At 51.8% G+C, this 116,629-nt stretch overlaps 3 protein-coding genes and 1 long non-coding RNA gene across 5 annotated transcripts; 3 read left to right on the top strand and 1 right to left on the bottom strand.

The window, feature by feature from the left end:
• Window positions 1–9,100: 9,100 nt before the first annotated feature.
• SRRM3 (serine/arginine repetitive matrix 3) lies at window positions 9,101–42,129 on the top strand (the record flags this gene model as incomplete). Its single annotated transcript, XM_082645852.1, has 14 exons — window positions 9,101–9,333; window positions 16,671–16,772; window positions 24,657–24,785; window positions 24,888–24,968; window positions 25,458–25,487; window positions 25,946–26,008; window positions 26,138–26,173; window positions 28,047–28,097; window positions 28,693–28,797; window positions 29,138–29,315; window positions 38,867–39,237; window positions 39,762–39,986; window positions 40,067–40,204; window positions 41,812–42,129. The coding sequence occupies 14 exons, from the start codon at window positions 9,101–9,103 to the stop codon at window positions 42,023–42,025; spliced, it is 1,956 nt and encodes a 651-aa protein (XP_082501978.1). The 3' UTR covers window positions 42,026–42,129.
• Window positions 42,130–51,813: 9,684 nt separating this feature from the next.
• Window positions 51,814–53,479, top strand: HSPB1 (heat shock protein family B (small) member 1). The gene is made up of 3 exons (XM_082644935.1): window positions 51,814–52,333; window positions 53,013–53,076; window positions 53,167–53,479. Exons 1-3 carry the CDS (start codon window positions 51,982–51,984, stop codon window positions 53,354–53,356), a joined length of 606 nt encoding a protein of 201 aa, XP_082501061.1. The 5' UTR covers window positions 51,814–51,981; the 3' UTR covers window positions 53,357–53,479.
• An 11,650-nt stretch (window positions 53,480–65,129) lies between these two features.
• On the top strand, window positions 65,130–67,273 carry LOC309791546. The gene is made up of 2 exons (XR_014291522.1): window positions 65,130–65,557; window positions 65,775–67,273. It is a non-coding gene; the product is annotated as an uncharacterized lncRNA (long non-coding RNA).
• Window positions 67,274–70,134: 2,861 nt separating this feature from the next.
• Window positions 70,135–95,981, bottom strand: YWHAG (tyrosine 3-monooxygenase/tryptophan 5-monooxygenase activation protein gamma). 2 transcript variants are annotated; one of them, XM_082600379.1, is made up of 3 exons: window positions 95,532–95,981; window positions 88,533–88,631; window positions 70,135–72,178 (listed from the first exon to the last, which is right to left on the bottom strand). In XM_082600379.1, the coding sequence occupies exons 1-3, from the start codon at window positions 95,616–95,618 to the stop codon at window positions 71,522–71,524; spliced, it is 843 nt and encodes a 280-aa protein (XP_082456505.1). In that variant the 5' UTR covers window positions 95,619–95,981; the 3' UTR covers window positions 70,135–71,521. The 2 variants fall into 2 exon arrangements, with proteins under 2 accessions (XP_082456505.1, XP_082456504.1); XM_082600378.1 differs by lacking the exon at window positions 88,533–88,631 and having other exon boundaries at window positions 95,532–95,825.
• Window positions 95,982–116,629: the final 20,648 nt, after the last annotated feature.

Genomic DNA, 116,629 nt, shown 5'->3' with positions numbered 1-116,629 from the left:
ATTAACACATACACAGAACTTACTACATTCCTGGGTACTGCTGCACTGTACATATGTTAATTCCTTCACCCCTAATGGTGGGGGTGCTTATATTAACCCCATTTTACAAATGAGGAAACTGAGCACAGAGGTCAAGTCACTTTAGGGCACATAGTAATTGATTTGAACCCAGCCTGGCTCTTCTGTCACTTGCTGATCCATACAGATCTGTCTTGGTTAATGTGGACCAGGCTGTCCCTGAGAGGCAGACCTTTCTCCAGGGCAGAGGCCACCAAAATCGAGGGCACCAGGCAGCAAGAGAGATCTTTTTGAAATGCAAAGCTGACTGTGACCTCCCCAGCTCAGCAGCCTTCACTGGTTCCCGATTGCCTGCAGGGTGTGGGCCTAGCTCCTCCAGCCCCTCCTGGCCCACTGTGCCTACCTGTGCATGAGACCATGCTCTTCCTTTTTTCCTCTCCAAGCCTTCTTCCCACATGCCCCACACTCTGTGCAAGACATCCTTCCTCCCCTTCTACATTCACCAGCTCCTACTTATGCTTCAAGAGTCCTCCTCCAGGAAGACCTCCCAGCTTTGATCCTCCCCAAACACATTCCAGCTCAGTTGATGTCTCTGCTGCACGTCTCCCATCCCAGCACTTATCTTGCTACCTCACAGTGCTTCTCCCTCTGCATCTCCTCTGGTGATCCTCAGACCGGCCACTCACCGAATAGCTGTGACATGAATGAGTGACCCGCCCCTAGAGCTGAGGAGCCATCTCCCAGTCCTGTGGCCCTTACTCCCCAGCCGCACCCCCTTGGGCAGGGAGCACAGGGAGGGCTTCTAGTTTGCTCCAGCCATGACCTGATTACCTTTGCCACCTCCCCACACTTGTGTTCACAGGCTGGAGGTCTGGGGAAGGGTCCCCCCAGGAAAGGGAGGGGTTGACAGGAGAGTCCCCTCCCCAGGGTGCTCTGGGGACACATCCTCTGTTGTCAGGAGTACAACCTGGCTTCAGGGCAGGGACTGGGGTGGGGAAGGGGCACACCCAGATTCCTTGGACACAGTGGAGATGGGTTTTCTTTGCCAGCTTCATAAAATATCTTGACAAAACCATTGTTGTTACACACTTATTTTTACAAAGACCCAGACTTAGTTTCACAAGCTAAGTGCCTGGTTTCATGTGTGTTTGTCAGTTCCATCACGTTTCTGACAGTTACAAAGAACTCTTTCCTCCAGGCAACTCCGGAGGCACGTCCCTCCCCACCCCCTCTCCCCACACTGAGCTTTTTCTCTGGGTGGGCTCACCCTGTGTTAGTAGTCCCCACCTTCACGGGAAGGCTGCTCCCCATCATGCATCCCACTCCACCCTGACCCTCTTAATCCCAGGTCCCTGGACCTCGCCGTACCCTTGCCTTCAGCCCCTGCCGTCCCCTGCTTGGACTCCCCGTTCCTTAGACTCATCCTTCAAAGGACCAGTGTAAACACCCTTGCCTTTGTGAAGCCTTCCCTGACCATCACAGGCAAAGGTAGACCCCCCATGGTCTCGTTTTTGCTCCTGTAGCATTGGGGGGTGGGGGGTGAGGGGTAATCAGGATCTGTCTTCATAAGAAGCTTGTCACTGAAAGAATGAACAATCCCACCACCTTATGAGCTAGGGAGTATTGTCTCCATTTTACAGATGAGAAAACTCAGGCTCGGGGAGGTTTGGTGACATTCCCTGATCACCCAGGGAGAACTGGTATTACCAGAATTCAAGTTCAAATCTTCTGATTCCAAACCTAGTGCTCCTTGTTCCTGAGCCAGCGGGAGCAGCAGAAGGACCTTAGTGGCAAGAAGGTGGTTAAATTGTGTATGACTACAGGTCAAGAGTTTACTTGAAGTTGTAGGAACCTGTACCTTTGAGGGTGCAGAGGCCCCGAGTCCTGACGTCATCACCGGGTAGGTGGGTCTCTGGCAGGCAGGGGTGGGGAAAGGGGCCCCCAGGGGAGTGAGTGCTGCCCCTGGGGGGAGAGAGGCTCCTGAGCCCCAGGAGCAAAGGGGGCCCCTGGTTTGGTGCCATGGGGGCTGGAGGCTGAGACACTGAAAGTGAGTTGGGAGGGGTTTGCTGAGGCCAGTGGGGATGGGGGAAGGTGGCCCAGGTCATCCTTACCCTGGGCTCCGGCCTCCGCCCTCTCCTCCCTCCACAATCAACGACCTTGCTTACCCTTGGATCTCAGTCCCCAGCTATGTGATGACATCCCCCAATCAGACCCAGAGCTCAGCCTCTGGACATCTTCACGTGGATGTCCAAGGACTCCTCACCCCCACCATGTCCAAAAGAGGACAGTCACCACTGACAAATAATCATCACCATTTATGGGACATTCATTGTGTGCCAGGCACTGTACTAGCATTTCACATGCATTAGTCCTTTACCACGACCCTAAGAGGAGGGTGCTATTATTAGTTCCAATTCACAGGCAAGGAAACTGAGGCACATAGTTTAAGCCACACGATCAAGGTCGCTCAGCTCATGAGTTCCCAAAGAGCACGGCCCTGTCTCCCCGCCTCAAACCATGTTCCCCGCGGCATGACCCAGTCTCCTTCTCAGACACATATGTGGTCCACTGTTCCCTCTCCCCAGACCTGGTCCAGTCACTACCACCCTTAGCATCCTACCCCTCTGAGCCCCGAGGTGAGTGACGATCTCATTAGCTGAGAGGCCTCTGTGCCTGTCAGCAGGCTGGACCCTGCAGTACAGATGGGCTATTTCCCCTTCAATTAATCTCTACCAGCAGGACTGGACTTGCAGGTACCGGCAGCCAGACTGTGTTCCATCCTGTCCTCAGCCAGGCCTGCTCGGGGGACCCAGGCTTGGGACTGAGGGAAGGAGGCAAGCCCAGGGACTCAGGAGTGAGGTTTGGAAGTCAGGGCTATGGTCCTTTAACTACTTCCTGGCTGTCAGAAGGTGAGATGCACCCCCGCCGCGCCCCTCCCAGTCAGACAGCATTAAAATCATGACTTAATCTGCGTATGGGTTTGACTGGCCCAGCATCTGGACCTGCCCTTGGGACCTGACCCAGTGCTGGGGACAGCCTCAGGCTGAGCTCCGGGGGGAACCGGTGTGGCCCTGGCCACTGGCTACAGCAGCAGGAAGGAGGTGGGCTGAAGGCTTGGCGGTATACATACATAGTATTACCTAGATTTCCAGAACAGAAGACCTGTGGGGTCTTTGAGTCCAGTCCCTCATTGTCCAGCGGGGAAACCAGGGTCCAGAGACGGGAAGAGACTCGCTCAGGGTCTCACAGCCAATCAGGGGTCAAGAAGAGACTTCCCATGTGCCACCCTGCCTCCAAAGAGACACAGCATCAATGTCCCCAAGGACCTTAACAAGTCAGGGTCAGGGTCAGTGTTATGTCTCTAGACCTCATAGCTGTCTGCTTGACCCCCAGAAGCCCCTCACCCTTAACACAGCCCAGTTTGCCCTCCATATTCCCCATCACAGTAAATGTCTGCACCATCCCCCTGGCTACCCAAGCCAGAGACCCAGTGTTATCCAAGGCGCCTCCCTCCACCCCACACCCAGTCCGCCAACAGTCCTGCCCAGTCTGTCCATACATTTCTTGAATCCTGACCAGGGTCCAGCTGCTCTGGTGTCCCTGTCTCCAGCCCCTCTCACCCCTTCTGGGAAGCCTGCCCTGACCAACCAGGCGGAGATGCAGACACTCCTCAAATTCTCTTTTATCACACTACACCGATAACTACTGGTTTCCCAAACCAGCCTGTGAGCTGCCACAGGGTCAGGATGGGGTCTTGCTTGTCTCCAAATCTCCAGCATTTGTTGCTGGGGGAGGGGGTGAGTAGATGCTGGGCAAGTGTTTGTTGTGCTTGTTGAGTGAATATAATAGTTTATCTCTTATTTGAGTAGTTCCTGTAATGGGGAACTCACTCATCCTGGGATGAACTGCTTAGTTTTTTTAAAGTTTTGATTGTTAGGGAAAAAAATCCTACCTTGGACTTAGCTGAAGTCCACTCAAGATGACTTCTCCGGGCTTCCCTGGTGGCGCAGTGGTTGGGAGTCCGCTTGCCGATGCAGGGGACGCGGGTTTGTGCCCCAGTCCGGGAGGATCCCACATGCCGCGGAGCGGCTGGGCCCGTGAGCCATGGCTGCTGAGCCTGCGAGTCCGGAGCCTGTGCTCTGTAACGGGAGAGGCCACGGCAGTGAGAGGCCCGTGTACCGCAAAAAAAAAAAAAAAAAAAAAAAAGATGACTCCTCCGCAGGAGTGTTGGCTTTGTCTTCTGGAACCACCCAGATTGGCTAGGGTTTGCTCCCTTCAGTGTGGTTCAAGGTCCAGCACAGGTGAAACTTGTTAGAAATGCAAATTCTCATGGTTAGAAATGCAAATTCTCAGAGCCCACCCCAGATCTACCGAATCAGAGATTGCAGGGGTAGACCATAGCCATCTATGGTTTAACAAGCCCTCCAGGTGACTCTGCTGCCTAATAAGATTTGAGAACTGCTGCTGTAGAACCGGCTCCCAATTGCTGGTCCACAGATGGTCTATATCAGAATCACCTCGGGAACACTGACAATTTCACCCCCAGAGATTTTGATTCAGTAGGTCTAGGTAGGAATCACATATAAAATACAAGACACCCAGTTTAATTTGAATTTCAGATAAACAATGAATATTTTTCTTTTAGTATAAAGATGTCCCACATATGAAATTCATGAAACTCAAATTAATTTAACTGTGCATCCTGTATTTTTATTTGCCAAATCTGGCGACCCAACCTACTTCTCTTTTTTTTAATAAATTTATTTATTTATTTATTTTTGGCTGCTTTGGGTCTTTGTTGCTGTGCGAGGGGCTTTCTCTAGTTGCGGCGAGTGGGGGCTACTCTCGTTGTGGTGTGCAGGCTTCTCATTGTGGTGGCTTCTCATTGCGGAGCACGGGCTGTAGGCATGCAGGCTTCAGTAGTTGTGGCACACGGGCTCAGTAGTTGTGGCTCACGGGATTAGTTGCTCTGCGGCATGTGGGATCTTCCCAGACCAGGGCTTGAACCTGTGTCCCCTAGCATTGGCAGGCAGATTCTTAACCACTGCACCACCAGGGAAGCCCAAACCAACCTACTTCTAACAAGCTTCCCAACAGATTCAGCCAGGTTTGGCCTAAATCCTCTACAATCCTTCAAGTATCTGAAGATTGGGATTCTGACCACTTGTATATTCTTATCATCACCTCCCCATTCTAGACATATTTTTGTTGATGTAGCCTAAGATGGCATGTACTTTTGGCAGCCACATCATGATACTGACTCAAATTGAGCCTGTGACCACTGAAAACCCCTAAATCCTTCCTAAATATGCTGCTTCTAAAGTATGTCTACCTCATTCCAATTTTAGAAAGTTAATTTGGGACCCAGCTTCAGGATGTGGCATTTCTCACTATCCTGTTTCACCTTCTTAGACTCCTTCCATCTTGTCAGTCTGTTGAGTCCTTTCAGATTCTGACTCTGAATTTATGAGCCTTCTCAATTGGTGTCCTCGGTGAATCTGATCATCAGGTTATCAGAGTTCCATCCAGTCAGTGGTGAACATATGGGATCAGATGTGGGTGAGGACAGAGCCCTGTGGTCTTCCACTAGACACCCCCATCTAATGTGACATTGACCCATTAATCGGCTCCCTTTGAGCACAGGTTAATCTATCCACCAAATAAAACAGTACAGAATGTTAGTTGCCACCAGCACAATGTCTCTTTCTTCTTAAGAAATCTCACAAGGATTCCGTAATAGATAATATCAGATACCCCACAGAGAGACTCGGCTGCCTGCAGTAACTAACTCCCTGGTCTGCTGGTCCAGCAACCCTGACTTGGAAAGAAGTGGGCTCAGTGTGCAATGACTTGTTCTTAGGGTCCTGGGCTCTCCTCTAGGGGTTCAGGGGTCATTCTTTCAATAATGTGCCTCTGATTCCTGCCTGGCACCCTCCATCACCAGGTGAAATTGCTAGAATCCACCGTCTGTCCTAGTGAAAATCCAGACAGCATCTGCCCTCTGTCTTCACATTCCTCTCCTTTCCTTCACTCACTCCTGAAAGATTGCCTTCAGCAGCCTAGCCATCTTACCCAGGCATTCTCCCAGTGCCAGGGATAGGATTTCTCAGGGTCTGGAGATCTGAGTGCATTCAGAACTGCTCCCACCAGCTTCCCCTCCCCTGCCCTCAAGGAGCTCAGGCCAAGTTCTAGGCTGGGGAGCCTCTCCCACGTCAGAGGGAAAGCATGCAGAGCAGCATTACTCAGAACCTGGCTCCACGGGCTCTCGCTGGGACCCAAGCACTTTGTCCCCACACCCTCAGTGCATCTCCTGAGTTGCCAGGTGCTGGGTAGGCTCTGGGAGCCAGAATGAAGGGATGGTCCCCTTCACTCAAAGGGCTAGAACAGTGGTCAGATGCAAACAATAAATTGAGGCTCAGTATCTAAAGAGGTGAGGACAAAAGCTGTGGGGGCACAAGGAGGGAATGACTCATTCTTCCTCAAAAGCAGGGAAGGCTTCCCAGAGGAGGTGACATTTGGGCTGGGCCCAGAAGCCTGTGCCAGAGTTCCCCAGGTGGAGAGAAGAGGAAATGGAATTCCAGCACAGGGGAACCGCATGGGCAAAGGCACAAAGGAGTGAGAGCACATGTCTGGGGACAGATGACCCAGGCTGAGGGGCTGGATGTTGGCTACAGGATGAGGTGTGGCACGGGATGAAGTTGCAAGATAGTGTAAGGCAAAATGCAAAGGGGTCTTGCAGGCTGTATCAAGGACTGCCCAGCCTTCCTCTGTCCCACCTCCCTTTTTGCCTCCTCCTTGTTTTACCCCGGGGCGCTGGGCTCCACATGTTTCAGGCACTGTGCTGGCCCTAGGAGTTGAGGCTAAACTGCCCTCAGCCCTCAGGGGGAGCCAGACCTGTGTGCCCACAGTGAGTGGCTAGAGCTCCAGGAGGGTCGCACCAGCCAGAGTGGGGAGGGGGGGCTTCCAGAAAGTGGGGAGGCCTGTGAGCAGTGATTTTGAGGTCATGCAGGAGTCGGGTGCAGAGCATCCCAGGGAAAGGGAGCAGCAGGGGGAAAGGCCTGGATGCAAGAGGGTTGGAGAATCTGTGTAGGAGCAGCAGGGGGACGGCTAGTCCAGGAGACAGGCCATGTCACAACTTGAAGCCAGAGTGACAGGAAGCCACTAGAGGCTGTTAATCAGGGCATGATTTGCTGATTTGCTCCTGGACCAATCTCCCAGGTTGCTGATGGAAGATGAACAGAAAGAGGTCGGGGAGTGGGGGACAGACAGGATGCTGAGGCCAGAGTGGACCAGAGGGAGAGACTTGAACGGAGGCAGTAATGAGAGAGGAGGAGGTGGATAAATGTGAGCAATGTTGAGCAGAGGGAATGAGGGACCAAACTTGATGCTGGTGAGCTGTGGTGGGCCAGGACAGTGGGGTTCTCCAAGCTCCGTGCGTGTCCCTGGCTGGAGGCCGTAAGCTATGCACTGGAGCCAAGGCAGGTAGCAAGCAGGGATCCAAGAGCTTTGTGTGGGGCTTGGTGAGTGGGTGATGCCTGTGGGGTACCCTAGGAGAAGGCCTGGTGGAGCTGGGGTGCAGGGCTGGGCTAGGGACAGACGGGAAGCAGGGTTAGAAGAACAGCTTTGTTCCGTAAATCCCCAAGAGCCCTCCTCTTCTGAAGAATCTGGATGATGCTCCCAGGCACAGGTTGGGAACAAAGGCTCAGAGAGGAGCAGTGACATCGTCAGGGTCACAAAACAAGGAGTAGAGGAGCCTGACCTAGAACTCAGACGTGGGGGGGGATGGACATATGAAAGGAGCTTGTGTTCTCATTACCACTGTCACCTCCCGTCACTGTCCCCTTCAGAGCCTTTTTCCTCTCACAGTCCCCCTCTCTTCTCTGCCTTTCAGACTCCATGGCTCTGACACCCCTCACCCCCCAGCACTTTGAGGCCAGTGAGGGGAGTATGTGTTTGGGTGGGGGGGGTTGTACCGAAGGAGGGCCCCATCTGGGATGTCCAGACATGCCCAGTTCCTTCTCTTCTCACCCCCCTCCACCCCTTCCCTCCCTCCCATCCCACTCCCTGGGAAGGAGGCCTCCCTGTTGCTTAGCAACTAGCAGAGCCTTGGAGAAAGGAAATGGAAATAGCTCAGGAGGTGCCTCCCCTCTGCTAAGAGAAGTCCTTGGTGTGTGTGTGTGTGTGTGTGTGTGCGCGCGCGCGCGCGCGCGCGCGCATACATGCACAGGGTGCATGCAGGCACATCCTCTACTTTGGGTCTAGCATGAAGCCACAGCTTCTCACCTCACCTGCTGACTCCTACCCCATCCCAAGCCGGCAGGAGGATTTGGCTGCCTGGAGAGTTAATGTCAGTGTCACTTTTGGTCACATTCTCAGAAGCAGTGTTCCCAGAACAAAGGAGGGGACAGTCCTGTGGGCTTCAATCAGGCCCCTACCCGGAATGGACTTTGGAAAAGTTATCCAAATCCAAGTGGGAACTGAAAACTGCATCTGAGGTGGGAATGGAGTTGAGCCTGGAGAAGGTTCCATCTTCCCATCTCGGCAGGGCTGTCCCAGAGGAGCCTGGGAGGGGGGAGCACATGTGGTCTGCGACTCCAGGGGCCAGAGCCAGGAGAATGGGCACTAGGGAGTGAGCCTGAAGGAAAAACAAGAATAAAACCAACACATTTTCCCAGAGACCGACTTGGTTGCCCGGGGAGCTGCCAGCAGGCGTGCAGGCAGGGGCCAGGCCTTGGTACAAGGCAGAGGGGGTTGTCCTGAGTGGTACTAGGTCCCTGGAGATGAGAAGGTTCCTTAGAGGCCATCTAGTCCGGCCTGAATCCACGCACCTTACAGATGGGGAAAGCCCAGTGTCCGTCCGATTCCCCCTCATGCCCTGGGGTGTGACCCAAAGGTGCAAACCTGCCACCAGCCCGGCTCTGCAGCATGAGGGGAAGCGGATTAGAGCCGTGAGTGGTCCTTTAAATCTCCAGGATTAACCCGCGCCGAGAGGAGCTTAGCAGGTGGCCGAGAAGTGACCATCCCGCCGGGTGTCTGTGTCTACCCTGCAGGGCCGAGGCCAGCAGCTCCGGGAGCAGCCACCATGTCCTCCACAGTGAACAACGGGGCGGCCAGCATGCCGTCCCCGCCCGACGCAGCGAACGGCTTTCCGCAGCCGGGCGCTTCGTCGGGGGCCTGGCCGCGGGCGGAGGAGGAGCTGCGGGCCGCGGAGCCCGGCCTAGTGAAGCGCGCGCACCGCGAGATCCTGGACCACGAGCGCAAGCGGCGCGTGGAGCTCAAGTGCATGGAGCTGCAGGAGATGATGGAGGAGCAGGGGTGAGTCGGAAGGGGGCGGAGTCGGAAGGGGGCGGAGCCGGGGCGGGGCACTGGGGGCGTGGAGGGAACCAAGGGCGGTGCCGGGGCGGAGCCAGCGTTGGGACCCGGGAGCCTGTAAGGTCAGAATCTGAACCATTGCAAGCCCAGCCGAACTTTCATTCATTTATTAGTTTAGTCTACCAATAAGCCATCTTGAACTGCTCTATGTCAAGCTCTTACCTGGGCTCAGATTCGCAGAAGCCAAGGAGACACAGTCCATGCCTTCCAGAAATATCCAGCCCAGTGCAGGAGAGAAGCCTGTAAACATCAATGATAAATCAAGGCCTCAGTTTCCCCTTCTATAAAATGGGTGGATCGAGCTGCCTGGTCTCTGCAGATGCTGCAGCCAGGCAAGAAAGCACAGTGGGCCCCTACTATGTGTGAGGGCTGCCTGTGGTTTCAGCAAAGAAATCCCACCCAACAGCCACACCCAGAAGCTTAGGTTTCACCCTATCTAGTTCCGAACCAGTCACAGGGGCACACAGGTGTGCCAGGCACTGTGCTGGGCAACGCTGGACCCCAGAGCCGAATCGGAGTCACTTCCTCAAAGACCATCCTTCCAACCCCTATTCCTTCCCCATCTCAGAAGGGAAACAAACATGTTAACAACCAACTCCACCATAAGACAGATTAGAATCATGGTTATAGGACAGGACAGGAGAGGGTCAAGTGCTTCAGGAGCTCAGAGGGGAGATTATGAGAGAAGACATTTGAATGGGCCTTGAAGGACGTGTAGGAGTTCGTCAGGCTGAGAAGGAGGGGTTGTGCATTAATCAGTAAGGATTTAGGGACCTCCCCCTGAAAATCCAGTGGAGACAGGACAGACCTCACACGTGGAGCTGGAGGCAAAGAAACAGAGAACAAAGCCATTCCCATCTGTGCAGCTCCAAGGAAAGCTGGTATTCCCAAGCCTCCCTTTTGCATCTGCCCTGAGTACTTTGAAACTACTGGGCCGGCTGTTGAGGGAGTCAAAGTGGGGAGCAGGGCCTGCCCATCAGGCTTGCACTGTCAGTGAGCTGAGAAATCAGAAATGCCCAGTGCACTAGGGCCTGGAGCCACATGGGGACAGACAGCCTGTGTCCAGCAGTCCTTCCAAACCACGTCTTTGTCTGTTCATCCAGGCCTCCTGGGCTCCCTAAGAGGCAGCCAAGACAAGGCTCACTGTCCCTTTGGAGCCCAGAAGACACTAAGGCTCAGACAGAGATGGTCACCACCACCCAAGGCCCTCAGGAAGGCAGGGCCAAGGCTGCCAGGCAGGGCCGCTTGTAGGAAAAGAAAGGGGCACGGGGACTTGGTGTTCACCTCCAGGTGGGGACCAGGTCGGGGTGGGGAGGGTCCCTGCAGAGAGGGATGGATGGGTGGAAGGCTGCTGAAGACAAACAGAAAGGAGGCTTCTAGCTGGCAATGAAAACAGGTTTGATGAGCTGCGGATGTGGCCAAGGAAATGAGATCCCCAGGGGCAGGGTGGAGTAGCGGGTGGGGAATGGAGTATCCTCCTGCAGAGAAAGTCCCAGACCTTAATTAAACCTGCAAATCCTGCTGAATTGGGAGACTCGAGAAGTGGAGGGAGTGTGGGCGTGGCTGGGAAACAGGATTACTGGGACAGTAGAGAACCAGCCTTTTGTGCTTCATTCTAGGAAAACACCCCTTTCCCCTCCCAGAGCCCCGCCCCTTCCCCGTCACAGGGCCCCGCCCCCTCCCTCTCACAAAGCCCCGCCCCCTTCCTAAGTCCCTTCCTCTTCACTGAACCTTCCCCTTCGGAAAGGCCTCCCCCTCACAGAGCCCCAACCTTTCAGGGGCCTTCCCTCCCCAATGGCCCCACTCCGCCGGTTGAATCTCCCCCTGCACTGGGAGGCTTATTATCCGACGAGGGCAGCCTCAGGTGGAGGGGGACGGCATTTGGCCGTGTCCTTAGTGTCCGTCCCCTGGCATCAAGGACTTACGCCTCTCTAGGAAGCCTCTCTAGGAAGCACCCATCAGACCTCCAGCTGTTCTGTCAGGGGCCCTTCCCCCACCCAAGCTTTCACTCCAAGTGGTCCTTAGACTGGAGTCTCCCACAAAGCTAGCTCTCAAGTTACCATCCACCTCTCCCCCCCATCTCTTAGCGGCTGCGCGGTCGGTAGAGGGCACAGCCACTCTGGAGCCCAGCAATCCGGGCTTCCAGCCCTGGCCTGTGACCTTGGGCAAGTCACAGCTAGTGGCCTGTTAAATAAGGAGTTGTTCTGGGAATTCCTTGGCCGTCCAATGGTTAGGACTCCACGCTTTCACTGCTGAGGGCCCAGGTTTCCATCCCTGTTTGGGGAACTAAGATCTCGCAAGCCAGGGCGGGGGTGGGGTGGGGGTGGTGGTGGGGATAAATAAATAAATAAAAATAAGAATAAAAAGTTAAAAAAAAATTTTTAAAGGATGGGGGGAGTTGTTCCAAGTGTCCTGTGGACTAAGGGACATGCAGGGCTCCCGCACGTGGAGCCAATCCCCAGAAAGTGCTCCACAAACACTAGAGAACTTTGCTCTGTTATAAAATCCAGCCATTAATATCCATTCCTAGAAACGCTGGGTCATTCGCATTTATTTACCAGCTTCTCAGGCATTTGACAAATATTCCCACTAGTCACAGGAACACACACTCTTTGGCCCTGTTAAAAAGAAATTCCTTCCTTAATATTGATGGATGGCGGCTAATTCACTGGTGATTGACGCTGCCTTCAGAGTCATCTTCCTGGGCAGCCTCCACGTGCAGCCGGCAACCACCTTGGGGGTGGGGACAGCGCCCCCAGCCTTTGTGACGTGATGCTCCAGCTCCGGCCCCAGACATCCCCCCACATCCTACCCATGCCCCTTCCCATGAGGATGCTCGAGGTGGACAGAGCACGGCTCTGCCCCTAGATGGGTTTGGAGCTTTGAATCCTCCTTTCTCCCTGTTCTGTTTCCTCATCTGTAAAATGGGAATAGTAAGGCCACCCACCCGCCTCAAAACTGTGGTGAAGATCAAATTAATGACTGAGGAAGTAATTACCTAGGAAATGCCAGATCTGGGCAAAGACAGGCAGAATGAAACATTTTCAACGCTGGGACCCTCTTTTAAAATGCATTGTCGGGACTTCCCTGGTGGCGTAGTGGTTAAGCGTCCACCTGCCAATGCAGGGGACATGGGTTCGAGCCCTGGGCCAGGAAGATCCCACATTGCCACGGAGCAACTAAGCCTGTGCGCCACAACTACTGAGCCTGCTCTCTACAGCCCATGAGCCACAACTACTGAGCCCACGCGCCACAACTACTGAAGCCCACGCACCTAGAGCCCGTGCTCTGCAACAAAAGAAGCCACGGCAATGAGAAGCCCGTGCACTGCAACTTAGAGTAGCTCCAGCTCGCCGCAACTGTAGAAAGCCCGTGTGCAGCAGTGAAGACCCGACGCAGCCAAATTAAAAAAAAAAAAGAAATGCATTGTCCCCTCCCCCCACCCCAGCCCCAGAGGGCAACCCAGGAAGTCCCCAAGCAAAAATGAATTTGGCACATCCTTCCCGAAGAGTGAAGTGGCAATGAGGGAGCCAGATCGGCTGGGGAAGCAGCGGAGCCAGTAGGCTGCGGCGCTGAGACAGGCAGCCTTGCCCTGCCTACCCGCTTCCCCTGTCCAAGCCCTTGACTTTTAGCCAGCCAGGCCTCCTGTGTAGCCTTAAGTTGGCAGGTGCTGCCACATCTGCAGGGAGTGGATGATTTGGATACCAGCCTCCCTCTCCTCAGCCTTTGCCTCCTGGGAGAGCAGAGGGGAGAGGTCCAGGTGATTCCTGACCCGGAACCACGCTGACCTGGGAGGGGTCTAGGGTAGAAAAAAGCAGGGAGCCTGGGACGACTAGACCCTTTGTCCCCACAGCTCTGGGACAAATAATCCTCAATCAACTCCATTTATGGAGCACCTACTACGTGCAAGGCACTGCGCAAAGTGCTCTATATGCATCCTCTCCCTTAATCCTGTGATGACCTTGAAAGGCAGTTTACTATCCCGTTTCACAGATGTAGATCAGGCTAAGAGAAGTATGCGGACTTGTCCAAGGTCACAGAGCTAGAAAGTGGGGGCGCTGGGATTCGAAAACAGGACGGCCTGGCTCTTCTGCCTCTCCTCGTAACGCCTGTGGCCTCAGCTGAGAGGTGTGAGGGGAGAGGAGACTCCAGGTGGTGGTCACACTTGAGACCACTTCGCCCAATAGCCAGATGTCCTCCCTGGGTCCCAGCAAGAAACCCCGGCACATAGAGGGGTCCTCCTGAGTCAGTTCAGTCCAGCAACAGCGGCCCCCCAACAGCAGGTGCTGGCGTTAGTCACCTCGCCTTACACCGGCCGGCTCTGGGATGAGCCCTAAGTCCCTGCACACGTCCTGCTCCAGGTCTTCATGAAATCCTGGGTTTCGCTCCCACCTCCCAGCCTTCACATGCTCTGTAGATCCCCAGGCATGCGGCTTGGACCCTGGCCTGAAGCCCCTCCCATACAGCTGGGGGTCTGGCCCAGCCTCACTCTTGGTCCACCTCCTTCCCGACCCTGCCAGGTCCCAGGGCCCCTATCGATGGCCCAGCCAGCTGGTGTCTCCCTCCCAGGGGTCTCTGAGTTGGGGGCTCGGCAGTGCTGAAGGGCCAGTACTGTTTTTCTCTGTGCTGGTGACAATGACAAGCTGGTCTCCTGAGGAGAAGGTGAGATGGAAGCAGGTCCTCTGAGCCTCCACTGCTCAGAAAAGGACCAAGGATGTGACTCAGGTGATGTTTACAGCAGGAGGGGTTCCCTCCTTCAGAGCCTGGTGACCGAGGGCTCTGTCCTGCCCAGCAAGCAAGGCCTAGGGACCTCCGGCTGAATGCTAAACAGGGACCAAGGTGGACACTTACAAACCAAGGCCCAGGGCTGGTGAAGCTGGGTCAGTGGTGTCAGCACAGCAGGACCTGAGACACACACACTCCTGCGGAAACGGTGGGGGGTTGGAAGAGACGGGCTCTTCCCCCTGCCAGGCTGGACTCCATCCTCCCTATGGGGAGGGATAAATTAGGAGATTGGGATTAACATATACACACTACTATATATAAAATAGATAACCAAGAAGGACCTGCTGTACAGCACAGGGAACTCTACTCAATATTTTGTAATAACAAAATAAGGGAAAAGAAGCTGAAAAAAGAATATATATATGTGTATATATAACTGAATCACTTTGCTGTACACCTGAAACTAACACAACGTTGTAAATCAACAATACATCAATTAAAAAAAAGAAAAAAAAAAAAGGTTAAAATGGTGAAAAAAAATCCTCCCTAGCTCGGTGCTTTGTGACCGCCTGGAGGGGTGGGATAGGGAGGGTGGGAGGGAGACGCAAAAGGGAGGGGATATGGGAACATATGTATATGTATAACTGATTAAATTTTTTATAAAGCAAAAAATAAAAAAAAATAAAAATAAAAATAAAAAATAAAAAAGAACAACAACAACAACAAAAAATCCTCCCTATAGTGGGCCGCAGAGGTGCCCAAACCTATAGAGGGTGACACCCCAGCTGGGGTTCAGGGGACACATGGTTAAGAAGTAGGTAGTGCTCCCCTCCTAACCCCCCCGCCGACATATTCAACCGGTTCCGAGTCCCAGCCATTCTCCCTACCAGTTGGTATTTCGTCCACTTCTCCCCCTCCATCCTCACGCCCACTCTCTAGCGCTGACCTCAGCACCTCCCCCCTGAACCCCTGCCGTAGCCCAGGGTCGGCCTCCCTCTCCTCCAGCCACATGGCCACCAGAGCCATCTTTCCAAAATGAAAATTCCACCTTCGACCTCTTCAATCCTCTCCATCACCATCTACTCATTTATCAAACATTTTTGGATGCCACGTGTGGCAGGCAAGGTGCCAGGTGCTGGGGACACAACTGCAATTCAGACAGACAAGGTCCCTGCCCTCAGGGAACTCCCAGGCCAGTGCAGGCTGCAGAGGAGCCAACGGATGATGACTAGCACACGAACAACCTGCCAGGAACCAGGAAGCTCAGTTTGCTATGGAAACACAAACGTTGACACGTAACCTGGTGGGGGGGTGGGAATCCATCCTGCTGTAAACATGCCATGAGTCACATCTTTGTGCTTAGCCACGGTTACTTCCCAGAGCAAACCTGGAAGTTAATTTATGAGTCAAAAGCTGTTATTCATTTTTCTTTAAGCCTTTTAAAAAGAATGCCAAATTGCTCTCCAAAAAGGCGGGGTCAATCCCAAATGCTTGCTGAAGGAGAGGAAAGAAGGAGAAAAGAGATGGGGTCCCTGAGAGGGAACAACGTACCATTTTCATGGACAGGCTGAGTGGGCCGGGCTGGGCCTGCTGTGTGCACAGAGGGTGGATGGTCAGATGACAAAGAAGATGGGACCCCGGTTCCTATTTGGTCACCATATTTTCTGTCCAGAACAATGACCTGCAGCCCAGGAAGGGGAGAGGGTGGGAGCCTGGGACCCCAAGACTCAATCAGCAGCCTCCACTGGACAGCTGCATGTGCTGGGCACAGGGCTGGGGGCTGGGTGGGCACAGAACGCCCCCACCCCGGGAGCAGCATGGACATCTGTCACAGTGGTGGTGTGAGAGAGGTTACAACCAAGCCCAGGGTGTGGGAACAAGGATGAGGGGTAGATAATTCTGGGCTTTGGTCCCTAGCCTCAGGGAGGGAGGGAGAGCGGAGTAGGGAAGTCGGGAGCTTCCATCCAAGGCCCAGACTTCATCCACCCCCCATCCCAAGCTGGGAAGCAATGGATCTACCCCTGGGATCCTGGGCCAGCCACCTGGCAGCCTAGACCTTGCAGAGGCGGGGATGCGCTGAGGATCTCCCCAGGCTATTGTGAGGATCAGAGGTCCTTGAGGCCAGGAAAGCAGAAAAGGCCATGTATGTGTCAAGGCCACGGGTCTCACTTGTCCCCTAAAATGTCTCCAGAGAGTGACTGCAGCCTGGACGTGGGAGGGAGGCCTGCCCTGGGGTAGGGGAGGGCCAGGAGGAAGGGCCCCGTCTCCCCTGGTGGGTCTCCCCACTTCTGGGAGCAACACTTCCTTTAGCTTATGTGTTTGTTTGGCTGGTAGTTTGTTTGTTTAGTTGATTGGTTGGCTGAGTTGGTGCAAAACGGGTAGGCCTTGAGCTTCCCCAGCACTGAGAATCTTGGTGGTGGTGTGACCTTGGACAGGTCGTTGCAAGCTGGAAAGTGCCCACATGACTGAGGGCTGGGGGGATGGGCTGGGGGGCGGGCAGGTGGTGAGGAAACCAAAGCCAAGACAGCAGTTCTCATCTTCCCTGTGCCCCACAGGTACTCAGAAGAGGAGACCCGGCAGAAGGTCAGGACTTTCCGGCAGATGCTAATGGAGAAGGAGGGAATGCTCACCAGGGAGGACCGGCCTGGGGGCCACGTGTGAGTGCTGCCTGGGTGGGGCAGGGCACAGGGAGGGTGCAGGCTCAGGCAGCAGCTGGGGGCCAGAGGGGCCTTTCCCAGGGATCCCTAAGTTGGTCGGGGCTGGAGTGGGGAGAAAGAGGAGGAGGAGGACAGGGTATGGGTCTTGCCCACTGGAAGCTCTGGCCTGGCCCGGGGCACGAGCGGGAGCCGCTGAGCACCTGGGCATCTCCAAGGCCCTCTCCCTGGGCCCTGGGTTCTATCTATCGCCCAGCGGTAGGAGAGGAACCCAGATCTTAGCTCAGGGAATCCTGGGCTGCGAATCAGGAACTTGAGAAATGTTCTCACCCTAGTGTTGTCAGTGGCGGACAGGCTAGTCCCTCTGCCCCAACTACTACCACCTATGAAGTGACCTCCAGAGCAAGCACAGACTCTGGAAAATAAGAACTAACGCACCAAATGCCATTGCTGGCTTAGCCAAAGGCTTAGCGGGTACAGAGAGCATGGGCTCTGCAGCAGTCACATCTCTGCAGCCGTCACAGGACAGGAGGAGCACTGGGGTGCCGTGGCCCCCGGGTGGGCTTTGGATCAAACAGGGAAGTTACAGGGAGGCAGACGTTGTCTCAGATTACAGGAGAACTGTCAGCCACTCAAAACCATATGAAATGGAGCAGCTGCTCTAGGAGGGCGGGGACTGCAAGTGTCCAGGCATGGCTGGATGATGGCATCTTGCTGGGTCCCTAAGTCCCTGTGCACCTTTACTGGCACAAAAATAAAACGACAGCAGCACCTTCTGAGCGATTTTCCTGTTGCCGTTGTCTTGAGGGCAAACAGCGTGGCAGGAGTAGATGGACCTCGATGGGCAGCGGGGAAGCCCTTTCTGCAGAAATTCTAGATTGCTGGGGGATCCTGGGGTGGGGGGTTCCCCTCCTAACCCCACTCAACCTCACCTCTCTGGCTTGAGTAGGAGCAGAAGCAGAGTCAGGGGGACTTCCCTGGTGGTCCAGTGGTTAGGACTCCATGCTTCCACTGCAGGGGGCATGGGTTTGATCCCTGGTCAGGGAACTAAGATCCCACGTCTCACAGCGCGGCCAAAAAGAACAAAGAAAAAAAGGAGCATAGTCACGGCAGCCTCGGGCTTGTGGGGGGCTCATGGGTGATCTGGGGGAGCCTGGCTCAGTGGGCCTGCTCTCTCCTCCCCAGAGGTGGGAAGAAGTCATACCACCACCACCTCCTTCTCTCCAGCTTCCCAGAACCCACAGCACCCCTCAGCAACTGCTGTGCCCACCTCACTGATGCCCGAAGGTCCCCACCACCACCAAGCAGGGCGAGCCCCTCCCTCCCTTCCCTTCTCAAACTTCCCGACAACCAGATTCTCCCGCCGCTGCCCGCACCACCTCCAAAGCCACCAGGTCCTGCCTTTCTGACCTGTGTTCCCCCAAATCCCCCCAGGGCTCCTCTGGAAAATCAGCCACCCTTTCCTCTTCCATCCAGTGTGAGGGCGGGAGGCCTCGTCCGGAATCTACCTCTGCCACCTTCTCTGGGCCCTTCCAGCGATACCCACCCCTCCAGCCCAAACCTGCCATCCTGCCTGCCCTCTCCAGGGTTCCTTCTTAATCTACTCCCTGTGTTTCCTCAATTCTGCTGTCTCCTCCAGCTTCCAGCCCACATGTTTCTCTCCTTTTTCCACCAAATTTCTGCAGAGCATGTGGTACACGTTGTCTCCACTTCCTTAAGCCATGGAGGTCTGGCTTCTTGCCCCCATGACTCCGGTGACCTGCTTGGGCTGTGGCTGCCTGAGCCCTACTTAGCATGGCCTGGGCTCCTCTGCAGGCCTGGCCTCTCTCTGGCACATGCCACCACTGTACTTCCCCAGTGGAAACCTGCTTCCCCGCCGTGGCTTCCAAGATTCCGTTCTTTGTGAGTTTCCGCCTACCCCTCTGATGGCTTCTGCTCCTCTCTCACTCCTGCCCACTTCTCAGATGTTGGCTCCCCCCGGGGATCTGTCATGTCCTCAGGTCTCTCCCCAAAGTCTTCCTTCCCTCTTCTTCCTGGGGAATCTCATCCATTCCCCAGCTGGAACGCTCCCCTGTTAGTGGATGATTCCCAAACCTTTTCCAGAAGTCCTGATCTTCTCTTTCCTGGAATGAATGAATGAATGATGCATTTAAGAACTGGGACACATTGGGAAGGATGTCATGGAGAGGTCACAGTGTCCATCATCAGAAGGAAAGTCCTTGAGGGTCTGTGCCGTATGCTGAACCCTGCGCCAGTGCTATGAGGGGGGCGGGGTGGGGGGAGGGAAAGACTGCCCCTGCTCCCTGGGTGGAAACACAAACCTCCAACCTGAAACCAGGAATTACTGGCAGCCATGGACAAGAAGAAACAATGTGGCCACTTGAACAACTTAGTCTCAAGCTCTGTGCGTGTTTGGTGGGGGAAGAGAGACAGGCTAGGGTGGTCGGTCAGGAAGGGTTCCTCAGAAGAGGCAGTGTCAGGAAGACTTGACAGTCAAGGAGGACTCCTGCTCTGGAAGCAGAGAGGAATATAGATGTGGCAGGGTCCTGGAATCCTACTAGAATATTAGAAGATATTAAGGACAAGTTCGTTACCAGTTTTGTTTATTGCTGTATCCCTGGTGCCTAAAACAGTGCGGTTTGCCCAATCCCCCCAAAGCCTCAGTTTCCTCCTTTACACAGGGAAGGGTTGAGACCAGAAGCCTTCTTCTAGCTCACGCAGCCAAAATGGTGTGAAAATAGCGTTGCAAACAGTGATGGCGGCCTGGATTACTCCCGGGCTGGGAAGAGTTGTTTGTGGTGCTGAAACCAAGGCCAGAGGCAGAGAGGTGACAGAGGGCTAGCAGCAGACTGGTCATATGCCTTCCTGTGGACCTGGCATCCGACCAGGTCTTCGGTTCTTAGTTCAGAGTACAGGCTAGTGGAGGGGGAGTGTGTGCTCTGGCATCAGACACCCCACCTGTCTTAACCTCTAAGTTCAATATTAACCCCCTGAGCTCTGTATCCCAGCTCCACCACACCCCAGCTGTGTGACTTGGGTAGGTCCTTGATTTCTGTGGGCCTTCAGTTCTTTATTTATCAAATGCAGATATTAGTACCATCCTCAAAGGATTGTAGAGGAAATTAATTGAAACAGTGACTGTAAGTGTGAGGATTAGTGGCTGGCCCACAGAAGACGCACATCACCACTGGATGAGCAGCACCTCGGGCTGCTGTAACACAGTACCGTGAACTGGGTGCCTTGATCTACAACAGAACCTTATTTTTCACTGTTCTGGAGGCTGGAAGTCTGAGATCACGGAGTAGTCCCCTCCAGTCTCCTCTCCACACTGGACCCCAGAACATCATACTGCGGTGTTCTGGGTGTGATCCCATAGATGGTAGGAGCCAGTGGAAGGCTTTAGAGAGGTGTGATGTGGTCAGACAGGTGTTTAGGGGCTTTCTCCTTTGGCAGATGGATCAGATGGGTAAAACTACAAGAACAGTGGGGCAGCTGGCACTCTAATCTGGCAGAGAAGTGATGGAGAGTGTGGTCCCAGAGACACTGAGAGAGGACATGCTTTTGTCTGGAAACTGATTCATGTGGGGAGTCCTATTTTGCCCCAGAAAACTTCTGTGGTTCCCCACCCTCCAGGCAATCAAATTTGGATTCCCTGGCCTGGCACTCAAGGCTCTCCACACTCTAGACCCAGCCTGGCTTCCCACTCCCGGTATCACTCGGTAGCCAGCCCGACCTGCTGGCAGCTCGCAGCCACATCCTGCACGTTCTCACTTCCACGCCTCTGCTCATCCTAGGCCCTCAGCCGGAAACACCCTTGTGCACGGGTTCGAATATATCCCATCATTCAAGGCTGCCTCTAAAAACCACTTTATTCCTGGGATAAAAGTAAAATCTTCTCCTCTTTGGGATATATACAATGTTTTCTTTACTTCTATGTCTGTTATCAGTTCTTTGTTCTTTTTTTCACTTTAATAGACAACCTTTAAGAATAGTTTTCATCACTATTAATGCACATCTCATATATGGACATAAGATTATATTGCATCTTGGTTTGTAAGAGCACAGAACCATTAAAGTTTACTCCGGATACTTTTAAAAAAAAGAATAATTGTTTTCATAGTTATGTAATATAACAAAATGTTCGGGAGAGAGGGTTTCTGGAAAACAATATTCATATGCTACTTCCTAAAACAATGAGCAAATGCCAGTGTTTTTTTTTTTTCCATGTGTCTAATTTTATACATAGTGTGACCTCTCCATGGCTCATATTTTTGCTATGAGGATATCAATGATGATACCCACATCAGAGGCTTGTTGAGTATTAAATGACTGAATGAGATAAATATATGTAAAGTGTTCAGAACAGCATGGCGGCACCTGCCTTAGATTAGTATCATATGCACCTGTCATATTTTTGCCCTGTGCTATGAGGAGCTACAGGAGAGGCCCTTGTTCCTGCCACCCCTGCCCCCTCCCCCCGGCCCCAAGCAGGCCTGGCACACAGGCTGAGTGAGTGAACCGAGAGGGCAGCCCCTTTGCCTGGAATCCTCCTCCTCTTCTGTCTGGATTCATTCATCTGTCAATTGGCCATTAGGCTCCTGGCAAATGGGAAACAGGACCAGTTAATTAGCGAAACTGCTGTCAGGGGGAAGAGCGTGTGACTGGCAGTCTCTTCCCGGGTCGGAGCCCTTCCTGGGAAGCCTGTCCAACAGGTGTTCCCTGCGGTGCTGGGTTCAACCTCGATTTGCCCTTGGTCCCTCTGCAGTGGACTCCAGCTGGGCTTACTTTGGTCAGCTCTGTGGGGTTCAGTTCGTTCGGTCACAGGGGAAGAACACCTCCCCTGCCTATTCCACCGTCGTGGTGAGGAGTAAACTAACTAACAAATGTGAACTTAAGAGCAGGAAACGCTAAACAAATCTAGAATTCAGTGCGCACACCCACAACTGTGTCTACAGAGCAGGGAGGGGACGGCTGAGCTAACATCCACAGCAGGGAAGCCCAGCCAGCAGAGTCGAGGGCCGTCCTGTTTGCACCTGAATTCTCAAAGCCAATTGCATAGGTGAACTTACGTTCTTAATCAAAGGTCCCCCAAAACAGGACATGTTCCTTTCCCTCTCTGGGCCTCAGTTTTCTCATCTATGAAGTGGGGGTGTGCAAATTTCTCTAAATCAGGAATTGGTTCTGAGTGGGATTTGAACTGTGGAGAGCCATCTAAACATTAGAGAACATTCTTATTAGTGATATTATCAGCCAGGAAGGTCAGGACAGGAGAACCCAGTGTTCTAGCCCTGGGAGAGCCTGCAAAGTGGACATAATGGTACCAGCTGCATAAAACTAGCAAGAGAGGCCTCAGAATAGGCCCATTTATACCCCTGGAACTGCCAGGAAAAGTCTTACCAGAAGGTTCTGAAACTTTGTGCATCTCCCTGAGCCTGGGTCTCCCCACGCCTGTCTTCCAGTGCTCCCAGCAGACAAGATCGACCTCCCAGAAAGGACTGGAAAGTGAGAGAGGCCAAATGATAAGGTCCCAGGGAGGGAGGATGGGGCAGAGGGGAGGGAGCTCTGTCCCTGGGACAGAGGTAGAAAGGAAAGATGCTCTAGGGGTGCAGCCAGCAGAATGAGGAGGGCCCAGCGAGGGCCTGTATTCAGTGGCTAGCCCGCCTCGGATATTAGGAGGCAAGGAAGGATTCCTGCAGAAGGCAGGGCCCAAACTGAGCTGTTTTAGTTTGTAAATAACCTTCATCATTTTTGTGTTAGGATAAACGGAAGCTCCCTCCTCCCACTGGCTCACCCACACGATGTTTGTGGTGCCCTTCAGCTTTGCTAAAGACTGCGTTTTATGTGTCAGGCGTTTGTATGGCTGAGGGCTGTGTGGGGGCAATGGGACCTGGGACAGGCCCAGGAGTTGGAGATTTCAGGGACAGGAAGTAGGAGGCCACTGGCTTCAGGAAGAGGAGCACCGGGAAGAGCAGAGAGGTTTGAATGAAGGGCTGTGCGGGTGTTTGGTTCTGCAGGGTCAGGGGAATGACATGAGCCTCCATCACCCCAGAAACATCTCCCATCACACCTGTGTGAGTTCTAGGCTGCCAGGGCCAGGATAGTGTTTGGGGTCCAAATGACATTCTTGACACGAGCCTCAAGGCTAGCTAACCCTGTCAGATATGGGTTACATTCTTTTTTTTTCAAATACAAAACTCAGTCTTCAAAGGGCTTCTTAGTGGGTGCTCTGCTGGAGATTTGTTCCTGAAGATTCTTTCACCTTGTAGCTGTGATCTACCTTCCTTGCTCTGTTTCTCTTTCATGTGTCAAAACCGCTTTTCTCCCTGGAAGAGGAGACGTTGGTGTGTGAGTGTCTGACAGAGGTCCCTCCACCTAGCAATGGTGACCGTGTGTGCAGGACAACAGTCGCGGGCCAGGCCTCATGTCAGGAGCTTCATAGAATCTTACTTAATCCTCTCCTCAAAGCTGGGATATTCTTTCCCTCGTTGTATAGATAAGGAGCTGCAGGCTCAGTGAGCGTGGTCATGCCTGAATTCAGACCTGTCTGTGTGAATCCAAAGCTTATGTCACGTCTTTAATGCTCTGCCATCCAAGCCCTGGCCTCCCTCCCTCAGGGCAGGAAAAAGATGAGCCTGGTGAAACCAGGGCTGAGCCTCCATCTGGGAGGGGCACTGTCTAAGCCAGCACGGAATGAAAAATGGAAGATGGGGGGGGCATCACCCTGGAGCTGGGCCTTTGGAGGGTTATTTCCCGGCGTGTTCAATAAAAAACAAAGTTACACAGCATCTGGGACCTCAGTGAACTGTCCCAACAGCGCTGTAACGTAATTAGCGTTCTCATCTTGGAGAAGAGGCTCAGAGAGGGAGCATGACCGGCACTGGGTCACACAGTGACTCAGGGACAGCACATAATGAGGGCACATCTGCAGCTTCAAAGTTCCTGCTCTTGCCTTAAGCCCAGAGGCCTTTAGGAAAAATCTCCACTCTTCCAAGTGCCCGCAGGGAGCAAACATCTGTGGCAGAAGATGGCTGGGGGCTCCTAAGCCGGTAGTAGGGACAAGATGACGCGGTCCCTGCTGAGTGAAGCGGAGAGCTCGGCAAGATGGATGGGGAGCATCGGGGGCGGGCAGAGTGCAGAGGCCTGTGCCGACTGCCACTGGGCAGTGATTGATGACAGCCTGGCAGCGGGAGAATTGCCGCCAGACCTCCGGAGGCTGCAGAGAGGAGGGCGAGGAGAGGCTATGAATATTTCAGAGATGCAGCAGGGGCTGGAAGGAGGCACTCCGGCAGGGGAGGGGGCTCAGGGACCGCGGGATTAAGGACGGACAGATATCAGAGAGGGGGCAGCTAAGAAAGGGGCAAGGGGCTCTCTGAGAAAGCGGGGCTCAGTGAGGGAAAAGGGGAGCTGGGGAGGGGACGGGGCCTCTGGAATAGGATGCTGGGGTTAAGGCTGCAAGGATCAGTGAAAGGGGCTCAACGAGGGAAGAGGGGGCTCAGTGGGGGGGACTGGGGCGCATTGAATGGGACTGAGGGACAAAGAATCAGTGTCGGGAGGGGCCTCGGCGAGGGGAGGGGCCTCACTAAGGAGGAGGGGTCTCCCAGAGGGTGAGAACTTAGAAGGAGGAGGGCTAAGTGAGGGGGTAGGGCTCCGTACTCTTCTTTCTCTTTTGCAAAATATGGCATCGTTGAGGCTGGGGCCCTGTAAGGGAGGCTCCCGGTCGGGTTCCCCAGGTCCCCGCCTGACCCTCTAAAGGTCGAGGCCCCAGACCCGGGTGCCGGAGCATTCCGACCCTGCCGCCCGGCCAGGCCCCGGTGCGCCGCGCGGAGAAAGGGGCCGCCGGAAGGCCGGGCCCCGGTGGTGGGTGCTGAGCGTCCCTGTCGCCGGCAGCGTGGCGGAGACCCCGCGGCTGATCGAGGGCACCGAGCCGGACCTGGAGTACGCGCCCTTCGACGAGGACGACGGCCCGGTGGACTGCGACTGCCCGGCCGCCTGCTACCGAGGGCACCGGGGGTACAGGTCAGCGCCCGCCTTGGCGGGGGGTGGGGGGTGGGGGCCGATGGGGCCACCCCTCCCCCCTCACCTCTGCCCCACCCCCACCCCCCGCCCCTTCTCACCCAGGACCAAGCACTGGTCCAGCAGCTCGGCGTCGCCCCCTCCCAAGAAGAAGAAGAAAAAGAAAGGCGGCCACCGGAGAAGCCGGTAAGAGCTGCCACCGGCCAGCGGGGACGGGAGGAGAACGGTGGGGCCCCCAGGTGCCCATCCCTCGGCTGGCAAGGCGCCAACGCCTCACTGTGGGCCCCCGCCCCTCGCTGAACCCCTCTGCCCTTACTGAATCCCTCCCCCTCACTGCGCTGCCCCCCCAAGAGCCCCTCCCCTTCACCAGGCCCCTCCCCCCACTGAGTACCCACCCCCATCACTGGCACTCACCTGCCCAAGAACTGGACACACTGGCCCAGACCCCCCTGCCTCGGTCCACCTGCTCTTCATCTCCCAGCACCCTCCCCAGGGGTCCTGCCTCCACCACCAGCTTGAGTGGCCAGGGGAGGAGGGGTTTGGCTGGTGTCATCTGTGGTTCCCCATCTCTATGTGCCTTCTCCCCTGTGCTAAGTGAGACCCTGGCCAATGTCTGGGGCCCCAGCTAACCCCGCCTAATTGTCTGTCTCCCCTTCTTTCTCCCCCGGCCCTCAGCAAAAAGAGGAGACTGGACTCCGAGTGCAGGTCAGTAATGAAGGCGGGTCAGCGATGGACAGGCTGGGCCTGGAGAGGATGTCTGTGGGTGGGAGAGAGTCCAAGGCCATCCCCCAGAGGCTGGAGACCTGCCACCTCAGGGCCTGGACTCTGGACAGGGCCAACATGCCAGCTTTTCCCCACAGAGGCCAGAAATTCCATCATTGGAGCCTCTAACCTTTGGGTTTGAAACAGTCCTCCCTCACAATGCCCAGAAGGCTGGAAAGGTGACAGGGGACAATACAGGCAGCTCCATCAACTACCCTTAGGGACCTTGTGGACCCTCAGGGCCTCGGTTCATTCTGTACAATGGCAGTTGGCTTCAAGCCCTGGAATCCCCTTTCCAGCTTGGAGGCCCCAGGCGCCCGGGGTTCCCCAGCCATTTCCACCGCCCCTCATCCCAGAGCCCCAGTTCACTAGAACCCCCACCACCACCACTGTGTCCGCAGCTGTGGGAGCTCCTCACCCCTGCGCAAGAGGAAGAAGAATGTGAAGAAACACCGCCGAGACAGGTACCCTCAGCCTCCCCTGGGGCCTCCTCTCACTTCCGCCTCCCCACCCCCGCCATGACCAATGCTGTGCAGATCCCATCCTCAGGCCACCCCAGGCATGCTCAAGAGAACCCTTTTATGGCCCTACAGGTCTGATTCTGGGTCCCGGAGGAAGAGACGGCACAGGTGAGCGGCGCCCTTTGGAGGCGGGACAGGAGGATGTGGACAGAGGCCAGGGCCCCCCTGCAGGGACCGAGGAAGCCATGATGGGAGGGGTGTTGCGAGGGTCCTGTCCTGCTCCATCTTCCCACTCCAGGGACTCCTCCCCAGAGCCAGACAGGGGACTGGAGGGTGGGGGCGGAGGAGGAAGGCCAGCTGCAACCCTTGCTTGCCCCATGAGTCAGCCTTGCCTTGGGGGCCCCAAGAATTTCCAGACAACACAGTATACTGGTCCAGTGTGCAAGGGGTGCAGCCGTGGAGATGCCAGTTGGGAAGGCAGAAGCATCAGGACCCCAAGTTTGCAGGGAAAGGGCATGACAGGCAGAAGGACGTTCTTGAGCTAGGAAGGCTCAGTGGATAGGAGACGCAGTGAGCGGGCTATGCCTACAGGTGGAGTTTCTGGGGGACAGGTATCAGCCCCCAACAAGCCTGACTGCCAGACTATGAAGCCTCCACTCAGGTGGGGCTGGAAGCCAGCAGGGGGCTCTGAGCAGGACAGTGACTTGTTCAGGATGGATTGCAGAGGGGAGAGGAGGTGTAAGGCCGGAACCCAGGCAGAGGTAGGGGTGTGGAAAGTAGTAGAAAACTCGGCATGGAGGAAAGGACGATGTGGGGCAGTCACATCCCCACTGTTGGCGTTGGAGCCAGACCCCCTCCCAGCAGCCCTGGGGAGGGGCAGAGTCCCTGGTCCCATTCCCACAGTGAGAATTTGCCCACGGCCACTTGCAAGGTGGGGGAGGAGCCTAAACAAACACCTCCTCCTGTCCCTCCAATTTCCCGTCTCTCCCCCTTGTAGCCCCCTCCGGTCCTTCAGGGTCAGTGTGGGCCCCTACTGCCCTCCAGTGGTCACCAACCGCTTGCACAGATCCTCTGTCCCGCTCCCATCAGTCCTGGGAAAGACCTAGAGGTGAGCTAGGGCCAGACCAGCTCCAGAGGGGGAGACTGAGGCCCAAAGCAGGCAGCATGAGTTCTAGAACCCAAACCTCTGGACTCCTGGGCCTGCCCCCCACCCAACTCTGCTCTTGTGTGAAACACATTCTGGTGTTTCTTAGCATCACCTCATTTTTTGGTCAGAAGGAGGCATCTGTTCAGGACTAGAAGGATTGAGCAGGAATCTGGTGGCATCAGGGAGAGTGAGGCTGAGAGACCTACAGGGGTGAGACCTTATTAGAAGCCTGATCAGAAACTTCCCAGTCCATTTGTCAAAGGCAGAAGGAGCTGGGCTGTGGGGCTTGCCCCAGAGAGCTGGATGAGATGAGATGGGGTTTGAGCAACCCCAAAGCAGGAAGATCATCATGTCCAAGGGAAAGCATTTCTTTCCTAAACCCCTGGTGAAGTGGCCTAAGGCTGGGCCACAGTCTGAGGGGACAGAGAGGCAGGAGGCCTGGACCCTGCCCTAGAGAGCCCCATCTGAGGGAACCTGGGGCACAGGGGACGCAAATGAGGTGTGGAGGGGCCACCCCCACCATGGTAACTCATCAGAGGGGCCTATCCCAAGACCAATGCCAGAAGGAAAGGGCAGGTCACCCCTCCTTCTGGGGCCACAGCCACATCTCCTATGGCACTGCCAGAGGGAACAGCAGTTGGGGCCCAGGCAGGAGGTGATCCAGGCCAGGACTTAGAGGAGAAGGAGGGAATAAGGCCTGGCAGAGTAAAAGAGACAAAAGCAGTGGGGTGGGGTGGGCAAGCCCACGCCAGCCAGGGAGTCTCAGGTACAAGCGAGGAACACACCTCAGATCCACACCTGGACACAGCCAGCTCCAGAGCTCGAAGGCCCCGCCCTCCCCCAGCCAGCTCAGGGCTCAGGCTGTGCTGTCACAGTAGCCTCTGCTTTCTGTAGATCTCGAAGCCCCAAGAGCAAAAGAAAAGAAAAGAACAAAGAAAGGAAGAGGTGAGTACCCTCCACCCCTCTCCAGCCCCTCAGCCCACTCCCCTTCTCCGCCCCCCACCCCCAGAAAACCTGGCCTTCTAGAATCACAGAATCAGGCCCTTGAAGATAGCTCATGTTGTCCCCGCTGCCCAGAAGGAAAAATTCAGACCCAGAGAGGAAGCCAAGAGCCCCCATGAGTCGGTGGCAGAGCTGGAACTGGAACCCAGACCTGTGGCCTCCCAGGCCAGGGTCCTTTCAAGTTCAGTCCTTGTGACTCCCCTGCATCACCCCCCCCCCGCCACATCCCAGTCACAAGAACACCAACTGAGGGGCGAGTGAGGTCTTGGGGGGCTGGGACTGTCTACAGAAAAGGATGGCTTTTTCCTAATTCTGACAAATGACCACATGGACTAGCTCTGTGCCCAGCATGGGCAGGGTTTGTGTTATTTTTGTATGAGGCTATTTTTGTAAGAGACTATTGTGGGGGGCTAGGGGGGAGACTATGGGGTCAGCAGCGGGGGGCAGGGAGGTCAGCAGAGGCTTCCATCAGGCCTTCACAGGGATCCCCCCTGGGGAGGTAGGGCAGAACTTGAGTACAGCCTGATTTCTTTCCCAGGCCACATGCAGAGTCCCCAGGCCGGAGGTCCCATCGCCACAGCAGCGGCAGCTCCCACAGTCCCTCACTGTCCTCCCGTTACAGTGATTCCAGATCACCCAGCAGGTAGGCCCCGGGCCACTGGGAGCGCTCAGGTGTGGTTGAGCTCCCTTTCCGCTGGAGGGAGGGGACCTGCAGTTTAAACACTCCCCCATCCCCAGGGCTGGGGAGCGGGGCTGACAGACAGCAGCTCAGCAGCGGGTAGAAATTTACCAGGGCTGCCCATGCCCAATGGCGCCCCAGACCCTGAATGGAAACCGAAGCAGTGTGAGGGCTGGGGCTTTGCTCTCTCCATGCCAGGGTTCCCCGGCGCAGTGGGGGGACGGGGGTGGGGGTAGGGCTACCTTTCGAGCCTGGCACCGGCCGCTTGCACACGGGGCGTCCCAAGCCGGCTCCCCCCATGTAGGCTGAGTCCCAAGCACCGAGACGACGGGCGGAAGACGGGCAGCCAGCGGTCCAGCGGGAGCCGGTCTCCTTCCCCGTCCGGCGGCAGCGGATGGGGGTCACCCCAGCAGAACGGCGGCAGCAGGCAGCGGAGCGGAGCTCACGGGGGCCGCCCCGGCTCGGCGCACAGCTCGCTCGATGTACGTACGCTTGGCTTTGCAGAGGGTTCCCGCGCCGCGCGGGCTGCGCCGAGCTGGGTCGGGGCGGAGCTGGGTCGGGCCGGGTCGCCGCGGGGCAGGGGCCAGTGAGTGCGTCACGGGGGCGGGGCCGGCCGCTCCCCCTTCCCAGGCGCCCTCCCCGCACCCGAGCGGCCAGGAATGCTGGTGTCAGGGTGAGGGGCGCGTGCACCCTTGGCCTTGGCAAACTGAAGGCCAGAAAAGGTTGACTACAGGGGCGCTCAGCCAGTTGGGTAAAGAACTGGAAAGGAAACAAGGCCTCCTGCCTCCCTTCCCCCAGGCATATTGGGGTGGGAGGGAGCATGGACATTGGCAGGAGTCCCAATCGGGAACAGGATTCAAGGTCAGGACCTCCCTGGGGCATCACTTGGGTCCTGAGCCTCCCTCTCCCCACAAAGTCCTTTACCCCCCTGGAAAGCCCGCCCTCCCTCAAGCCCCTCATAGCCCCTCTCCCAGATCCCTCCCCCATCTCAGTCCCCTTGCTGCCACAGAGCTGCATTTCTAAAGTCCCTGCTCCAAGGAAAATCTGTCCCTTCCCGGGCACTGCCCACACTTGGACAGGTGTCTCAAACCTGTGGGCTCCACTTCCCATGGCCCATCCTTCCTAAGGCATCTCCCAGCGCACTCACTGCTCCCTCAGAGATACTGTCCCCCCGCCCCCAGGAGGCGAGTAAACTCCTGGAGACCCACAGGCAGGTGTGGTGGCCGTAGGAGCTGGCGGAGCCTTTCCCAGGTAGATGAGCTGGACCAGGGTGGGAGGCTCTCCCAGGCCCCGGAGGCGGGGGAGGCCCACATCCCCTTTTGTCAGTGTTAGAGTCCAGGGTAGAGTCCCCTCAGGGAGAGGGGACTTCAGTGCTGGCAGGGGCACTGGATGGGCACAGGGGAATGGGGGTGAGCAGGCCTGCAGGTGCCCCCCCCAGACCTCCAGTCTGCCCCAGGAGCCTCAGCAGGAAGGGGGGAGTCTGCCCCTCCCCAGACCTCAGGTCTCAGCAGCAAACATGTACGTGTTGGTCAGTTTCATTTTGATTTCTGGCTGTTTCCTTTCACTCCCTTTCTTTTCTCAAACACCCTTACTCTCAAGGCCTCAGGGAGGAAAGTCAAGGGCAGCTGACAAAAAGCTCTGAGTCTCAAGATCAATTTTTGTTTAACGACATTACCTGTCTTGAGACTGCCCCACCTGGACAGGGTGCCAGGCACCCTAGCTCCAAGGGACCTCGTTGGGCCACATGCGGAGGATCCCTCCCATATCCCTGGACCTGTCTTAGGAGTGGGAGAGGGCTCACAGAGGTAGCTGAGGGTGGCTCGGACAGGGACTGGTGCCACACGCCACAGAGATGATGCCCAATCTGAGCAAACCTAGAAGACATCGTCCCCGACCCCAACCCCATGGGCACAGAGCCGGAAGAGCACAATGCCCCAAACACCTTCTCGTGGGAACTCCACATCCTCTGAGAGGCACAGAAATGCAGGTTCTCTCGATCAGGGCCCTCCCCCCACAACCCGCCTCTGCCCTGGAGGCCTGAGCAGTACCCACCAAGGACCCAGGGCCTGCACAGACAAAATGACCTAGCGACTAAGTAAACCGCAGGAGAGAGCAGCCAGGGAAGGCGGCCTAGCTTCTGGCCTCAGGGAGGAAGCCTCAGCAGCCATCTTGTCTCCCTCCCAAAAAATGGGACCAAATTTGGCATCGCCCTGGGAGTTTTCTAGAAGACAGCACTTGGTTACTCTTCTCACAAAGCATGCTCCCCAAATCCTCTCCTTACCCTTTGGGCCCTAAGAGGTCTGGGACTTCAGAACATCCCAGGCCTCTCACCCTCACCTGATCCCCTCTTGGCCTGCAGATCCTTTCTGAGGAGCAAAATGAGACTAGTTCTCATTCCAGGGAGGTGAGATAGGGGCTGGGGTCACAGACTTGGCCATTAACCAAAAATGTCTTTGGGAAAAAGTACTGGAGGGTGGGGTGGTATTCTTGGACGCTACCATTAAAAAAAGAAAAAGAGAGAGAGAAACAAATGGGAAAAGAAAAAGCTCACCGTTTTTTAACCCCGTCTATGTTTTTGTTTGTTTTTTTTAGCCTCCCATTTGAAACGTGGTAATATTGTGATTCCATTTCTTGTTTAGCCGGAAGGGAAGAGGGTGGGGAAGTTTATGTAACTTTTCCTGTTATTTTGTTTCTGTTTGTATTTCCCTTTTTTTTTCTTTCTTTTCTTTTCTTTTTTTTCCCCTTTTGTAACGTACAGAAATGCAAAGTACCTCTGTTTTTTGTTTTTTCTATCATCTATGTTGTTCTAGAATTTTGCTTTTGTGTGTGTTACTGTGGGAACTTCTCCTCCTAATGCAGAGATGGTTTTTGAATCTCAAGTGAACATTAGTCATATACATGTCTCTCTCTATTTTTTTTCCTTTGTAATCAGAATTTAAAAGGGAAGATAACTTTAAAAACACGACTCCCACACCAATAGCTCCTGCCAAATCTTCGGCAGCAGCCAGCCCTCTCCTCAACACCGGGGCATGAGCTGGGACTGCTTCAGCTTTTAAATTAACAAAAGTGGTGCAGATGGTGCTTCTGTGTCTCAGTCTATGAGGAACCTTGGAGAGAAGCTGGGAGACCCAGGGAAGGGGAGAGACTTGTCCCAGTTCACCCAGGTTGCTTCCCAGAGCCCTGAGCTTCCTCAGTTCCATCTAGAATAAGATGGCTGCTCAGCCCCTTCCTGCCAGGTCTCAGACCCTTGGGAGGCCCCAGAGGAGGGAGCTGAAGGCACCTGATATAGTTGAACTCAGGTGAGGGCTTCAAAGCCAGATATTCCCAGGCAAGAGAAAAAGCCCATCCTGGGCTTGAGACTGAGGCCAGCGGGGTGCTATCTCCCAACACATCTCGTAGATGTCCCATCCCAGGCCAGGGCTGAGCCCCAAAGGGATTTCTGCGTTCTGCTGCTTACTGCTGTCTGTGGCTCAGAGAGGTCAAGTGACAAGCTCGAGGTCACACAGCTTTTTAGAGGTAGATCCCAAGATGTGGGAGAGTTGTCAATAGAAAACACACTCCAGGAGCCCTGAGCAAGGGGAGGAGGACGTGGGAGGTGGCTGCTGATTGTCTCAGCTCCTAGGTTCCCCCTGAGGACCCCGCCAGATGTCAAGGGCACGATCCCAACTCTCCCGATTCTACACGATTGCTGCCTCAGAGACCCAGGGAGCCCTGCGCCCTCACAGTTCACACACGTGTAGGGAAATAAATAGTGAGGCACAGAAAAGAAAGGGAGTGGCTCAAAGTCACACAACGTGGGACGGAAGAGTAAGATGACCTCACAGGACAAGTCCTTCCATCCCGTCTCACCTGCCTCCCCCGCCACCCCAAGAACACAGACTGGTGCTATCTTCGCCCTCCCAGCACGTAGGCCAGAAAGGCTGTGCAGGGTTTGCACCTGCTTGGCTGCACCTGCCCGTAGCATCTGAAGTGTTGAAGGAAGCCTCATTGTTTGGTGAGGATGGCAGAGGAGGTTCCCGAGCAAGGCCCCCCCGGGCTCTCTCTGGTGGCTGCCTTGGGCTCAAATCTCATCACTTAATGGGGAGCCTAGAATGACCCCAAGAAGAGGTGCCCGTGACTCTCCCTGACCTGCCTCATCCCAGCCTCCCCCCTCCCGACCCCCAGGAAAGAGCAGTGACCACGGCTGCGGTGGGGCAGTCAGGATAGGAAGGGACATCTTGGCATTTCTTCCAGGATGAAGCCAGAAGACAGGAGGGATAAATTTTGCTAAAATGATGCTGAAGCCAGGGGGAAAGGGGAGTTGACTTGAGGCTGAGCCAATCCTCCAAATTCAATCTGTGGTTGCCTTCCCTTTTAAATGCATGATTCCCTTTCACCCCATCTGTCCAGTCTGATAGCCCTTGTTTAAACAGCTTTTCTCTCTTCTGTCTGGGTCCACCTTCCCCTCTGTCTTCCTGCCTCTCTCTTTGTTTCCTTCTGCCTCTGTTTCTTTGTTTCTCTGTTGTCTGTCTGTCTCTCTCCCCGTGTCTCTCTGTCTCTTCCTGGCCATCTCTCTCCCCTGACTTGGGCCTCTCGCCCCCTGCTGCCAGCCCCTCCTTCACCCATGCTGTGGTTCTGTTTCCATCAGCTGCTTCCTGCATGCCCTCTGGAGGTTTTCTGTTGTTTGAAGGTTAAGGAAAGGTTGGCTCTTGGAGCCTGTGGGTTTAAAAAAAAAAAAAGAAGCAAACAGAAATGGCTGGGCAGGAGCCCCCTCCCATCCCGGGGACTAGACCGAAAGCCGCATGGCTGCCCTGTGCTGATTCAGAGGGGGAGCGCAGCTTAGAGACACTGTCTTACCCCGATTCTGCATTCCCTATGCGGAGACCTTCTTTTCTTTTTTATTATTGCATTCCCGTCCCTGACCACTGAGAAGGTAGGTATCCCGGCTCCGCTGTGCGCCGCTCCCATCTCCAGATAAGCCCCGCCACTCTGCTTGGTTTGAATGTGATTTTCTTTCTCTCTCAATCTCTCAATCTCGCTCTGGTTGGTTTTCTCCCCCTCCCTTTTTCTTTCTTTATTTTAACGACTACTCATTTGTAACTTGCATTTTCTCCAAATGAGCTACAAAGCTGTGTTTCCTGGTTTGTCGTTTAGTTTTCTTGACTTTTCCTGACAACTTTTCTGGTTCATTCTTCCCCCCTTTTCCACCTTCCCCTTCTCCTTCTTCTTCCTCTCCATCCCCGCCCCCATCCCCCAAGCCTCCCTCACGCCCTCTCTTTCTCATTTTGTTGTCCGAATGCATTTCTGTGTGGTTTAGCATTCCGAGTTTGTGTTCCCTTCCTGAGCTGTATGCTGCGGTGAAGCCAGTTTGATTTCTATTGTCTGGAGTAGCCGCTAAGCCCCTCACCCTCACGCCTGCCAGTCCCCGGGGGCCACCTTGGGCAATAAGCGATGGTGGAAGGGCCTATGCTGGGCCTCTTGGCCTCCAGATCTTGGAAGAAGTTCTGGCTGAGGTCAGGCCTGACGAAAGAGTTCTGTCCTACCTTCCAGGGCCTGCTGGGCTCCCACGGTCCTGCCCTGGTGGCAGGTGCAGCAGCTGGTACCTGCACTGAACCTCACCGCTCCATCTTTTGGGCGTAATGGTAGTTGAACTTCAGGGGTGATGTGAGCTGGCCAGGAACAGGTACCGGATGTAGATGACCTACTTAGCAAAGTCTCTGTGGGGGCAACTTGAGAGATGGAGGGGATGCTCAGCTCTCCCACCCCCCTGCCTGGACCACAACCCAACCCAGTCAGGGGCTCCCTCAGTCCCCCAGCATCCTTCCATCTTCCAAATGTGGGCTAAATGTGGTGCCTCAGTGCAGATGATCCAGAAGGGACAGTCAGTAGGGGCCAGGGTCCCTCAAGATATTGATGGAGAACCAGGCCTGGATCCTGAGACTTGTGACTCCCAGCCCAGTGCTCATGCAGCCACACTGAGGATACACATTAGGAGTAGGTCCTCAGGGGCCCCATCTCCCCGTCCTTGCCCTTTAAACTGTTCCCTGCCCCACCTGGGAGCCGCTGCAGAAGTTTGACACCCCAACCCTTGTGAGGCCTCAGTGGGCCTCCATCCTCAGCTTTGAAAAGAGAAAGCCTGGCTCTTCCTCCTCTCCTCCCCCCATGCTGGTCCCAGGGGCAGGTCCTGGGGCACTTACCCACCAGAGCATCCCTCATCCCTGGGTGGTGCTGGAGGGCAGACGAGGAAGTTGTTCAGGGAGGGAGAAAGTGCCGCTGGTCGGACGGAGGAGACTCCGTCCCAGCCTGACGCGGGAGTGGAGGCCTCGCCTTCAAGGAGTACCTGATGTGACCAGGGCCCCCAAAATAGGATTTTCAGATGCTGAGTTAGAGGGAGTGGCTGTTCCAGATGCTCACTTGTTCTTGTCCTTAAGGATACCAGGATTGGACAAGCACCCTGTCCCTTGCTTCTCTTATCTTTCCCCTCAAAAATGTCTTATGTAAGCAAAAGATGTCAGGTAGCAGGTGGTACTAAAGAGCAGAGGGGCTCCTGGGAGCAGGGCTCAGAGGCATGCGAGGTCCTTCATTCACTCACTCACTCATTCATTCATACATGCACACACTAGGCCAGCACATGCTGGCACTCCTCCATACCAGGCCCCATCTTGGTGTCCATGCCAGGGGAGAGGCAGGCAGGCCTGGGTTCACAGCCCCCGCCTGTCAGGCTGGAGGACTGATGAAGATCACTCAGAACGATGAGAGGGAAGAGCTGAACCGTGGATGGGGAGCTCCTGCTGGCCACGGTAGCCCCAGCCCTGGCACAGCCTGGCAGAGTCCATACTAAGGGAAGGAACCAGGGTCTGTGGGATCATAGAGGAGAGCACCCGACTCAGGGTGAGGATCAGGAGAGGCTTCCTGGAGGTGGTGACCTCTTGCTAGGGTAGGGGGGTGATAGGCATTAGCCAGGGGAAAGAGGCAAGAGGGACAATAGTCACAAAGAACAGGCTTCTGGGGACGTTTGGAGGTCCCTGGCCACCACAGTCCTGTCCGTCCATGAAGTTACGTGGTGTCTGGACTTGGATCTCCCTCAATTCCTGGGAAGAATGAGACCCAAGCTGGGGAAGAGCCTCACCTGCTGGCAGGATCACAGTGACTCTTTCTCCAGGGCTTCTGGAGGGATGGGTGGGTAAGGCTGAGATTGGCTCTAGAAGTCTCCCCAGGGAGGTGCTATCTGCCACCCTACCCAACCTAGCCTTCCTCCCATCCTCCTCCATCCTGGCACTTGGGAGATACCCATGGGGCCCCAGGCCTTCCTGCTCTGCTCTGACCCTATTCATCTGTAGGGGGACCATGAGTAAGAGTTGTCCTCTGAAAAGAACCTCTCAGCCCCTATACAGGCCCACCTAGCAGAGACCCAGCTATCCCCCACTTTACCAATGGGGAAACTGAGGCTCCCAGAGTTGGTCACTTCCTTAAGGTTTCACGGCAAACTCACATCAGAGCTAATCCCAGCGTGTTCCACTTTGCCAATTACTATCATCTGGGGCTCTGACAGCCATTTGGCTTGAAGGAGGTGAGAGGGAAGTGGGGAAGAGCTTGGACTTCAAGACATGCTAGGCAGGAAGCATCTGGCTCAGCACAGGGAGTCTGGCCCAGGGGCTTGGGTCTCAGTGCTTAGGATCCTGGAGACTTCTTTCTCATTTGCCTCCTCTGGAGGGAAAAGGATGCTGGATGACAGAACCTAGTTCTGGGGGCTTGGGCGCCGTGAGGCACTGGCCACCTGCTGGGGTGGAAGGGGTTATGTGTTAGGGAAGACGAGTGTCTCCTGGTCTACTGAGAATGGATTGCCATTTCAGAGGGGCCGTGGCGGAACAGCCCAGCATCCGTCTCTCCTAGCAGAGGTGAGCTGGTGATCAGGAAGGTCAGAGTGCTCAAGGGGCACCTCGGTACCCAGTGATATCCGTTCTGCCTACCTATGTCTGCCCCTGCCCTAAACAGAAGGCTCTCCCAGGTCTTCATGGCCCATTTGGCTCTGGACAGCTGCTCTCCCTGCTATGGCTGGTGTTCATTGGCTGCTGCAGCCACCAATCGTGAGCTAGCTGTGCCCTGCCCCAGAGGGAGCTGACTTCTTCATCTAGGGATTCAGGCTTAGCACAGAGAGGTCTTAACGCCGCACCCCCACCCCCTCCAGGAAGCACCCAGGGCCATGCCAAGGAAGCCACGCTCCTTCCAGTCCCTGGCAACAAGGTGCTCTGAGGCATGGCAGCTGGTTTTGCTCTCTACTCCAAAAAGGCTGCCAAAAGAGCTTGACCCCGACCCTGCCCCTTTCCTAGGACTCCCTGGTTTGGCCCTGGCCCTTGCAAGGGCATTTCTTCCTCAGCAAACCGCACTGAGGCCCTACTAGATGCCAAGTTCTGTAATAAAAACTGAGGCTACAAAGCTGAATCCAACAGCACATTGGCCCTGGAGGTGCTCAAAGTCAAGTTGGTGCTGGTGATTGGGGGGTGGGGAGGGATGGGGGACAGAGTTACAGACAGACAAGTGCAATCAACTGTTACTGGATGGAAGCCTAAGGACAGGAGGAAGGGTCAGTTCTGTGGAGGGTGGGGGATGGAGAGGGTGGTCAGGGAATCCTGGAATATTTGCTCTGGAAGGGACATCTAGAAGCAAAGCCTGACCGTCTCATTTTGTGGATGGGGAAACTAAGGCCCAGACTAGGGAAGTGACTTGGCCAGGGTCACTCAGTGAGATTGTGGCAGGCTCTCAGACCCCTGCTTCCCGGCCAGGGCCCTTTTGAAGGTACCAGGTGCCCTTTCTGGTTTTCTGTAGCCCGATGCTTGTGTCCTGACTCCACTTTTGGAAAAACATTCGACATCTCTATCCAGTGGTCACCCAAGAGGTGCCTGCTCAGGCCCGAGGAGCCAGGCACTGCTAATCCTTCCTCCAGAGGTGGCATGGCCTCCTCTTGGCCTAGAATGGGGTGGTTGCGTTTTTCTCTCTCTCTCTCTATCTCTCTTGCATTTTTGTGAATCTAATGATGAACTTACGCTACCACGCTTTTCCCTTCTCTTACACATCTTACCTACTAAAGGAGGAAGTGCCACTTTATTGGTAAGTGGACGTTAACCAAGAGGGACTTAAAAAATCAGAACTTAAAAAAAAAAAAGAAAAAGAAAGAAAAAGAAAAGAGAGAAACAGAAAGACAGTCGGGTGCTACTGACAGCTCCACAGATCTCTGCAGGGCCGGAAAACAAAGAAAGAAAAAATGTTAACAGAAAAATGTCAGTTCCCCAGGAGTTCAGACATTGTTTTTGATTTCGGTATCTAATGACATTTGTGGATTTTGTTTTTTATTTCGTTTTTCCTCCCTTTCTTCGGTTCAGTTTTGAGTTCAGTTGTCCCGCCTCGCCCCCACCCCCATCTGTGTGCCGTGTGCCCCCTCCATCCCCTCACCCACCCCCAAGCGCTGGGCGGCCTGGCCTGGTGGGCTGGCCCTGGCCCGGCCTCCCGGTGCCCGCCCTCTCTCTTCTCTCTGCCGGGATCCTCCGTCCCGTCGAGGGGGGGGGCAATGCCAGCCCCCGTGCCCGTCCTGGATTCCCCCTCCCTGACAGCCCACCCCCACCCCCCACCGCTCCGTCCCTCTTGTGTTTTGCATGCCGAGAACCTTGCATGAGCTGCACTGTTGAGGCCAGAAGGTGGACACTCAGGAGAGGCAGAGGCAGGGCAGGCGCGGGGAACCGTGTGTGCGATGTTCCGGGACTGGCAGCCCCCGGCCTGGGCCCGGTGAAAGCCCCCTCTCCTTCTCTCCCCCTACCCCGCCCGCCCGCTCTCTCCCCCTCGGCCTCTCGCTCCTTCTCTGGATCTGTCCTCTCTCTCTGTCTCCTCTCTGTCTCTCTGCTTCTCTAACCTCTCCCCGTCTCTTTCCTCTCGGCTCTGCCTCTGCCTCTCCCCCTCTGGATTCTCCATATCCTCTGTCTCTCCGTCTCTGCCCGCCTCTGTCGCCCTCTCCGTCCCCTCTCCACCCCCTACGTGCCCTCTCTGCCTCTCTCCCCGTCAGAAGCCCAGCTCGCCCTCGCCCAGGGCCCGCGACCAGGCGGAGGCCGGCGTAGCCACGCCGCCCGCGCGGGGGAAGGAGAGCCCGAGCCCGCGCTCGGTGCCGTCGTCGCAGGGCAAAGGAGGCCGCGCGGCCAGCGGGGCGGCCAGGCGGCGGCGGCGGCGGCGGCGGAGGCGGAGGCGGAGGCGGCGGCGCTCGCGGTCCTCGGCGTCCGCGCCCCGCCACAGGGGCCGCCGACGCGCCCGTCCCACGCCGCCCCGGGGCTCGTCGCGCTCGCTCAGCAGGGCCCGCTCCAGCAGCGACTCGGACGGCGGAGCCCCCGGCCCCGGGCCCGAGCCCGGCTCCGAGCGAGGTCACGGCGGGCACGGGAAACGGTGAGCGGGCTCGGCCCCTGGGACCCGCCCCGGGCTCCCCACCCCGCCCCCTCGCCCTACCGAGCCCTCTCCCCTCCCCGGTCATACCCCGTCCCGGCGCACTGAGCTCCCCACCACTGACCCCTCTCCCCGCAGCGGACCTGTCCACCCGCCCCCGCGCTAAGATCCAGATCCTCCTCCCACAACAGAGCACCCTCCTCCCGTAATCGCCCCCCACCCCCATGATCACTCTCCCTCGACAGCACGGAACAGCTTCTTCCTCACTGATTCCTCTCCCCCCACCAGAGCCCCCTTCCTTCCTCCGGGAACCTCTCCCCGACCCCCAACACAACAACCTCCTCGTCCGCACTAACCCCATAGAACCCCTTCCCCTCCTGAGTCCTTTCCCCCCCAGGGCGCCCACTCACTCTCTCCCTAAGTGAGCCACCTTCCCTGTCACCGGGCCCCCCTCCGCCCTCACCTCCCCTGCCCGGGGCCCACTGTCTCCCAGCTGAGCCCCACCTGTCGCCGTGCCCCTCCTCCAGGGCCAAGGAGCGGCCCCCGCGCGCCCGGCCCGCCAGCACCTCCCCGTCCCCGGGCGCGCACGGCAGGCACGGCGGCCCGGAGGGGAAGAGCTCGTCGCGCAGCCCGGGCCCGCGCCCCCGCTCGTGGAGCTCCAGCCGCTCGCCCTCCAAATCCCGCTCGCGCTCCACGGAGAAGAGGGCCCGCAGCCCCAGCCGCTCGCCGTCGCCCAAGAAAACCGTGGGCCGGTAAGTGCGGGCCCAGGGGTGGCGGCGGGGCCGGCCGGGGCTGCCGGGCCGCGTCGCTCATCTCGGGCCGGGCCCCGCAGGGACAAGGACGGCGAGGGCCGCGCGAGGCACGCCGAGGCCGAGGCCGCCCGCGCCCGGCGCCGCTCCCGCAGCTACTCGCCCATCCGCAAGCGGCGCCGGGACTCGCCCAGCTTCATGGAGCCGCGGCGCATCACCAGGTACGGAGGGGTCGGGGCCGGGCCGCGGGGACCTTGGGGGTCCTCGACCAACCGCACCTGGTGCGGGGAGGGGAGGGCGCCGAAGGAGAGAAGGTGAGGGTTGGGAGAGGGAAGAGGGCGCTCAGGCTAGGACTGAGGTGCTGGGGAGGGGTTGGGACCCGACAGGCAGAGGTGCAGGCTCACTGCCTGGGAGGGGAGCCTCCAGAAGGGAAGCGTCCTGAGGGCCATGGAGGGGAGGGGCCCGTTCTGGGGTCTGGGTACAGCAGCAGGCAAGGAGTTCAGCTCTGGAAGATTCCAGCCATCCCTCTTGGAGCCCCTCCCTCCTCCTTCCCTCCCCACATTCATCTCCTGGCAATGATGTGTCCTTTTCTCCTTCATCTCAAGGTCCAGCCTGCTGAGTGGCCTGTGGCCAGCCTGGGGGCCGGGTGGACCCCCTCTCCACAGGCTGCAGGGGAGATGCCCATGTGAGCTGACTGGCTCTGTTCGGCTGTCTGTCTGCCTCTCCTTTTCTCACTAAGCTCTCTGCTCACTTCCCAGTCCCCTGGGGAATTTGGAGGAGGGGGCACTGGCAGTCTGGTCTCTGGGGCAGCTGTGAGGGGAACCGGTCCCTCCCACTTTGCCCACACAGTCTGCCGGGACTGGAGGGTCTGGGCCTGGGTCTCCAGGTGAGATGATGGTCTGCATTTGTGGAAATCACCCTGCGGCCTTAGATCCCCGACATGGGGTAGAGGGCCACAGGCAAAATTCTGAGCCCAGCTCTGCCCTGGCCTTGCTGGGCAGCCATGGGAGATCAGTGTGCCTCTCCGGGCCTCAGTTCTCACATCAGAGCTAGAGGCCAAGCTGCCAGGCTTGGGACAACCCCCTCCAGATACCCCCATAAGCAGGGGGTCCTAAGACAGCCTCCACACCTTCCACCTGGCACCCCCTTCAGCCCCTCCCAGGCTGCCTCCTCCTCCCACTAACATACACCTGTTTTCTTCCTCAGAATTAACCCCACGCAATGGGGCATTGTCGCCCCCTTAACTCTGTTTTCTTTTCTCTGGGTCACAGTCTCCTGGCTTCAAACTAACTCTGGGCCAGCGGGAGGTAGCTGAGTGAGGAGTGGGGGCCGGCAGGCCTGGGCCAGGGCCTTGGGCATGGGCAGCAGTGGCCAGGGGGCTCCTTTTGTTCCCTCTGAGTGACCTGAGAACCAATATCCTCCATCCTGTGGCGAACAAAGAAGCAGGAATGGGCCATATTCACAAACCCTCCTATGCACAGAAGCCACTGCTTAGCTTGGCTGATGTGAGTTGTCTACACTTAAAAATTGCATTTATTCAACAAATTTTTATTGAGCACCTACTCCGGTCAAGCAGAGACTTGGTCCCCTTTTCCTGCAGACAAGTGAGGAAAAACAAAGTGATCAACATGAAATTGGACCACTGCATGTCCAGTCTTGCTGGAGCAGGGGTGGAGGTGGGGAGAATTCCAAGGTCAAGGCTCAGGGGAAACTGAAGCAGGGAAGCCCTGGCCACTGCTGGGGAGGGGCTCAGGGCCTGAGTGAGGGCCCAGGACTGGCACAGCTCAGGGCCTTGGCTGGCCTGTAATCAGCTCTTCCCTCCCGGCAGTGCCCGAAAGCGTCCCATCCCCTACTACCGGCCCAGCCCCTCGTCCTCCTCCAGCTGCCTGAGCAGCGACTACTCAAGCCGGAGCCCCAGCCCGGGCCACAGCCATGGAAGCTACAGCAGCCGCAGTCGGACCCGCAGCCGCACTCGCAGCCCTTCCCGGACCCCCAGTCCCAGCTACCACAGCCGAAGCAGCTCAGAGAGTGGGGGCTTCTGAGCCCAGCAGACCCAGTTTCATGCCCCCTGGCACAGGGAGAGGCGAGGGGTCAGGACCCAGGAGCCGCAGGGGCCCTGCACCCCACTGCTACAAAGAGGTCTCGGGTCCAGGGAAGACCTTGAGGGCGGGGGCCCTGAAGACAAAGAGGATCTGGATTCTGCTGCTTCTAGAGGGCCCCCGCCCTCACCTCCTGCTCGCCCACCATGGCCAGGGAACAAAGAGCCGTTTCGAACACAGGGATCACCCTGCCCCGCTTCCTGCTTGATGCCAGCTCACCAGCCTGGGGACCTCAGCTCAGTGGACCCAGGGACACCTTTGACGGTGCCAGACCTGGGAGCCTCCCCTGCCACTCCATAGGACCCTCAGCTCCTCTCTACCACTGGGCGGACACGGAGATGGGACAGCAAGCCGGAGCTAAGTTAGACAGGAGGAAGAATGGCCTAACCCTTGGTGCACCACCATCCAGGCTGAGGAACCACTTCCTTCGAGCCGGCTGCAGGAGGACCCTGGCTGAGGGCTGGAGGCTGGCCCCAAAGCCTCCCCAGACCCTTCCCCTGGCCCAGGAGTGCCCAGACTGGGTGGGCCCCTAAGCCCCAGCCTGAGGGGCCAGGGAGCTCACCCTTGGTCGCACCTCTCCAGGCCAGGCTCTCCCCTCCAGCCCTCGCCCCATGCCCTGGGCCAAGGCCACGCCAGCCAGGCCTTCTGCATGACGAGAGGTGGGATATACAGACCACAGCTGCATCTGACCCTGAGATCAAAAGGGGTTCGGGTCAGGAGGTGGAAGGGAGAAAGGGTAGACAGAGGAGGAGCCTGTGAGGGGAAGAGCAATGCAGTCGGCTGACTGAGCGGCCTCGGGGAGCCCCAGTGCGCCCAGTGGCTGGGACCTGGGCCGGATGGCAGCAGGCCTAGGGTCACGTGCCCTTTGGGGCTGCCCAGCAGACCCAGTTTCATGCCCCCTGGCACAGGGAGAGGCGAGGGGTCAGGACCCAGGAGCCGCAGGGGCCCTGCACCCCACTGCTACAAAGAGGTCTCGGGTCCAGGGAAGACCTTGAGGGCGGGGGCCCTGAAGACAAAGAGGATCTGGATTCTGCTGCAGGAGCAGGGAGCCAAAGGGAGCACTTCCTCCTCCTCTTCCAGAGAGGGGCGCTACACCCCTTCAAAGAAAGGGTACAATCTAGACTGAGGGCCTTGGCCTGGGGCATGGATGGGGAAGCAGCGGCCCCCAGCCCTCTACTGCTGCTCCCAGCCCCCTCCTCCTGGGGCCCTCAGGGATCTCACGAAGTCTTCCTTGGCCCAACAGGGCAGATGCCCTGGGCTCCGGTGGGGGGAGGGGTCTGGGGTCTGGTCCGGGTTCCCCCTCTTTGTTTCCTCCTCCTTCTCCGCGGTGCGGATAAAAATTGGACTCTAATAAACACTTGGTGCCCGGATGGCAGGTGGTGAGACCAGGCCTCTGTGGATTTGGGTACCTGGGGAGTGTGGGGAAGGCAGAGGGTCCTGGGGTCCTTGCGTCTGAGAAATGAGAGGGACTCAGACTTCTCAGGATCAGGAGAAGAGCTGGCACCAAGGGACCAGGACCCAGCACGTCCACCTCGTGTGTCCACGCGTGAGTCTGTGGAGCCTGCAGCTTGGTGGGGAGAAAAACAGGGACCCAGAAAGGCCTTCTTCCTAGCCGGGATGCCCTGTGGGCTTTGAATAACCCCATTCCGCCCAACGCCCAGACACCCGGCATTGCTTCAGCAGTGAACAGGGGATAGGACAGGCCCATGTGCAGGACCCTCCATAGCGGTGGAGTGTTCAGAACCGCTGGAACACAGCGCAGAGCAACACTGGCTGTGAATCCAGGCTCCACGCCGGGCTGTGAGGAAGCTGAAAGGGGATGTTGTCCTGAGAGTGCTCGGCACAGGGCCTGCCATAGAGCGAGTCATAAGTGGCCACTTAAAAGAAAACACCATGTGTCCAGCCCCGGATGGGTGCTAGGATGGGGATTGGAAAGGGAGAGCTTGGTGTGGGTTTTTTTTAATAGCTACTCACACTGTATTTCTTTCCTTTTTTTTTTTTTTTGCGGTACGTGGTCCCCTCACTGCTGTGGCCTCTCCCGTTGCAGAGCACAGGCTCTGGACGTGCAGGCTCAGCGGCCATGGCTCACGGGCCCAGCCGCTCCACGACACGTGGGATCTTCCCGGACCGGGGGCACGAACCCACGTCCCCTGCATCGGCAGGCGGACTCCCAACCACTGTGCCACCGGGGAAGCCCTGAATTTCTTTCTTTTATAGAGACCTAAACAAATGCATACACTCTCCTCTTCCTCCTCCTCATCTTCCTTCTCCTTTTCTTTTAGTGATAGATTTTAACCTTGCTTTGAATCAGCTGCTCTTTGGGAATCTGATGGAAGTTGGGAACCCTTTCCTCGGAAGAATGTGCACACGCCCACCATCTGCAGGCAACTTCAGACCTCACAGGCACTCTGCAATCCTTTAGGGCTCCACAGGTCAAGAACCCTGGCCCACCTCTGCTGAGAGGGCAGCAGACATGGCCACGGCTCTGGGCTGCACGTGCCATGACACAGATGTCCTTGGTCTGGTCTGGGCTGCAGAGCAGAGGTGCCATGCTCTGAAGGCTAGGGCTGTGTCAGCACATGACCCCTCTCTACTTTCTATTCCCTCAGACCGGAAGGGGCACCTGAGGAGGCCTTTGGCCGGTGGCTCTGTTTCTGATCTGAGGAAGCTGGTCAAAGAAGTGTCAGTGATCTCTTTAACGCTTTACACAGGTTCAGCAAAACTAGGCCTCAGGCTGGGAGTTCCCTGGAGGTCCAGTGGTTAAGACTTTACGCTTCCGATACAGGTGGCACTGGTTCAATCCTTGGTCGGGGAACTAAGATCCTGCATGCCATGTGGCACGGCCAAAAAAAAAAAAAAAACAGCTGGGTAGGGGTTGGGGCTATAGGGAAAGAAGACTTGGCCCTGCTCTGGAGATGCCACCTCTTGGAGGGGATGGGGGCATGAAACATACCCCAAGGTGGGCATGAAAGTTCAGCCTGTCTCACACGAGCCCAAAGCTGCCCCTTCCCCTTCCCCCCTTCCATTCCCTCACTGCCCAGCCGGACCACTTTCCTCATCTGCACCTGACAGCCAGGCTGCAACCAGGTGACCAGGCAGTGCCACTTCCTTTTCTGCCCCACCCCCACTCCTGGCCTCTAACCACGACACCTCCTAGGCCCACCTCCTCACCAGCTGGCCTGCCTGGGTCTGGCCCCCTCCAGTCCATCCCACCATATATACAATTCAAATCTGACCATTCCCTCCCTCTTTCCATACATGCTTACTCAACACCTACTATGTTCCATGCCCAGTTCCTGGCTCTGAGGACACAGTATTGAATTAAGGAAACAGAACTCCCCACCATGAGGATCCCATGACCATGTCCACCAGCTCGTAGCACTTGGAAGGCCTTCAGAATGGCGAACGGCTCCACCTGGAATTGCCATCCTCTCCTGCCGCCACCCTCCAACCTCTGCTCCCATCACTGTCCTTGACTCCAGTGGACCCTCCTCCCCGGGCCCCCCTCGGCCCCAAGGCATGCCCTCTCCATCTCCACAGGTTCCGGAGAGCTCGTGGTTCCAGGCCCAGCTCAGCTGCCTCCTACTGCTAGGAGCCTTCCCGATCCCCAGCTGCAGTGGCCACTCCCGCCTCTGGATTCCTCCAGCCCTAGGTCTGTTCCTGCCTTTAGGGTATCAAGCTCTTGATCCAGTTATTTGTTGGCGGGTCTCTCTCTCCCTAAATCTGTGAGCTTCTGGAGCCCAGGTCATGCCTTCTTATCGCTGCATTCCCCAAACAGGCACCCTTGAGATGTTTGTTGAACGAGTGAAGGAGTGAACGAGGCAACTATGGCGTGAGGGTTTCCAGCAACCGTGGGGGAGGGTGGAGACCAAAGGCATGGTGGCAGCAGGAAGACCCTAGAGGGCGACAGAGAGAGGAAAAAAAAACTGCTGGTTGGCGGCGCGCCAGAAGGGATACAAAACAGGCCTGGACAGAGAGGCGAGATCCCTGGAGGAGGATCCATGGCAGCCTGGAAGCCCGAAGCTCTTGTCCTCAGCACCTCCCTGGCTATTTGGCACCCGTTCCGCTTAGGACAGGGAGGGTACCAGGCCCCTGTCCCTCCCGCAGACGGAGGGTTCAGACTGAACTCTTCTGCTCTTACCTTGGGAAAAGGGAAAAACACTGGAAGGCAGGCAGGAAAACAGGAAATTCCAATTCTATGTCGGGTAACAAGAGGGGGAGACGGGGGCAAGGGTGGGGGAACCTTAGGAAGATGTGGCATTTGGGGTGTAGGACGTCCTCTCCTCACCTCTGTCTCTGCACTTGGGGCCTCAGGGACCCCTCCATCCTTCCCCTCCCTGCACACACAGCAGCCAGGAGGCTGGACAAGGCTTTCCCGGGTCCTGGCAAATTCGCCCTTTTTCCTTTCTTTTTTCTTTCTTTCTTTTTTTTTTTTTTTTTTGTGGTACGCGGGCCTCTCACTGCTGTGGCCTCTCCCGTTGCGGAGCACAGGCTCCGGACGCGCAGGCTCAGCGGCCATGGCTCACGGGCCCAGCCGCTCCGCGGCATGTGGGATCTTCGCGGGCCGGAGCACGTAACCCGTGTCCCCTGCATCGGCAGGCGGACTCTCAACCACTGCGCCACCAGGGAAGCCCCGCCCTTTTTTCTTAATCCGTTTGCTACAGCCCCAGACCCAGGGTAGCAAGTCACAAATGCACATGCCCAATTTGGGGGTCCCAGCTGACTACCCCCCTCCCCTGCCTCTCTGAGGTGCCCTTGGAAGCCCCCTGGCCTACTCCCCCGACCCTCCCACCCCCGCCTCTCTCAGCCGAGGGCATATTCAGCAAACGGGCCTTATCACCAGGCGCCTACCCTTCCTTTGCCAAGCCCCCCTCCACCTGAGAAAGGCTCTCAGCACACCCAGCACAGGAGGGTGCTCCAGCCACAGGGCCTCCCACCTCCATGGCCACCGCAGGGGATGCCCCATCTCCACGCCCTCCCTCATCCTCTGCGTCGACTCACCATATATACACATCCCTGGGGTGGGGTGGGGGGTCGTGGGGGATGGGGGAGAGTAGAGAGTGGAGGAGGAACTGTTGATTCACCAGCGCTGGAAGGAGCCTTCGAGAACATCCAGTCCGATGGTCTCATCGTACAGATGAAGAAAATGAGTCACGGAGGCCGGCTGTTGGCCAAGGTCACAGAGTTAGAGACATATACATCCCCAGACTTCCAAGCTAGACAGATTCTTTCTACTGGACAGCAGGGCTGGAGGGGTAGGAGGATGGATCCTCAGCCCTCCCGCCCGGCCCCTCCTTGGCACCCCTTCAGCAGTGATGGAGGCGAGGTGACCCCAAGGCCAGACAGAAGCCGAAGGCCTAGGAGATGGGTTTTGGGAAATGGACTCCTGGAGGGGCAGTGTCTAGACACTTCCAGAAAGACCCAGAGCCCCCACCCCCACCCCCATGCGCCCTAATTACGGCTGCCCACATTCTTAGTTCCCAGCAGTGCCAGGGGCTGGCGCTTCATCAGCTGTCAGGCCTCTCCCAGGAGCTCGGGCAGCTGCCTGAACACTCTCGCACTTTCTGAGGCTGGGCCAGGGAGGGAAGGGCTGTGGCAGCTGGAGTTGGCAAAAGCCTGCTAAGGGAGTGGCTAGTGTGGCCAAGTGCTCAGGCGCAGGGCCAGGCCAGGAAGCTGGGAGGCTGTTCTCGGAGCTGCGGCAGAATAACCCAGACTCCGGGGCTAGGGATAGGGGAAGGGCCCCTCTGATTAAGGAATTCCTGCAGTGTTCCCCTGCTCCCCACCCCCTTGGCTTCTGGGAAATCCCTGTGGGTGGAGTTGTCCTCTTAATCCCAGAAAAACTACCCCTGGGAGCTCAGTACCCTAGAGGAAGGGTGCTTGGTCAGGGCTGGAAGTGAACCCAGAGAGGCTGGCCCAACCCTCCCTGTCCCACAGGTAACCCTGGGCTGCACACCTCACCCTGGGCCTGCAAGCCACAGCCCACCGCCCTCCCTGGACTGCCTGGGAAGTCTCCCCCCTGCCGGATAGAGAGGCAGGAGGCCTGAGTTCCAATCCCCCCATCCTTCACCAGCTTTGTGACCTTGGGGCAGTTGTGACTCTCAGTTTTCTCATCTCCAGGATGGGACTCTGATAAGATACTTGAATGTGCTATAAAGCACATACAACCAGGTAATTCTCATTAATCTAAGTCTCAATATCCAAAATTAAAGGCCCTCTTTCCTTAATAACAATGAACACTTCTGAGCACCAGGCACTTCACGGGAGTTATCGTGTTATAGATTCACCGCAGCCCTGCAAGATGGGTGTGTTAAAAAAAAAAAAAAAAGATGGGTGTGTTATTAGCTGTCTTGCAGATGGGGACGTGCCAGCTCAGAGAGGTCACCAGGCCAGTGAACATCAGCAGGTTCAAGCCCAGCCTTGTCTGACTCCAAAACCCAGTTTCTCCTCCACCCCTACCCCCTCTTACTACCACCCAGAGCTACCCAGTTCCCCTCCCTTATGATTGGCAGCTCTGATCTGAGAGTCCCTTGAGAAGTGACCCATTGAAGATGGATGTGGGGAATTCCCTGGCAGTCCAGTGGTTAGGACTCCACACTTTTGTTGTAGCAAAAATAGAAATGAGGCTTTTCTGATAAACAGGAAAATAAGGAAACAATGAACAGGCTGGGGAAACAACATAAACAGGCCTGAAAGAGGTAAGCAATCTTGGTTGTTCTTTAGCTGTTACTACTAACAAACACTTGTAGCTAGACTTGTCCTTCACAAAGATGATTACTCTCTGACTCCATACAAATTACCCTTTGCAACTGGCATTTCTTCTCCCCCTACACTCCCCTGTAGCACTCTTCATTTCAGAAAGAAGGTCACGGGTCCATAACTTCAGGGACATCAGACCCGGTTGCTGAGCCACCTGATGCCAACTTTGGCCATGAATTTGCAGAAGAAAAGAAATGCAAGACCTCCACGACTTTTGATCCTTATCATATACCCCAGACTCCGAGCCCCACATATAAAATCTTCTCCGATTCCCCAAGGAGGAGGCACAGTTCTTGAGGCGTTAGCCTACTGTGTCTTCCCTTTGCCTGGCAAAGAAAATAAAAAGCATCTCTATTTCTAATCTTCCAATTCTCTGTCTCCATATTTTTATCCAGCATTGGTGCCCAGGGAGCCAGATTTGGCAACACTTTCACTGCAGAGGGCCCGGGGTTCAATCCCTGTTTGGGGAACTAAGATCCCTCAAGCCTCCCAGGCGTGATAAAAAAAAAAAAAAAAAAAAAGATGGATGTGAATTCTCAGTTCTGCTGCCTCCACCTCCATGGGCTGGGTGCTGGGGGTGGAGCCCTGGGTTGCACAACTTCCCCTAGCCGGGGCAATAGGGATGGATCCTCCCCACCTTGGTTTCAGGCAAAATGAAGGGAGCTCTGAATGTAGCTTCTGTCTACAAGGTGCTGGCGGCCAGGCAGGCAGCCCCCACCCAGAGCATGGCTGGGCCACACTTGAAGGCACCCATGATTATATTTGACAGCTCCCGCTAGGGTGGGGCACCTGGGCTCCAGTCTGGGCCAAGGTGGGCAGGCAGGGACGGATGAGGGCCCTCCCTGGCTCCTGACCTCACCCTGACTTTAAGAGCTGGGGATAGGTGGGGCTGGGACTGCCAGGGCGTGAAGGCCTGGGGCTTCCTGAAGCTGAGACCCTTGGGGGGCAGCGAGTGGCTCCCCATGGAGACTGGGCTCCTGATGTGATCCAGCAAGAGGGGCGGGGCAGAGGGCAGGCATCCTGTCTGCCTCCTCTCCTTGGCCCATGAGAGCTCCAGGTGCTTAGAGGCCTTTCCAGAGGTGACCTCAGATTTGTGGCCCAACCCCAGCTCTTTCCCGATGGGGAACAGGTGGATAAGAAAGAAAGACATCTAGGAGTGCTCTCTTGAAGAGGAAATTGAGGCTCAGAGAGGGCACGAGACTTGATGTTACCTCAGCTCATTTTTTTTAAAATTAATTAATTAATTAATTTTTGGCTGCGTTGGGTCTTTGTTGCTGTGCACAGGCTTTCTCTAGTTGCGGTGAGTGGAGGCTACTCTTCCTTGCGGTGCACGGGCTTCTCGCTGCGGCGGCTTCTCTTGCTGCAGATCACGGGCTCTAGGCACGCGGTCTTCAGTAGTTGCAGCACGCAGGCTCAGTAGCTGTGGCTCGCAGGCTCAGTGGTTGTGGCTTGCGGGCTTAGTTGTTCCACGGCACGTGGGATCTTCCAGGACCAGGGATCAAACCCGTGTGCCCTGCATTGGCAGGTGGATTCTTAACCACTGCGCCACCAGGGAAGCCCTACCCCAGCTCAGTGAGGTGAGTGGACTGGAGTCTGGCTTTCAGCCCCTCAGGTGTCCTGGGCGGGGCAGTGCAAGTCCTGCGTGGAATGGGCAGGAGTACAGCCTCAGCCCAGCCCCAGGAGAGGGGTGGGTCTCGGAAGCAGAGGAAGTAAGGGACTCCAAGGTGGGAGCCCCATGAGGGTAAGAGCCCTGAGCACTAGAGAGGCAAGAGCCTTACTCTGCTAGTGTCTTACAGGAGGTCGTAGGCCAGTCACCTAATCTCTCTGAACCTCAGTTTCCCCATCTAAAAAGGAGGGATAAAAAGACAGAAGTCAGGAGAAGGAAGGCTGGACTGGGCTCATGCCAATGAAGGCAGGAGAGAGAGGGAACGTTAAGATTATGGCATGACCCTAGGGGCGGCATCTTCTCCCAGAGGTGGGAGCAGGGGCGTGGATCCCATAGGTGGTCAGATAGGAGGTGGGGCAGACCTCAGGCTTCAAGCAAGTTTGAAGGAGCTGTACTACCTGGAGCCCCCTCTCCCTTTGTGCTGTGGGAATATTAAACAAAAGGGTTTTTGAGATCATAATCTGCAAAGAGGAAAAGGAGGGGCCTTGGCCCAAATCACACAAAAAATCAGTGGCAAAACCCCGATGAGATTCAAGGTTGCTGCATTTCAAGTTCCCTGTCCAGGGCTCCTCAAGAAAAATAGATATAATGGGGAGCTTTGACAGTAACCTTTCTCCTGACCCCCCCTCAGCATGGGGCCTCAGGGTTTGTGATCTGGGTCTGCCCCACTGGGAAGTCAAGGGGAAAATGGCCAAACCTACACACGTCACCGCCTCTGCAACAGGGAGACATACACGCTCTCTTTCCTCCCCCCTCTTTCAACTCCAAGGAGCTAATAATAACAATAATTCATTATCATGTACCAGGTCCTGGACTAAAATGTTTACTTGCATTAAGTGGCTGAATCCTCACACCAACCCAGTGACGGAAGCATTTTCATCATCATCATCATCATCATCCCCATTTTCCCGATGGGGAAACTGAGCACAAAGACTCTCATTTGCACAAGTTCATCCAGTGAGTGGCAGGACCTGGATGTGAACTCAGGCGGTCTGGCTCCCGAGCCCACACTCCTAACCATGCTGCTTCTTAAGACATTATTTCAGACACCCTGGGGTCCAAATCCCGGCTCTGCCGATTCCTAGCTGTGTGGCCTGGGACAAGCAGCCTGACCTCTCTCTCGGCTTTATCCTCCTGGACTGTGCACTGATCGCGGCCTAGCGCTTTAGCACCCAGGCCTGCGAGCGTCCGGCAGTGGGCACTGCACCAGCACCGGGGCTCCGGTCATTTGTTTTCCCAAGCAAGAGAAGGTTCCAGATGTGGGTAGGGCCTTCCTCGCCCCGCCCCGCGCCCCGGTATGCAGTGGGGGGAATGCAGGGGGAGGGGCTGCTCCGGCCCGTCACTGCCATTAATAGCGACCTGAAACACGCCTGCTAAAAATACCCAGCTGGAGGCCCATAAAAGCGCTGCTGGGGCGGGCGCCCGACACTTCTCGCACCACTCCGAGCCTCAGCCAGACGCGCCCAGACCAGCCAGCATGGCCGAGCGCCGAGTGCCCTTCTCGCTCCTGCGGGGCCCCAGCTGGGACCCTTTCCGCGATTGGTACCCGGCCCACAGCCGCCTCTTCGACCAGGCCTTCGGGCTGCCCCGGCTGCCCGAGGAGTGGTCGCAGTGGCTGAGTCACAGCGGATGGCCGGGCTACGTGCGCCCTCTGTCCGCCGCCGCGATCGAGGGTCCTGCCTACAGCCGCGCGCTCAGCCGGCAGCTCAGCAGCGGCTTCTCGGAGATCCAGCAGACTGCCGACCGCTGGCGCGTGTCCTTGGACGTCAACCACTTCGCCCCCGAGGAGCTGACGGTCAAGACCAAGGACGGCGTGGTGGAGATCACTGGTGAGCCCCCTCCCCCCCGGGGACTGGGGCGCCGTGCCCCGGCCTCTCGTCGGTCCTGGGGAGGAGCCCTGGTCAGGGACCTGGGTTGAAATGCGGGGCGGGGGGCGGCTGGAAAGTGAAAACTTAGCCGAGGCCCCGGGAGCAGAGCCCGGGGAGCGAGGTGGGCCTCCTTGCCCTGCCCCTGGCCTGTATCCACTTCTCTGGAGTTGGGGGGTGCTGCTAGCTCCTAATGCATCTTTTAGCCCTAAAAAGTCTACGCTAAGGGAAGAAACGCCCCCTTCCAGCGGAGACCCCGCACGGCCCCAGCCCCACCCACAAGGGACCAGGTCTCCCCGCGCCCACCCGCGCCTACCCACCCCGGCCTGCGGTTGGTATGAAGAGGGCGTCGCCGCCCGCCCCGCGCCGTCTCCGCCCCTAGCCCGTGTCCGCGGAGGGGGCGTGTGCGCGTGCCCGGCGCTGCGGTCCCCCTCACCGCTCCCAAAGCCCCTGAACCGAACTTTCCAGAAGCTTCTGAGATCCCGGGACAGCCTGGGGCACACAAATCCCTTAGTCAGTCTTGCCGGCCCCGAGTCCTGGCCGCCAGGTGGGACGCGTTTGGATGTGCGCCAGCTGGAGAGGCCGCCCCTCCCTGCCTCCTCTGACCTCCTTCCCCCCACCCCTCCACTCCCCTCTCCCTCAGGCAAGCACGAAGAGCGACAGGACGAGCACGGCTACATTTCCCGGTGCTTCACTCGAAAATACACGTGAGTCCTGGCTCCAGAGCTGGGGGGACGGGAGGAGGGCGCAGGGACACACAGGTGTGTAATGCTTCTCCTCCCTTTCTGCGTGTCCAGGCTGCCCCCCGGTGTGGACCCCACCCAGGTCTCCTCCTCCCTGTCCCCCGAGGGCACGCTCACCGTGGAGGCCCCGTTGCCCAAGCCAACCACCCAGTCGGCAGAGATCACCATCCCTGTCACCTTCGAGGCACGCGCCCAGCTTGGGGGCCCAGAAGCTGGGAAGTCTGAACAGCCTGGAAACAAGTAAAGGCCCTAGCCTAGTTGCCCACCCCACAGTAGCCATCACTGACTGTCCCCACCCACCAAACCTCTGTACTCTTTTGATATCTTTACCTTCTGTTTTTCTCAAATAAAGTTCGAAACAACTGCCTGCCACTGCCTCGGACCCTGGTGTGTTTGTGGAGACATAGGGGTTGTTGGTGGTTCACACGCTCATCACCTTTGCTGAGGGCCTGCAGTGTGCCAAGACCCACGCTGGGCCCTGTGGGTACAGTGGTGTCCATCACAGGGCACAGCCCTGCCCTCCAGTCCCTTGTTTATTAGGAGAGAAACAGTCATTGTTTACGGCAATTAAAACCCCCAGGGCTGGGCTTCCCTGGTGGCGCAGTGGTTAAGAATCCACCTGCCAATTCAGGAGACACGGGTTCGAGCTCTGGTCTGGGAAGATCCCACATGCTGCGGAGCAACTAAGCTCGTGCACCACAACTACTGAGCCTGCGCTGTAGAACCTGCTCGCCGCAACTAGAGAAAAGCCCGCACATCAAAGACCCGATGCAGCCAAAAATAAATAAATAAATAAATAAATAAATAAATACATTCATGGAAAAAAAAACAAAACCCAGGGCCAGGTGTGGGATCAGGGGAAACCAGGAGATGCACCTGGCCCAGGCTTAGGCACTCAGAAACACCTGGGCAGGGGGCAGGTGAGGGGGGACGGGGCAGGGTCTGGGGAGGGGAGCTTCCTGGGAGCTCAGAGTTCCTTCCTGCCCTCCTCATAACTTCATTAATCCTGGCGAAGGGGGGCAGGACCAGGTAGATGGGGTGTGTGTGGCCACCCCAGGTGGCATTCTGAGGGGAGATTGGCCTCGTCAAAGGACCTTTCCCGCCAGGCCAGGCCGTGAGGGTAGCAGAGGGCCTGGGCCCTCAGGCCTGAGGGTGCCCTGCAAAGAGCGAGGGCAGGTGTGGCCTAGGTTTTGGTGGAAGAGAGGCAAAGACCTGCCGGGGAAGCAGTGGCTGCAGGAGGGCCTACCTTGACTGTCGCTGGCAGGAACACCCACACCTACCTCGGCCTTTGTCCTTGTCCTCCCCCGACCCTCTCCCCTGCCCGAGGAGGGTTCGGGGCGACCTAGGAGAGGGAGAAAGTAGATGGGGGCTTTGGAGCCCAGTCTGAAAGTAGATGAGGGATTTTGAGACCCCACATTCTCTCCACCAGCAAGGTCCCAGAGCTGGGGGCTATGGTCAGACGCTTCTGTGTGCATAGCCCTACTTTGTCAGGGTCCCTGAGAGGAGCAGCACCCGCAGGGAGGGGCCTGGGGCATCCACACACCACCTCTCCCGCCGTCCAACTTCTCAGTTTCTCCTCCCTGGTGCGGGCTCCCTGTTGGGACACCACGATCTGGAGCAGGCATGAAGCCAAAAGAGGTCCTGGCCTTCGAGGGCCCCGCCAAACCTGGAAGGAGGCCAACAGGGAAGAAATCACCTGGAACAAGGACAGTGCTGGCCCAGCTGGCAGCACAGGTCCGGGCCTGTCAGCCAGGATGCCGCCCAGTCCACCCACCCTCCCACCTGGTTTCCTGAGCTCTGATCGCCTAAATCTTCCACCCTCTCCCCGAGACGCACCCCCCCACCCCGTCTCAGATGTCTCCTGGATGCCTCCACGCTCCTGTGGCCACGACCCAGAGTCAGCCTGTCCAGTTCTCACCCTCGCTCTGCTGGCCAGTGCCCTTGTGGCTGGCATCAGGATGGCCCTGATCTCCACGGGGGTGGCCGGCTGCCCCTATCTGGTCGGAGAGAGCGACTGCAAGGCTGCCGGGCTGCCAGCTCCTCCACTGGTGCCCTGGACGTGTGGGAGAGCTACTTCCAAGCCTTTGACCAGGTAATCCTCACGTTAGCCCCGAGGAGAGGTGCGGTTACTGCTGCTTGGCAACTGGGCAGTGAGCCTCAAAGAAGTGAAGAGACTTGCCCAGGTTCACCCAGCTTGTCCTGGAGGGGCCAGAGGGCCATCTGCGTCGCCCCAGACACGGGAGGTCAGATTAACTCAGACACAAGGCTGGCGGGTGGGGGGTGGGGGGGCTCCACAGCTGGAAGTGCTGTCACATCAGGCTCAGGGGCCTCAGGAGGAAGACAGGGATGCAGCTGAGCCTGGGGGCCAGGGCCACTCGAGGGGGCGAGGCTGCAAAATGGCCCGGAGAGAGCTGCCAGGTCTCGGGCCCAGAGTCCAGGGCCATGGCCTGGGGTAGGCAGGGGCAGCGCCTGGGTGCTGTCGGCGCTATAGGAATGGACCTTAGGTCCGGGGGCTCAGGCCATCACTGGGATCACAGCTGGGGCACGAGGGAGGTAGGAAGTGAAGAATTCAGTCCCTGCAAAGGAAACAGGCCGCAGTCTCCGTGGGAAACCAAAGTAGGAGGTGAGGAAGCTGAGGCAGCCCAGGCCACACAGTGCGGGGCGGGGCAGAGGCAGGAGAGGAGCCTGGGGCTGGGCTGGCCCTAGCCCAGAGCTCATCTCAGAAGACGTGGGATCTGGGTAGCACCTCTGGGCGGAGTGGTGGGTGGGGCAGGCTGGCTCAGGTCCGGGGGTCTCCACGGGGAGAGGCCAGTTCTGGGTACTGAGATGCCTGGTGAGTCCCTGCCCTACTGCTGTCCCCGGCCTCGCCAAGCCTTTCCCTGATTTTCAGTGGGTCCCTCTCTAAACGCCTCTGATGACATTCAGGTCTGCAGACTCAGACACTGGCCTTGGTTCAGTGAATGCTAGCATCTGGGTCCCTCTGCTCAGCTGAAGGGTGCCTGAGAGGCAATGTCCCCTGCTGCAGGCCAGTGACAAAGGCACCCTCAAGGACCTCAAATCCCTGTGGCAGCTGCTCACCTCTCAGCAGCTCCAACTCCCCTAGGGATCCGTGGGGTGCACAAGCCGCTCTCAGTTCCAGGCCGATCCCTGGGTCTCTCCTTCTCTCTCTCCCTCCCAGTTATGAAATCTGCCCTCCCTGTTGGCACCTTCTCTGGCCCCAGCACCCAGCCCGTAGGTCCAAGTCCTTGCTTGAGCTCAAGGGGGCAAGCGGAGGACACAGCCCAGTGACGAGCAGCATTCTACCATAAGAGAGGGCCCAGGACAGCCTGCAGAGTCTCAGTGGAGTGGGAAAGAGGGATTTCCAGAAGTGACCCTTGTGTGACGGGCAAAGGGGAGTTGCATGGGCGAGGGCTGGAAGGCTGGTGTGGTCAGGCTGGAGGAGGGGCTGCAAGCAGGCAGGGCAAGTGAAGGAGGTGCGGGGGCCCCATCTTGGAGGGCACTGAAGGCCATGCTAAGTGCAGGCTAAGCAAAGGGTTTAAGCATCCCTGCTTTAGAAACCAGGTTCCAGACCTTAGAAGAGAGTGGTTGGGAGGGGCAGCCGTGAGGCAGGGGCAGTGTGCTGCTGAGACGTAGTGGGCATGGGTCCTGCCAGGGAGAGGGGGAGAGGGGGATCGCACGCCAGATGTGGCAGCAGCAGGCTCTGCAGTGTGGGGTGACACACCGGATGTCGGGGTGCTGGGGGGTGGGGCAAGGAGGGGACTTCTAAAGTCCTGAGCTCCCTGCCTGGGGCTTGCAGACTTCAGTCTCTGTAAGGTCAAGCAGCCACCAGACCTTGGCTAAGGTCAAGCAGCCACCAGACCTTGGCTGCTGGGGGAGTGAATTGTTTCCCGCTGCCCTCATCTTCCCTGCTACTGAATCAACCTAGGGTTTGCCAGGGAGACTGCTCTGTGGAGAGGGTGGGGTGGGGAATAAAAGCCGCCCAGAGAATCGCTGCGGAGGACCCCAGCGCTGGATCCAAAGGGTACGGCCAGAGCACCTTTGTGATGGGGAAGGGGCAACCAAGCGAAGGAAGAAGAGGAGGGTAGGGTTGGAATGGAGCCCCCGCCCAGGGTTGACCAGGAGGTTGACCATTAGAGACTCCAGACCCCTGGCCGGCTGGCAGCCACACAAGCCCTACGTGCCCTGGCAGAGCCCAGGGCAGGGCAGAGATCAGCCTGGAGGGGGTTCTATCTGCTGGCCTTACCCCGGACCCCCTGCACCTCTACAGTACTCCCAATCCCCACATGCACACAGAGGGACCTGGGGGTTTGGGACAGCCCTGCATCCAGGACTCGGCACCGGGTCCAGACGTGCACAGCAGCGACTGAGCTCCAGCTCAGGACCAAAGCAGGGAAGGAGGATGCAGCATGGGTGAGGACAGCTGGGTGAGCCTGGGCTGGTCTTAGCCAGTCTGCCACTGGGCCCTGCAGCTCAGACCCTGATGAGATGGGGGCTAAGCCCTGCCCTCATGCTGTTCTCCTAGGGAAGTGGGCCCTGGGAATGTGTGCCCCCCCCAAAGTGTGTACTGTCTGTCCATCTACCATGCCCCTGTGTTCCAGCCCTGAAGAGCACAGGAGCCTGGGGGCGGGAATTACTCCATCCCTGGCAAAGATCCTCTTAGTCAAGGGCTCTGGGTCCTCCCCTCCCTCCTCCACCTGCCCAGGTGAGTTTGACTTCATCATATGCATCTAACTCTGCCTCCTAAGGATGAACCATATTCTAATGGGCCTCTTATGAGACAGCTCTGCCGACAGCTAGTTGTGCAGGGAAAGCTGGAAGCATGAAAAATACCAGGAATCCCAGGCCTGGCTAAGAAGGGACAGCTCCAGATCAATAACAAAATCTCTGGATGGTCTCGGGTAGGAGCGTGGAGGGCAGAAGAGCCTCACTGGCCAGTTGGCCACTTCCATCTCTTCTGAAGGGCAGACTGAGGGCAAGGGAAAGTCAAGTGACCAGACAGGGCTCCCAGCTTGCAGCTCAGGGGGGAAAGATAATATGCGGGGACCCTGGGGAAAACTGACCTGCCCTAGGAGAGGTCCCTGCAGTTTAATAGCCCCCTCCTACCCTTCCTTCCAGCCTTGCGTGCCTACCAGCTTGGAACACCTCCCTGCCCAGCCTAAGTGGCAATGGTTGGGTCAAGATGCAGCACTGGTGGTCCAGGGGCTGTCTCAGTGGAAGGAAGTCTACTCTCACCCCCACCTCAGGCTGAACAGGGCAGAGCCTGCCAGGAAGGTTTAAAGAATAGATAGGGGTTGGGACTTCCCGGGTGGCGCAGTGCTTAAGAATCTGCCTGTCAATGCAGGGGACATGGGTTCGAGCCCTGGTCCAGGAAGATCCCACATGCTGCGGAGCAACTAAGCCCATGAGCCACAGCTACTGAGCCCGTACTCTAGAGCCCGTGAGCTACAACTACTGAAGCCCACGTGCCTAGAGCCCGTGCTCCGCAACAAAGAGAGCCACCGTAATGAGAAGCCTGTGCACCGCGAGGAAGAGTAGCCCCCGCTCGTCACAACTAGAGAAAGCCCGCACGCAGCAATGAAGACCCAACACAGCCATAAATAAATAAATAAATAAATATATATATACAAAAAAAAAGAATAGATAGGGATGCAGGAGCAGCTCTGTGTTCAGGAAAAAGCACTGGGCTAAGGCCAGCTCTAGGTTTGTGCCAGCTCTGTCCCTTTTGGAGGCATGGCCTGGGGTCCAGCCCCGCTCTGGGCTCAGTTTCCATTCTGAGGGGTCTGGGTGGCCCCTGAGGCCCCTCCTGCCTTGATTGTCTGTCAGTGTTGTCAGCTCCATGCAGACCGGAAATCAAGGGGGAATCGCCAAGACTGGCAGCTACCCAGGGTCCCCTAAAAATAATAGGAAAGCCAAAGTCCCAGAGATGCCCAAGGGTATAAGACAATTTTCTGCAGGACCAACAAGGGCCTGGCATGAGGAAGGCCTTCAGTCTTGGCTCTGACCCCAGGGCAGGTCTGGACCACCCTTTTCTTCCCACGTCATTCCCCCCTCATCAAGATGGGTTCATGAAAGTCCTTTCGAAAGTCCCTTACCAAAAACAAAACAAAACAAACAAAGAAAAACAGCAAATTCCCCGGGGGTCTGGTGGTTAAGACTCCGCACTGCCACTGCTGGGGGCCCAGATTCGATCCCTGCTTGGGGAACTGAGATCCCACAAGTCCCAAAGTGCAGCCAAAATAAAAGTCCTTTAGGGATAGCCGTTTTCAGGCTGGGGAGACAATGGGATAGCGGCAGGACAGGAGGATTGAGAATTTAGGTGAATGGATGACCAGAGCGGTCCCTGAGCCCTCCCCTCTTCTCACCCAGCCCCTCCCCCCCAGCCCCTTCTGAGCTCCCATCCTCCTTGCTGGGTCTCCCTGTCCCTCTCTGATCTTGCATCTCCCTTACTTCGCCCCATTCCCTCACATCACTGCACCCCTCCCAACACCAAGCCCCTTCTCCCACACTGAAACCCCCTCCTTTCTGGGAGTTCTCCCATCTTCTCTGAACCCCCAAATCCATCACTGCATCTTCTCACTTCACCAAGCCCCCCTCCCTCTTGGGAGCCCCTCCCCTACCTCTCTCTGGGCCCTGGTGGCTGAGCTATCCTCGCACAATGCCCTTGGTGGCCCTGTTGATGATCCCCAAAACCCCCTTCTCCAGGCCTTACCAGCCTGAAAGCCTTGAACCCTAAGAGTGGTCCCACGGGCCAATCCCTCAGCAGGGGTCATGGAGCCCTAAGGCTCTGGGTGGGAGGAAGAATGGTTCTGGAGGAGTAACCAATCCCCACCAAGCAGGCAGCAGGCCCTGCCAGCTCAGGCCTCAGACTGTACCGACTCCAGAAAGGGAGACTTACCCCACCTGTAAGGAGGATGGAGCAGGGCCAAGGTAAGTCCCGAGGCACCCCCTGTAGGACAACCTGTTGCTGGGCCTCCCCATCCTCTCTCCTCTCCCCCAAGGCCCAGATAGGACAATAAGTGAGTGCCCCCTGGTGCTCTCCCAGAGACACCCAGATACCTGACACCACTCACCCCAGAAACTTCGGGAATCTCTGCCCAGGTTCTGGGTCCTGCCAGGCCCAGAGCAGAAATGGGGGCAGAAAATCCGAGTCTTGGAAAACACTGACGCCCCCTAGCCCTGCACCTACCATACCTTTGGTCATATTCTCTGCTCTGGGCCTCAGTCACTGAATGTCCTCAAGCCTCCTGGAAGTTCCCTCATGGAGGACCCAGCTCACTTTCTCAGTCTGCCTTTGCAGGGTCTGGGAGCCAAGGCCTGGAGCCCAGTGGGTGAGGGAGACCTGCCTCACCCTCTGCACCTTTGCTGCATAGGTGTTCTGTTACTAATCACACTGGCGTGTACTGGGCACCTGCTAGCTGCCAATCACTCCTTAGCTTATTAAATCCTCACAGCAACCTCATGCCACTGAGAGGCAGCAGAGGATTACAGTTGTGCTTGTGGCCACTGGTCAAACTGCCTGGGTTCAAATCCCCACTGGGGCATTTACTAGCTGTGGGACCATGGGCAAGTTACTAAGTCTGTTTTTTCTTCTGCAAAATGAAGCTGATCGTATGAATTAAGACATGTGAAGCCTTTATTTTTCGAGTAAGAAAGAAACACTCATGGGAATTAATTATGGGAAGATAACTTTGATCTTATTAAGATAATAATATGGAGATCACCCTTATTAGAGAGTGACCTTCCCAAAGTTGAGGGAGGAATTCCCTAGTGCTCCAGTGGGTTAGGACTGCACGCTTCCACTGTAGAGGGCAAGGGTTCCACACGCTGTGGGGCGTGGCCAAAAAAAAAGGTTGAGAGAAATATGAGGAAATGGTAACCATTCTTTCAGTTTTGTTACAAAAGGGAAGGAAATGGGACTTGAGCTTTAGAAAATAAGTGTAGAGAAGATTTCCTTTCAAGACTAAAGACACTTAATGACTTTAAATGATGTGAGGATGGATGGAGAGAAGCAATGGAGAAGTTGATAATGGAGATTTAATTTATAATCAGGAATATAAAGTTCTGAGAAAGACAGAAAAGAACAGACTGTTAGGGAATTCCCTGGCGGTCCAGTGGTTAGGACTCCGTGCTCCCACTGCAGGAGGCACAGGCTCAATCCCTAGTTGGGGAACTAAGAGCCCGAAAAAAAAAGCCAGAAAAAAAAAGACTTAAAAATTTTTTAAAAAGAAAGAAAGAAAAGAAAACGGAGTTAGAGTAGATGTGACCATTCAGTATTAACGAGAAGAAAAGGAGTGTTAAAAAACAAAATTCAGCTGAGTAAATTTGAAGCTCTAGCTGGCTTTAGTCAATTATTCATGAATTGGGCAGCCTCGCATCTAGGATAAAAAGAAGCTCCCATAAGTGAAGCCTTGGAGCAGTGTCTGGGGCACCCAGGAAGCATCCACTCAATGCTAGGCATCTTTATGAGGTAGTCTGTAATATTCTCATTTTACAGATATGCAAACTGACCTCTGAAGGACGAAGGAACTTGAGAAGTTACGCCTCACAACTAGGACAGGATGGGTTGAGAATTCGAATCCTAAACTCTTAAGCTTTATACCACTTTGAGCCCTTCATTTGGAAAATGACACACGTTGCTGAGTGACGGAAATCTCACTTTCCTAAACAGTAGCCACACTGAAGCTGGTCTTCAATTCCTAAATCCAGGTTTGACTGTGCCTTGGGCAACCCATCTCCCCTCCCGGCCTCAGATTACACAGCTCTATGTTGGGAGATGAGAAGGGCAGAGATTGGGGTGTCTTCGCTCCCTATCATTTCTGAAATCTGATTCTGGGGGAGAGCTCCGGCCGGCCACCACTCAATTCCCAGTTAGGAGCGTCTATCCGGGGAGTGTGGGGGAAAGAAGGGCGTTTAGCGGGGACGGGAGATGGGCTGACACCGGGGGCAGGCGGCAGGCGAGGCTGGAGAGGGGCTGGGGCCTGGCCGTGGAGGGCCTTGAGTGCCAAAGACGGGCAAGAGCTGGCCTCAGTGTCCCTCTGGACCTTGGGGCCCGCGTGTGAGGTGATGGAACCTGACAGAGCCCAGTGGCCATCTCCCTTTGAGCCCCTCCAACTGCTCTGTGGGCCGGGCAAGCTGTAGAGAGACCCGGCTTCCTCTGCAATGTGGGAATAACGTAGACCTCCAGGGGCTGGCTCCAGAAAAAGCGATACGTAGGGAAGAAAGCATGACGAACCTGCAGTGGACTTTATAGAGGCTGCGTCGTTGTTCAGACGGGGAATCTGAGGGGCAGGTACGCGGTCAAGGGCCCCGCAGGAGCCTGAGCTCCGCCCTCCTACACCAGCTCCTTCCACCGACCGCGGCAATGGACAAGGCCCCCAGATGTCGCTAACGCCCTATAAGGCGTTGTAACGCCCTACAGAACCCAGGCCAAGTTACTCCGGGTGACAAAGGACCACACGGAGGGCGGAGACCAAGTAGAGTGGAAGAGGGAGAATGGGGTCGGGGGCGTGGTGGGGTTATGAAAGCCCACGGTGGGAGGTGGGCTGGGGCACCGCCGGGCAGATTACGGCGCAGAGCCCTAGCAACAGGCCGGCCATTGGGGGAGCAGGGCAGGCTAGCTGTGATTGGCTCTCGCCGCTGCCCGCGATTGGAAGGCGGCCGCATCCCCGCCATGCTCACATCCGGGTGTCTGGCCTGGCCTGGAACCTTAGCGATCCCGGGTTGTCAGATTTCCTTGGCCTACGCGGCAGCGCCGAACACATGCCAGGCGGGCACGCAGAGCGGTGAGGCTCACCCACGCGGAATCGCAGGTGCGGGTACGCGCAGGCGTGCTCGCGCAGAACTGAGGTCCCGGGCACACGCAGACAGCGAAATCCTGCACCTGGGGCCCAGGTGTTTGCGGATAGGTGACCGGAGAGAAGGCCGAGGATGGAGTTCCCGTATGGGTTGGAGCTGGGCGCGGGCCGAGCTCGAGGGCCCTACTGCCGTCCCAGGGTCTGGGCCCAACCCGGGTAACGCGAAGGCTTGCAGGAAGCCGAACCCAGCCGACACCCAGGGGCCCGGGCCTGGGGCTAGCGGGCCTGCTGCAGAGCCGGGCGGCGCCCAGCGGGCGGCAGCAGAGGACGGCGCCACTGGAGCCGGCCCTTGCGGGGGGGCGGGGGGGCCGGGGCCCGGAGGGCTGCTGAATCCTCCCAATTCCGGGGCCCTACAAATCATTTGGTAATCCAAGTAAATGGGGCAGAGGCGGTCAGACCAGTCGCTGGTGCATTCTTGGGTACTGAAGCCCTGAGGAATGGACGAAGGCTGTTTTGTTATCTAGGTTCGTTTTGGCCCTGTCACCACTGGGCTAAATAAATTTTAAATCCTTAACATTTAGGATATTAGGGGAGTATTGCTCCTTTTGCTTTTGCCCAGCAGTGTAATGAAGTGTCTGTTTGATCTTGGGGATCTGGACAGCATTTAGGGAAATTACATTGAAAGGAACTCACCCAAAATGCTTGCAGTCAGCCACAAGCTGCTCCTCCTTTATACGGGTTACCCAGCCATTACTTCCCAAATCTATCGTGTATTTGAATGTAATGCCTAATTTTGGTCAAGAGAATATTTTTCACTTAGTCCATCCACTACCCTCTCCAACCTAGTACTCATCATTGAGGAACCACAACATTCCCCAAAAGGAATGTGTTTGAAAACTCAGCAGTTTCCAAACTGAGCAGGCAAAACCACTTATAAACCGTAATAATGTAACACCTCCATATTTTGGAAGGCAAGGACTTTTGGAAGGCAAAATGCTTTCATAACAAACCTAAGGGAATCCAAAATGAGCTTTCAGTCAGGCCTTCAAGAACTGACCAACCATCAAAACCCCGGCCCTAAAAATCTGGCTTCAGGAGGCAAAGAGAATGAAGAGATGGAAGGTTTGATGTCTCGTGTTGGCCCCTTATCTGAGAGCCAGTAAGTAGTAGGGTAACTTGTCCATCGTGGTGGGAATAACCAGTTAACACCAAGACTGTGTTAAAAGTCTAGATTCATTCTCCCAAGGTAGATCCAATATGAAGGCAGCCTCTCAGACGTGATTGCAGCTTCCTGAAAACTCGGAGTGGTGGGCTGCACTATTTTGCCACCTCTGCCAGGCATAGGGGCAAACAGCTGCAGACCACCAGGACTCACCAGGTCAAGTGAGCACATGTATGAGATGGCTTGCTGAGTCAAAGCACGTGCTGAGTGGGCACCTACGTAGTTCTTTTCCCATCCAAGGGAAACAGGAGAGGATTTTGAGGAGGCAAAACACCCTAACCTAAAAGACTAATCAGAAAACAAGATGGTTCCTCTGGATGACAGGCAGGCAGCTTTGTCCTCATGGGCTCAGGTCACAGGCCCTGGTGCTGACCGCTGCTTAAGGCCACCTGATTCTGGTGGAAGAGCCCTGGGCCGGCCACCACTCAATTCAAATTCGGTTCCACCTGAACCAATGAAAAGGCTGGATGGAGGGACAAAGAAAAATCTTTATGCAAGACCAAAAAAAGTGCCCCAACAGGAATAGAAACAAATCAAATGACATAGGAGGAAACAAACAGACAAAACCCAGAATGTGTTAAGACCACCAAGTAGCCTGGTCTCTGGAAAAGTCAATGTTATAAAAAAGAGGTGGAAGGAGTAGAGGCTAAAGAAAACTATTATGAAATCCAATTAATCGATTTCATTGGATCAGAGGAGAGGGGGTTAGAAAGTGCTATCAAAGGCATTCTGGGGCTTCCCTGGTGGCGCAGTGGTTAAGAATCTGCCTGCCAATGCAAGGGACACGGGTTCAAGCCCTGGTCCGGGAAGATCCCACATGCCGTGGAGCAACTAAGCCCGTGCAGCACAACTATTAAGCCTGCACTCTAGAGCCCGCAGGCCACAACTCCTGAGCCCACGTGCCCTAACTACTGAAGCTTGTGCACCTAGAGCCCGAGCCTCAAAACAGGAGAAGCCACGACAATGAGAAGCCGGTGCACCACAGTGAAGAGTAGCCCCTGCTCACTGCAGCTAGAGAAAGCCCGCGCACAGCAACAAAGATGCAACACAGCCAAAAATAAAAAATAAATAAATAAATAAATTTATTGGGGGGGGGGAAAGGCATTCTGGCTGGAGGGGTGGGATGGGGAGGGTGGGAGGGAGGGAGACGCAGGAGGGAAGGGATGTGGGAACAGATGTATATGTATGACTGATTCACTTTGTTATAAAGCAGAAACTAAAAAAAAGGCATTCTGGGTAAAATTTGGAGAGATCTGAATATGGGCTGGTATTAGAGAATTATTGTGATTTCCTTAGGTGTGATGACAGCGTGGCCTTCATAAGAGAATGTCCTTGTTTTTAGGAGAAATATCAACATAGGGAGTGCAATGTCATTACTTTCAAGGTTCCACAAGACAAATATAAAATGTCACAAAGCAATGGATATTTGGTTTATCCCTGTACCATTCTTTTTTTTTTTTTTGCTGTACGCGGGCCTCTCACTGCTGTGGCCTCTCCCGCCGCGGAGCACAGGCTCCGGACACACAGGCTCCGCGGCCATGGCTCGCGGGCCCAGCCGCTCTGCGGCATGTGGGATCCCCCGGGATCGGGGCACGAACCTGCGTCCCCTGCATCGGCAGGCGGACTCTCAACCACTGCGCCACCAGGGAAGCCCCTGTACCATTCTTTTTAACTTTTGTGTTTGAAATTTTTCAAAATATATAAAAGGTTGGGGGGGTCCAGGCCCCCGATACCACCTAGCTATCCTTTAAACAGGGTTAAATCTAAAGCAAGAGGCAATTCCTGGGACCACCGGTTTCAAATATCCACATTTAAAAACCATAAGCCAGGGAATTCAGTGGTTAAGACTCCACGCTTTCACTGCCAAAGTCCTGGGTTCAATCCTTGGTGGGGAACCAAAATCCTGCAAGCTGCGCAGTGCAGCCAAAAAAAAAAAAAAACAAAAAAAAACCCCACAAGGCAAAACCTTATATGACCCACGGGTCACTTAATGCTCAAAAGCAGCAAAAATCCTTCCATCTCAAACTGAGGCAGGTTATGAAGCACAGAGGACAGTCGCTCGTTACCTCTAGGAAGGGAAATGGGTGGCTGGGAAACAACCATGGGAGACTTACTATTACCCGATGTCACCATACTACTGTCCAGACAGTAAATATTTTAAGTTTCACGGGCAACATACTGCCTCTTTGCACTTTTTTTTTTTCCTTTACAGCCCTTTAAAAATATAAAGCCAGGTAAGGATTAAGTTATGAAGATGAAATACCAAAAATCCTATGAGCTGGTACTGAGGACTCCTGTCAGTGTGATCCAGCCACTCTAGCCCCAACTCCTCACTGACCACAGGTATCTGGTTAATCAGAGGTAGGGTCTGTGGCCACTCAGATCCAACCACATTTACCCATACCAGAACTGGAAAGTTCAAACTAGCAGGCCAATTAAATTAGTAAGCTGGTACACCACATTTTAATGTCGACTAGGCTGGAGACCACTTAATGTCAGCTCCTAGAAATAGAGAAGAGTGTTACCCGGCTTGATTCTCCAAGTTTGCTTTGGAAACTGCACGGAAGAGGTAGCTGCCATTCTCAGCCACTCAGATCAACCAGCGTGAGTCAACAGGCAGGTTCCGCTCACCAGCGCAGAGGCCAGTGCATGCGGTCGTTACATATAAATAGAGTGGAGGGAAACTGCACTCGCTTCACCAGGCAACTTATTTGCTCCACTGAAAGGTTCCCTGCCACTAAGTCCCGTTTGATATCCCCTCCACTCCACCTGCAAAGTTCTAGGAATGCAGAACCCTGCTCTGTGGATGCCCGAAGCCAAGTAGATCGTTCACTCCTTTACAATTACCCTCCTGCCCATCACCTTTATTTAATTCCTTCCCACTATCAGTTATTTTTTAAGTTCTAGAGTGCGGTGAGGAAGAGGACCTCTACCATTAGTGCCTGACCCGGGGTATCATTCAATTCCTGAATTAGGAGAGCTTTCTTAACCTCAACTCTTCAGGGCCATTCTTTTCCAACTGCTTATCACTGTTAATGCAAGCCCCCCCACACCCATACTTCACATTGGAATTATGTCACAGGAGATTGAATGCAGAAGGAGCTAGGAGAGTCCAGATGACTTCTACTAAGAGATCTGTGAAACTGTAAAATAACGCTACTCTTCTGTTTTTTGTTTTGGAGAACAATTACTTTTCATGAAATTGTTATGTATCTCAACATGTAACAGGTTTCCATTATTTTTAAACAAATGAGTATTTTCAGTTTCTAGTTTTTGATACAGTCTACATTAAGAGTTATGTAAAGGGGTCCTGAGATGAAAAAGTTTAAGAAACACTGCATCAACGAACTGTTAAAACTGGGTGGAAATGCAGCAACAGACAGCATTTTATCTCAAGAGAAGTCTGTCTGTGGAAAATCCTCTGGGCAAATTCCAGTCTTATGTCAAATTCCAGGCACTCACAAAGGGACGTTACACCAAAGAAACAAGGGTGTAACAGTAACACCTTCCAGGAGCTACCCTTCTTTCTTAAGAGCCTTGGTGAGCCTGTGCTGACCTCGCCCAGCTCTCAGCTCCCCTGGCTGGCAAGACGTGTATGACTTGCCCCTATCCAGTAACTCCCACACTGAGCTCAGTCAGCGTGCTGGGTGGTGGCTGCTGCTCAGCGTTACCTCCTAGAGGAGCAGAAGCAGCCTGGTGTCAGGAGGCAAAGCTCAGGAGGGTTGAAGATGCGGGCTCCAACACGGGTCATCAGTGAGTTGTGGGACCTCAGGCACACGGGTCACTTCTGTGTCCACCTGTGTCTCAAGGTGGTTCTGAGGGACAATGAGCCAAAATAGGTGAATTCATTAACATGGCCAAAGCCTAGTCACCCCCAGTGTTATTCCTAAAATGTGAATTAAAATTTCTCAAAAAATTGAAAAGCCGTCCTCTTCCTGTGCATGAACCAGTGCAGCCCCTCCCTGCCTTGCTGGAGCACACCCAAGCCGGTGGAGGAGGAATGCCTTTGCCCTGGTGTTCCTTCCTGTAGACAAACCCCTCCTCACAGCTGGTCAGGGCAGAACACCCCACGTGTCCAGGGATGTGATCTGAGCCGTGGGCGCATCCTGACAGCTGCCATCAGAAACAGCAGGCTGCTGACCACCTCAGAAAGACTTAAAAACCCAAGACAATATATTTATGAATGAACATCTTAAAATGCAAAAATCCACCTCATTTAAAACATAATGAGATCTCCAATGGGCACCTGAGAAATACCAAACCAGGCACGTGACCCAGTTTTCATTTAGACCTATATCCCCCACCCCCAGGGCTCAGAAGTTTAGTCATGTGCCCGAGAATCGAAAAGAGTCATGATTCAAACTTAAGGTTCGTTTCATAAGAGAAACAATGGAGACCCAAAAGGTGTGATCATTTTTTAAGGTCAGTAAACCCAGGTCTGATTCCCAGAGGTAGGCACTTTCCAATATACACCGTTTTGCCCCATTCCCCCTGCAGTCCAACCTCATTCTTTGAGTGGGGGAGAACACCCACGTCCAATCAAACCTTCAAAAGCAAAGGAAAATTTCAACTCATTAAATAAAACTAGCACTGACATCAGATCTGTAAGTTTATTTGCTCAATGTACGACAGCTACATAATGACTCACATTCATGATATTCCATCACTGAGGAAAACTGCTAAGAATGGTCCGTGTGTGAAATAATTCCTTAGAGAAACACGGAGTTGGAAAAATAATCACTGATTAGACCTTAAAAATAGTTCACTGCATAACATGACAAAAAGCACAAAGGCTCATTCAGAGAACATATTCGTTGTTCTCCTACACTGTAATAGTTATAATTTCACCATGACAAACACCAGACATTAAGATTAAGCTAACACTGGTGTTTCTTTTGCTTCCCCCCCAACCCTTAAAAACAAAATATGTAACTGCATGTCACTATAGCAACATCCAAAACAGATCCATTTGTTACGGTCACTATTTGGTAGAGCAAACTTTACCCCCGAAAGGAAAAATTAAATTAAGAGAACTTTAAAAACTTTGAAGACTGAATTTTGTCCTAGGAATACATAACACCTACAGTGTAAGTTAATCAATTTCAAGCTACCGTATAGAAGTACAACACAAGCATGCACAATACTGTATCACTAGGGAAACGGAGGGGCAATCATGTCACTGGAGAGACAGCATCATCGGCAAGTGCGTTTCTTTAAAAACAAAGAAAAGAAAAGAAACCATTCAAGCTGCTTAAACATCACGTCTCCCATTCCCTCCGTCAGTTGTAGCCCTCAGATATGGTTTTATCTTGCATTATTCTAAAAAGCAGCCAGAGCCAAAGCTGAAATTTAAAAGAAAAATAGGTTTTGTAATTCCAGTAAATCATTGCCAAATGCTACAAGAAAGGATACAACACTGCTCACTGGACATGAAGATAAATTAAGGAAAACCCCACCAACCCCACCCCCACCCCCGCAAATCTGTTCCCATCCGTGGCGTTGACCCTAGGCCCTTGTCAGGGCACAGAAGCTATAAAGCTCTCTTCTGTTAGTTCTTCTGGTAGGTTTGGTTAGTTGGGACTTCCGCTCTAGCATATGGAGGGGGCCTTCTAAGGAAAGTCATGCTGGGTAACTGTGCCACATTACAGAGCATCGTCACACTCTTCTGGTAACTGCCACATTACAGAGCATCGTCACACTCTTCTGTCTTCACTGTCACCTGGATCCTGGTCAACACGTGCATTTCACAACTGGAAGAGCCATTCTGGTTTTAGCAAAAGCAACTGTCAGGTTTTCCTCAATTACTACTCATCCTCTCCCTGCCTGAATAAAACAAAGAAACAAACAAGTCTGGCGTCATTACCTATCTCAGCAGTTCACGCTGTTACTGACTTTATAAAAAAGGCTGAATGCCCATGCAACAGGTCGTGTGTTAAGACTTATCCAAAATGAGAACCAAGGACCTAAGGCTAACTGAAACAAACTTGTGGAAATTGCATCGTGGTGTCCTTCAATTCTAAAACGTGTACAGATGGCACAAATGAATTTCCAACTTCCATGCTTTCATTAAAAAGAAAAAAAAATACATAGAAAAAGTTTTGGTCAAATAGGAGTTAAGTATTTATTATCTGATAATGATTTTAGTTTATTTTCCTACAACGATTATTTGGGGAAGGAGTGTTTTCAGGGAGGAAAAACTGACACACGAGGCTCCTGAAATTGGACAGAATGTTTATGAATAGAACTCTTCCTTCAGGATTTTTCTACCAGTAAGCTCCTAGCACCTGAATTTTCACACACTGCACCACAAACTTTCTCAAAACGACCGCCAACTTCTACAACCCAGCAGCTTTTCAACCCACCCGAGTGCATGCCCTGGGCACAAGGTACAGTAGGGAAGACTCAGGTGAGGAGTGTGACAGCAATGCAGTCCCTGAGGAAGGAGCTACGGCAGCTGAAGAAAATCAGGATTTCTCTGGAAACATCAGCACAACAAATGACATACAGACCTGAATTTTCTCTATTTGTGTGGTGTTTAACGTTTCTACTAGAGTGATTACTCATTTTTGTGGTGGATTTAAGTTAAGAAGAAAGAAGGACAAAAATCCCACAGCCATCTGCCAAGCACCTATTAAACAAAACCTAAAGTAGCTTTGATTCTCCTCAGGCAAGCCTTTTGGCCTAGGAGACAGATAACAGCAAAACCAACCTGGATGAGGCTGAATAAGGATATAAAAGCCAAAATAAGAAAAGCACACAATCAGTGGCTTGATGTCACATATGGCTGTAATGTAGAAATACTGTAAACTGCAATTTAGTGTTAATACTGTCAACTAATCAGAAACCTCTGAAAACTGGCAAGGCCTAAACCACAAGGATAAATATACCTTATGTTCTAAGTCTATCAGCTTGGGATTTTAACTATTCCATGTCTGGCAGAGTACACCCTGAAGAACAAAATGCACAGCTAAAACAGATGAGCTAGCAAGTACCCAGAACTTAAAAGACAAGAGCGTATGTACATAAAAATCCTTACTGGAACCACAGAACTTATTGAATGAGGGCTATTCCATTTAAGCTTCCTTTTCATCTTAAAACCCTATTTTCTAGCAATAAGTTAAATTAAGGACAGCTCCACTTGCATTCATCTACAGAACAGTCCACATGCCAGTGTGAGGCTGCTATTCCAATACCAGCACAGCTAGCCTGACTTTCCACTAGTGGTATTTTGGCAAAAATGTCAAAGAGGCGATCAAAGACAGGACAGGTCGTGGGTTTCTCCCTAGGAAGGTCATCGCTCCCTTTCCCTCCCCCACCCGACCCCCGACTCATGGGAAAAAAATGAAGACTGCAGTAGTAGCATCAGCGTGTGCTGCCAGTCCACCTGGGGGCCTTAATTGTTGCCTTCTCCGCCGTCGTCGTCTTGCTGATCGCTTGTCCAGAGCGTGAGGTTGTCGCGGAGGAGCTGCATGATGAGCGTGGAGTCCTTGTAGGAGTCCTCGTTGAGAGTGTCGAGCTCGGCAATGGCGTCATCAAAAGCGGTCTTGGCCAAGTGGCAGGCTTGCTCTGGGGCATTCTGGATCTCATAGTAGAAAACGGAATAGTTAAGGGCCAGGCCTAATCTAATGGGGTGAGTGGGCTGCATGTGCTCCTTGCTGATCTCATGGGCTTCGCTGTAGGCCTTCTCAGATGACTCCACGACGGTCGCCCTCTTCTCTCCAGTGGCGACTTCGGCCAGGTAGCGGTAATAGTCCCCTTTCATCTTCAGGTAAAACACTTTGCTCTCATACTGGGTCTCACTGCAATTCTTGATCAGGTAGTTATCCAGCAGGCTCAGCACATCCTGACATACGGCCTCCAACTCCTTCTCTATTTTTTCACGGTAAGCACGGACCATCTCTATCTTCTTCTCATTACCATCTGCAGACGTCTTCTGCTCAATGCTACTAATGACCCTCCAGGAAGAACGGCGTGCCCCAACTACATTCTTGTAGGCCACAGAGAGAAGGTTTCTTTCTTCATTGGACAGTGGCTCATTCAGCTCTGTCACCTATTAAGGAGGAAAGAATAAAGAGCTGTTATGGTACAGATGATGTCAGTTGGGTTAATTATATCTTTATGCCGCTAAAACACAAAGAGATCTACCAGCTGATTAAAGTAATCAACAAGCAGAAGTTAGGCTGTGTGGGTATATGGAAGAGGGATGGAACGGGAAGGAGCAACAAAGAAGGGAAAAAACTGCAACTGGCTCAGTGGTGCCTGAACCCCGGCTTTCTCCCTAGAGAAGGACACATAGGCTTATTATCACACAGCTGTTCCAGGAAAGAACTATCAAGTCTAACTCTTAGATGTAAAGTTGAAATTTGATCTAAATTACAAAAGGTCAACAAGTCTCTCATGCAACATTACATACATACTGATCCTAAGGATGTTAAGTGTAGATGGCTTATATATCTCATCAGTTTTTTTAAGAAAAAAGAATGACAGCTTCTTCCTAACCTTGCCGTGTCTACCAAACGTCAGTCCCATCCATTTTGGGTGAGAGTATCTTGCCTACCGGGTGATAGTCAGTTAACTTCAAGTTGACTTTTGAGAAACAAAGAAGCTTTTCTTATGTTAAAATAATAAAAATTACAAACGCCAGAAAGGAAGTCAAAATTGGGGGCACGGGATTGACTCTGATCACTGACATATTAGCAACTTGGGGAACACGTGTTTGTAGTGTCTGAATACAACAGCAATAAAATGGAGAGGTGAGCAAAGCACTCCTGAGCTGAGGTGGCCAACAGGAATTAATGCTTCTTTCACTTGTGCCAGAAGGTCTTCATCGTCCCAAACACTAAGAGCCTTGAGGACACTAAAGCAACGGCACACCAATGTTGTGTATTTTTACGACTACCAAACAACTGCATGTAATAAAGAAATTTAAATCAAGTGACTAAAACTAATTTATAGTACCTGATTTCTGTGATGTCAGAGCCATACACCTCTAAGTGTCTGACAACCATATAAAACAGAAAATTTTACAAGAAGGAGTGATTGAGCTCTTACTTTTTTTTCCTATTCTGAGGTCCCATTTTTATTTGTCTGGTTAACTATCATATCTAAACTGGTACATACTAAGTCAACAGCATTATCAGAAACCCCAGATCATGAGCTCTTTCCTATGACTTACAACAGACTAGAGGCTTTCCTCGCCTCATTCTCTCATGTACCTGCGCTCCAGTGGTAACATGTTAATTGCAAAAACCTTCATACTTCTGCCCTTTGTTCTTCTGCCTCTGCCTAGAACAACTACCAGTGCTCCTGCCTGGAAAACCCTTAGACAACTGTCAAGAACCAAGTTATACTCATGGCTTCTATGCGATCTTGCCCAGCTCTACTCCTCCCACCCCCAGTTAAACTGGCTACTCTCTGTTCCCTGTGTAGATCAACCACAGCCTCCATGTAACATTAGATTACTCAGAGATGTGAAAGGTACTGGGATATAATCCAAAAAGATAAGCTAAAGTACCTGGGGGAGGAAGGGCTGGGATTCCAAGAGACTTACCTGTGTATGGATCATTTATATTTGGTATGTATTCCTCTTTTATCAAGGAAGAGGTCGGGGTGGGAGAGGATTATACTTAAGGAAACTGATTGTGTAATTAAAATAGTTCCTCTCAGATACAATCAAATCAGAATGTAAACCATACTTATTAGTTCATATGCTTTGCTTGCTAATTCTCACAACATCCAGCAAATAACACACTCTCAAATTCCTAAGTTTTTGAGTGGTTTTTCTTATGCTAACCTTTTACTATGCATTACTGATTCTCCACTCTAACACGAGACAGCAACAGTAGCTCTGCCAGAGGTGGCCTAGGGGAAGCAGATGCAGAGTGGGGGAACAGGGCTTTGGTTCTACTGGACTTCAGAGCAGAAGGAAACCAGCAGAGGTGCTTTTTACTCTCTGAGTGCGCCCCCCCCCACCGTGGAAACACTGCTTCCCCCGAATAGGAGGCTTATCATCTCACATCCAATTTTCCATATATTCTGGACTTCGGAGAAACTATTCCCAGCCCTCAGCCACTGTCACTCCTGTCCATTTCTGACGTATATGCAAATAACCCAGAAGACTGGGGCTTTCCAGTCCCACCATTTACTAAGTGACCTTGGGGACAAGCCATTTCATCTATCTGGGCCTCAGTTTGCACACAGATTTCTACCTCTTTCATAAGATTATAAGGGTGTATCAGATGAATAATAAAGTGCTCCCAACAGTAAAGTGCTGTAGAGATGTGAGCATTTACTTTTTTTATTTGGCCAAGTCATGTGCCTGCAGGATCTTAGTTCCCTGACCAGGGGCTGAACCCACACCCTCGGCAGTGAAAGCCCGGAGTCCTAACCACTGGACCGCCAGGAAATTCCCTTGAGCAATTACTTTTGAGAACACCTTGAATAATGTCCCTTCACTTTAAGTCTAGCCATAGGAGGCCTCTGTATTTCTCACATCATCTCGTTTATCTTCTGCTCAATGCTACTAATGTATAACAGATACTGTATCAAGTATCTCTTCTCCATTTCATGCTCTTCTCTAGTCCTTAGCTCCCTTACATCACTTCCTTTCCACAAACTTTAATATCATATAGCCTGGAATAACTCCCCAGACTGGCTTTCAAACAGGCTGAGAGCCCTCTGTAGGCCTGAGGCCCACATACCATAGGACACCAGCCCATGTTCACTGAATGTGCAGATACTGAAGACTAGCCGCCTCTAGAGTAACCTGATAACTGTCTCCAATGCAAGAAGCTGCGGTGCCTACGGCCACTGAGATCGGGTTCTGGCCTTTCCCCTAAATCATCCTATCCTTATTTCAAGAGCCAGCAACTATTTAAAGCTCAAATTACCTCACCAGTACTCTATACCGTTAGGTCTCCTCCTGCTGCAAAAGTTGGGCTAAAGAGCCCAAAGGTAGCCATTTACGCTTATGTAAAATTTGTCCAGTTGCCTCAGACAAACTGGAACATGGAGATTACGAAATGCCAACATCACCTTTAGATACAGTAACTCAACCACATTTGGGACATACCCAGATGTTCTCTGCCACTGAAAAACTATGTTAGAGGGGAAAATCTTTAACTCTTAAAAAAAAAAAAGTCTGCTCAAAGGAACTATGATTTCTCTAAAAACCTTAAATCAGAATATTTTTTTAAATCCTTAATATCAAAATGACTTGTATGAGAGATAATCTGTGATTTTTACATTAAAATAGAGAACCCAACCATACTAGTTTCAAAAGTCAAGATAATTTTTTTAAAAGGTCAAAAAAAGTATCCACATAGTGTTCAAAAAAGGTTTAACCAAGATAGAATGCCTATTCAGTGTAGGAAGATGTGAGATATGTATCATTTGGGAAGCAAGGTAATTAATGTCTTTCAAAACAGTCACTGAACTGTTTCTAAGAATGCAATACTTGTATATGTGGTCCCCAAATTTTACTGTCATGGCTACTGGAAAATGTGGACAGTTTGCACATTCTCCAGTTTTTTTTTTTTGTTTTTTTGTTTTTTTTTTGTGGTACGCGGGCCTCTCACCGCTGTGGCCTCTCCCGTTGCGGAGCACAGGCTCCGGACACGCAGGCTCAGCGGCCATGGCCCACGGGCCCAGCCGCTCCGCGGCATGTGGAATCCTCCCGGACCGGGGCACGAACCTGTATCCCCTGCATCGGCAGGCGGACTCTCAACCACTGCGCCACCAGGGAGGCCCGCACATTCTCCAGTTTTATGTTCTGGTTAAAAATAAAATTAAGATTTCTCTTCTCAACTCCTATGATACTAGCTCAAGTTCAAATTTCTTTCAGTGAGTTAGAGAGAGCTGTTAGCAAAAAGTTAGAAAAATCTGTTATTCTCACCAACAGTTTAAGAAATAAAACTCCCCAAATCCCAGCTGCTAAGGCATCAGATATTAATTAGTTATCAACTGTCGTCCCCTAAGAGCTGATGAGGACAGAAATCTTCTCTACCTAAGAGGAGCAACCCTTGAGATTCCTGGAAAGCTATTTAGATGACTTTCTGACCCTGTGGTCTTGGAGCACCAAGTCACTCACAAGTCTTCAACTTAACTATGGAGAACCTTAAATTGTAATGAGTGCAACTTCAAATGTTTAAACTCCTTAAATTAAACTTGAATTAAGCTTACTTTACTCAAATTATATTTCTATCAAGCAGAATCTTGTACAATAACTTATGATGGTGAGTAAGACGCCTTGACTTAAGGAAAGCTGAAAATCTCCACAAAGAACAAATTCACATTCTGTTCACATCCAAAAAATAAGATAGGAGGGATGAACAGGCAGAAAAAAGGATCCTTAGGGCAGTGAAACTATTCTGTACAATACTCTAATGGTGGATACATGTCATTACACACTTGTAAAAATGCACAGAATGTACAATACCAAGACTAAACCCCAATGTAAACTACGGACTTGAATACTAATGGTGAGTCAGTGTAGGTCCATTGATGGTAACAAGCGTACTACGCTGGGATGCTGACAGTGGGGAGGGGCAGGGGGCACATGGGACCTCAGTGCTTTCCTCCGTGAACCTAAAATTGCTCTAAAAAATAGTCTATTAAAAAAATGAGTTAGCAGACACCAGGTGTAACATTTGGCCCCATGAAGCATTTTTGGTCCTAGGAGTGCTATCACCTGAAAGGGCCAAGAGGCCATAAAACGGGTAAATGCAGTGACTGCTATATATGAACACCCTACACCAAAAAGAACATGACAAGGTGCAAAATGAGTATCAGTGTCCATGTAATGGACAGTTATCTATATACTGTGCAGGCAGCAGAATAACCCACTGCAAGTAAATGTGACACTGTTCTGCTTGCGTAAAATTAGTCATGTATTCTAGAGATGACCTGCTAAATCTCAAATTAAAATTTTTGAAAATAATCTGAAGTCATGTCTTGCACATGCGGGCAAAATGCCTTAAACTTGAAGTACAGTCTGTGCAAAAAAGAGTTAACACAACAGCCTTGAGACTGCTATCTTTAGAAAGGTCTGCTCGCAAAGTTGACCCTCAGCTAGCATCTGAGAACTAAGATTTTGGAAGGGTTCCCACCATCCCCGATTAAGAATGGCTCACTGTCCCTAAAATGTTTGTCCAAACAATGTGGTTTATGCTAAACACCTGTTTTCCTTCTAGGAGTCTTGAATTTAGTATGTGCTAGGCAGAAAGTGCCTTTGTGAGTATCCCTCAATGGATGGGGGTGAGATGGGGGGGTGGGATAGGGAGGGTGGGAGGGAGGCTCAAGAGGGAAGGGGTATGGGGATACATGTATGCATATGGCTGACTCACTTTGTTATACAACAGAAACTAACATAGTAGTGTGAAGCAATTATACTCCAATAAAGATCTATTAAAAAATACCAATAAACATTTTAAACATCAAAAAAAACAAAGCAAAACAAAAAAAACCCTTGGGTACTGAGTCTCTAATGAGATTCCCAGCAGACATTTCACACAGGCAATCTGTGTGAGTTCCCTGAGAGAAGACTCTGGAAAACTTGCACCTGGTTACTCTGATCTTCGCCCCAAGCACCTTTTCCCTCTGCTGATTTAGCTTTGCATCCTTTCACTGTAATAAATCACAGCCAAGAGCACAGCTATACGCTGAGTCCTAGCAGGTCACTGAACATGGGGGTAAGTCTTGGGGACCTTCAACACATATTCAAACTCTGCCTGGAAAGCTCATCACCTGGGCTTTTAGAAGCTGGCAAAGGGGCTTCCCTGGTGGTGCAGTGGTTAAGAATCCACCTGCCAATGCAGGGGACATGGGTTCGAGCCCTGGTCCGGGAAGATCCCACATGCCACAGAGCAATTAAGCCCATGTGCCACAACTACGGAGCCTGTGCGCCTAGAGCCCGTGCTCTGCAACAAGAGAAGCTACGGCAATGAGAAGCCCGCGCATTGCAACAAAGGATAGCCCCCGCTCGCCACAACTAGAGAAAGCCCGCGTGCAGCAACGAAGACCCAATGCAGCCAAAAATAAATAAATAAATTTTAGAAAAAGAAAAAGGCTACACAAAAATTTACCAATTTAAAATAAATAAATAAAAGCCAGCAGCAATGACCCTGGATAAAAACTGTGCTGAAGGGAAACATTCCAGGAAGAGGAACATCCTAGAAGAAAAATGAAACTTCCATGGCATATTCAGGGCCAAGCTCAAGGTCTCATGGATGAGAGGAGAGCTTCCTGAGAACCTGGGCTTTTCTGACAGCCACCAAATCCTATGTTCTTTTCACAACTACCCTAACAAGGTGGACATTATACTTTACAAGTGTGATGCAGAGAAATCAACAGACTTTTCCCCAAAAACCATGCTGCTAACACACAGCAGGGCAGGGACACAAACTCGGGTCCTCTGGTTTCAAATCCTGTGCTCTTTCTCCCACCCTGAGTCTCTGATGATGTAAACCTTGCAACATGTCAGAGAAAGGGCTAGTTTCTCTAATAAAGGCTGTACCTTGTTTTACTGAGCTTCACAGATACTGCAGTTTTTTTTACAAACTGAAGGTTTGTGGCAACCCTGTGTTGTCAGACTGACGGCTAGCAATTTTTAGCAATGAAGTACTTTTTAATTAAGATATGTACTTTTCTACAAGGACGTACTGTATAGCACAGGGAACTATACTCAATATCTTGTAATAACCTATAATGGAAAAGAATCTGAAAAAAATATATATGTATAATTGAATCACTTTGCTGTACACCTGAAACTAACACAACATTGTAAATTAACTAAACTCCAATAAAAAAAGATGTACTTTAAGACATGCTATTGCAGGGAATTCCCTGGTGGTCCACTGGTCAGAACTCCGTGCTTTCACTGCCAAGAGTCCAGGTTTGATCCCTGGTTGGGGAACTAAGATCCCACAAGCCTCACAGCGGCACAGCCAAAAAAACAAAAACAAAAACAAAAAACACCTTCCTAAAAGGCATTTAAGACCAATCAGTAATAGAAAAGTGAGCAAAAGGAATGGACAACTGGAAAAAAAAAGGGAAAATATGAGTACTCAAATTCATTCATTTTATAAATGCTAATTTTTCTCCAATCAGACTGGCAAAACTTAAACTTTGATGACTCACTGTGAAGGCTGATACTGTGGATAAACAGGTACTCTCATCCATTGTTGGAAACCGTAAATTGGTACAAACTTTATGGAGGGCAATTGGGAACAGCTATCAAAATTACAAATACTAAGAAAACTTCTGACTCTGCCATTCCACTTCTAGAAACTGATTCACTGCCATCATTTGTAGCAGCCAAAGTCTGGAACCACCTAAATGGTCCTCGATGGAAGTCTGGCTAGATTATGAAACATCCATACAACAGAGTTCTAGGTAGCCATTAAAAAGGGATTTGTATGCTCTCACTGTATTTCTAGAAGGGTCTGAAAACAGAGTGGCTGGGAGGCAGTCAAGGTTGAGGAGGTTGAATTTTGACCTGTTACCAGTAGTACCTATTCAAACCCTCTCCGTAATTTACCCAGTTAATCACATCCACGATTAAAGTTTAAAGTCAATTTTGAAAACCAAGTTTTCAAAAAAAAAAAGCTCAAAGCCAGCAATTTTATGTAAACAAGTTTACTGATGTAAATAACTCAAACCCACATCTGCTGCTTTGTGCTCGCCACCTCACTTCTACCAAGAATACCTTAAAAAACAAAACAAAACTTAGTTGCATAAAAATCTTTCATTATATCTTTACACAGATTAGGGCTGATATATGAAATACATACTATAGATTTCAGCCCTGTTTCATTGAACTAATTCTAACATTTTTCCAGTTTACTCCCTACCTAATTTTATGGTTTCCAAATATCACTTGTCCTTTCCCGTGGTTAGATTTCTTATACTGTATCACATCTACTGCAAGGACAAGGACAATATTAATAATGCTTATAATGTGCATCTTTGTTTCACTTTGAATTTAATGAAATACGTCCAGTGTTTCATTCTTAAATACCAACTCTTTGTTTAAAAGATACTTCTATAATGTTAAGAAGTATTCATCTATTCCGTATTTTTCTAAATAACTTTTGTAGTATCAAAAATGAGTTCTTGGGCTTCCCTGGTGGCGCAGTGGTTGACAGTCCGCCTGCCGATGCAGGGGACATGGGTTCGTGCCCCAGTCCGGGAAGATCCCACATGCCGCGGAGCGGCTAGGCCCGTGAGCCATGGCCACTGAGCCTGCGCATCCGGAGCCTGTGCTCCGGAGAGAGGCCACAACAGTGAGAGGCCCACGTACCACAAAAAAAAAAAAATGAGTTCTTCACTAAAATTATAATTCCTCCTTGACCCTCCAGATAACCCTTTATGATTCAGTATTGTTGTTTCCATTTTAGAATTTAGAAAATTAAAGCTCAGAGCCAAAGAATGGAATGTAAATCTCATGGCTCAAAATCCCATATGTTTTCCACTATATGACTGGTTCTTAACCAAGGAGGAGCTTTTTGTAAAACACTCTCCCTAGCAGCCCTAACCCTCAAAGATTCAGTATTGCATGGGATCCACACAGGTCTATTTCTCTAGGTTAAGAACTGCAGAACAATGTTCCTCAAAATGTTGAGTTACCACGTGACTCAGCAATTCCACTCCTAGGTATATACAAAAGTAATGAAAACATGAGATCCACACAAAAACTTGCATACAAATGTTCCCAGCAGCATTAGTTAAAACAGCCAAAAAGTGGAAACAATCCAAATGTCAACAGATGAAAAGATAAATTAAATGTAGCATTATCCATACAATGGAATATTATTCAGGCATAAAAAGGAATGAAGTTCTGATACATGGTACCACATAGATGACAATGAAAATATTAGGCTAGTGAAAGAAGCCTATCACCAATGACCACATATTATGATTCCAGTTACATGAAATGTCCCAAGCAGGCAAATCTATAAAAACAGAAAATAGATTAGTGGTTGCTCAGAGCTCTTTTTGTGTGTGGGGGTGGGGGGAGGGGAGGCAAGGCAGAGGGCAGTGACTGCTTGCTAATGGGTACAGGGTTTCTTCTGGGGAGGTGACAATGTTCTCTATTTAGATACTAGTGATGGTTACAAAACTCTGAACACACTAAAAACCAGTGAACTGTACATTTCAAATGGGTGAATTGTATGGTATGTGAACTATATCTCAAAAAAGCTATAAAAATAAAACTGCTGCACTATGCCATAGTCTCTACAGCACTTTCACACATGTCAATAGTTAATTACCTTATTTGTTTGACAAGTTCAGAATTCCAAATACTTCATGCTTCATAACATGTGGGCTCTTACATAGAAAACCCACTATAATAGAGCATGAACCTCTACCTCTTATTTAATCCTCCTCTTGTGCTTTCAAATGAACTATGTAGTTTGACATAGGTTAATATTTCTCAATAGCCTCGCTAAAAATGAGAACGAGAGCGTTATCTCTATTGCTCAGATATAGTTAAGCAAACTTGAAAAGGGAGAATTTTACATTCCCTACCATGGGTATTCTTCATTATGAAGCAATTCAATTCTGCCACTATGGGGAAAAAAGGCAGGAGAGAAATATACTAAAACAACAACTTCTCAAATTACAGACAATCCACACACAAACACGAACCAAAGCAGTGCTCCCCTCCCTCTTACAGACCCTGATGGGTGGTCTTCCAACCCTCTACTTGGACACCTGTGAGAATTCTGCCTAAATCCACCTTTAGAGAGTAACATCAGAAGTACTTGACTTCAATATAAAGCTAAGTTTATCTCCCCTAAAACTGCCAGTCGCTAGCCTTAAGAAATTTATTTCTTGGGGCCAGAATCACTTCTTCAAACAGATAGTCCTCATACCCTTAGGTCTTCTCTACTTAACTGTTTCTATGATCTAGATACAACTCCCCTCATCATCCTGACTCTTTCCCCCCAAATTTGCCAGCACTCTTTTATCAGTACTCTTCAGTCTGCTATTTAGAATACAACACTTCACACTTTAGCCGGGCTATTTTCTGAATTCAGCACAAATGAACTAACATTTATAACTGCTAGTTTTACCATAGATCTGCTTTTTTTGGGGGGGGGGCAGGGGGAAGAAGGTAAATAAGCTGGTGTATTTGAAAACGCTGTATAACCTATGGTACACTGCATTTTAAAAGCAGCTCTATTTAGATATTATCTACCGGGCAGAGGCCAGGCATGCTGGTGAACATCCTACAACGCACAGGTCAGCCACATACAAGAGCAAAGAATAATCTGGTCCAAATGTCAATAGAGCCAAGGTAGAAAAACTCTGCTGCAAGTCATCAACACCCAGACCCAGGCCTCGCACTCTTCCTCATATTACACAATCCTCTGCTATCATGCTTTTCCAACCACCTAAAACGCACTTCCAGAACTATGAAGAAAAATTCTCTATATGTCATCTTTTAAGCCCTAATTCAAATACTACACTTACTTCCTGAAGCCTGAAAATTCCTCAGGCAGAACTAACTACTGCTTACTCTGTGTGTAACTTTCACCTTGCAGTTATTTTACTGCTTATATCTAATGCCTTGTAGTTTAACTGTATACCTTTTTTTTCCCTAAAAGGACTAAAGTCCTTAAGGGAAGGTGTAGCACACTTCACTCATCAGTGAATCAACCACAGTACCTCAACTGTCACTTCCGAATGTTTAAGTGACATGAATCTACATAGGCTGTATCCAGCCCAGACTGTTTGCATAAATGGCCCTAATAACTCCCTCCAACCCTGTGTATATCTCCTTCCTTTTAAATGATTTTGCAGCTCCTTCCATCAAGAACTTCCATCAAGAACTATATTTCTCCAACTCTATAATCTGAACTTGATCATGAGACTTGCTTTGGCTAGTAGAACATTAGCAAGTATGAGGTAAGCAAAGGCCTGAAAAGTGTTTGTAAATCAGGGCTCGCTGCTGGGAACCTTCCCCAGGCAAAGAAGCCTGGGTTAACCTGGAGATGAGAGGGCTTGGCCTCTTCGTAGTTCTTCTGGCCCCACAGGAGCAAGTCTAGACCCAAACTACCTGGCCAGTATAAAGAACTGTGATAAACAAGAAATATTTGCTTTAGGTAGTTTGATACAAACAAAAACTTAACGAATATTAAGATGGCTATTGTTAAGTGCCACCTGCACCAAATGTAACGAACAGTTGAATTTTAGGGTCAAGGTACAGGACCTGAAGCAAAAACAAGGCCACTTCATTAGCCGAGATTCCACCCATTGCTCCAGTCTGATCTCACTTTTCAACAACCGGGACAAATGCCAAAGCTCTGCAGCTCACCATTTAACCTCACAAATCAGGAAATAGATATACTCTGCTCTAGCACTCCCTTGGCTAGCAGTCAAATAACCCTATTCTAAAAATTTGTTAACTGGAGCCTCAACTAAGGAGCCCACCTGCCGCAACTAAGACCCGGTGCAACCAAATAAATAAATATCTTTAAAAAATAGAATAAAAATAAAAATTAGTTAAATCAAAATTAGTTATGCAGGTTCTTATATAAGCCCATACTGATTCCCTCACAATCATCTTCTCTTTCATGCCTTTTCTCTGCTTCTAAAATTTCTCCTGGAATCAATGTCATGTTCACTTTCTTTCTTCTTCTTTTTTTTTTTTTTTGCGGTACGCGGGCCTCTCACTTCTGTGGCCTCTCCCGCTGTGGAGCACAGGCTCCGGACGCGCAGGCCCAGCGGCCATGGCTCACGGGCCCAGCCGCTCCGCGGCATGTGGGATCCTCCCGGACCGGGGCACAAACCCGTGTCCCCTGCATCGGCAGGCGGACTCTCAACCACTGCGCCACCAGGGAAGCCCCATGTTCACTTTCTTTGGGATTGTTTACCTGTATCCAGACCTCTGGCCCTACCTCCTTATCCAAGGCTACTCCCTCAAATTAATTCTAAACAACAGTTCAGTTATCTCATTGATTCTGACAACTTATCCCCAAACCACACCTTTAACCTCACTCACAACCATTCATTTTTTAATTTTTATTTTATATTGGAGTATAGTTGATTTACAATGCTGTGTTAGTTCCAGGCGTACAGCAAAGTGACTCAGACATACACATGTATCCATTCTCTGCAGTCTCTTCCCATACAGGTTATTACAGGGTATTGAGTAGGTCCTTGTTGATTATTTTATGTAGTGTGCATACGTTAATCCCAAACTCCTAATTTATCCCCCCCGCCCCACCCCCAACCATTCACTTTTAAAATCAAACTCCTGCGAGTCCCTGGGCAGTCCACTGGTTAGGACTCGGCGATTTCACTGGTCAGGGAACTAAGAGGTGCGGCGAAGATAAATAAATAAATTTTAAAAATAAATAAAGCAAAAAGAAACAAGCAAAACAAAAAATTTTTTAAGAAGGGAAGGGTTCCCTGGTGGTCTAGTGGTGAGGACTTGGAGCTTTCACTGCCGTGGCCTGGGTTCAATCCCTGGTTGGGGAACTGAGATCCTGCAAGCTGTGCGGCACAGCCAAAACAAGTAAAAAATAATAAAACCAAACTCCTACCTATCCTTCAATGTTACCAGTCCTCACTTCCACCTACTAGACTTGCTCTTGAGCCCTCTCCATTTTTCTCAGCCTCTTTCCATTAGGTTTTATTTTCTCCTTGTAAGGTTCATCAAGATCCATCAAATTCAATTATTTTTGCATTAATATCAACATTCCTGTGCCTTGTCCTTCTGCTATACCATCTCTAAAACACACAAATGCTCAATCAATAGAACCACCCAGCCTGCTTTCTACTCTTATACCCAAAATATGGAGCGGGGTAGGGGAGAGGGAGAGACCAAAAAAAAACTAGATTGTAGTCACTACAAATTAAGGCTTTTTTAACCTCAGCCGGGCCCTTAGCACTCACTGCCTGGCAACCCTTGCTCACTACTGCCTCTTCAAAGGGAAGTGGCCAAAGGCCTTTACTTGACAAACAACTGCCCCTACCACTGCCACTGCCGCCTCCTCCCTGTATGCAAACAAGATGCTTCTTCCCTCTCAAGATATTCCCATCAGTCACTCTCTTTCCTGTACTTTCCCATTAACATGTAGTCCAAGCTGAGGTTTAAAATAAACGATGCCTTTTAATCACGTTTCCTTCAAAATCAAGTTTCTGAAAATTAGCCTATACTTGTTACCATTTCTTCACCTTTCATTCACTCCTCACCCCATTACCACCGTCATCAACTGTCTTCCTACCTTACATATCCCATGTTCTCTTATGTCTTAATCTTAATTCGTAAGGGATCTAACACTGCGGACTAATCCCCCTTTCTTGACACTCTTGTCCACTTTGTTAGCTTTCTTTCTTGGTTTTCTATCACCATCTACTTAGTCTTTTCTTCCTCATTCCAGTTACTACTGAAGTGGGATTCCCCAGGGTTCATTTTGACTTCAACTCTCAATTTTGCCTAGGTGACCTTATTATGCCTGGTAGGAGACTCCCACTAGAATGTTAGTTCTGTGAGGGCAGGGGATATTCTATCCTCCAGGTCTGAGACTAGACCCTGGCCATTAGTGGTTCCTAAATAAGTATTTATTTACTTAATGAATAATAAGTAACACTGAGTGCTTAACCTGTGCCAGGCCATTTTAAGAGCTTTTCATGAATTAACTTGTAGCCATGATGCTTCCATTTACTGCCACTTAAATGTTTCCTCAAACACAGCATGACGGCAACTGACTTGATCTTCTCCATCATATCTCCTTCCTCCTCCTATCTCCAGCCATCAAATTCTCTCTCTCAAATCTGCCGTCACTGTCCATGTCCTGGTCCTCATACCTTCAGAGCAGACCGTGCAATACTAGTCAGTCTTGTCCCTCTGCCACACTGTCCTCCTGTTCGACTTCCACATGCGGCCAAGGTTCCCTCCAAACCAAAAATCGGATAATGATCCTCTTCTGCCTGAAATCCCTCAATGACTCTCCAAAGCCTAAGAAAAAAACCCAAACTCCACAAGGCCCTTCATGAACTGGCCCTGCCCCTACTGACCTCTCTGGACTCATTTCCTAACATTCTCTCAGTGCAACCAATAGTGACTGGATCAATCATGCAACAGATTCTGCTCCCTGTACATTCTGCAACTAAACAATGCTATTCCCTCTGCCTGGACACTCCTTCCTCCAGCCTCTCCCCTCCCCTCAACATCCACCCCTCACTGCTCTGCTATCATTTCTCTAGGAAATCTCCCCTGATGCTCAGGGTGACTTCAGTGTCCTGATACCACAGCACTGGGCTGACCTTCACTTTCTGTGTGTGGAATGTTCCCACAGACGTTCAATAATCCCTTCACAACTCTACCTTCCCTGTGTGAACTCTGGATCAGTACCATTCACTTCTTCCACTGCCTAGAACATCTACAAAATATTCAAGCTAACATTCTTTTTTTCCTTTGATCTTCACTTAAATCCCCTCAAAACATGTTTCCACATTCCAGTTTGTGAATTCCACACAAGACCATATTATCTTTGATGTACAAGAAAGTCGCAGCTCCCTCCCATTTCTTTCAAGTGAGGTATACTCTTCCATTCAGTTTGAGTGGCATCCTTTCACTTCTTGGCAATCCCTGTAAGACTCCAATGGCAAAACCATGGTACTTACCTCTTTATGCTAAAAACTGCAAGTTCTCCTCTGTTAAATCGTATTTAAAACACACCACAATCATGGGACCAAATATTTTCTAAAAGAAAGATGACACTCATATTGAGTATTTCATCTTAGGGCTGTCCTAAAGAAGTCTGTTCTGTATTAAAAACCTGGATTATATAACAACCCTCTCAAGGACAACCAAATGGAAAAATATTAAATATACAGCAGTTTGAAGGAATTTCAAAGCTTCTACAAACAATGGAACATTGACTAAAATTAATGAAAACAGATCATTGAGACAATAGCTAAAAGATTACCAGTATCCATGTATACACTTCACCTATGACTCCTTTTTGAAAACTAAAAAACTTTTTAAAAGAGGCCGAAAAGGGCTTCCCTGGTGGCGCAGTGGTTGAGAGTCCGCCTGCCAACGCAGGGGACATGGGTTTGTGCCCCGGTCCGGGAGGATCCCACATGCCGCGGAGCGGCTGGGCCCGTGAGCCATGGCCGCTGAGCCTGCGCGTCCGGAGCCTGTGCTCCGCAACAGGAGAGGCCACAACAGTGAGAGGCCCACATACCGCAAAAAAATAAAAAAATAAATAAGAGGCCGGAAAAAAAATAAAATAAAATAAAATGAAAAATAAAAGAGGCCGAGATTTAGGGGAAAAAAATACTTTTAACTCAAGCCTTAATAAGCAAATTACTTAAACATTTCCACCTGTAAAATGGGACCATCACTTTATAAAACTGTTATCAAATTAAATGGGAAAAGTATAGAAAGATGCTTCCCAAGTGACAGTAAATGTCCAACTATATTGCAATATTTTAATCTGACAGTGTGTAACTTAAAATCTTATCTTCCCAAAAATATTATAGTCAGTGCAGAAGTCTATAGAACAGATGTGAAAAACGTCATACCCAAAAGTACACTAGGTTTTCCACTGTGGTCCAGATGTGTAGTTTAACTCATCAACATTTCAGGGTAATGCTATGCCATAACAGCTTAGTAAATTATAGTACTGATGTGATTTTCACAACAGATGTAAACACTTGCTAAAAAGCTAGCCTTAATCATCCTTCATTAAAAAATATATATGTATTTATACAGCCAGCCAGATTATGAAGAGAAAAACATGATCAAAATGCAAGAGTACCATAAATCCAAAATAAGAACTAGCTATAATTCACTCAATGTTTTTGAGAATCTATATGCTAGACAGAGTTCTAAATAAGTAATGTTAATAGAAATATATTTTATGCAATTTTAAAGTTCAATTTATTACTACAGCTGTTTGAAGTTTACCATGGTGTTTTCTCTTCCTCAATAAACGGTTCCAAAAATCTAGCCTTTTTCTGCAAGACCTTCGAATGGTAAAAAAATAAAACGGAAGTACACTCACCTAAATTACTGATATCATTAAACTAGTCAACTCCATACTTCTGAGCATGGAATTCAAATCCAAGGCGTCTGGTCCCAGACAGCTAGTGTATGTACATATCTACCTACCTACCTACCTACCTACTCATACCTACAACCAGTACCATGATGACTTTAAGGCAAAAATGATTTTTTTTAAATGCCTGGCAAGCAACAAAACCGAACAAAAGCGAAACTTGTTTATCCACATCGCCCTCAACAAATCAACTGGATTTTAGCACTTCTATCGGATTGGTGATAAAAGCCAGAACTGACAAAAGATATCAGCCTTTGTTGTCCCTTTCCCAAAAAAGGCAGTAAAAACGAACAGTCCAGTATCAATAAAACCCTTCTCTAAACCTACCTGACACAGCACCATCTTTCCTCTCCCAACTCGTGACACATCCAGCCTTTCCTCCTCCTCATGAGCAAAGGCTGATGGGAAGCAGCACTTGGATGTCAACTGAAGAGAAACACTCCTCTTAAAATCAAGGAAAAAATTATCTGCCACCTGGATTAAATGCTTTAAGCAAGAGGTTGCCAAATCTGAATATAAAGAGATCTTGCTGGTAACTGGAACATTTGTGAGAAATAAGGCGTAATTTTAGGTCAATAAAAAACCATCTTGCAAGATGGTAAATACCAAGGGGACCAGAACAGTAGTAAAGTATATAGACAGAAGATTGGCCAACATGCTGACAAATGGTGAAACTGGTTATATGGGGTTATATCATGCTATTATCTTTATTTTGCATATACTTGAAAGTTACCACATTAGTTTTTTTGGTTTTGTTTTTTTTAATTTTTTTAAAAAGGTACTCATTCCAACCACAAGAAAGCAGAAGAGAGGCTTGCCACAAATAAGCTTGCAGTTAAACTTTCCCGTTTAACCTCATTTTCTCTTTCTGGAGCAGAAAGGGCAGTAGGGTATCCTTGAACTTTGAACCATGTGTATGTACTATCTATCCAAACAATTACATCTTCCAAAACTTTTGAGATACATACCAGTACTAGTGATGGTTTCAAGTTCCTTAAAAATTCTGAGCAATTCTTTCAAAAATTCCACTTTTGGGTCTCTGTCCTAATATACAATCTGTGTTGAAAGCTTTAGCCACAAAGATATTCATGGCAATATTATTTATAAATTTGGAAATGGCCTAAATGCTAAATAAAAATTAAATTATGACACACCCACAGGATTGTTCAGCCACTGAAAATACTGATAACAGAAGAAAACATCCTTGAAATATCAAGGGGAAAAAGCAAGGTACAAAACCCTGTAGAAAGACATGATGGAAATATCCCTGCATAGGGAACTATTATGGTGATACTTGTCATTTTTCTAGTGTCCTAAAGGCCAGACATTCTTGTCATCAGTGGTCTGTCCCACTGATGACAGCCTTCCAAAAACCAGAGTCCCTTAGATCAGAGCATCTCAAAATCAAGATATTCTAAAATTTTTCTTCCCTACTCACTTGTCCCCACCAGCTTTCCTTGTCTGCGGAATGCTGTTCTTACCCTATCTTGTTATTTCTCCTTATCCTCACGCATTGGGTCATTTTCAAACTACTAGAAAAAAAATCTAGTGTCTAAACTTTAAGTCTCTATTTTTACTACACAGATGTAGTTAGAAAGACCAGAGGTGAGTCATATGTGAAGAGTGGAGTATGATTTGAAAATAACATCTATCCACCGCGTCTAGCCACGCCAAGCAGGCCCTCATGTAAGAACGTCCTGGCGGGAGTATGGGATTGTTTGCATGGCGACTATCCATGCTGGGCTGCAAAGACATACTCATTCACTATTTCATGTTAGACCCATACAAAAGGAGCACTGTGTTGAACTGAATAGTACTGAATTGAAACAATTCAGTCAAAAATATTTTAAGCTTTTTTCTACATCCTTAAAGTACCGGCACCACAAGCAACTTTGTTTCCTACATCTTGGTTATTTGAATATGGTAGCTTAAGTGCCATATTAATAACTCTTTCAGAAAGCTAAAGAAGTTTTAAATGATCTCTCTCTTCAAAACAAACCTTCATTTTTCAAAGCCTTCCTCTTGTTACCTCTTTGCCTTCTCTCGCTTCTCACACCACCACAGCTGCTCTTCATACTCGGCGGTGGGGGAGGGTGGATGAGGGATTCCTCTCGCACTACTGTCATCACATGTTCAGCTGCCCACTGTTGTCACTGTCATATCCCCAGCTCTGGCACCCCTGTTCTAGCAACAGAATTATTAAGAGGGAAAAGCTGACACTACACCTGGGTCCTACTCACCAAGTTTGGCTTTACACCTCTCCAAAAATAAGGTATCGCTTCAAAGATTAAAAGGATAAGACCAATGAGTTTATTTGGAATTTTTAAAAAATGTCATATTAGGGCTTCCCTGGTGGCGCAGTGGTTGAGTCCGCCTGCCGATGCAGGGGACACGGGTTCGTGCCCCGGTCGGGGAAGATCCCAGATGCCGCGGAGCTGCTGGGCCCGTGAGCCATGGCCGCTGAGCCTGCGCGTCCGGAGCCTGTGCTCCGCAGCGGGAGAGGCCACAGCAGTGAGAGGCCCGCGTATTGCAAAAAAAAAAAAAAAAAAAAAGTCATATTAAAAATCTATATATGTAAAAACACTCTCATTTCTATCTACTTATTCATAATGCAACTAATGCTATGCACCACATTAACAGTATTCAACTTAGATAAAGAAAAATCTACCTCTGTGGGACACTCTTACAAGTGATATGCTGATGAAAATTTGGTTTGGACTTCACGAGTTCTTTTAAAAGGAAGAAAAAAAGACTCATGCAAAGTCTTACAAGATTTACAAATTTTTATTGTTTCTGCAAAATCATGGAACCAAATAAATTTAACCATTTATCTTAAAATTAAAGCTTTCTTTTGGGAATTTTTGTTGATCACTTTTCATGTAACTTTTTTTTATGACTCAAATTCATCAATTAGTAAAATCAAAATTTCAAGTGCCAGTCTATAAAGCAAGATAATATGGTCTGGTACTAAACCAAATGATAGGTAATACCTAACATGGAATTTGGGGAAGACAGCAGAAAAATGATTATGAGAGGAAAGGCCATAAGGCAGCTCATGTTGATAGCCGTTATAGCCTAGAAAGACAACAAATACAGGTTCCCTATAATTATAGTCTCGAATATCTGGTCAAGCTCTAACAAACAGAGCTTAGAAGACACGACAAAAGACAATGGTTTATATGCGATTTTTCCCCTTTGACTATTAAACATATAAAGTGGTCTTTGCTTCTTTTTTTCCACATCTCATGGAATCTGGTAGGAATACAGAAAGAATCAGATGCCCTGCCAGATAAAACTGTTAGGGCTGGTGATACTGGAGACAAGAAGTTGTTCCTGGCAGCCTCAGAAACACCAAAACAATGTATTTAACATCTTATTTACAAGAAGCCCATGCTTGAATAGCTCACCACTCTCAGCACTGCAGGAACCGGTGCCACACAGCAGGGCAAGTGTGTCTAACAAAGTCAGTCTTGGGGTGGAAAATGAGTGATAATAAGAACACCAGCAAAATTCCTATAATCTCCAAATAGTTAACAGTTTGCTCCGATTTCAGGTAAATTGTTCTTATTAATTTGTGTGAGCAACGTACAGATTTTAAGCTCTGTAACTTTTTAAGTGGAAATACAAATCTAGCCAAAATAAGTCCCCTTTTCAATTTATGCTGAAAGGTTCAGATGTTAGAAAACAAAGAGAAAGGGATACTGATTACCACTGGCTGTGAGCCCTGCATTATTGACACATTCCTGAATCAGTAATGTGCTGAAATCCAGCCAGCTATAGCCAGACCATCATCATTTTTTAAAAATATCATTTTCCTATTTTTTCTAGAGGTGATGGCTGCACATCATTGTGAATGTACTGAATTGTACACATGAAAATGGTTAGTTTATGTTGTGACTTTTACCTCAATAAAAACAAAATCATTTCCTCCACTTTTTAATAATTTAGAGCTTGGTTTAATAAATAAATAAGGCTTCCTCCAAGTACTAGGGGATGAAATCCTCCCCAGGGTCTGCAGTTAATCCAAAGAACTGTAATGAGGATGCACATTCAGCAACATCTTTTATCTTAATATAATCCAAAAGATACATATGAAATTGTTTAAATAATTAGAAAAGGCACTTAAGAGTCATTTCAGTTACTGTGAAGGTTAACATAAAAAGCAAACTGTCATCTGTATTCAGAGAACAACTGAAACCACATGACTTTGATTATAATAATGGCTGGCAGAACTCCACCTCTGAAGAGTCTACAGAGGTGTCATTACTCCATTAGTGATAATGGCTATTGATCTAGCCTCCTGGAAGAGCTAGTAGGAAAAACAGAATATTTAACATTGTAAAAACTTTTTAAGTATATCGATTCCACTACGAAGACTTTTTTATATAATTAAGATAGCCTTTTGCCACTAATGCCCCCTAACACACCCGAGTTAAATTGCTTAACCCAGTAACTTCAACAAAGTTAGTAGCCCAGAACATTTTCTGCCCCCCGCCCCAGGAAAGTACCAGTAGCCTACTTAGAATATTAACTTCTCAAGAGGCTATTAAAATCCAAAGAACAAGTCAGTATTGTCTAACAAGTAGGAAACATCTAGGTGTTTGCTCTTTTTAGATACAAGCCTACGCATGTGTCTTAAAAGACTAAACTAACTTCCTTCTTTCCTCCTTCCCAGAATACACCATTTTATCTCTATCCTGGTCACCCACCTACAACTATGACAGGTCCTAACTCTTTACTACTAGGGTAACTTCATCCAATGCAAATAACTTTAATCACGCTAGCATCTGGATGACTTCAGCCTTAGAAGAGAACTCAAGTGGTAGGACTGAGTGTTTTCTTTGTATCTTCCTGTATTTTCCAAATTCTCTGATGAGATGATTTTTATAAACAAAGGAAGAAACAAAGTTTTATAAATAGTTACCTTTTCTTAAGCACCTACTATATTTTTTATTTAATCCTCACAACTTTTTCAAGCAGGTGTTGACCCATTTTACAGATGAGGAAAATGCAGATCAGAGGTAAGCCTAATTCCTCAAAATCATGGTAAACAGATTTGGAAAAGGTCTGCTATATTTTATAAACTGTTTTTTCCTCCACACTCAGTTAAGGAGCAGAAACATAAACAAAGCAAAAGACAACTTTTCCAAATCCCAAGCTAAACTGTTCTGTAATGGATTCTCATTCCCTAACATTTACTGAAAATGCCCCAGTAGGAAGTCATAAATTTTTAAGGTTTTTATTAAAACCTGCCGAGTTAATAATTTGCAATAAACCCATGCATACAGCTCATCCCTGCACTATGAGCATAAACATATTCTTGTTTAAAACTTCTATCTTTATTCCTTCATTGCCCAATTTTAATAGTGAGACAAATGTTTAAAAACACGACTGTATCTTATAAACTTTTGAGAAAACTACAAATAGGAAGGTGAACAGGCATAGCTAGACGTCCCTGATTTGCACGTCTAAGGATAATGAAATTCTTATTTGGTGAACCAATTCTCATCCGGTGGAAGATAAAATGCTCAATTCCACCTGGCTTATCTGCTAATTTCTGCATTACCTTGGACAAATGCCATCTGCATACTCCCTACCAACCCATTAGGTGCATTGCAGCCTCTGTGTCATTGTGTGTGACATCACTGGGTTGCTATGGATATAGGAGCGAGGTCACTCGCTTTCCTGTGAAACTAGAAATATGGAAAAATTAGAAGAGTCTAAGTAATGTGAACTAAAGATATTGATATCTGCTAAAGTGCAACTTACATCATTTGAGCTTTAAAGACAGCAACTGTGGCAATATTAATACAGCAGTACTCCAAATTTCAGAATCAATTCTCTTCCTTAATGAGATAAAAATCTTCTTTGTTAATGTAGCTGGCTTAAATACACAGGCATCAGCATTGTCATCTTCTGTGAACCAGTAAAGTTATTCAAGAATTAATCTGTAATACCTATACTGCTTCATTAAAAAGGTTTTAACAGGCAAGGTACACTCCTCCATCCGCTGCACACTGGAGATGCGTTTTAAAACCTTTGTTACATAAGGCAGGAAGTTAGATATGAAAATAGTGGGAGACCGAAATCATTAGATAATTTTACGTTTCATTTAATAATGCTCAATACTTCCCCCATCCTCTAATATCAAACTGGTTGACCACCCATTAGATGAATATAGTGTTACTGACAAAATGGTGCAATACAAGCAGAAATCTGCAAAATGCGACAACTGGAGATCAGTATTCTCTTTTCATCAGCATTGAGGATGCGCTAGTTTTTTTTTAAAGCTTCAGATGCATCTAACAAAACAAATTAAAAAAAAAAAAAGAAGACTTTTTCCCCTTTAAAATAACTCCTCCCAGCCTCCACCCAGTCTAGGCTCTCTGCAATACGACAAATGCAGAATCTTCTGGAATGACTTGATACTGCCTCCCACCACCGCTTTGTTTGCAATATCAGATCAGAGAATATTTTTTCAACTTATAGGAATTTCGACAGATGTGTGCCTATATTTAAAAAAGAAAGCATATGTCACAAACTGAACCAGTCAGCTAAATTCACCTTTGTTTTAAAGACAATACCAACACTTTTCAATACGAAAGCCGTAGGAAAACATGGAGATGACATATTGAGAACAATCAATGAAAACGCTAGCGAGACAAACGTTCCCCCTTCCTAAAAGCAAGAGGACTTGCTTTGGGGCATGCAGAAAGAGGAGCCTTTTGTTAAGAAAAACGTGAGCAAGGAGGTTTCGATTTTGCACCATGCAGCCCAGGTTTTCAGGACAGCCTACGTTTTTCCCGGGGAGGTCCTAAAGGATCTGTCTGGAGAGGCAGTGGGAAGATTTGGGGAGGGGGGGAGTATTAGAAAACCGGGAGACCTGCTGAGTGAATGGGAAAGGCGCCGCCCAGACATCAGGGAGAAAAGAGGAACCGCATCCATGCGGTCCCCCGCCCCCACACGGCCAGGCTGGGAGGAGGGGAAGTGGGGCACAAAGGATGCGCACGGCCCCTGCTCAGGTCCCCAGCAGACCCGGAGGCGCAGCGGCCAGAGACCCCGCTCCCGAGACCAGCCCTGCAAGACCCCGCCCCAGCGCGGGCGCGTGGGGAGCGCCGAAGCGGCAGCGCCGCCGGCCCTGGGGAACGCTCGGGGAGAGACCGCGTCACACCCGGTCCTCAGCGCTCTCAGGACCCTCCCCAGCCCCCTCTGGGGCGGCCAACCTGCAGGAGCGATGGGCGACTAGTCCTCAAGTCGACCCCGCGAAAGCCCGCGTCTGCAAAGGGGCTGGGGCGAGGCGGCGGGGGGTGGGGAGGAGAAACTCACGTTCTTCATGGCCGCGGCCATGTCGTCGTAGCGCTCCGCCTGCTCCGCCAGCCGGGCTTTCTGCACCAGTTGCTCGCGGTCCACCATCTTCACGGGCTGGGTCGGGCCGGGCGAGGAGACCGGGGCGGCCTGAAGGGCTCGGAGGGCGGCTGCGGGCGCGGCTGGAGCCCGTGTGCCGGAAGGACCGACCCACGAAGAGAGCGGCTGAGGAGACGGCGCAAAGGCTGCGGCTCGAGCTGCGACCGCGGGACCGGGCGCGAGGTGGCTGCGGCTGCTGTGCGTGCCGCGGGCGGACAACCCCCTGCGGCCCCGCCCACGCCGCGTGACGCAGGGGGCCCCGCCCACCACCCCGCGCACCCCGCCCCGGCCCCGCCCCAGCCCCTCCGCTTCTCGGGTTGCCCTCCCCAACTCAGCTCGCCGCCGCCTTCTGGGTGTCCTCTTCTTCCCCGCTGCCCCTCAACAAGCCCCGTTTTTCCCTTCACCCCGGTTGCTGCGCCCTAGCTTTTCCAGACGACCCCCGCTCCTCGCCATGCAGACTCCCACCCTGCCAGGCCCCCGGCGCTTGGGTCCCTGGGAGTTGTAGTTCATCCTCTGTTGGGGTGCTACGTTGGGGAGATCAAGGACAAAGGAGCGGTCAAGACTACATCTCCCAGTGGTCATAGCGCGCAGATGGAGGAGGATTCGGGGTGGGGGGGTCTAATTCCGCGGCCGCTGGGGACCCCTGGCGGGGACGAAGGCTGCCTGTGTCCGAGCGAGTGCTGATTCACGGCCCCGCCCCATATTCTTCGGGAAATTACTGGGGGAGGGGGCCAGGGCTTCAACCCTGGACCGTATTTCCGAGATAAAATAGCACGCCATGGGGGGATTGGGGAGATGGGGCGCGTCCACTATTGATCCAAACTGTCAGGGTGGTACCCACCTCAGGGATGGCTGAATTTAAGAGCCAAACCTTGGGGGATTGTCAACCTCCCCCACCCCCCACAAGGTTCCAGCTCCCCATCCCCACCTTGAGGTTCTTGGACCTGACAGGTGGAAATATGGAAAGACAAATACCAGCCGGGCATTCTGGTTAATATACAGAAAGGATGCAGCTGTTTGCAGGCTGATCCCTGGGGAGCCCCTTCTTCCTCTCCGGGGTGGAGCGTTAAAGATTCAATTCAGTTACCAGAGCCAATGGATGCTTACCACTGGGTTGTGTCTCGGGGTTGACCAAACCTTCTCTCCCAGCCTAGGATATACATGCTGAGGTCAGGCTGACTAATTCTTGCTCATATGCTTCCCTTTTTGACATTCCATGTAGCTCACACACCCCATGGTTTTGACTGCACATTTTATTTATTTCATTTATTCAGCCCTTATCTACTCAGCACCTACTATGTTCTAAGCACTGTTCTAAGTATTGGGGTGCAGCAGTGAACAAAACAAAAAACAAAACAAAACAAAACCCCTGCCCAAGAAAATAGGCAAAATAAAGATAACGTGTAGAGTACGTTAGAAAATTATAACTAGTAAAAAAAAAAAAAGATAGTGGACATGAAGCACTGTTTATGAGAATAGAGAATGAGGGAGTTTCTGTGAAGGAATATTCCAGGCTCTATGCGAGGCACTGGAGGAAGAGGGCATGGAACCCTGCCCTCAAGGAATTCAGGCTAGATAGGAAGAGTTTCTTTTTTTTGGGGGGGGGCGGTGTCGGCAACTTCCCAACCAGGAATTGAACCTGGGCCCTCCGCACGCAGTGAGAAGGCGGGAGTCCTAACCACTGAACCACCAGGGAATTCCCCAGGAAGAGTTTCGGAAAAGCTGGTAATATTCCAACCCAGCCCTTAAAGATGTGTAGGATTTGATTAAAAACTAATAATAATAATAAATAAAATAAAATGAAAAACAAAAAAATTTTTAAGAAGAAAAAAAAAGATGTGTAGGATTTGAGAGCAGAAGAGGGCACAGGCAGGGGTCTCAGAAGCAGGTTCCTCCCTGACATATTTATTGATAGGCAAAGAATTCAGTATGTTTGTTGCCTGAAGTGACAGGTAGTGGGGCTGGGGATGGAGTCAGGAGCCAGAACATGAGGAGCCCTGAATGGCAGGCAAGGGAGTGAAGTCTTTCTTCCAAAATAAATAGAAAGCCTGTGAGAGATTTTAACCAGGGCAGAAAAGGATGAGATTTGCATTTGATCTTCATCATCGTTGCTTCCTCAGTGCTGAGCACAGTGCCTGGCACACCATACGTATGCAGAACATGTGAAATGAAGAAATGAATGAACACATGCATGTGCTTAGGGAGAGTGCTGTGGCAGGAGTGAAGGAGATGGCCTGAGTGAGGAGAGGACTAGAAATAGCTCTGTTCTCCCCTCCTCCAACATGGGATCTGGTCCCTCTTCTCTTACTACACCACCCAGCAAAATGCAATCCGGCTGGTGAATAAACCCTCCCACTTCCTTCTGTCTCTTACATGAGAGTTCGCCAAGTCCTTCCTCTTCCTTTCTCTTCCTCCCTGCAGGCCAGGCCTCAACCATTCTGGCCTGGGCATCCCAGGTGCATGGGAAGGAACCCTTACAGCCAACCCTGGCTGTCCACATGTGGATTAAATGTGTCAATGATTCAGGCCCCAGAAGCTAAATCCCAGGAACTTCCTGGCACATTTCAGGCTGCCTCTCTGACCTCTCCTTCCCCCACCAGTCCAATGTGAATTAAAGAATAAAATAAAGTAAAAAAAATTCCAGGCCAAATCTGTTTGGGGAAAAAGCAAAGCAGATGCAAAGAAAAGGATGTTCTAAAATCAAACAGGAATAACATCTGTAGTCTCCACATCCAGGCCTCTCTCCAGTGGTGCAGGGGAGAGCTGGCCCTGCCCTCCTTTCCCTTTTGATTCTTTTTAAGACTCTAGGCTTAAAGCTGCAGCTGCCCAGCGGCCCCTGGCTGTTTAGAGGGCTGCTTCAGAGGCATGGCAACATGACATAGAGCAAATGGCTTAATATTCTGGCTACCTCCTCCACTCCGTGGTACTGTTAAGAGAAACCTGGAGCAGGGAGGTGGAGAACTAGCATTCTGGCTTCTGCCTGGCCCCCAGGTCTATATGCAAGGCCTGTGTCCTCTCTGGGTCTTAATTTCCCCACCTTTGAAGTAAGAAATTAAATTCAATGAGTGCTAAGTGCTCCGCCCAGGTGTGACGAGTCATAGTTTAGATTCAGCCTGTTCCTCTTCTGAAATGGAAGGCTATTGACATTCTTTAGCTGTGGAAACAGGGAATCTGTACCTGCAGACCTGGGAGATGGTTCAGTCCCAGAGTTGAGAGGCTCAGTCATCTCTGTTTTTTAGACTTGGAGGCTGAGACACAGAGATCTCAGCTGTGTAACCAGTCAAAGCTCAAACAGCAAGGACCAACAGAACCTGAATTCAAACCCAGGCAGATCTTCTGGACTCCCAGTAACAAGGGCACCCTTTCCTGCCCAGGCTATGAGAATCTACCCCTTGGTATCTGCTCAGGGAAGGAGGGGCCTTGCCCTTTGGTGACTGGCCTGACACACGGGCACTGGGCAGGCACCCTGTATGGCTAACCCTTTGTCCCATCTCCAGTGCTGGAGGATATGACCTTTAGATGCATCCTCTCTGGGCTGAGTTGGCGGACACACAGGCCAGCCAGAGACATTACTGTCCTGCTGTTTCTGTGCAGTCATAAATCACTGCAGCCCCATCCCCTGGCTGCTGGCTTCCTCCTGCAGCTAGAAAGCTCCCTGATTGGTGTGGAGGCGGCAGCAGCAGCAGCATCTTCCGAAACAGACTGGCAATGCTCCCCACCCTGTCCTCTAGGAACACTTCCCAGTCACTGCCCTAACAGGCTGGTCTGCAGTAGGGGCAGAGCACACGACAGATTCAGAGGCAAAGGACAACATGGAGATCTCAGTGGGTTGCCTCTCCTCCTGAGGATACTGGAGCAGTGGAGGAAGGCTGTGCTGGGAGGCAGAACCCACAGGTCGAAGCCTTGACTTTGCTATTGATCTTGCTGGGTGACCTTGAACAAGTCGCTGTACCTCTCTGGGCCTCAGACTGTACATCTGTAATATAACAGAATTGCACGGATGCTTCTTAAGGTCTTTCAGCCTGTAGCAATAGCCTGCCAACTGCCTTACCATAGTGTCTTCCTAGCCTCTACAGTACAAGGTCTGAAAGATCTTTCTATATGTGCATCCCATCTTCTCCTTCCCTCACCTTGGCTCTGCCATGCATGCTACTCCCATTGCATATGGGCCAAAGTCCCTGCTTCTTAGCCTGGAAATCAAGGGCTTTTCCCGAGGCTCCGGCCTACTTCTCTACCTGCATCTCACATAGGACACTTGACTGGCATTTCCTGACCATGCAGTGCCCTCTTCCCACTCTGGGCCTTTTCAAAAGCTGTTCTTTTTGCTGGGAACTCCTTCTACTCCTACCCCCCATTCAATCCTACCTCTTTGTCTTTTAGACTCAGACACAGCGTGTTGAACAAACCACTCCCCCTCGGTGCTCCTACCAGCTCCCAGCACAGGTTCTAGACCTCATCACTGCACTTGTATGTGTGTGACTTTGTCTTCCCCTGTGGTCTTACAGATGAATTTCTCAAAGACAGAGGTCCATTGGAGTCACCTGTGAGCTCCGAGCCCGGCATGGAGCAGGTGCTCAGGGAAGTTTTGTTCAATGAAAAAGACTGCTTCAAAAATGAATCGCCTGGTGATTGTCTTACCTCTTGAGGAGGACTTGAAAGATTTTGCCCCAAAACAAATGGCCATGGTCAAATTGCAGCCAAAACTCGGGAAGGCAGAACTGTAGACAATCCCAGGAGCAAATAGGGCCACAGCCAGAAAGAATGGTCTTGAAGAAGAGCCAGACAGAAGATTTCAAAGAAAGCCTGTTGACCTGGGTCTGACAACCCGCAGAAATTTTCTGTTCTGAGTGACCGCTCCTCACCAAGCCAGCTTCCCTAAATCTAGGGCCTCTCAGATCCCCTAAAACTGACTGGCCTGGAAGAAGGGAGAGATTGAAAAGTCTAAAACTTCTTTATATTTTAAGTTTTGCATTCCCCTAAAAAGAGCCCACTTCAAACTTTACCACACCAAGGGAAAGTCCATCACCATAAAAAAATAGGCCATTGTCCCAAAGAGGTAAGCTGTCCCCATTCTCAAGAGTTGGACATTCCAGGGCAGAGGAGCCCAGGAGAGAATCTTCTCCTGAAACTCAGCTGTGTGAACTTGGGCCAAGTGCTTCACCAATCTGGACTTCAGGTTTCCCACTGAATCTTAAAGAGAACTCTCCACCATGCCCTCTGAACTGGACTATGTATGAATGCGTTCTTGACTTGGTAGAAGGGTCTGAGTGAAAATTTTGATGCTTGACTCCAACAAAGGGCAAATGACTCATGGGAGAGCCACAGTGATGGGGATGGTGGCAGCCTGCCTACCACAGGGAATGAGGCAGGTGCTTTTTGTTTTTAGAAGACTCCAAGCTGCAGAGAGCCCATCAGTTTCAGTTCATTTCTAGGAGGCAATTTCTCCATCAGCTAGAGCTGTCCAGTGATGGCATGGGCTGAGTCTGGATAGGGTGGGACAGGAATCAGAGGTGAGGGACCAGCAGATAAGCAGGGCCAGAAGACCGGCCACTCAGAGGTGACGCTGACCAGTGGTTCTCAACCTGGCTGTGCACTGCAGTCCCCCAAATACCTGAGGGGAACTTGTCTAGAATCCAGAGTCCTAGGTCCAACAGACTGGATCAGAATCTCCAACAGTAGGTTCTCCAACAGTACGTTTTTAAAGCTCTCTGGAGGATTCTTCCACCATTAGTGGTCTGCCAGAGTGACCTCAAAAGACCCTGGAAACCCTGAAGGAGGCCAGGCTGTGTTGCTCAAAGAGGAAGTAGAGTGGCCATGAGGCCTTCTGAGAGCTGGCTGGAAGAGGTAGGGAACTGGCATTTTCTTGTGTTGGCCATTCTGCCAAGTCAGCCCAGCACTAATGCTTCCAGAGTGCAAACCCCACTTGATCATGTAATAGGAATGCTGGTGTTGACACAGCAGGCAGACAGGAGCCCAGGCTGCACCAGGGGACAGGAGGTAGGCACAGACAGCACCAACTCCTTGCTCTGAGCCTGGGGACAGACAGGGGCAAAAAGCACTCCCTCCATATCAACCCTTGAGCGAATTGAGATGACTCAGGAGCATAGGGCCTGCACTGTCTTCTAGGCTTCATAGCCAGCCAGATTTCCTCCCTGTCTTCCTGGAGTTGGAGATGGTAAACCAGAAGGGACAGCAGAAGGACCCTTGTTCATCCAATAGAGAAATCCCGCATATAGCACCCCATCTCCTGAGTGTCAGCCCTTGCGAGCACACCTCTGGCCACAGGCAGTTTACTATTTCCTGAAGTCCCCCTTCCTTTGTGGGACAGCACTTAGGTTCCCAGATCTTTTTCCCATTGTTCCTCATTCTACTTTATGGTGTTACAAGAAAAAGGAGAACCCTCCTCCCCAAAGGCCTTTTACGTTTGAGGCCAGGACATGTGAAGCCTTTCTGTCTCCATATTGTACAAGCTTCCCCAGGAACAAAGAGTACATTTTAGCACGTTCTTTTTTCTTCTCCATCTATAATGCGTGGTGCATGATGGGAATGGAGAGATGGCCAAAGAGATGGATGACCAGGACATGTGGTACTGAGCTCCTGACCCCCCAACTTGAGAGATATGTGCCCAGAGGTTATACAAGGCCTAAGAGCACTTCATGACAAGTGGACGTTGGCCTTCCAACCCCAGGGCAGCCACCCCAACCTAGGCTGAGCCAGGTGCCTCCATCAGAGGCTGCCTCGAGGTCTATAATCAGTGCTCTGTGATCCTCCCCCTAAGTCCTCACCTTGTTTCTTTAATAATACTCGGGGTGGGGGGGCTTCCCTGGTGGCGCAGTGGTTGGGAGTCCGCCTGCCGATGCAGGAGACGCGGGTTCGTGCCCCGGTCCAGGAGGATCCCACATGCCACGGAGCGGCTGGGCCTGTGAGCCATGGCCGCTGAGCCTGCGCATCTGGAGGCTGTGCTCCACAACGGTAAGAGGCACCGTTGTGCCTCTCAGTGAGAGTGAGAGTGAGAGGCCCACGTGCTGCAAAAACAAAACAAAACAAAACAAAACTCAGGGGGCAAGGAAAGGCCAATAAATGAGAAAAAACAGGAGAGCATATGCGTTTGCCCCCATTACCCCACAGACAGGAGAGAAGGCACACTATAGATGAGGAGTCCAAGGCACAGAGGGGTTAAGTAACCTGTCTAGGTCACATAGGTAGTAAATGGAGGGGCTGGGTCATGAAGGAGGTTCATGTGTCTCCTCTTCCTCATTGGAGGGAATTCTTCTTTGTTGGCCTCTTTTCAGAGCCAATGAAGGCAGGCCTGACTCCCTACACTCAGCTAGATTTACTTCTTTTATTCATTTATTTATTTTTGGCTGCGTTGGGTCTTCATTGCTGCGTACGGGCTTTCTCTAGTTGAGGCGAGCAGGGGCTACTCTTCGTTGCGGTGCACAGGCTTCTCACTGCGGTGGCTTCTCTTGTTGCGGAGCACAGGCTCTAGGCGCACGGGCTTCAGTAGTTGTGGCTCATGGGCTCTAGAGCGCAGGCTTGGTAGTTGTGGCGCACAGGCTTAGTTGCTCCGCGGCATGTGGGATGTTCCAGGACCAGGGCTCGAACCCGTGTCCTCTGCGTTGGCAGGCAGATTCTTTTTTTTTTTAGTGAATGGTGGGGGGTTTTTTTCATTAATTTATTTTATTTTTGTCTGCATTGGGTCTTCGTTGCTGCATGCGGGCTTTCCTCTAGTTGCAGCGAGCGGGGGCTACTCTTCATTGGGTGCGCGGGCTTCTCACTGTGGTGGCTTCTCCTGTTGCAGAGCACGGGCTCCAGGCATGCGGGCTTCAGTAGTTGTGGCACACGGGCTCAGTAGCTGTGGCTCACGGGCTGTAGAGCACAGGCTCAGTAGTTGTGGCGCACGAGCTTAGTTGCTCCGTGGCATGTGGGATCTTCCCGGACCAGGGCTCAAACCCATGTCTCCCTCATTGGCAGGCGGCTTCTTAACCACTGTGCCACCAGGGAATCCCTGGGTTTACTTCTCACCTCTCCCGTGGGAGGATGCAGACAAAGCTGGGTAGTAGGAGGGGCCTGAGAACAGAAGTGAATGACCTGCTCATTCATGGGAGTGTGAAGGAGTGTGTCCTCCAGGAGGATGAGTCAAAGTCAAGGCCCTCCTGGAGAAGTTGGAGGGACAGCCGTTTCCAGGCGTACTCCCCAAGGCTGGGGCTGCCCTCGCTGGATTCAGGGGGCTGGGGCAGCAAACAGAACACTGGAGACCTGGCTGCACCAATGATGTGCTGAATAACCTTAAACAAATCACTTCCCTTTTCTGGATCTCTGACTCTCCTTTGCTCAGAATAAGCCACTTTGGTTAATACTAAAATCTTCACATTTTCCGGCCTTCGCTGAAAGGATCTGAACTCCAGTTATCCTGTACAAATCAGCAGCGCTCAATGAAACCTTGGGGAGTTCCTGGGTACTGGGAGTGGGGGGTGGGAAGATAAATAAAACCAGTCCTGAGAAGCCCTAAGGCTGGGAATCTCAGAATGGACCAGATTCTGCCCTTTGGATTCTTCAGCCAGGGAAGATATCAAGCAAGGGAGAAATGGAGTCAGATTTGCATTTATTAAGGCCTTTTTTTTTTTTTTTTGGCCCACCCACAAGGCTTGTGGGATTTTGGTTTCCCAAGCAGGGATGGAACCTGGGCCCTCGGCAGTGAGAGCATGGAGTCCTAACCACTGGACTGCCAGGGAATTCCCAGATTTGCATATTAGAATGGTCATTCTGACAGCTAGAGTAGGGAGTGGATTGGATGGGGAGACCAGAGGTGGAGAGACCCTTTGTGGGGGTGGTTCCTATAAGAGCCCCTGTGAGAGGTTGGGGGAAGGGGTTAGGGAGCAGTGATGGCTGTGGGAGGAGGGAGATGCCCCGCAGGACTCTTAGAAAAGTGGGTGGATGGGGACAGTCCCATCCTCCTAGAGAGAGCAGGGTTAAGGGAAAGATGGTGGGTTCAAACTACTGAAATTTGCCCAGGTTGGGTCTGGACACAGAAATTTGAGTTTGTAGTGGGAGGTGGACCTGTGGGTCTTTAAGGAGTATAAATGAGCAGGGGGTGAGGTATGGGCTGGACCAGAAAAGATGGGCTCAGAAGGAGACCTGGAAGGATCAACAGGAAGCACAGGATGTGACCATCCATCCCTCATGGTGCTCCAAGGTGCCAGGTGCCTCCAGAAAACTGTAAGGACAGAAAAGCAGGCCTTTCCATGAGTTAGGGCATCTCTGTCAACCTCAGCAAGTGCAATTTTAGTGGAGCCGAACCACAGTGGTTCAGGATGGCAGGGGGTAGAGAAGTTGTGAATTAGGATTTGGAAATGAGTATTTTCTTTTTTTTAATTTATTTTTTATTTTACATTAGAGTATAGTTGATTTACAATGTTGTGTTAGGCAAATGACTATTTTCATCCGTAATTTAATGGTCAGATGAAGGAGAGAGACGCTGATATTACTGGTGGCTCATGGCAGAGGGAGGGTTTCCTTTGTCTGCAAGATGCTGGGATTGTTTAAATGCTCAGGGGAAAGAGTCCAGAGAGAGGCTGGAAGGATGGGTGTGGTGTGGAAGGAACAGGTGGATATGTTGACATGGGGGGCGGTCAGGAGCCCTGGAAGCGGGGTCAGCAGGGATGGAAGGCCGGTGGGCTGTACTTCTGAGTGGAGGGCAGGGAGATTCCTGGGAACCTTCTTCTCCGAGAAGGAAAAGCTGAAGTCATCTGCTGAGTCATGGGAGGAGGAGGGGAGGAAGCTGGTGAACAGGCTGAAGGTTTGAGGGAGCCTCTGGGGAGGGTGGGGGAGTGAGCTGAGAAAAGGATCAGCTGGGCCTGGAGGCCTCGTGCACAGGGCCCCCATCTGCCGGGCCCTGTGGTTTTCTCCAGCAGCTCTCAGCAGTGTGGGCCAGGAGCTGAGAAGGTCGAGGTCAGACCACCCAGGGCAGGCGGTGGTCAGCTGTGGCCAAGGGCCCGGGGGCCAGGGGGCTCAATATATCAAAGGAGTGAATGCCAGGACTGGCCAAGGACCGGGCAAGGTGGGGAAAATAAAGGTGGGAGGGGGTCAGAGGCCGGAGGGCCCAGGGACTTGGAAGAACAAGTAGAGGGGAGTGGTGAAGTGGGGTGCCAAAGCATCAGGAGAGTGGGAAGCCCAAGAGCAGCAGAAAATTCTGGGGAGTGGACAGGGGCTAGGGCTGAGGCTCAGGTTTGAGTTGGTTCCCTTGAGAGGCTCTGGTGGCAGACGCTGTGTCTGTAGATGCTAGAAGTCCCCAGGATGAGGCAGGGCCTGGGGAAGGAGGAAAACAACAACCAGGGGCCAAAGGCCTCAGGAAGGCCACCCAGGACCAGGCTGTGAGGGCACAGGGATGGTTCACAGAGCTGCGAGCTCTGAGCCCCAAGGAAGGGGGTCTGCTCAAAGGGTTTAGAAGAAGCAGCGCAGCAGGCAGGGCAGCTGGCGGCTTGAACCTCCACACCTTTCCATTCTGCCTGGCACAAGGCCCTGCCACCCTCGCATCTTGCTCCCATAACTCTGATCTCTGGGCCAGCAGTTCTACCTCGGAAAGATGGGGCCAATTCGGGCCTCCTGAGCTTCACAACCAGGGAAGAGGAAGCCAAGGGCTTGAACAAAGGGGAGCGTGACTACCGTATTCCCTTGTTTTGTACTTTTTTTTTTTTTTTTTTTGGTGGTACGTGGGCCTCTCACTGTTGTGGCCTCTCCCGTTGCGGAGCACAGGCTCCGGACGCGCAGGCTCAGCGGCCATGGCTCACGGGCCCAGCCGCTCCGCGGCATGTGGGATCTTCCCGGACCGGGGCACGAACCCGCATCCCCTGCATCGGCAGGCGGACTGTCAACCACTGCGCCACCAGGGAAGCCCTGTTTTGTACTTTTTTATCCACTGGGTCATGCAGGTGGCTGAAGAGAGGCACAGGCAGAGTAGGGGCAGCCGTGATTTCTGAGGCACTGGATGTCCTGGGGTTACCCCTGGGGCAGGGAAAGGCCAGGGAGGAGGCCCTGAGGCTGGCAATAAATAAATAAATAAAATAAAAGCAGAGAAAAGAGAAATAAACAGAGACAGAAAGACAGAAAGGATCTGACAGAGGGAAGGTGCTGAGCTCGCTGGCCAGGTGCCCACAGCTCATCCCGGAAGCTGCTGGGCTGGACCCAGTCAGTGCAAGATGGATGGCTGCTCTGGGAAGGCAGAGGCCACCAGGCCACGCCGCTGGATCATCCCTTCCATCTGCACCACCCGCTGCAGAAAGCCCAGCCAGGTGACCCTGTGTGGCAGACTGAGGAGTGCCCCTGCTGAGGGCTTCCTCAGGGGCAGCAGGAGGTCGGAGAAGGGGGCTGTTTTGGAGGCAGGGACCCCATTCTGCCTCTCACTAGCTGTGAGGTCTGGCAGCCACTGAGCTCTCTGCAGCCTTCATTCCCAACTGTAAAATGGAAACAACCACCCAATCCTCAGTGATTGTGACATATCTTCTACATATCACCCACCCCACAGAGGACCTGAGGAACCTGGGGTGTCAAGGGTGTCCTTCAGGTCCAACAAGAACTTGGAGGCAACAGATATCTTCTGTTCCTGGCACCCTTTGGGGAGAGTTCCAAAAATCTGGCCAAGCAGTTTGGGCCAAAGGTGGGGAGTCAGGAGAGTAGGTTGTGACCCCAGTTCCCAGGGCTGCACCATTGATAAAGATTCCACCAATTAAAGGCTCCTACCCACCTCCCCTCACCCCCAAACCCCAGCACTTATGCTGGGTGCCAAGTCCCACCAAAAACAGGGAAGAAAGGACATGTTTCATCGCTCTATCCCACCCGCCCAAGAGCTCTGCCCCAGATGGCAGCCCTCTACGACTGGAAGAGACCCTGATGATCATCAAGGTCACCTGCAAACTGGCCTCATTCTGCCTCTCCACCGTTTACTTGCTCCTCCATTGATTCAAATGTTGAGTACTTATTAGGTGCATAGTATCTGGCAGGGGAGACAAGTAATGACGTGTGATGAGAGGGTGAGCCCAGGATGCTGGGATAGGACGTAGAGGGGACCCTAGGACCATCTATCCAAACTCATGGCCTCCAACTCCAGCTTAAATGCTTCCTCTTCCAGGGCTTCCCTGGTGGCACAGTGGTTGAGAGTCCGCCTGCCAATGCAGCGGACACGGGTTCGTGCCCCGGTCCGGGAAGATCCCACATGCCGCAGAGCGGCTGGGCCCGTGAGCCATGGCCGCTGAGCCTGCGCCTCCGGAGCCTGTGCTCCGCAATGGGAGAGGCCACAACAGTGAGAGGCCTGTGTACCGCCAAAAAAAAAAAAAAAAAAAAAAAAAAAAAGCTTCCTCTTCCAGAGGCTTCCCAGAACTTCTGCTAGGAGTGACTTCTGCTTCTGAGCCCGCACCATTTCTCCAAAGCCCCACACACCAGGGTCTTACACAAAGGCCAGGAATGTATATGCACTATATCCCTATAGGTTATCTCCTCTTTGGGGGCAGAGCCCAGATCCTGTTCATCTTTGCATTCTATGGAACCCAGCACAGTTGCAGGGGATCAGAGTTCAATGGATACATATTAGTTGCATGTTATTGAAACTCAGTGGAGTTCATCAGATGCACTAATAGTTGGTGTCTTTAAGACTTAGTCTCTTCACTTGTTAAGTGGGGATAATAATTTTCACTTCCTGGCGAGGCCAGATGGATCAAATGAGATATTGCATGTAAGTCCCTTGGCAAGCAGGAGGCTGTACAGCTCTGCGCAGCCGTGGGTTGTTGCTAATAATATAGCAATCTCAGGGCTGGAGCTGGACGCAGACAGACAAGGAGCAGGCGCCCCTCTGTCTGCAGCTTCTCCTGCCTGACAGTGGCGGAGAGGCGCTCTGAGCCTGAAACAAGCCAAATGTGGGCAGCCAGACTGCAGTGGGAAGAGAAGCCAGTGGCAGCCCGCATACCCAGGTTTCAAGTCTGCCTCTAGCTCAGGGTGGTAACCTTGGGCAGGTTAGTCCCTTCTCTGAGCATCAGTGTCTCCATATGCCAAGTAGGAACTGAAATCTCTGGCTGGCTGTCAGCAGAGGGAGGTTCTGGTGGGAGCTGAAATGCATAGGAACCCCACAGCAGTGTCCAAATACTGTACAGTTTTGGGGTCTCAGTGAGGTCTGCACCAACCCCTCTGCAGACATCACCCCTTCCCTTCCACCCCGACAGGGTCAGACAGCAGCCTCGCTCCCTGGGAAACTGGGCATAATTTCTGGCCAGAGTGACGCGCAAATATTTGTTGAATAAGAGAATAAATGAACGAATAAATAAAGGGGGCCCCACAGAGGGAGTGCCACTCTAAGTCTTCCGAAGCATTACAGCCCCCCTCACAGGTCAACAGTTCATCCTCTGCTCATGGTCTGTACCACTTCCACCAGAGTCTGAACCACCATCATCATCATGTCTCCCCTGCATTAATGCAGCTGGTTTCCCTGCTTCCATCTTATTCCCCTACTGTCTACCCCTCCTCCACAAGATGCCCAGAATGATCTTTTTAAAATTCAAATCTTATCATGTCTCTCCTCTGCTTAAAACCCTCTAGTTAGTTTCCTAGTACCCTCAGGATAATCTCCCTAATCTTTAATGAGCCCACAAGGCTCTCCTCCCATCTCAATCCACCTTCTCCCTTGAACCTCTGTTCCAGCCATCTGCTTCTCCTTCCATTCCTCCAAGAGGACCAGGCTCCCTTTCCTCTGGTTAAAAGCTATTTTCGGGCTTCCCTGGTGGCGCAGTGGTTAAGAATCCGCCTGCCAATGCAGGGGACACGGGTTCAAGCCCTGGTCCGGGAAGATCCCACATGCCGCGGAGCAACTAGGCCCGTGCGCCACAACTACTGAGCCTGCGCTCTAGAGCCCGCGCACCGCAACTACTGAAGCCTGCGTGCCTAGAGCCCGTGCTCTGCAACAAGAGAAGCCACCGCAATGAGAAGCCCGCGCACCGCAACGAAGAGTAGCCGCCACTAGCCACAACTAGAGAAAGCCCGTGTGCAGCAACGAGGACCTAAAACAACCCAAATGTGGGCAGTGGGAAGTGAAGCCAGTGGGAACCCGCATATCCAGATTCCAAGTCTGCCTCTAGCTCAGGGTGGTGACCTTGGGCAGAGCAGTCTCTTCTCTGAGCATCTGTGTCTCCATCTGCCAAGTAGGAGCCAAAATAAATAAAATAAATTAAAAAAAATAAAAGCTATTTTCTTCCTAAAGCTTTCCCTGCTCCTTCCCCCTAGACTAAGTTAGGGACCCCTGCAAACTGCTCCTAACTTGGCACTCTGTTCTTCCCGCATCCAACTCTCACCAGGCTTTGATGTAACCATTGGTCTAACTCCTGCCTAGACTGTAAACTCTACAGGAGCAGAGACCTGGCTGGCTCTGTGATGCACTGTTTACCTTAGCCTGACACAAGGAAGGGCGCAAATATTTGCTGAGTAGCTGAGTGAGGGGGAGAGGAAGAAAGACTGCTAGCAGTCTGAGAGTAAGATAAACTCAAGCCCACCAAGACACCTCAAGGGCAGAGGCCAGGGAGGTGGGTGGAGGGGTGCACGGTCGGCAGGGGAGACAGGGAGTTAGGCCTAGACTACGAGTTTGAACAGCAAACTGCTGAGCTCCAGAGACCACCCTCCCTGCCTTGGCTACATCTCAAAGGGCCTCAGGGCCAACTCTGGAGACCACGCGGGCCACATCCTCAGGGTGACCCTGCACACACAGGCCTTTGCTGGGGCGCCTCTAAGCTGCCGGTAAACTCCCAGCCTAGTGCGCACGTCTGCAAGTGCCTGGGCCCGCCCCTTTCCAATGCCAGTTTTAACGAAAACTGGCCTTATAATTTTAACAGGCCTCTGTAGGTTAATCTTCCCCACAAACACGAATAAAGATCCCAGCCCGGCCCGACTGGCGGCGGGTGGGGTGTCAAATTCTCTTTGTAAACTGAGAATGGCCGCACAGACTAGAAAAGGTCGCCTTCACCCCAGGTTCTTGGGGGCTATTCCGGACCCTTTCTTCCCGACCCCGCGTAGGTAGCACCCGGCATCCTCGCAAGGTCCTGCTACCCCCGTCCCGCCAGCGACCGAGCCCAGAACGCTCCCCAAAGCCCAGAGGGGTGCGCCCGGAAGGGGCGGATTCTAGGAGACAGGGGGGAGGTGTCTCCCTTGTCTTCGGCTCCGCCCACCCGCACGCCGAAGCTTGCTGTGATTGGCTGTATCAGTCCAATGCTCTCCAATCAGGAGGCTACCGCGGACTCAGAGGTGGGGCTTCGGTTCCCACGCGGGGCGGGCTCCTACTCGCTCTCATCGCGCGTGCTCGCTGCGCCCGCCCTGCCCTTCCCCTCGGCAGTGACTCAGCAGGAAAGCGCGACTGGACTGGGCCGAAAGGGCCGAGACGAGGCACCCTTTACAGGTCCACGCCACTGAGCTGGTGGGGCTGGGAGGAGGATTTTGGGGCGGAGGTGGGCGTCCCTAGACCTGGTTTCTAATCTTTTTTCGTGACCCAGGAAAACTTCTGATCCTTCTCCGGCCCTGAGTTTTCCTTCTGTACGGTAGAGATAAACATGTCCAGGGGTAGTCCTGAGACAAGATAGTACTAGTTAGTAGGAAGAGCATGGGGCTTTTTGGAGTTTGACAGCTCAGGGTGCGAATCCGACTCCCTAATAAGCTAGCTGTAAGATCCTGGCCAATCCCTAAATCCTCAAATGTCAAATCAGAGAAGAATTTTACCTCCATCTCTCAGGTTGCGACTGTGAAATGAGACAACGTATACAAATGCGGGGACGGTGGGGAGGGAACAAAACCACTTAATAGGTGGCTGCAGAATTCCAATTAGGAGAACCAGCTTTGATTAGCAAAACAAAAAGGGCAATTTCGGAAAGCTAGTCCTGGAGGCTAGGCAGTAGACAAGATAATTCTGCATAAGAAATGAGCAAGAACACATGTGAAAAATAGGCAAAGGACTTGATAGACATTTCTCCAAAGAAGATATACATATAGCCAATAAGAACAACAAAAAAAGAAACTTGACATAATTAGTCATTAAGTAGATGAAAACCAAAACCAGGAGATAACACTTAACAGCCAGTAGGATGGCTAGAATTTTTTTTAAGGGGGTAACAAGAGTTAGCAAAGATGTGGAGAATTGGAACCCCTGTGCAGTGCAAGTGGGAATGTCAAATGGCCCAACCACTGTGGAAAACCGTTTGGTGGTCCCTCAAAATGTTAAACATAGAATTACCATATGGCCTAGCAATTCCACTCCTGTGTATATACCCAAGAGAACTGGAAACAGGTTCCCAAACAGATACTTGTACAGGACTGTTCATCGCAGCATTATTCACAATAGCCAAAAGGTAAAAATAGCCTGTGTCCATCAACAGATGAATGGATAAACACAATCTGATAAGTCCATTCAAAGGGATATTATTTCACCTTAAAAAAGGATGAGGGCTTCCCTGGTGGTGCAACGGTTGAGAATCTACCTGCCAGTGCAGGGGACACGGGTTCGATCCCTGGTCCGGGAAGATCCCGCATGCCGCGGAGCAACTGGGTGTATGTGCCACAACTACTGAGCCTGCGCTCTAGAGCCACGAGCCACTACTACTGAGCCCACGTGCCACAACTACTGAAGCCCGCGCGCCTAGAGCCTGTGCTCCGCAACAAGAGAAGCCACCACGCACGAGAAGCCCGCGCACCGCAACAAAGAGCAGCCCCCGCTCACCGCAACCAGAGAAAAGACCGGGCGCAGCAACGAAGACCCAATGCATCCAGAAACAGTAAATAAATAAAATAAATAAATTTTTTTAAAAAAGGATGAGGTACTGATACATGCTACAGTGCAAATGAACCTTGAAAACACTATGCCAAGTGAGAGAAGCCAGTCACAAATGGCTACATGTTGCCTGATTCTTTGTCTAGGAAATGTCTAGAACCCATACAGACAGAAAGTAAATTAGCGGTTGCCAGGGGCCCCGGGGTGGGGAAAATGGAGAGTAACTGCTAATGGGTATGAGGTTTTTTTGGTGGGGTGATGAAATGTTCTGGAATGTTCTGGAATTAGTGGTGATGGTTGCACAACCCTGCAAATAGCTAACAACCACTGAATTGTACACTTGAGTGTACAGGGAGAATTTGATGGTATGTGAATTATATCGCAATAAAGCTGTTATTTAAGAAAAAGCAATGAGCAAAAATCTGGGAGTCAAGAGGGCTTGCAAATGCAGAAGGAGGTGGTAGGAGACGGAGGGTCTCAGCATTTGGGGTAGGCCATTAGGGCTAGAGTAGAGAATATCAGTAACAACTATGTGGGAATGTGCATGTGTGTGCGGTGGTGGTAATGGTGGCATTATGTGTGTATGTGAATATACAAGGGATTTTTAAAAACAGGGTATCTAATTTCCGGCTGTTTATTGAATGCTTACTCCAAACATCAGCCAAGTGTGCACCATGCACAGCCTGGAATTGGTGGAACTTTGGGAGTGAAGGACTTGGTCAGTGAACAGGTAAAAGGAGAGTCACAAAGGAGGCAAAAGCAGATGGAAGATTTAGAAATCAGCAAAAGTCAGGGGTACTTAGCAGAATCTAAGCTCCCTAAGAATTCCTGAGGCTTTTGGTAGGGATCCTGGTATCCTACTTTAATGGATCCTTTTGATTAGATCTTAAGACGCCAGGTGCACTCAGCAAGTTAAAAGAGGTGGGAAATGCTCAAGAGGCTGACATCTGGGCCGCCTGCATTCTTCATTTTCCAATGGATTCTCATTGCTCTTCGAATAAAACTCCTCCCGGTGGCCTAGAAAATCCTGAGTGGTCAGGCGCTTACCAGCTTTCCTGACTCATCTCTTAGCATGTTTCTCTTTGCTCCAATCACAATGCCCTTCTTGCTGGTCCTTCTGCAGGCCAGGCTAAATCCCCAGTGGAGGACCTGGAATGGTCCACCCCAAACATTTTCATGATCAACAAAAGGCTCATGGCTGGTTCCCCCTCACTCCTCAGGCCCAGCTCAAGGCTCACCACCTCAGCGGCCTTCCCTGACCACCTGACCCTCCCATAACACCCTGCTTCATGTTCTTTGTAGCACTAATCACTGGCTCAAACTCTCTTGGCTATTGATTTGTTCAATGGCTTATCATGGGTCTTCTTTTGAAGGTAATCTCTGGGCCATGCAAACAGTAACTGGTCTAGATCTCTTCCTGTTCTGCAGCCCCAGAGTCCAGCATGGTTCTCAGACTAGCACACAGGTGCTCCAGAAATACTTGTTCATGTCCTCCGTTCACTGGACAAATATTATTTGAGCACCTGCCATGTATAAGGTCCTATGTGCAAAGTCAAGCACAACAGACCCAGCCCCAGCCCTCCCAGCTCCCCTGGGCTGGTGGAAGACACAGCTAAGTCAGCAGTCTGCTGTGATGTAGGGGTGAGTGCTGTCACTGGGGAGGTACAGGGTGTGATGGGGGCTCCTAGTCCAGACCGTGGGTGGGGGAGGGGGTATCCGTGAAGGCCTCTGGAGAAAATGAAAGCTGAGACATGAGGCTAAATAAGAGTTGACCAAGGGGAAGGAAGGGAGAGGGTGACGTGTATTCCAGGCAGAGAGAACAGCATGTGCAGAGGCCCGGTGGGAAGAAAGCCCAGACATTAGAGGAATTGAAAGTAGTTCAGCCTGGCAAGAGCCTGGCAGCAAGTGGTAAGGGATGATGTCGAACACAAGTAGAACCAGGCTGTTGCAGGACCTTGTAGACTGAGCTAGGTTGCTGAGGAAAACACTGGGGAGCCATGGAAGGGGTTTAAGCAGCGGAGTGGTACAATCAGATTTGTCAACATTAGACAGTTCACTGCTCTTGTGGTATGGGGAATGGATTGGAGACAGTGAGACAGTGAAGAGGCCATGAAAGAAATGTAAGAGAAGAAACAGTAAGAGAAACAAACATTCCAGCAGTGTTTGGGAGGTAGAATCAGCAGACTTTAATGACTAATTAGTTTTTCAAGGGTGGGGACTGTTGGGGATAACACCCACATTTCCAGCTTATGCTAGTGCTTGGTAGTGTTACTTCCTAAACAGGGAAACCCAGGTTTAGGTGTAGGTGATGAAGTTCTAAGTGTCACAGGTTGAGTTTCAGGAGAGCACAGGGCGCTCAAATCAGCATTTGGATTATTCTGTGAGTTTCTCAAGGGCAAAAGCCCTTATTTATCTGCGTGTTCCCAAACCCAGTAGGCTCTGGCCCACAGAACACCAAAGTGTACACAGAACCACAGAAAACAGACAGCAGAACAGCTTTGATAACTGGAAAACAGGTTTCAGGCAGACCCCACAGGACAGAGAAAAATTTAGGAGCCTCAGTGTCTCACTCAGGATGGGGCTAGGTTACGCTGCTATGATAAACCACCCCCAAACTCAGATTTCTCACTCACTCTACCTGCCCATCTTGAGTCAATGGAAGCTTTTCTCCAGGTGGGGACCCAGACTGATGGAGCCTCCACCACCTGGAATGTCACTGGTCACCTTGAAGGAAAGGAACTTGGCAGATAGTGCTTGGGTCCTTGAAGGCTTCTGCCTGAGGGGGATACTTCCACTCACATTTCATCAGCCAAAGCGTGTCAACATGCCATGTCCTCAAGAGGACAGGGAAGTACAAATCTACCACATGCCAGGAAGGGGAAGAACTGGACATGTTGGTGCCCAGTAATGGGCATCAAGAATCTTAACTTCTAGTCCTGGGTCTCCTCTGCAAACTTGTACAAGTCATTTCCCCGCTCTGAGCCTCAGTTGTCCCTGTCTGTAAAAAGGGATGCTAGTACTTCCCTTTAGTCGAGCATTGATGAAAGCACTCTGTTTAGATGGGGAAGGGGAGACCAGGGGTGGGAAGCCGTGACACATCTCAAGACAATGGAGAGGCACACTCGAGTGTGGGTGTGGCTGGAGTGGCAATGACCACAGGCTAAGCAGAATCTGAGTGTGCTGCACTGAGGTCTAGGGGCTGAGGGCAGCTACAGCATCCCTGTCCCTCTGCCCCCACTCCCTGAATTCTTAAGCATTTTCATTCCTTTCACTCCTCCACCCCTCATCCCTCTGATGACACAGTGGGTCACAGAGAGCTCCCTGACAAATGGAGACAAAACCAATACTGCCAAGAGCTGATGGAGTTTGGAGCTTAAGTGTCTGCCTCACTCTTTGGCTGGCAGCCAGGACTTGGGTTTGGAGCCTGTGGGAGGCAGAATAATTCCCGCCCCCCCCACAAGAGGTCCAAGTCCTAATCCCTGAAGCTGGTGAAAATGCTCCTTTACGTAGCTAAAAAGATTTTGCAGACACGGTTAAACTAAGGACCTTGAGACGGGGAGATTATCCTGGATTATCCAGGTGGGCCTAATATAATAACAGAGGGCCTTCGAGGATGGAAGAGGGAGGCAGAAGAATCAGAAAAAGAGATGATGGACACTGGGGTCAGAGTGATGCAATGCTGGCTGGAAGGAGGTTGTGAGCAGGCATGGAATGCAGGCAGCCTCTAGAAGCTGGAAAAGGTAAGGAAAAGGATTCCCCACTGGATCCTCTAGAAAGAATATTGCCCTGCCAACACCTTGAATTGAGCCCAGGGAAATCCATTTCAGAGTCGTGACCTCGTGAGCTGTAAGATAATAAGTTTGTTGTTTTAAGCCACTAAATTTATCATAATTTGTTACGGCAGGGATAGGAAACTCATACAGAGCCTGCAGGCTGATGTGGAGGGCGGGGGTTTGACGTCAGACAGTTGCTACTGGCAAGTCAGCCACCGGGGGGCTGAGAGAGGCTCTGGCAGGATCCCTCACTTGCCCCTGGCCTGGGGCGCCAGGTGAGGTACGTCAAGAGCAGCCCCTGGGGAAGCCCCAATGCTGCTTTACTCTCCTCCCTCATCCTTTCTGCCTCCTCTTAATTTTTTCTCTTCTAGTGACTCTTGCTATGTGCATTTGAGCAGACCCCTTCCTTTAGGATTCTTTGTATGTAAAAGGAAAATGGGGATGGGCTAGGGGACCCT

This window comes from Mesoplodon mirus, assembly GCF_964341445.2.
Source record: "Mesoplodon mirus genome assembly, chromosome: 15".
Taxonomy (NCBI): domain Eukaryota; kingdom Metazoa; phylum Chordata; class Mammalia; order Artiodactyla; family Ziphiidae; genus Mesoplodon; species Mesoplodon mirus.
Note: the sequence above shows the minus strand (reverse complement) of the source record. Positions and strands in the feature narration are given on the sequence as shown.

Bases quoted from the DNA above. Each gene is read 5' to 3' on its own strand.
- HSPB1 (XM_082644935.1), top strand. From the start codon at position 51,982: ATGGCCGAGCGCCGAGTGCCCTTCTCGCTCCTGCGGGGCCCCAGCTGG. The intron at 52,334-53,012 runs GTGAGCCCCCTC...CCTCTCCCTCAG, and splicing joins CGGCGTGGTGGAGATCACTG to GCAAGCACGAAGAGCGACAG. The intron at 53,077-53,166 runs GTGAGTCCTGGC...CTGCGTGTCCAG, and splicing joins TGCTTCACTCGAAAATACAC to GCTGCCCCCCGGTGTGGACC.
- YWHAG (XM_082600379.1), bottom strand. From the start codon at position 95,618: ATGGTGGACCGCGAGCAACTGGTGCAGAAAGCCCGGCTGGCGGAGCAG. The intron at 88,632-95,531 runs GTGAGTTTCTCC...GTTTCTCTTCAG, and splicing joins TGGCCGCGGCCATGAAGAAC to TTGACATCCAAGTGCTGCTT. The intron at 72,179-88,532 runs GTAGGTTTAGAG...CCTCCTTAATAG, and splicing joins GAAAGATGGTGCTGTGTCAG to GTGACAGAGCTGAATGAGCC.